Here is a 121,896-nt window from a genome sequence, read left to right on the forward strand (position 1 = left end):
GACAAGCTTCACAATGACTCTGCAGAGGTAAAGCTAATCTCCATGTCGCACATCCACATAAAGACAGCCACTCTCTCCATGGTGTCCAGACACCTGGCCCCTCCATCTGGTAGCTAGAGGAGCTGGTATACATTGTAGGGGTCATGGGGAGGATGGGCAAAGCTGCACATGTCAGGCACATATGACTATGACCTTCTTTCCTGACACATTGCAGGACCTCCTGTCCTTCAAACACATTCATGGCCCATCCAGCTGCCTAGTGACCTCTGCTACCCCAGGGGTTTAGTACAGTGCAGAAGTGCATTTGAAGTAAACAGGTGTGGGAACTCTCATCATCCCTTATAAGAAATTTAAATTAGATTCAGGAAGAAATGATGAGTCTGACCCAAATATGAAGAAAACGAAACTATCTCATCACACCAGAACATATCTTCTTTATTTTAGTTACTAATTCATGTTCATTGTACAAATTAATAGGTTTCACAGTGATGTTTCTATACACACACATACTGTGTTTTGATTATTCTCACCCACCCTGCAATTTTCATTCTCTCTCCCCCTCCCCCACCCATTTCCTTAATAATAAATCTTTTATTTCCCAATTATTTATTTCTGTTTGTTTGTTCCTGTGTATAACAAAAAAAATGTGTGATTCTTGTCTTTCTGAGTCTAGCTTACTTCATGTGACATAATGTTCTGCGGTTCTGTTTCCCCGCAAACATGATTCTGCTGTTTATGGCTGCATAATACTCCATTTTGTATACATACCACATTTTCCTTAACCACTCACCCGCTGACGTGAACCTAGGGCAGTTTCATAGCCTGTCTCTTATTAATAGAAAGTTGATAAACATGAATGCAGGTATCTGTTTTGCATGCTGTCTCCACTTCCTTCACATCCCAGAGTGAAAGTGGATTACACGACAGCTCTGTTTCCAGGGTTTTGAGGAACTTCACACTAATTTCCATTGTGGCTGAACTGATGACATTATATGACATGACATTATATGACATTATGATATGACATTACACAGTGTATACACGTGGCTTCCACCCTACCCCCCAACATCCTTACTATCACTGGTTGTTACTTGCTTTCTTACTGGTAGCCATTCTGAGTGAAGTGAGGTAGATTCTAGTGTAATTTTGACTTGCTTTCATTTGATGGCTAAGGATGTCAAGTAGTTTTCATATACTTATTGGCCATTGTAGTACTTTTTTTAATCTCTCTCCTCTCTCTCTCTCTCTCTCTCTCTCTCTCTCTCTCTCTCTCTCTCTGTGTGTGTGTGTGTGTGTGTGTGTGTGTGTGTGTGTGTGTGTGTGTGTACATTTGTGCATAAGAGCACAGGTGTGGGAGTCACAGGACTACCTCGGGGCCTGTCCTCACATTCTACCTTTTATGAGACAGGCTCTTGTTTTCTGCTGCATATGTCAGGCTAACTAGCCCAAGAGCTCCCAAAACCCTCCTCTCTGCCTCCCACCTCCACACAGGATCATTGGTATTAGAGATACATGCACGACTGCATCTAGTCGTATGTGGGTTCTGGGCACTTAAACTCGGGTCTCATGTCTGCACACCAAGTGCTTCTTGGGCTGTCTCTGAGCCACCCCCACTGTTCCGTCTGTATTTCTTGCTTTGCTTAGTGTCTATTTATATTAATTGTTCATTTGTGGATTAGATTCCTTAATCTGTGATCATTAACTTTCTGGGTTCTTGGCATATTTTGGATATTAACCCCCTTTCAGTAGCAGGAAAAGCATTTTCCCCACTATCTATGATGTTTCTTCACTCCGTTGGTTGTTTCCTTTGCTGTTCAGAAGCTTTTCAATTTTATGGAATTCCATTGACAATTCTTGGGCTGGAATCCATTAGCCTGGAGCTTACAGCAATCCTCCTGCTTCTGCCTCTGGGGATTGCAACTTCATACCACCTTGCCGTTCAGTAATTTCTTACCAATCTCCAGTATCTTACCCAGCAGTTTCTTGATATCTCACCATCTAGTGTATGACCCAGTAACCTGGTTTTAACTGATCTACCAAACAGAGTGTCAAACATGCACAGGCAGAGTCTTTGTGTGCACAAGGTCACCGCAGTTTGATCTGTAAGGGCCAAACCCCTGGCATCAACAAGACACCTCTCAGGCCCTAATCAATAGTGGCTGTGGGTTTCCAAGCAGAGAACTGGTTAGGTTGAAAATCAAGGAGCTGCAGGCAAAGCAGCAGCGCAAATAAATCTCCCAGGTGTGCAGATGAGAGAGCCAGATGCCAAGGAATGCAGACACCAACCAGCAGGCTCTGTGCGGCCGCAGGAAAAGCAAAATGAAGATGGTGCTCACCAAGAGTCAGGAACCGTAGTGGAGAAAACCTGGCGAGGTGATGGAAATCACGTGACACACAGAAGGTCCACAGAGCTGGACATTTGCTGGAGCTCCATTTATAATGAGTTAGAAGAAGGGGATTACTGCTGTGTACCATTAGACCTCAACAGAGATAACTTTTCCAATGATCAAAAATAGTCTTGACGTGGTAACTTGAACCTTTAATCTCAAAACTCCAGAGGCAGAGGCAGGCTGATTGCTATGAATTTAAAGCCAGCATGGTTTACATAGTGAGTTCCAGGACAGGGAGGCCACACAGTAAGACCTTGTCTCAAAATGAGGGTGGTGGTGGTGGTGGTGGTGGTGGTGGTGGTGGTGGTGGTGGTGGTGGTGGTGGTAAAGATGATGACTGTGGTGATGATGATTGGTGATTGTGGTGATAGTGATGATATATATGATGGTGGTGGTGTTAATGGTGGTGATGAAGAAATTAATTCTGTGGGCAGAGAAATGGTTCAGTAGATAAGATGACATAGAAGATTATGAATTCAGTTCAGTCCACCAAACCCATGTCAAAAGCTGGATATGGTTGGTAGCCTGCATCTGTAACACTAGCACTTCTACTTCAAGATAGCAGGTGACAACAAGAAGACCAGATGGAAGCTCGCAAGCTGTTACAGCTGGAATATACTGCACAGTGGCAGAAACAAGAAAAACCATGCTTCAACAAGGTGGAAGTGAGGATTGATTCTTGAAACTTGTCCTCTGCCCTCTGTCTATGCACCACAGCATGCATGTGCCTGCACTCCTATATACTTGCGGCAAAAGTAATGAATTTCATTGATAGATTCATTGTTTGTTTTTTGAGACAGGGTTTCTCTGCATAGCCTTGGCTATCTTGGGACTCTATGTAAACCAGGCTGGCCTTGAATTCACAGAGATCCATCTGCCTCTGCCTTCGAGTACTGGGATTAAAGGCATGCACCACCACCACCACCTTACTGATAGATTAATTTTTAAAGATTGTTTAACGGTATGAAATCAGGCTGGGGCCATTCCTCAGTGAGTAGAGCATCTGCTGTGCAAGTCTGAGGACCTGAGTTCAAATCCCTATAACCTATGTAAAATATCCAGGTGTGGTGGCATGTGCTTGAAATCCTAGCACCTCCAGAGGAATAACACTGAAGATTGACCTTTGGCCTATACACATACACATAACACACACATGCACCTATATATACAGAATATGTGCCTAATAAATACCCATACATGCGTAAAAATAATGGAAAATAAATTCTTTTGAAAGTGATTGAGCTCCCCGGTGTGTTTTGGCTCATAAGGTGTAGGTTCGTCAATACATATTGGATTATAAGTTACAGCTAGAACATTTCAACTATGTATTGGCTCATTTGTTGATCCATTTAAATTACAATATAAAGCTATTTTAGGGTAACATGCTTGTGACAAACTATTCTCCAAGTTAAAAAAAAAAATGCTACAAACAGCATCTTGCTGTAGTGAGCCATATTGGATTTGGGCCTGGATAGCTCAAAGTGGCTACTTGACTCTTGGCCACACATACTCCTAAGAGCCTCTCCCATGTATTTACGGCACAGGAAGAAAAGACCAAGTATCTCCCTAGTAAACACCTGGTGGTGGTCAGTTTACTTCTGCCTTTTGCTTCCTCAGCCTTTATCCTTGAGATTTAGGCTGGTCTTCTCGGATTTCTCCCTAATTAATTCAGGTATCGCAGTCTTTTTTTACCGAAGTCACGAGCCAGGGTTTCCCACTGTGCTTCCCAGATATTTTCTACCTGAAGAACTTGGGTATATAAGTGGTGAATAAAGCTACAGGAGACTCTTCTTCCTCTTCCTCTCTCTTCTTCTCTCTCTCTCTCTCTCTCTCTCTCTCATCCTCTCTTCCTCTCCTGGCTTGACACGATAACCTGTGTGTGTGTGTGTGTGTGTGTGTGTGTGTGTGTGTGTGTGTGTATGTATTTCTTTCATCCCGCAGGCTTTTGCCCGATTCTCGGTACCGTGTCGGTGCTGGCGCATAAACATATACAATTCTCTTCCGTAGGAACTAAAGGCCTGAACCACCACACCCAGGTTCACTGAATTCCTTGTATCAGATGATTTACACCAAGTACTATAGACAAAGTATCATTGGCTACACCCCTTTGCCCCCAGCTTCCTCTGAACTTGCAGCCAGAGGCAGTGGGCTTCTCCTGCAGCATCCATAGCCCAGCTCCACTTGAGCTCAGCAGGCTCCTGGTCCAGGCTGCTCCTGCTCTAGAGATGCATGGCTATAGGACAGGCTGCCTTTGTGATGCTCTGCAGTCCAAGCCTGTTGTTGCCTTCCCAGCCTCTGACCTGTCTGTCGCCATGGTTTCAACACACCCCAACCTTGAATCTCTCTCTCTCCCTGTCATGTTCCCATTCTAACAATGTGAATTGAAAGGCTAGGGGTGTTGTGCTAATGGGTTCATCTGAACTGAGGCATGGACCTTAAGAGATGGTAGACTGGGGCTGGAGAGATGGCTCAGCAGTTAAGAGCACTGACTGCTCTTCTAGAGATCCTGAGTTCAATGCCCAGCAACCACATGATGGCTCATAACCGTCTGTAATGGTGCCCTCTTCTGGTGTGTCTGAAGAAACTGACAGTGTTCATATAAAATAAATAAATCATTTTTAAAAAGAGAAAGAAAAAGAGGTGGTGGACATCTTTCGTGGCATGCTATTCGAGCTGCATTATTATTATTATTATTATTATTATTGCTATTACTATTACTATTATTTGTGTGTGTATTGTTGAAGATGGCACATGAACAAGTGTTAGATGCCTTCTTCCACCTTTCTGTGGGTTCTGGAAATTGTGGGTCATCAGGCAAGTGCTTTACCCTCTGAGCCATCTCATCCTTCCCCTCTGTTCAGTTTTGTCAACTTGACACAGACCTAGACGTATCTAGGAAGAATCAACTGAAGAATTATCTCCATCAGATTGGCCTGTGTGTGTCTAAGGGCGTTTTCTTGGTTGCTGAGTGGTGCAGGAGGGTCCAGTCCACTGGAGACAGTGCCGTCCTGGTCAGCGGACCTGGGATGTATAATAAATGAAGTCAAGGGAGATGGAGAGATGGCTCAGCAGTTAAGGGCACAGGCTGCTCTTCCAGAGGTCCTGCGTTCAGTTCCCAGTACTCACACAGCAGCTTACAACTGTCTGTAACTCCAGTTCCAGGGAATCTGACACCCTCATACAGACATGCATGCAGGCAAAACACCAATGTACATAAAATATGTATTTTTAGATCACTATGCCAAGGAACTAGTCAATAAATAGCCTCCTTATTCCTGCTTTGAGTTCCTGCCACAGCATCCCCCATTTCTTAAGCACAGCAGTCTCATGCAGACACAAGCTTAGGGAAGGACGGATGTTACAGAGCCCTCAGACAGCCCTGGATACTCTCTGGCACACGCTACACCTCCCTACAGGCTAACTTATTGAATTTCATGGTAGACTTCACACAGTACTAATGGATTATTCCTGCCCTGTCTGCCCTGCACTTGTATTCAAGGTTTGAGGTGAGCATTGTGGTTTTCTGTTGATGCACCTTGTCTGTTTTGAGCTCATTTTGTTTGGCTTAATGTTTGTTAACTCACCACTGATTTAGCCAGGAAAGTCACTGAGCATTAAGCAGCCTCTACACTTGCTGAGGTAGATATCACAAGTCTAATTTTTTTCCTGAAAGCCCAAAATTCAACATTGGCCAAAAGAAAAAAAAGCAGTTGACTCTTTTCCTCAAACTAACAAGTTCCCATTGCTCACTTGAAGGAAAGAAACATCTGACCAAAAGAAAGCCCGAATTATGACTTTCTTTGTCAGCCCCTCATTCAGATATAAATCATTAAGAAGAAAAAACAGGGGACTAGAGAAATGACTCAGCTGGTTTAGAGAACTGGTTACTCTTGCAAATGACCTGGTTTCAATTCCCAGAACCCACGTGGCAGTCACACAGTTGTAACTCCAGTTCCAAGGGGTCCAACACCTTCTTCTGGCCTTCACTGGCACCAAGGACACATGTGGTGCACAATACATTCAGGCAAAACACTCACGCATAAAATAATAATCAAAAAGAAGAAAAACAGCAAGCATGTGCAGCCCAGCACTGCCCATGCTGCTTAGTGTGGGTGATGGCAAGAAGGCAGCACTCACACAGGCAGGGAAGCTTCTGTGATCTCCCTCTTCTGCTGTGGGAATCACCAGCACTGTGTGTTGGCAATGACTATTATGCCTCTGAAGAGGATAACATGGAACTCCACAGAAGATACTGTCCTGGTCCCACTTGGGCATCTGTACTTTTCCTGTGGCCTTTGCCCCATTGGTCATCATTAGCAACAATGCTCACAGTAGCTGCTACTTTCTTTTGTGAGCAGTTTGATCTTCCCCAGTCCTTCCCCCTTCTTCTCCTCCTCCTCATTTCCCTCCTCCCCCTCATTCCCCTCATCTCCCTCCTCCCCAGAGTTCATGAGTGAGTAGTAAGGAGTCTTGAGCTTCTCCAGACCAAGAGATTGGAAATTCTGTCTATTCCAGTGACACCATAGAAAGCTACCAGCTTTAAAACTACACTGTCAGACCCATCAGATAGCCCTCTAGGAGGAGCATGGGTGGCCACAGGAAGCAGCCAGAGGCCATAGCCACAGAAGCAGACTTCTGCAATGCAGCATTGGTGGGAAGAGCAGCATGTCACCCTTCCCCTCACAAACTGGATGTTACATGGGCTCCTTCAGCTCAACACTCCCCTCCATGGTCCCAAGCCCATGGCATCAATGTCAGGATAGGGACCAGAATGTGTGGACCAGAGTGGACTTTACCTTTACCCTCCTGCAGGAGTAGGTGGTAACTTCCAAATGGGAACTTGGTCCTCCAAAGTTGTATGGGCTACCAGCTCTAGAAGTGTTCCTTTGAGCAGCCCCAAAAGTATTACTATTGTTGTTTTGGCTGTCAACCAAGATAAGGTTGCTGCAGAGGACAATGGGATGCACCAAGGACACATGTGGTGCACAATACGTTCAGGCAAAACACTGACACATAAAATAATAATCAAAAAGAGGAAGAGGTGAAGACAGAAGGAGCCATAGAATGAGAAGGAGCTGGAAGAACATCTTGCCAAACTTAGTATGAGGCCAGGCAGAGAAATTCAGACAGAAGCCAAGAGAAGCAGGATTAAATCAGTCAGCTTGGAAAACTAGGCTGTATAGAGGTTAGAAGCTTCCAGGTTAGGCCTAGGATAATTAGAACAAAGAAGCACAACTTGGGTATGGCTCTCATTTCATCACTTCACCTGAGGAAATAGGGCATTGTCTGGCATCAATAGGAGGAGAAGCCCTTGGTCCTGTGAAGGCTCGTTTCCCCGTGTAGGGGATGCCAGGGTGTTGAGGTGGGAGTGGCTGAATGGGATTGGGAACATCTTCATAGAAGCAGGTGGAAGGGGATGGGAGGGAGGGAAAGGGTATATTTGAAATGTATCCAATATCCAATATAATCCAATCCAACAAAATATCCAATAAAAAAGAAGTTTAAAAAAAGTAACATTTACACAAATGTATGAACCGGCGGAGGCCATTCTTATTCAAATCACCTCACCACAAATGGTTCTGATATGGGCTTTTAGAACCAGGACCAAATCTTAGGATATCTGTGGCATTCTCTCAGAGAATGAAATAGTCCCCAGACCAAAGATGAGTCTTCAGTGTCTTAGCACCAACCTGGTCCTCAGCAGGTGGTCAGAAATTATCCAATGGTCGAGGATGGATTTGAGATGATGGGGGTGTAGGTACTTGCTAAAAGTTTGCTGCATTGTGAGGGCTTGACTGATGGCTCCAGGGCTTCCCCAGCCTAGATCCAGGATATACAATTAGCTTATACAATTGAAGGCCCCAAGGAGCCTCGTGGATCCTGATGCTAGTTCTAAGCCATATCCTCCAAGGAGGGAAGAGCGGAAAGCAAGAATGTTGGCCCAGGACTGGAGGACACGGATACATATCACTGCAGCTACTACATGAGGCCTTCCGCAAGTCTTGGAAGCTGGGCAGCATCAGCTGGGCAGCATCAGCTGGGCAGCATCAGCTGGACAGCCCGTAGGCCCTGCCCATAATCAGCTGGTCTCTAGAGAGCCCCTTTACCAGCTCTTCCCACCACTCTGAGGGACTCCCCACGCAGTCCCATCCAATGTTCAGAGTCCCCTAATGAAATCGTGCGTTCCCAGGCATTGATGATGATGCTGAGAGAGAATAGTAAATATCACTTGGTAATTGAGTCTCTAGGGGCCTTGGTTCTGAATTCTTTTCTTCACAGGCTGATTCTGTTCCTGTTAGAAGTTGGGGAATCGTCCTCTGCCGTTCACAAGGCCAACACCTACATCTCTTGAGGTCCACACATCAGTTCAGAAAAAGGCATTAGCACAACACCCTAGCCTTTCAATTCACATTGTTAGAAAGGAAACATGACAGGCAGAGAGAAGTTCAAGGTCAGGGTGTGCTGAAACCATGGTGACAGACAAGTCAGAGACTGGGAAGGCAAAACTTGCTTGGGCTGCAGAGCATCACAAAGGCAGCCTGTCCTATCAGCCATGCATCTCTAGTGCAGGAACAGCCTGGACCAGGAACCTGTTGAGTCCAAGTGGAACTGGGCTATGGATGCTGCAGGAGAAGCCCTCTGTTTTTGGCTCCAAGTTCAGAGGAAGTGGAGGCAAAGAGACATGAGTAATGATGATGGACAAGGCCATACATACTTTGCCTATAATGCTCAGTTGAAATCAACTTGTAAAAGAAATTCAGTCAAACTGGGTGTGGTGGTTCATATCTTCTATTCCTGGAAGACAGGCGGGTGGATCATGAGTTTGAGGACATCCTGGGCTACATAACAAGATTCTGACTCAAAAATGCACAAAAGAATTATGGTGCTTTGAAGATGGTTGGCCCATGGAGTGGCACTATCTGGAGGTGCAGCCTTGTTAGGGTAGGTGCGTCACAGTCAGTGTGGGCTTTAATACCCTCCTCCTAGCTTCCTGGAAGCCAGTCTTCTCCCAGAAACCTTCAGATGAAGATGTAAAACTCTCAGCTCCTCCTGCACCATACTTGCCTGGATGCAGTCGTGTTCCCACCTTGATGATAATGAACTGAACCTCTGAACCTGTAAGCCAGCCCCAATTAAGTGTCCTTATAAGAATTGCTTTGGTCATGATGTCTGTTCACAGCAGTAAAACCCTAAGACAGGAAGGGTAAAAGTTAGCAACCAATTCTGTGGCAAATGAAACAGTTCTTTACCGTGATGCAGCATGAGAAGCTCCCACTTCCTGTTGGGGGGAAGCCAATGATACCATTTGTCCAATGACCACAGCTAAACCCTCAGCCCAGCTGACAGAGCAACACCCCAAAGCCCAGTGAGCATAGGAATCCAGGAGTGATGGCAGCGATAGAACATGCAGCGGGCCGCACGTCAGTCAACAGCCTATCTATTTCCTCCTATCCCGAGTTAGTCTCATGGTAGCCCAGCTACACAGCAAGTCCAGCCAATAAAGACTCACAGCCTGAGGGCATATGACCAGGGCTGCCATCCATCCCTCTGCCACCATGGAAATGCCAGTCTCACTGGGTGGCATAGGCTACAGTCCCCACACTGTCTGAGGCACACCCAACTGAGAACATATTTACTATCACAAGGAGGTGGAAATGCTGGCTTTCTGGCCAGAGGCCAGGCAGAGGGGCCTGAGAGAAGGTGCAATAGCTCAGGAAAATGAAATGGGTCAGCATAAATCTAGCAAAATAAATAAAAGATCTATATGCCAAGAACTATAAAATTCTTGTGAAAGAAATCAAAGAAGACCTAAATAAATTGGAAAGTGCACCACAGCCCCTAGCTTGGAACACCAAATTTAGTTAAGATGCCAACTGTCCCTAAAGTGACCTGTAAATTTAACACGTCCCCAGATAAATTCCCAGCACTGCTTCCTATTGACTTACAGATCTTACAGGCACACCGGTGCTGTACAAAAAGATGTATTATGGTAAGGCAAAACGGTTTTGAACAAGAAAACAAAGGGGGCAGACATGTGCTGCCAGTCTCTGTCTGACTCGCCACAAAGTCATAAGGATTAAAATGAAGTCAATGCTGTAAAAGACACAAATCGATCCAGAAACAGACCAGCACAGAGATGCTCAATTAATCTATGGTAAAAGTGCAAAGGTGGTGCGGTGGGAAAGGATAATCTTCTCGATAGATGTTTCTGGAGCAATTAGACCATCTCCACATATACACACACAAGGAAAAAAAATACGGGACCCAACCTACTTTACACTTTATTCAAAACCAAAGGCAGGAAAGATGGCTCAGCACATAAAGGTGCCTACTGCCAAGACCGAAGGCCAGAGTTCAGCCCCATACATGCTCACACATGCACACGCACTAGATAAATTAAATGTAGAAATAAATAAGTAAAACAAAAAGTAAATAAATAAAGAATAAAAAAAGTAAAATTGGGTCATAGACTTATCTAACCAGGTGTGGTGGAACATGCCTTTAATCCCAGCACTGTGGAGGCAGAGGGCAGGTGGATCTCTGAGTTTGAGGCCAGCCTGGTCTACAACGCAAGTTCCAGGTCTGTCAGGACTGCACAGAGAAACCCTGTCTCGAAAAACAAAATCAAACAAGCAACACAACAAACTTCAAAAAGAACACAGGAGAAAAATAAACTCTTTCAAGTTAGCAAAAAGTTTTTGAATGAGACCCCAAACTTGTAATCCTGAAGAAATTAGTAGACAGCACAAAATAAAATTAGGAATATCTAAATTTTTAAAGACACACAAGAGTCAATAAAGAGATGGCTCACCAGGAGACAGCACTGGCTGCTCTTCCAGAAGACCTAGGCTCAATTCCAAGCACTCACATGGCAGCTCACAACTGTCTGTAGCTCCAGGTCCAGGGACCCAGTGTCCTCTTCTGGTCTTTGTGGGCACATGTGGTACACATACATGTAACAATACACATAAAATAACAAAACGGCAATATAATATATATTAGGAGAGAAAATCAAGTCACAGAATGCAAGAAAATGTTCACACATAGCACATCTGTAAAGGAATTGCATCCAGAATATATTCGTAACTAGGTCAATCATAGGAAATCTACCTACCCAGTTTCTTTTCTCTGGTGTGCGCGCGCCTGTGTGAAGTATTTGCTAGTGGGGGTGTGTTCCTATGCAGGTATGTGTAGAGGTCCTAGTTCTCTTTTCTCCGTATCTCTCTACCTTTATGCTTTGAGACGGGGTCTCTCACAGAACCTGAGGGTCATCGACACTGCTGTCTTGTCATTGAGTTTCAGAGGGTCTTCCTACCTCTAAAGTGTTGGGGTTACAGGCACACACCACTATACCTAATTTTTACATAGATTCTGGGGATAGAAACACGCGCCTCTTGTTTATGCAGCAGGCACATTGCCAACTGAGCCATCTCCCCAGAGATGGTGACCCAGAGAAGGTGTACAGATGGCACCATAAATGTACCACTGACCCTGCTTTTTCTGTGGAACCTGCTGAGCTATACAGCGGTGCCCACCATGGGGTCACTTTTATCCAACGTTTCCCAGATGTGACCCTGTTGGGAAGCCAGCCGTCTTGAGGGACAGAGTCACAGTGAGTCAGGTTTGTGGCTATGAGTTGAGTACAACTTAGCATGTTCTTCAGTGCCGACAGCAGCACCTCCCTCCTTGGCCTTTTCCCTGGGGATTTATGGGCTTTGGTAAAGCGAGTTAGCAGGAAGGCAGAGTTTATAAAAGGCAGCTCATCTGCTGGAGGGCACCGGCTTTCTGAACCTGTACCTCTCCCTGTCACACACTGGACTTCCTGAGTTCACACTTAGAAGAAAGGCACCCTGATAACAGCTCCTAGATACTCCTGTCCAATATGATTCCTCTCTACCTCGTGCTGTCACAGAGATGCTTTGCAACAGGGTTTGGGCTCTCTATTCTCTGTGAAGCAACTGAGGGTAAGAAGCCAGGGTCTGGCCAGCCCTTTCTGTATTTGGTAAGCCTCCATAATCAACAGACCCAAGTTTTCTCGACATTTCTGAGTTGTATGTGCACACACACACACACACACACACACACACACACACACAATGCAGCAACAGGTGCTGCCCTTCCTACTAAGAGAAGCCACTACTCCAGTCTTCTCTTACCTCTTTGGCCATGACACCTACTAACTCCTGAGCAAAGTCTACAGTTTGTGTACATGCAAATAGAAGTGATGATGTCATCATGAAGGTCTGGAAATGGTTGGACTGTGGTCTCACAAAAATAGTGAATCCTGAAAGGAGCTGCGCTCCTTAGCTCTCAACACACTCACAGACTGGGAGCCCACAAGGTGAAGACAGGGCCTGGGGGGGCAACGTGCTTTTTGTGTGCTGTTCTTTCCATGGTGGCATAGCCCTTGGACACTCCACATCCTGAGTGTTTAATATCCCCCTGACTGTGAATGGAGCAGCACATGCTTATCTTGGAGAACCCTCTGGTCATCACGCTCCTGATCTGGGCACTGCCTTGGCGTTCATGCTCACTGCATACCTTTACAGCCTCAGGCTCTGATCTGTCTGTCTCTGTTTCTCACTCTGTCTTTGTCTTTGTCTCTGTCTGTCTCTCTGTTTCTGTCTGTCTCTCTGTCTCTGTCTCTCTCTGTCTCTGTCTCTCTCTGTCTCTCTCTGTCTCTCTGTCTCTCTCTCTCTCTCTCTCTGTGTGTGTGTGTGTGTGTGTGTGTGTGTGTGTGTGTGCGCGCGCGTGCGCGCATTTCTCCCTAACCCTGTGTGGCATCTGCCATCCAAGGCACCGAGGCACTAGGATCATGCTGCAAGGGGGCAGAGCTCAGCCATCGGCTTAACACAAGCTCCTCTTCACAGCATTTCTCAGCCTCACGACCTCCCCTGCCTCCTCTCAAGGTTAGAACAAGATGGGCCTGAACCGTACCTTGGCCTGTGCAACACTAGATCACAGCCAGCCACAGATGCTCCCAGCTAGCCAGAATGCTGAGTGACTGCCCATGGGGCAAGGTGGAGCCTGCACATACGCTGGTGCCGATGCTCTACTCCCGCCCCGTGTGGTATCTTGAGGCTCACTCAAATATTTGCCAAGGTGATGTTGGCTGGGACATGCCAGGCCACATCTGTTGTGATTGTCAGGCCATCCCTGGCAAGGGCAAAGCCCATTAACTTTGACTGCAACCTCTGTGCTATGCATGTGCACATTCTGTCAGCCATGTGGGGTGACCTTAGGTGAAATAACTCGTGACCCAACACCAGAGACAGTTTTCACAGTTCTGTCATGTTCAGCTCTCTAGTCTCTGTTCTGATACTTCTCCCCCCCATCAGGCTCAGCTGACGTAGTCATTTCCTTCCTGGAAGCCCTTTGGGATGCGTGGACCACAAACTCATCAAGTTCAAGACCCTGTGCTGTGAGCTGACCTCCATTTATGAAGCCATTTATGGGGAGAGGCAAGCGAAGGCTCCACTTAAATCTCCAAAAAGTTTTGTCCTCGATTCCACCCATGCCTTCACTAGAGCCCCCAGATCCAGTAAAGTTCTTGTCAGGGGTTGATCCTGGGGTCCCCTAACACTGCCTCCCACAACAGCAGAGACCCTAAGAACTGGTTTCTAGGTCACTGGTGCTGCTTATAAAAACTCCAACCATATTTCCTGAAAACCCTGTCTAAGCACAGACGGGTGTAGCCCATTACAGAAGGGAAAGGGTGAGCTCTGGCCCTGGGTCTCATGAGATGATCTTGTTCAATGCCCAGGTCACAGTTGAGACACAAAAAGCATCCATCGGCTTCAAGTCTTCCCAGCACAGACCTGGTACAGTGGAGACCTCCAATATCCACAGGTCTTTGTGCACCTCTCCGCCCTTGTGACGTAAAATGGTGGCTATGGGTGGGAGCAGTCTGTTACCCAGCAGCGGCTACTGCACCACGGCCTGCAACAGCAACTCTTCCACCTTTCATTCCACACCAGAGGCACAGTGCTTTGGGCGAGAGACTGGAAGTCATCTTAACTTTCCTTCCTTTGTGCGGAAGTGATGGGCCTTTCCCGGCATAGCCCAGCTGTCGCGCAGCTCCGTCCCTCCCTACTGCAAAAGAGGAGGGCAGCAGACGCCAGCAGGGGGTGCTACCAACCCTGTTCCACTGTGGCCACTGCAGGCTGTTCTGAGCTTCCGTTGGTTCTCAGGCTGCTGGGTGATGAAGCAGCATCCTCAGTGGGTTTCCTGGGATTCTCACTTCTCCCTGCTTCCCCGTGGCAGCCCCAGGCAGTTTCATATTGACAAGCTAAGTCTGTTCCTGAAAGTGAGGCCTTAATTCAGCATGGGAAAGAGGGTGCGCAAAGCATTTATAGCACGCGGCTTCAGCTGGCGCTCCATTTACAGAATGCTTATTGCAATAACACAGAGATGTTTCTTCAAGGGTGTTTGACAGGCAATCTCTAGAGGCCATCTTCCCACATCAGGCTTTTTTTCCCCAGGAAAAAAAAAAAGATACATGGTAGTTATGTCTTTACTGTAACAGAGGAAGATTTACTTTCTTAATATTGGAGACCCTGATGCAGCTAGGCTTTGCAGCGTGCCGCAGTTAACGTCTGCGTTTGTGGTGCTGCTCCACCGTGAGGGTTTAATTGACAACTTGAGATTTGCCATTGCACAGCCATGAAACATCTGGGAAGCTTGAGAGACACGTGTTTTTACAGCCTTAAGGCTACTCGCGATTTGATAAGCGTAATAAGATGTGGATGATGTAGATGCTTAAGCATTTAATTACCAGGAAATGGAAGATGTGTTGTGTTGTGTAGCTCGTTCTTTCATAAGTTTTCACTTAAGCATCGGGGAACAGAAGCCAACTTTCTGTCTTTGCCTCGTTCCACTGTCACTCTCTGCTTAAAAAGTAGTGCACAACACAGTCCAGGAGAAACAGGATTCTGTTCTCTGTCCAAAGACTTGGACAAAACTCCTGAGGGTCAAGACAGCCCCCACTCTCACCATGGTCTCAGAGAACACGCTCTCCCTCCCTCTGGTTCTCTTGCTGCCACTCTTCTCTGGTCCCCTTGGGTGGGGAACTTCTCATACCAGCTCCTTAAACCCGAGAGTAGCAACAATGCATGGGACATAGTCGGTCAGTCAAAGGCCTCTGCAAGATGAAAGCGTGGTTGCAGCTACAGCCGGAGATACACGATGTGGAGAAGCCAGACCCTCTCTGGGCCCAGAGAGTGATAATCAGCCTTCTCCCAGCCAAGCACAAGCTTTGCAGTTGAATAATCAGGATATACAATCCAATGGCAGTGTACGTTTTTAAATGTCTTCATATATACATCCATGGATATGTCATCTGGCAAACCGCATCTGTGTGTCTGCGTGATACGGACTTTGAGCCTAGCTTTCTCTTCCTGTCTCACTTGCCCCACTTCTACCTTCTAATACTTTTCCCTGCATCCCTCGACAGCCTCTCACCTCCCTCTGGGGGAGTCCTCCGTAGAAGTGGCATATAAATTTATCACAGTCTTTCCAGCATGCACGTGTGACTATTCAGGCAAGTGCACATTTAGAGGGGCTTTTCCCTTGACTCTAGGAAACAAGAATCTGATCAGTCCATTTTTCCGAAGCTTACTTTTCTCCCCCGACAACCCCTGCAGTGCTCCGTCCTTGGTGTTAGGGGGTCTCCCTGTACCCGTCTCTAGTATCCTGGGACAGATACCTGCTTCAAGCACAGGTTTTCATCCTAAAATGCAGATTCTCAGCAGAGTTACCTTCATCCATGTTTGTGTGCTGTCAATATTGACCGTTGGCACACACTAATGCAATATTACAAAGGACTCTAATCAGTCAGGCCAATGCATGAACCCCATCCCTGTCAGAGAGGGTGGCAGCCACCTCCAGCACCATCCTCAGGTCTTGGCAGGTCTGGAATGAACATTGGCCAAGTGCCCCGTTTCTCCTCTATCCCACAGCCTGGGACTTGGGATCTTCACCAAGCATTAAGGAAGCTTCCAACCCTGACAAGTATAACCTGCTGATGGGTCAATAGATTTTCCACTCTCCACTTGGAGCTGGTGGCTCTAGCTGTCCTCTGCAGCCTCCCTGGTCCTTCCTCCCAGGCAAGTCTGTCCTGACACTCGCATACATGACACTACTGCTGTGACCTTCTACATTTCCAGGTAGAAGGACAAAGGCTGCCCAGAACCTCTCTAACTGTCGCAGGGACATCCACTTCACTAACTGCTTGTCAGGTGACTCTGGGCCAACAGTGGGCAGTGAGAGCCGCTGAGAGAGCAATCCAGGCATGAGAGGTTTTGCCAAGTGTTGGGAATCAGGAAGGTGAAGTCCCAGGAACTGTGATGGTCCATGAAGGGAGACAAGGGCTGTTAGTCAGAGCAGACTGAAGGAAAAGAAGATAAAAGGGGACATGACCCAGCCGTGACATTCTGACCTCCAGGAACACCCGTCCTGGCACAAGGGGATATCACAGCATAGCTGCTCTGCCATTGCCCATCCCTGAAAGGCACCCGTGAGTCCTCCTGACACAGACAGGACTTCAGACCTCTGACCCCAACACCACCCCATCACCCTGATCCATTCATTCCATGAGCCCTGCACTTATATTTAAATGTGATCACTTTCTCCACCAGTGAGGTTAACAGGTATGGGCAGCTGAGGAAAAAAAGTCTCCACAGAGCCCAATATGAGGAGCAGGTAACACCACCCAGACATTGGTGTGGCTTCCGGTTACTCACGGCAACACTGAATCTCATAAACAAAAGCTTCAGGAAGCTATTCAGTCACCCGGAGTCATCGGAGCTCATGATTCAGAGGAGAGCCTGGTCCTCCAGCAGAGGAGAGCCTGGTCCTCCAGCAGACCCAAGGCCTAGGTGCTCAACATCAATTCAGAACACAGGTGAAAAACAGCTTTCACTGTATATGGATGCATCCAAGCCACAGACAGGTCAGACATAGTGCCTAGCCTGTACCCCAACACAGCAAGAGGCCCCGAGGCTTCTTCTCGTGTGCCCTGAACACACAGCTGAACACAGGCAGGAAGAGAGGGATTTATGACAGGTAAGGGAGCTCCCCCTCACTTGCGACAACACAGAGCTCCTGCCAGGGTATGAAGGGCACCACACCTGCAGGGCCTCTTGCTGCTCTCCAGCCCTACAGGGGTCTCAGTACATCTCCACTGTCACTCTGTCACCAAAGTGAGCTATGTTGGCTCCTCCTCTTGAGGTAAAAACAGTGCTGTCTGGTTTAAAAATCTTTGGCATTGGAGGGTGTAAAATGGGAGCAAACTTTATCAGAAACCATGTTCTCCTCAGTTCTCCTCAGTTCTCCTCATGTTTTCCTCAGTTCCCCTGTGCACCTCAAACTAGGATAAGGAGCTTGAGAGAAGGCTTGGCAGTTAAGAACGCTTGTTCCTCTTGCAAAGGATCCAAACTCACTTTTCAGCACCCTCACTGTGGCTCACGGCCAGCAGACGCAAGAGCAGAACCCTTTTTCCTATCTCTGGTCAGAGAGAAAGGTCAAAGGACAAGCCCATTAAAAACTTCCACAGGGTGAAGCCCCAAGGCCGAAAGTGACCCTGAGCACAGCCAAGTGCATGAGCCACTCTCTCCTGCTAACCCGCTTTGGCCAGTCCTGCGCTGGCCAGAGACTTCATCTCTATGAAGTCCCTTGAAGCATCCTAGGAATTAGTGCTGGAAACATGTCCTCAAGAAACTAATGCCTGTCTTGGGAAGCGGGGATGTAAGTCAAGTGCTTTCAAAATGTACATACTAAAGGGCTCAAGGGTCAAACATGGTGGTACAGGCCTATAATCCCAGCACCAAGGAGGTTAAGGAAGTAATATCTTGAGTTTGTGGTCATCCTGAGCTACATAGCAGACTCATGTCTAAAATAAATTTTAAAAATGAATGAAACAAAATACAAACAGTGCAAGGACTTGAGCAGGTCTGCTTCCCTTCACCTTCCCTCAGAAGTAGAGCGTGCTCCAGAAACCTGGATGCTACACTGTCTTCCAGCATGGGATGCCAAGTGAAGAATCATGGCTGTCTTGTTGGGCTGGGGGTGGAATGAGCCGAGGCAACCAAACTACCCTTCCTCAGGCTCTGAGGAGACCAGGGGATGTCACATCCACCTTCTTCCTGCAGGACCTGTCCTGTGCAGAAGCAGTAATACCTCTTGAAGCTAGGTGACACACTCCCCTAGGAATCCGGGAGCAGCAGGCAAGCTTGCCTTCCTTCCCCAGCTGGCACCTGGAGGTGTGGCAGGCTCGGGGGATGTTTTGGAAGAAAAGCCTATTTACCATAGGAAGCATAGCCAGGCTTTCAGACACACAGGCTGAACACAAATGCTCAAACCACAGGGGAAGATCAATTAGAAATGTGTCTTGTACCTGAGAAAATGAGGGGGCGGAGGCAGCTGTCACTCTTGTTTTGAAGTGAAAAATGTCTAAAGCAGAATCATGGTGAATGCCACTCCACTGTAGGGTGGGAGGGGAGATGGTGAAGCTCATTGGACACCTTCCTCCACGCTATGAGGTCAGGTTATTTGGCTACAAGTACACCCCAAGAGTTATGCTATAGCAAACACAGGGATATTCTGGCCACACTCGGGACCCCAGTGTCTACACTGATGGCACGTGTAGATTCAGGGATCTCAAAACACACCAGCTTGGACTGGAGAGATAGGTCAATCACCACCATACAACAAGCTTGAGACGAGAGTTCAATGTCCAGAACCCATGTAAAAAGCCCCAATGCTATTGCATTCCTGTAATTCCAGCACTGGCAAGGCAGGGCAAGAGTCCAAGGGCCTCTGGCTAGCCAGTCTGGTGAGATGCAGGTCCAGCGAGAATCCCTGTTTCAGATAACACGGTGGTGGAGAATAACTGAAGACACCTAATGCCATTCTCTGACTTCCACAGACCAGCATGCATACACACTTACATGCAACATCACACACATGCACGCGCACACACACACACACACACACACACACACATATGCATATACATGCACATTCACAAAAACACATTCCAAGATGTGGACTATGCTGTGCAAGGGTGCCTGGAGGAGCAGCTCCTGCCCCTGCTCTTTCCCATCTTGGTGAGCCACCAGGGAGACAGTCACCTTAGTTCACCCTAGTGGAGAGCTGAGGTATGCTTGCAGAGGAGCGTACCCAGGTTCTGGGCTGGGCAGCGTTAGCCGAGGATTGCTTCAGCATTCTCATCTCAGGGCCAGCTACCCCAGTCTCCCTCTTCCTAAATTGCCCTTTCTCTCAAATGGGTTCTCGTTCTAGGCCTTTCCCTGTGAACCTTGCCCTGGATCTGACCGGGGTTCCTCACAAGAGCACTCTGGGTTGATGTACGGAGCTTTTGTTTAATTATTTTTCTATTGTTGTGATAAAACACCATGACCAAAGGCAACATGGGAAGGAGATTCATTAGAGTTTATAATCCATCAGGAAGGGAAGTCAAGGCAGAATCTCAAGGTAGGAACTGAAGCAGAGGTCATGAAGAGATGCTCTCCATGACTTTCTCAGTTTGGTCTTTAATAATAACTCAAGACCACCTTTTAAGGGCTAGCACTTCTCACAGTGTACAAGGCTCTCCCACATCAAACTCCAATCAAGAAAATATCCATAGACTTTCCCATCAGACCAGTTTGATGGAGACATAACCTCACTTATGGTTCCTTCTTCCAGAAGACTCTAGTTTGTGTCAAGTTGATACGAGAGAGAGAGAGAGAGAGAGAGAGAGAGAGAGAGAGAGAGAGAGAGAGAACGAACAAGCTTTCCATCAACATCAAAGCTGCAAGGGTTAGACAGCCTGACAGAAAGCCACAGATAACAGGCCAGCCAGGGGATAGCCACCTTCTACCATATACCCCACCACAATTGTGACTGAGAGGCTCCTGGCATGGCTGTTGCCCCATGCAGAAGAAGTACGAAAGGAGTTTTCCTGAGAAAACATGGCGCTTGCCACCTCCATTCATCTATCGCTATCTGTAAGTCAGCTACTGGAAACAAAAGAAAACTGTTGTACTTCCCAGCCTCAGATTTCTGTACACCAGGGGTGTTTAGTCTCAGCTGATCACGTGCACCACCCTGAAACAGATGCTCTTGAGAAAACAGCACGTGTCAAGGCAAACTGGAATTACCCACCAGGTACTTGGGAACCATGGTAGCACCTGCCATTCATCCACTGCCCCTCAGAAGCCTTTGTCTGCCCACGCGTGAGCCCCTAGAAGCCAGGCAACAGGAAATGAAAATAATCACAGATCTCATGCACTTGCTCGTGCCACAGTAGAGCAACTGCTTTTCTGAAAAGAACAGTGGCAGAGTTCTGAAAAGAACCTCAGGAGGAGCTTTCCTCTGCAGACACACGCCTTCACAGCCCTTCCCTTACTGTCTTAAGTAGGGTTTTACTACTGTGAAGAGACACCATGACCAAGACAGCACTTAATTGGGGCTGGCTTACAGGTTCAGAGGTTCAGTCTACTACCATCAAGGTGGAGCATGGCCACGTCCAGGCAGGTATAGCACGGGAGGAGCTGAGAGCTCTACATCTTGTTCCAAAGGCAAACAGAAGACTGTCTCCCGTGTGGCTAGGAGGAGGGTCTCAAAGCCCACCCTTACAGTGACACACTTCCTCCAACGAGGCCACACCTCCTAATAGTGTCACTCCCTGGGCCAACATATTCAAACCACCACACTTAACAATATGTGGTTTCAGTCTAGCACCCCTCATCTGGACCAACTCCAGCTGTGACGGTTGAAGAATGCACACAGACACATCCACCAGCTTGCCTGTTGTACATATATCTTCAGGAAGTTCTAGAAGATGCAGTCCATCAAAATGAGGAATGAAGTCAGAGTAAGGATGGGGAGGGTGGTAAGAGAAGTAAGAAAACGAGAGGCTGGACACAGGAAAGAGGCAAAAGAACATTCCAGAAATGTAGGTGTTGGGCACATCCTCAGACAACATTGATGTGTCAGAGAACAAGAGTCAAGCTGGAACTGGAGGCTGAAGAACTCAGAAGAGGAGCCCCAACCAAATAAAATAGACCCAGGCCTCACAGACACTGCAGGGAGACTGCGAAGAGCTGGTTGCCCTGGAAGGCCACTGGCTGGATAAGGCTCTAGGACATAGAATATAGCACAATCTTTCTAAACACACTTTGGTTTGGTTAAAAATTAAGGCTAAATTTAAGTAGAATGAACTCAGGTCAAAGTGGCAGTCAGGCTCGCTGTTTGTAGCGGGCAAGCCAGCAGCTGGATGGAATTTGAAAATGCTATTACTGTGCCGCGGGGCTCAGCAAACTGGGCTTCATGCAAGGCAATACAATATGTGAGGATAAAGATGTGAAAGGGGCCGTGAGAATCTCTCTGAGAGCTTTATAATGACAGAATGTTCCGCATTAAGAGAGCCCTGCACCTGACTGTAAGGCATCAGATCCTGTCTAAGGAACAGTAGACAAAACACCAGGAGGATAAACTCTACCTCAAGCCACATCTGAAAGATACTGTTCAGGAAAAAAAGGGTAAGAGTGGGCAAAGGAATCTCATGTTGAGATCTCATGAACTTGATTCAACCTGAATCCCAGTTTAAGGATTATTTCCTCTGGAGATGTATAGCTTTAAATCTATGTCTGTTGAAATTGTTTGTTAAGTAGAATGGACATTCACAAAGACATCTATAAAGATAGACACTATAGGGTTAGCAGTTTATAAAAGGTAGTCTAAATATCTAATCACAGACGTAACCCTGTTATTGTATAGGAGAATTTGGAGTCCCTTAAACTGTATCCATGGAAACCCTCTGGGTAGGGCTTCCCTGTCCCTGTCCCCTGCCTCATGACACATGCTATCTTTCCAGGGACAATTCTCAGACCTGAGGTGTTGCTCATTCTGCCCAGCCCAACTACATGGTCACTGCGTCCTTAATGACAGGTCGATTTTGGGTCTTTGAGCATCATGGGATTCAGGATCCAACTTGTAACTCACAGATCAGGAATGTCTATCCCCACTGAGCACCTGGAGGTCAGACCCTCAGGGCTGGTGACCAAATCTTGCTTTACGCTGAGATGATGAGATTCTCCCAGGTATTGATGTCACCAGACAGAATCTGCTCTTGGCCCACAATTCCGCTTCAGAAACCAATCCTCAGATGGCAGCCCACTAGTGCAATGAGGCAACCACGCTCTTCATACCGGGTGCTACAGATGACTTAAATCTCCGCTTGACACACAGAGCAGCAGCTCTCTCTGGGGAACTAGAAGCAAATTTTACCAGTCTCTTGGCATTTTCCTGGTCTCCATTTTTTATGATACATGACTTCTGAATCTGAAAGCTATTTCCAAGGATATGTTCAATTTACATCCTTGAGAAAGTGTCCCACAGTAGGGACACTTTCACAAGTAGGCCCACACCTAGGGGACCCTGAAAAAGGGCCCAGCCTCATTCAGGAAAATTCTTGGAGTTTGTGAGGTGTTAGAGAGCTGGGTCTGGTCTTGGGGAAAGGATCATAAACCATCGCCTCAGGCTGACATGGCTCAGTTGGTAGAGTGCTTGCCTACCATGCATGAGGTTCTAGGCTGATCCTCCAAATCACTTAAACTAGGGACGGTAGCTCATGCCTGTAAGCACAGCACCGAGGAGGAACAGGCAGGAGGATCAGAAAGTCAGGGTCATCCTGGGCTACAAAATACCTGTCTCAAAAAATAAAAATTTACAAAAACTTTGGTTCCTCCCAACAGAGGGCAGAAAGCACAGGACTTTACCAGCATTGAGGTGTCGTGAAACAGGCCTGAAGTTCACTGTCCCTAATTCCCCAATACCCCACGGGACCCTCTCCCCACCTCAGAAGCCCAGGACAGCCACAAGGTCCTTCTCAGGCAACACAGAAACAACTGTCTTTGATTTCCAGCAGGTAAGAAATTGAAACTGTGGGTGTCCGACTGGGCTAGGTACTCCGGAGAGTCTCAGAGAAGCCTCTAGTCTACATTGGGACACTGATCCTGTTGCCATGAGAGGAAGCATTACTCTTCTCCTACCTCCCTTAAGGGCAGAGCTCCACGTCACACAGGTGCCAGAACAGGCCAGCTCCCTCGTCCACACAGGACCCTTGCAAAGCTGCAGGAGTTCAAGCACTGGAAACCATGCACCGTGCCTTACCTCAGGGCCTGCAAGTGTGAGGCAGATGAGTAAGGGAATACTGGAGCCTCATCCAGCACCCCACCCAGATACACACACACACACACACACACACACACACACACACACACACACACCCCACCCTCACCCTTACCTCACCTCCCCATAAGCGGTCAGTAGATGAAAGCAGAGTGAATTGGTCAACTGACTAGTTGGTGAAATCTCACCCACACCTTAGTCACAGGAACAGTCACCAAAGGAGGGACTGGCCAGTCTGAGAACCACATTTCTCTCCCTTTTCCCACGTCTCTGAATGACCCGACTTCCCCTGTCTCCTGACAGTAAAATGCAAGAAAGTTTTACATTTAAAAAAGCTAAGAAACTGCCAACAATATCCATGGCACATCACTCCTGCTCTTCTGGGAATGAAACAGTTACACAATAGCAAAATGACCCCAGGTTAGAGGTCACACGATGAAGCTCCTGAGAAGGAGTACAGGAGAGTCAGGTAGAGGAGAGCTTAGTCACCTTTACTTGGGCAGTGTAGTCCTGTGCCCTAGGGTTAGCAAAAAGCCACCTGTGGTGGTTTGAATATACTTGGCCCAGAGAGTGGCACAATCAGGAGGTGTGGCCTTGTTGGAGGAAGTGTGTCACTGTGGGGGTGGGCTTTGGAAGACCTTCCTCCTAGCTCTCTGGAAGCCAGTCTTCACCTGTCAACCTTTGGATCAAGATGTAAAATTCGCAGCTCCTCCCATGCCATGGCTGCCTAGATGCTGCCATGCTCCCACCTTGGTGACAATGGATCTGTAAGCCAGCTCCAATCAAACGCTGTCCTTCTCAGGGTTGCCTTGGTCGTGGAGTCTGTTCACAGCAGTGCAAACCCTAACTAGGACACCACCCTTGCTTGTTTGCTATTTTAAAGCACTGAACACCAGACACGCCACTCCGTATCCCAGGCAGATGGGATGTCCCACTAAGCTAGACAATCATCTGAGGCCTAGCAAAATTCACCTAGAGACAATGTACAAACTGGATGTACAATGTACAATGTACAAATGGAGCCCCATACTGGCAGACATTTTAACCCATGCTGAAGAAAGGCTTCTGCCTGAATCTGCCTTGGTTTCTGGAAGCCCTGCCTGTCATTCCAGGGCCTTCTTATGTTCCTGTCAGTACACATGCTCCAGCAGGCATGACACAACACCGAGCTCCACCTGGATTGTACTCAGGACAGCACCTGCCTGCTAGACAGTCCATTGTGGGTGACAAAAGGATGAATTCCCTGACACACCCTCACCTGCCCGGACACTCTGTGGCTAACGGAGCCTTTCCAATTGCCAGATCCTACCAATATCTGAAAGTGACAACTAGATGCCACCAGCAGAGTCTAACAAATTACCCTCGGTGTGCTCAGGGGTGGGAAGGATAGGGATGACCTGAGAAAAGGCGATGGTTCTGCCTCTCACTCTTCAGGTGGTCTAGAGTAAGCTCGGCTCATCTTGTCTGTGACAGTGTGAGACTCGGCAAGGCCATGGGAGCTGGGCATGACATGCTGGGACGTCACCAAGATCTGACCACCCAGCTCCTGGGCTCCAGGCCAAGGGTCCTCACGTAAAGGTTTGGCCAGAAACCAAGCGAGGGTGTGCAAAGGTTCTGTCAATTGTCAAGAGCTACATAAACGCTGGGGTTGTTATTTCCTGCCAAGCTGCCCACCTGTGTTCTCTAATTGTCAAGTACTCCTGAGCAGAGCAGATCTGGACACCGGGGCTCATTAGAAATTCCAGGCGATTCCGTGTCTTTTGCTGACCTCTGCATTAATTCTTGCCCTTTTCTCCCCTCATTAAATCCCGTTCCTGGAGCTGGTATTAGCTCCCTAGTCTCTCCCCTGATTAAATAGTGACCAGGGATCACTCATTTTAGGTGTCCCCCACCTTCATGACACCACCGACCCAAGGCACGGCACCTTTGTGTGGGTCAGTGATTGTTGTGGGCACTGGCTGAGCTGGCAGATACCACCAAATCACCTTTGCTCTATCTCCCGGCAGACGCTTCTCATGCCAATTCTTAAAAGCTTGCCGTTTTCATGGGGGGAGGAGACTGCAGTTCTATAAATAATTAGGTTGGGTTTTGATCTTCCCTGCAGTTAAAGGACACTAATGAACCCATTCCATCTGCAGAGTTCTCATCATGAAGCCTGGGATGGTCTGAGATGCTCCCTGCTGACAGCCATAGAGCCCCGCTCTGGGCTCTGCCTATGGCTCCACCATCACATTAGCCCTCAGCTGGCTATCCAAACTCGTGTTTGACTAGTCACCCTTCACAGTCCGTGGCCTGGCCCCTTTGGATGTTTCCTGACCTGAATTAGAAAGTCCAGCCCTAATTCCTTGCAGGTAAAAAAAAAATACTGCTAGCTTTGTAAATAATCACTGAGCCAATTCAAATACAGGGAAAGGGACTTAAACATAGCATTTGTTAGAGAAGGTGCACACATGGCAAATGAGTGTGTAGAAGACATCAACTGCCAGAGAAATGCCAACCAAAACCACAGAGAGGTACTGTGGCCACAGTCTGATGGCCACTGCCAAAAGGCAGGAAACGCCAAGAATGGGTAAGGATGTAGAGAAAGTGAAACCCTGCGCATTGCTGGGGAAGTAAAATGGTACGGCCAGGGTGGAAAACAACACAAGCCTTCAGAAAATTCAAAACAGGGCCTGGAAGGTGGCTCGGTGGGTAAAGTGTTTGCTGTGCAAACGTAGGGAACCCAAGTTCACATCCCCGGTTCACATAAAGTCAGCCATGGTGAAACATATCTGGGACCCTAGTTCAGAAACTGAAGACGGAAAGATCCCTGGGAATCGAGGGCCTGCCAGTCTAGCCAATCAGTGAGGGAGACCTTGTCTCACAAAATAGGTGGAATGCAGTAGAGAAAAACACCTACTGTCAGCCCCTGGCCTCTACTCATCATGTGACCACATACACATAGGCACATGCACATGTACACACACACACACACATGTACATGCATACACACACACACACACACACACACACACATATTGAAAACACAACTACTTTAAGCTGTGAAAATTCCATTTCTGGTTAAACTGAAAGCCGTAGGGCCAGAGGGGTTGCTCAGTGGTTAGAGCACCTGCTTGACTTGAACATGACCCTTGCTTTAAATTCCCAATTCTGAAGAAGAAAAAAAATGTTTTTTCTTCTGAATCACATATTTGTAAACCTTCTCCACAACATTGTCATGCAGAGCACAAGTACCCATCAGTAGGTGACAGGTGAATAAAGAAAGAAAGAAAGAGAGAGAGAGAGAGAGAGAGAGAGAGAGAGAGAGAGAGGGAGGGAGGGAGGGAGGGAGGGAGGAAGGAAGGAAGGAAGGAAGAAAGAAAGAAAGAAAGAAAGAAAGAAAGAAAGAAAGAAAGAAAGAAAGAGAAAGGAAGGAAGGAAGGAAGGAAGAAAGAAAGAAAGAAAGAAAGAAAGAAAGAAAGAATGAATATGTTGATTTCTTCAGGTTGCTACCACAAAATGCCATAAATTCAGTCATTTATAAACAACAGGTCATGCCACCAATGCGTTCAGCACCTAGTAGGCCTGCTGTCTGCTTCACTTTTAACCTCGATTGGCCGAAGACATAAGTGAGTTTCAAAGGATGGATGAGACCTCTTTCGCAAGGGTGCAAACCACACTCCTGAGGCTCTGGCCCTAGCTGTCTCCTCAAGGCTCATTCTCTCGGTGCTAGTGTGCATGTGTGAGAACAACACGGACACCCAGGTCTAAAATAACTGTATGTAGCCTGCCCCGCCCATGCAATGAAACACTATGCAGCCTTGAAAAGGAATGGAATGCTGACGTGTGAATGAACCTGGAAGATGCTGAGTGGTGTGTGCCAGAGAAAGGGACTCTGTTCCCACAGGAAAACTGAGGACTTCTCAACTAGGACCATTTTTATAAAAAGCTACCCCGTGCCTTGGGACGGGGGTCCCATGACGGGGGTCAAGTCCTGCCCTGTGGGGAGCATAGAACGAAGATACTAGCATCCAGAGATCTCCGGAGAAACCAGGAATGTTACGTAGGCAGTGGGAAAGACGTGAAACCTGTTCTTCTATCCAGAAAGCTAAGAATGGAAGTAATTAACAGCACGGTGACCTGCTTTATCTGTTGGGCCAGGCCTTATCAAGCTTCTACAACCGGAACCAGAGGTGGCTAGTAACCTAAACAGCCCTTATATTTCTTGTACCGGCAGAGGCTCCTCCAAACTCCCACAACCAGGGCCAGAGGTGGCTAATAACCAAAATGACCTCTATGCTATCTGTATGACTGAGACCAGGCCAGACACTTAGGCCCTTGCTAGTACAGGCAGCCTATCTCTAGAACCCATCTTCTTGAAAGAAATATCATGGGTACCCTGAGATAATTTTTCTGTGTAATTACACCTCCTTATGCATCGGGGACTGTATTATACTAGGAAACTTTTTTCTAAATTATACTGGGCTTAACTACATTGGGAATAAACCACATGTTATTTGACACCCCGAAGTCTGATCCAGGTTGACAAGTCAACCTACACTGGGTTTTCAGTCTTATTTCTTCCCAGGATTCACCTCCCTGCCTGACAGGAGGGAGCCCCCTCACTGTCCTCCCAACATGTGCCATGTTGCTGCAGAAGCCTGAGAAGAGACGACTCCAGACTTCTAAAGAAGCTAAGAAGAACAAATGGGGTCATAAGTCACCAGAGACTGGTTTATTAATTGGGCTTTTGTCACTGTGACAAAATACCTTCAATAAACAACTTAAAGAAAAGTTTGTTTGGACCCCCAGTTTCAGACGGGTCAGTACGTGTTCACTTGTCTCTATCGTCCTGGGCTATAGTCAGACAGAGCCTCATGGTGGGCCATGTGCGGTGAAGCAGAGCTGCTCAACCCATGGTGGCCAATAAAGAGAGAAAATATTCATACAGCATATGAAGCCCAAGAAGAAGGAAGACCAACATGTGGATACTTCATTCCTCCTTAGAATGGAGAACAAAATACTCATGGGAGGAAATAAAGGGACAAAGAGTGGAGCAGGGACCGAAGAAAAGGCCATCCAGAGACTGCCCCACCTAGGAATCCATCGCATATGCTGCCCCAAACCCAGTCACAATTGCTGATGCCAAGAAGTGCATGCTGACAGGAGCCTGATATGGATGTGTCCTGAGAGACTCTGCCAGAGCCTTACTGATACAGATGAGGATGCTTGCAGTTAACCATTGGACTAAGAAAGGGGTCCCCAATGGAGGAGTTAGAGAAAAGACTGAAAGAGCTGAAGGGGTTTGCAACCTCATAGGAAGAACAACAATATCAACCAACCAGACCCCACCAGAGCTCCCAGGGACTAAAACACCAACTAAAGAGTACATATGGAGGGACCCATGACTCCAGCCACATATGTAGCAGAGGATGGCCTTGTCTAGCATCAATAGGAGGAAAAGCCCTTGGTCCTGTAAAGACTCATTTCCCCAATGTAGGGGAATGCCAGGGTGTTGAGGTGGAGTGTGTGGGTGGGAGTGGGAGCATCCTCATAGAAGCAAGGGGAGGGAGAAGGAGGTATGGGAGAGGTGGTAAAGTGAATAACATTTGTAATGTAAATACATAAAGTATCCAAGAAAAATAAAATTTAAAAAAAAGAGAGAGAAAGATAGCACAAAAGAGACCAAGGATAAGGTACACCCTTCAAAGCCACCTCCCAGCAAACTTCTTCCTCCAGCCAGGCCCCACCTCCTGATCATTATTAGGACCTAATTCATCCAGTGCTGGTGAAATCAACATCTTCCTGAGGCAATTGCCTCTCAACAGCGCCACCTGCTGGTCAGAAAGCCTCAGGACAAGCACTTGTTGGGAATGTAACTTCAACCTCTAATATTTGTTCATAATTATTAAACAAATATAATATTAAATGGACATCAGTGGAGATAACAGAAAACTGTCTCTTTATAAGAACTGCAGAGTGGAATGGTCAAAGGTGGACTTGCCATTGTCACTCAAACGGAAGTAACTCCGTGGCCCTTCAGGGCAGCCGATTTTCCCAGCCTGGAAAGCGGTAGCCTGGGGTCTTCATTAAAAGGAGAAACCGGGCCAGATGCTTTGGGGGTTCCTTGCAGTCCTCTAAAGAGAAGTCCACTTCAGGCCTCCCACTAAAACTGCACATTCCAGTACTAACCCCTAGCTACATATGGCCAGTACATTTAGATTCAAATTAATTACAGCTAAATAAAATGCAGGGTTTAACTTGGTCTCAGGAGTCACGTTTCAAGTCCTCAACAGCTGTGTGCAGCTAGCAGTACACACTGGGCTGCACACAGAACTCTCCTAGCATGCAGTTCCTTCATGGGATCCTCCAGCTCCTTGAGACCACATGCTCCCAGCCTGTGAGTCCACGGAAATCTGGAGAACTCATAGATTCCAGTCTCCCCAGCAGCTCTGGGTACAGAGGAATCCCATGGGCAGGAAGTGAGTAACACAAAAGGGCTACCCTCCTGCCCAGGGGCAGGTTCTTGGGATGTATCCACTAAACAGCAAATTGGGTCTCCACCACTCTGGTTCCCCAGAAAAGTGGAAGGCAAATTCATAAGGTTAACTAGAGAGAATAGCACTGCTGTTCCCCTGGCAAGTGACCTCAGGTGACATAAATCCATGTTTACCGATTAAACCTCCAGTCTCATTCACATAAGGCCTAGCACTGACCTTTTACCTCCTAAAGCCTTCATAATCGCTTTTATTATTATGGCGGAATTTTATCTCAGTTGAAAGTTTCTTTTTTTGCACCCTATTAAAAGTGTTAATAAGCTGCATTTAAAACCTTACCTCACAATTAGGTTGGATAGGCTGAATAAATCAACAGTGGTTCTTGGTCCATTTGAGGGAGAAAATTGAACTGCTGTGAACTTAAATATTTTAAAAGTCAGAGCTGATGAACATGTTAATGCTGCCCAAAATTAGCATGCTTAATTTATGGTGACAAACAGGAGGCCATTCCCTGCAGAGCCCTGGAAGGAAGGAGCACAAGAAGGCGGGAGGCGCTAACGAAAGGCCTTTGGCGAGAGGCTTTCTGGGAGCTTTCTGGTTCCCTGGTTCATGGTGTCCATGGTTATTTACATTCACAACTTCAGACGAGAAACCTCAAGTGCATGTGGTGGGGACGGGGGGGTGGGGGGAGCAGCACGTCTCGTGTAGCCCAGCCTAGTCTTAAATTTGCTCTGTAGCCAAGGAATGCCTTGAATTTCTGTTCCTCCTGTGCCTGCTTCCAGAGTGCTGGAATGAGACATCTAACCTAAGAAGCAGTATTTTGAAAGGCCCTGACAAGGACTGGTAAGAGGGCTCAGCGAGGAAGAAAGCTTGCCGGACAAACACAAAGACATGAGTTTGGATCCCAGTGACCATGCAAAAGACTGAACACGCCCAGTGTGCAGCCTGTAACCCCAGCACTTGCGGTGCGAGTGGAGTCAGAGACAGTAGCTGTGACAGTAACTTACTGACAGCCGGCCTAGGATTCAGTCAAAGGAATAAGGCAGAGAATGATAAAGCGGGATACCTGACTTCCTTCTCTGGCCTCTGCACAAGTGTGTACACAAGTGCAAGGCACACCCATGCATACACAGACTCGTGCACATGCACCACACATACACATACCACAGTTACTCACAATACCAATGATAATAAATAAAAGCCCCCGGCAGGTGTTTGTGTGGATAAGCTATGTGGGAGCCATGCAGCTCTGGACACATCCTGCCAGCCCTCTGTGAAGACCATTCTGCCCCTCTCCTCCTAATATGGTAGAAATGTGCCTTAAGAGTAAAATCCAAACAGACCAAAGGTCTAACGTGCTCAGTCTGCCACATCTCTGATGCAGAGATCAAAGGGCCAAAGACGGAAGCTTGGGGAGATTTCTTAGTTGGTAGAGTGCTTTATGCAAGCACGAGGACCCGAGTTCAGATCTCCAGCACCCACATCAAGCTGGATTGGTGATGAACATCTATAACCCCAGTGTAGAGCAGACAGAGACAGAAGGATCCCTGGGGCTTGCTGGCTAAAAAGATGTTCAATGAACAACACTGGCTTTAAAAATAAGGTAGAGAGCGATAGAAGAAGACACTCAACATGGCCTCCATATGGGCACATAAAAATGGGCAGGTACTCATGCACAGGTGTACACACAGGCACACATCAAGCTGACACTGATGCATGTGCACTCTCTCCTCCTCCCTTTCTTCCCCTCCCCCCTTCTCACACCAGGGGAGGGGGAAGAGAGAGAGAGAGAGAGAGAGAGAGACAGAGACAGAGACAGAGACAGAGACAGAGACAGAGACAGAGACAGAGAGAGCACACATAGTTGGACACTGGGTAAGTAGCCCGGTGGAGAGCTTGCCTGATGTGGCAGTTAATCTTCATTTGTCCACTTGACTGGATTTAGAATTACCTAGGAAACAGACTCCAAGGCATACATGTAAGGGTGTTTCCAGAGAGGTTTAACTGAATGGCAAAACCCACTCTAAATGTGGGTGGCACCACTCCATACATCCCATGGGCTGGGGTCCCAGAGTAAACAAAAAGAAATCTAGTCTAGGTGTAGGGCCATACACATCTCATCCTAGCACTTGGGAGGCAGAGGCAGGAGGACCTCTGTGAGTTTGAGACCAGTCTGGTGTACATCGCAAGCTCCTGGACAGCCACAGCTACATAGTGAGACCTGGTCTCAAAAATAAGAGGAGCAGGAGAAGCACCGGAGGAGGAGAAGGAAAAGAATGGGAGCAGAGTGTTTGTCTTTCCGCTCCCTGACAATAAGTACAGTGTGTCTGGCTGCCTCATCCCTGCTGCCATGCCTTCTCTGTCATGATGGACTACACACTCAGCAGGTGGGAAAGCTCACTGGACAAACATGAAGACAAGCGTTTGGATCCCAGTGATCATGTCTAACAAAGCCTGCCTTCCTTAAAGTCTGCCTTGCCTTGTTCAGGCATTTTATCATAGCAATGAGAAAAGCAACCAAAAATAACTAGTGTAGATAAGACCCTGGGTTTCAGCCCCAACACAGCACAAAAGGTTAGACTCAAGTACAGGGTGTGGTAGTTCAGTGAACAGTGCTTACCTAGCACTGAGAGGTCCTGGAAGATTCCCGTCCACTGTAAAAGCTGGCCCTGGGTTTAATCTCCACACCAAGCTAGAGAATACACAAACCAGCTTTGCAGGTTTCAGGCTGGTGAGAAGGAACACCAGGCACAGACCTACCCAGGGATGGGATCCTGGACATCAAGGCTCTCAGACCCTGAGCAACTTGCCTAAGAGCAAGGCTGGGGATAACTAAGTCAGAACACTGAGGGATAGCCGGATACACTTTTAACAGGCATCTGGGGTGTGGTCTGCGGCTGACATTCATAGGAAGAAAACAACTTAGTACTTCCTTTTTAAATGTCAGGATTTTGTGATATATAATATACTCCTTAACGCTGTCGCTGATAAGGTCTTTGTTTATTTTGAGACAGTCTCAATGTGTAGCCCAAGTTGGCCTGGAACTCACCATCCTCCTGCCTCAGACTCCCAAGGGCCAGGATAACAGTATGAGCCACCATGCTGACCATCCTCTTTTTAGAACATAAAACAAAAGGTGAGCAAGTTCTCATGGAGTAAAATCAGTGTTCTGAAAAGCTCGTCGGTTTTCTCCAGGACACTGTACATCTCAGCTACAATAGAATAGAGGAGAACATCCACTATGTGCAAGGGAAGTTAAAACCAAGCATGAATTTCCTCCTGGTAACTTTTCCTTCACAGCAGCCCCAGAGGTGCTATTAACAAGGCCCAGGAAGCTTCCACACCTGTCCTGGCTCTCTCATCCCTGCCTAGAGTCAGAGACAAACACCACCACTGTCATCAACCACATGGCACAAGATCTACCAGGGAAGGAGGGGACGGCATGGGGCCTCTAGAAATCCTCTACCTCCAGCACAGGACAGCATGAGTCCTGTGTTGTCAACTAACAGTGAGAGCATGCACAGCCCTAGGCTGACATTCCACCTCAGAACTCTGTAAATGGACTCAAATTGCTCGTGCGCAGTTATTTATTTTATTTATGGAGTCTCGGTTTTCCAAGTAAATTATTCTCCCCTGACTCTGATATATTAGTTTGAAATGACAAGTATTGCAACATTCAACACAAAACACAAAATGAGCTCCAAGTTAAAGAGATGTGAATCTCCAGATGTGGGGTAGAAGTCCATTCGAAGTTTTCGTATTTAAAATGTCAAATAATCTAGAGGGTTAGTACCATTTAATAAGTTACGGGCTCATGTTCCTTAAAATAGTTTCTGTTACAGGAAGGCTACTCAGACTGTAAAACACCCAGGGAGGAAAGGGTCTTGTGTGCCTACACCACAAACACCATTTATCCTAGGTCAGAGGCTTTTCAGCTGTTCATATCTAACCTGGGGTAACTCAGGTGGCCTGGCCAGTCACTCAGAAAGGGTCTTGCTCAGTTCCTAGGACAGCCTCTGGCCCAGGATTCCCAAAGGACCTTCTGCTCTTATGCTCTGCCATGTTTGTAGCCTGAAATGCTGCTGGGCATTATAGTAGGGACACACCAGGGGACAGGTGGCCAGCCTATGGTGTAGAGGATTCCCAGAAGCAGGCTGGAAAGGTATCTAAACAGTCAACCAATCACAACAAAAGAGGATCTCCACATGGACTAGTGAAGGATCCTAGTTCCTACTGAAGTGTAAGCTATTGAGGCTTGGCCTGGTAGAAAGTAGGTGGGTTATGGGGTTCCTGTGAAGGACCCTAGGGGCTTTTGCCAGCTTTACACTCACTGCCTCAGGTGGAAATTAGGCCAAGTATCAGCTTCCTGCATCCGGTCAAGGCTAGGCCAAGTTCCATTCTCCACCCACAGTTCTCAGGAGGAGCAGGGACATTCTTAAAAAACCACAGAATGTACTGACTGGTAGTCACCTGACCTTCTGGTCCCAGATAGAGTTCGAATGCATGTCATATGCTTGCTAGCCAATAGATTCAAAGGTCAATATGCTTAGCCAATAAGTTTAAACTGTAACCTTGCTGATGTAACCTGTTCCCATAAAAAGTATAAAAACTGCTTGTTGTAGCCATTCGAGGTCGCCTTCTAGTCACTCGCCACGAGGTTGAAGGTCAACCCTGATGCGCCAGAAAATAAACCTCTTGTGTTTGTACCAACCTCTGTTCTCGTGTCTCACCTTCGGGGGTCTCCTGGTAGTTAAGACTCACTTCGAGCCTTACACTAGGACTCGAGTGACTGGGTGCTAAAGGGCCCACCTTTAGTTCTGGGCTTAGGAACAGGACATTTCAATTCAACATGTGTGAAACCAACCCACGTTGTCCCTGCTGCCCTGAGGGACAAAGCATCTGTGGCCCTTCCAAGCAGCCAGGCCCACTGGGTCTCCATGATCCTTGATGTGTTCAGGTCCCCCATGACTCCCTCATACAAGACTGTCTCAAAATAAACTATCTCCTGAGCAACTAATGGTACTAGACATGGTGGGCAAGCTGTATGATGGGCAGGTTGTATAGCCTGGTAGTGTACAGCTCTGAGCAATGGCTTCACTCCCACTTGCTCCAAGCACCACCCAGCTCAGGTCCCTGGTAGCCCTGAGCAGAGACCTACAGGACTGGGACTCATGCTGAACCAACAGCCACATATTCCGATGCAGCCAGGCCATGTGTTGTCTCTACCCCAGACACTCCTCAATCCCTAGGAAATACAAGGTTGTTCCAGGCTTGGAAACACTTAGCCTGAGGCCACAGAAGCAAGAAGCTTGTTTTGATAAGCAGAGCTTCCTAGAGGCCAGAAGCATAGGGGGTAAATCTAGGAAACCAAAAAACCAGCCTAAGAACCGGGTGAGTGAGAAGTGAGGAAGACCCAGGATGCAATCCAACCCTGCCTGTAAGAGCAGAGGGTCTCTCTCCCCTTGCTTTGGACCTTCCTTCTCATTCCTCCAGTGTCTCTATTGGGTACTACAATCTAGATAGTGCTTGCCCACTGTGGCTTTGCCCTGGAATTAGTCATCTGGTACTACCTCAGGTTATAAGATGTCCTGGGTCCTCAGACTTCCTCATGCCTACAGTTTTGATCACAGAGAAGGATCCAGACCTATACCTGCAGCTCTGCACAGTGGTGGAGCCCTGAGAACTGTGGAGGTGCTCAAAATACCTGCAATTCTATCAGTTCTATGAATTACACTGGCTTTGTTTGTGATAGACTCGTGCAACCCAAGGGCCTCAAACTCACTATGCAGCTGACGATGGCTTTGAACACTTGATCCTTCTATTTCCAACTGAGTGTTTGGATTACAGATGTGCAACATCATGCCTGGCTTGTGATGAGATCAAACTCAGGGTCTCATGCATGCTAAGCAAGCATTCTAATGACTAAACTACAGCCCTAGCCTGTGACTTTTTAAATTCTTATTTGTAGTCATGTATACATGTGCAAGTCTGTGTGTGAGTACATACGTGAGTCCAGATGCCTATGGAATCCAAAGGCATTGGATCCCCTGGAACCAGAGCTACAGGGCATTGTGAGCTGCCCAAGCCCCGTCACCATAGCTTGTTTCCTCTTGACAGACAGGTTCTCTAGCACCAATGTGAAAGAAAACTTCTAAACCTTTTGCCACAAGGCCTTTTGGAAAACTCACTAATGGCAACTTTCTATCTAGGAACTCTAGAAGAAACCAGATTCCTGTTAACAAATAGAACCTGAATGAAATATTTTAGCAGTGTTTCCTTAGAGGCCACAGCAGCAGGGTCTGGCTCAGTGCTCAGGGTCCCCAGTTTGAGTCCTAATACAGAACTGTGTGCCCTTTCCCAGCTCAGCAGAAAGTCTCAGCATCCAACCCTCGAGAAGTGAGCATCTCATTTCCCTTTTTCTTGCAGGGGACAGCCAAATGACTCACCCCTAAAATAATGGAAATTAAAGAAGATGGCATGGGAAAGGGAGGGGAGGAGGAAGACAAGCCCTGAAATCCCAAGGAATCCCAGCAGCACTGTGTCTCACCCAGGACTCCTGCTCATTTGGCAGACAAATTAGTTTTTTTTTAAAAAGTAACAGAAATTGTTACATTGGAAAAAAAATCCCTTAAAATGAGGTACAAGAGTGCCACCCTGTGGTGCGTCTCTTCAGCATGTCTGGAGATAACTATTTCCTGCAATGTTCTGAATTTTCCTTCTAACAAGCCCAGGTGTATAGACACCTGAGGCCACCAGCACATGCCATCCAGAAGGTGCATGTGGCATCTGAAGAGGTTGAGGCAACTCAAGCTATGCCAGGAGACTCCAGAATCCTGCCACCCCCAACCAAAGAAACTTAGTAAAGCTACAGGAGTGTCTTAACTGACACACACCGCAGAAGAGGCAGTGACAAGCCCTTCGGGGAAAGCTCCATTCCTGGTGTATCACAATGCTCAGTGGTCTAGGCCTGCTCTTCACCACCATCCCTAACCACTGATCTGGAGTGATGGGGGCAGATCCTAACGCACAACTAAAGCCAAGCCATTAGCTGTTGTTGCTTCTGTGTCTTCTGCATCTAAAGCAGGCCAGAACCTGATGCTGTTGGTACACTGGTGACCTGAGGACCTCACTCCCTTGAAGGTATGCCCACAAACAACTAAGCTGCAACACTGGACAAAACCCAGAACAAAACAAGTTCACTGGTTGTAGGTTTTTGGGTTTGTTTGTTTGGTTGGTTGGTTGGTTGGTTTTTTTTGGGGGGGGGTGGGGGGGCAAAACAACATTATACTGTTTATTACAGGTGTGCCTTTTATTCTCCTAGACAAGAGTCATTTGGACCCTTCGTGTTCCTGCTGAGAATTAACATGCAGCATAGTCATTAAACAAAGCAGCATCATTTTGGGGTCAGTAGTATTGTGTCCTTGTTGTTTCCCCAATGTCTCAGCTTTGTGAGTTAGAGTCTTGATGTCTCCCCAGGTTACTCGCTTGCTTTTCTTCTTGTAACGTCTCCTCTTGATGGCTTTGTTGTCTCCCTTCAGCTGCTTCTTTTGCCCAGTGGTCATCAAGGTGCTCTCCGGGTTGGACGAATCAGAATGGGAGCCACCTGGCATTTCATTCACTTTATGAAGGTTACCAGGCATTGGTGAAGCACCAGAAGGTCCTGGAGGCAGTTGGTAGGAATTATTCGGAGAAGGCTGGAGTCCTGGGGTGGGATATGAAGCTTCAGGAGAAGGATAGGATGCCGGTGGTTTCCAGGCTCCTGGTGGCACTGTGACCCATGCAACAGGTGGTGCTCCTGACACTGGCAGGGGAGGAGTGGGAGATGGCTCTGGAAATAGATATGGCACATTGGGATGCTGCCCTCCCATTCCTGGCGCCCAAGGTCCAGAAGACATGGATCCCTGTGTACCTAAAGGACCAGCTGGATCTGTGTGTGCACTATTTGGCCTAGGTAGCTCTGGAAAGGGCATATTTGTTGTAACATATGGCTTTGTGTGGCCAGGGACTCGTACAGCAGGGCCTGGATAAGGACCACTAGGTTGGGGACATGATGGTCCAGAAGGAAGAAAGGGTGCTGGAGATCCTGGTAACAGTCTAGCCGGAGGGAGGAAGGGATACATCCTTGTTGGTGCTGGTCTGAAAGGCACAGTGGAGGGTGCTGCACTTAGTGGGCGTCCAGATAACACAGCAGGTGAACACGTGAGTTACTTTTAGGGCTGGAGCCTGGCCAGCCTGGAGGAGATTGGCCAGCTTTTGTCGTGCTCACAGCAGAGGTTCTGGCAGGGGCTGTTCGGTGATCAGGTAGCACATCTGCCAGTGAAGATTCACGTGGTATTTTTCCAGCAGGATCTAAGCCCAAGGCGCAGCCTATAGCAGTGATGAGTCCAATAAGACAGGCAATGGAGAACCGGCCTGAGCAAGTTGACTGTTTAAATGTTTCATAAAGGGAAATTTGCCCTAAATAAAACAAAACAAAACACACAGTTGATTATATCACATTCTGAACCATTAGTGGTCTAACCACTTTACCAAAATGAGGAAAAGGCCTGGAAAAGACTCAAGTCATGGAGATTGAATGGGGATAGAGAAGAGAGGGACTAGAACACAGGGCACAGGTTGGGGATAGAGAAAAGGGATTAACACATAGAGCATATAGGGCACAGGAGCTAGGACAGCATCTACAGAACAGCAGTGAGGAAAGAGATGCTTCTAGAAATGTCTCCATTGCTTATTCTGGAAAACAGTCTTGTAAAACTTTTAAAAGGAGTTTTGTAGATTAAAAAAACTTTAAAAGATAGTTTTGTAATAACTTAGTAAAATTCTAGTAGAGTAGAATTCTCCCAAATTAAGAAAGAACATTAAAACCAAACAAAGTTGCCTTCTTTCTTAATGGTGAAAAAAGATTATTTCCACCTGAGATTAGGAAGGACAAGGCTTATCTGGGAAAGAAAAAAAAAAAAAAAAAGGAAGGACAAGGCTGTGGTGCCCATGTCACCATGCCTACTTGGCATCACAGAGGAAGTCCTAGCCAACAAGAGCCGAAAGAATACAAGAAAGGAAAATAAAATGTATGTAGAACAACAAAGGAAACCAAAAAGTCTTTGTTCTGATTATCCCATTGTCTATGTGGAAAATTCCAACAAAAAGACCTTCTGTGGGTTCAGTCCTCAGCTGGGGGGGAGGGACGACCTCCTGGAGATCACAACCAGGCTGCAGGACAGAGTCACCACATAAAAGCTGACTTCTTTCCTCTGTACCAGCACTGTAACTGGGCATAAGTATCAAAAGAATTAACATCAGAATTCCAGACTCATCAAAGCAGAGCAACATCAGAGGAGCAACACTGACATCAAATAAGTTCATATGTGACAAAAGGTAAAATAGTATGATGCTTGAAAAAATAAATAAATAAAAACAATGGAGTAGAGGAGCCAGTCTGGAAATAGACATACACAGTATCAACAGATTTCTGACAAAGGAGACATAACAATGGTACAAAGAAAGTCTAGGGCTGGAGAGATGGCTCAGTGGTTAAGAAAACTGACTGCTCTTCCAGGGGTCCTGAGTTCAATTCCCAGCAACCACATGGTGGCTCACAACCATCTGTAATGGGATCTGTCACCCTCTTCTGGTGTGTCTGAAGACATAGTAAGTCTAATCCACAAAAGTTGCTGAAATCCCCAATGTCCACAAGCCAAAAGCATGTAACTTAGACACAGATGGACACCTCTCAAATGCAGCTCAAGTGGATTATAGACCTAAAGGCAAGGGCATGACAAACACGTACGATTCTTTAAAAAACAAAAACAAAAACTGTAAGAGATCTTTGTGTGACATCAGCTTTGGCAGTGAGTTTTTAGATACAATACCAAAGCCAAATCACACTTGTGAAAGAAAAACTAAGGTGGATTTCTCTAAAATGTAAATGGCCCATCTCTGAGAGATAGCTTTCATGGTACAAGAAGCCACGCCAGCTTCCAAAGGAGGGAAGTAACCAAAAGTCCTACCTTGTGTCCTAAGCTATGACACCTATGAACCACAGCAAGGACCAGCATGGCACAGCACCCCTAAGGGTGCAGTAGTGGGGTGCACACCTTGGTGGTAACCGACAGCTCTCTTGTTGGACTTAAGACCCGCTCAAAGAAAATGATGCCTGGTACTGGAAACCTAGCTAACTACTCAGCACTGAGGAGGTTATAGAAGTGTGAGAGAATCTATAACCACCAATTTACTAAACCACCATAATCCTAACAATAGTCTAGCCACTCGTCAGTCCTTATACCCATGGACTAAGCACGGTCTTCACCCCTCATCAAGGAAACTTCTCTTGCACAAGATGGAGACCATTGCAGAAAACAACAACCAATCAAAATGCAGAGTTGTGAAGCCCAGTCCCAGTGGCTACATGCACAAAACATTCCTGCACCTAAGGCTCAGAGAATATTGTAGAAGAGAGGACAGAAAGACTTTAATCAGGAAGTTAGAGGCTATCTCCTGATAGCCTCCAAAGCTATACCCATAAAGTCTCACCAACATGACTTCCCAAACATTAGCTGAACAAGGACCTCCTTGCACAAGTGCATATGCTGAAGTGGATAGGCAAAAGCCCACAGGACTCAACCCTACACAAAAAACTATAGGATACCGAAGAAAGCTGGGGGTGGCAGAGGTGGTCTTCTCTAGGGAAGAGCACAGCAACTGGGTTGTCCAGTGTCAAATGGTCAACACTGAAAACATAAATACATACAGGTAGCATAATCCATATATTTACATATTTATATGATATGTATGTGTGCTATATTATGACTAACCTTATATATATTCCTATATAACCTTATATGTTCCTATATAAACATACACATATACATGCATGCAATAACAGTTAAAAAGGAGGCCATAAACTTGACGGAGAGTGGAAGAGAGCACCTGGGAAGGTTTGAGGGAGGAAAGGGAAGGGAGAAATTTTGTAAGTATATTATAATCTTAAAAATTAAATAAAACAACATCTCTGGTGAAGAGCTAGTGTCAAAAAACAGAGGAGTCCAAAGAAGAGGGCTGGTTGCTATACAGTTTTATCGAGCTACTGTAACAAACTGCCACAGACTTCATGACTTTCAGTAACAGAAATGGACTCTCCCTCAGATCAGGATATCAGAAACACACAACCAGCTTCACTGCAGTCTGGGTGACTTTCTCTAAAGTCCTTCCTTCTGTCTTCAAAGTACATTACTGCAGTGTCTCTCAGTCTCCATCTTACCTGTTTCTGTTTTGCACTTTGCCTTTACAATAAAATCACTTTCCAATGTATCTGGGTCTTGAGACAACTTGGTCTAGCCTCAACTTGGGGCTAGAGAGATGGCTCATCAGTTAAAAGCATTGGCTGTTCTTCCAGAGGATCAGAGTTCTGTTCCCAGCATGGTGGCTCACAGCCATCTATACTTCCAGGCCCAGGAAATCCAATGCTATCTTCTAGCCTTTACCAGCTAAACACATGTTACACACAGACACAATGCAAGCAAAACATCCATACACAATAAATAATTTGTAAAAGTCTCTCATCTGAATCCTATCCAAAACCTCATGTCCCAGTGAGGCCCCACTCACTCACTGCTCAGGGAATGCAAGCATAGATACATTAGCCTCAACAGTCAACACAGGAAAGGGTTAGCCAAAGGAGAAATGGCACATCATCTCACAAGGAGGCCTGAGATCCCTGGCTGGCTTCAGCATCTAGGTAAGGTTTAGAGGAGTTCTCATATCTCATGAGGAATCATGGGAAATTTCACTAATAGTATCAGACAGATGTTGGGTTCTTAAGGTGACTCCAGCAGAAGGTTAACAGAAGGGCTGAAAGGAGATGAGGATCATTAAAGAAGGGTCAGCCAGACATTCCAGCTCATAGAAAAGCTGTGGCAGAAACTGCCTGATTGACTATGACCTGTTTTGGTAAACAGTTGTGTTTACCAAAGCTTCATAGCCATAAACAAGTCGTCTGGACAAAGCTGGGTCTCCTGTGAAGACCTGAGCCCAAAGTCTCATCCTTGAATGGAACACAGAACAATTAGCCATGCCTCAGAGGCAGCCCTGCATTTTCCCCAGAACCCCAGATAGTAGAGACCTATTGTGCTTTGTGAGGTTGGCTGGGCCAGGTCATCTGTCAAGGAATGAGAACCTACACACACACACACACACACACACACACACACACACACACACACACCCCTGCCTTGCTTCCACTCACTTTTCCTTCCTGTTCTCCCTTCTTCCTTCTCTCATTCCCTCATCTCTGGCAGCAAGTGAGAGCTAAGGCCAAAGGTCAGGGCTAGGGCATGTCCATAGCTCAGATGCATCCTAATGATCTCACCCCCACTCAAAAGGCTAAGATAAAAAAGGTTTCTGTCGCGGGGTTGGGGATTTAGCTCAGTGGTACAGCACTTGCCTAGCAAGCACAAGGCCCTGGGTTCAGTCCCCCAGCTCTGAAAAAAAAGAAAAAAAAAAAGTTTCTGTCCAGGGTCTTACAGTGAGTGTGCTAGTGTGTAAAGATTCTGCCAGTTCATATGGGCAGGCTTCAGCCTCTGATCTAAAGGAATTTCTCTTCCCAGGATGCTTTTGTGAGCACATAATCCCAACCAGCATACACTTTGGTCTCTTCCAGGACTTTCAAAGTGATCACTGAGTTGCTTCTCCTGTCTCGTCCAGTAGAGGGCAACAGCTCCCTAATGAAGAAAGCACCTGCCGCCAGCTTTGTGCCTAATGAAGCTCCTCCAAGAAGGGCTGGTACTTCCTTCTCTGGAAATGTGTACACACACACACACACACACACACACACGCACACACACACATTTAACTTACATATATACACATGTTTATATGTACATGTATGTATGGACTGGGACCCATAAATGACTCCCACCTCTCTGAAACTCAGTAACAAATATCTCATTGAGGCCACAAATAAGGCTGGCATAGAATTTTGGTTTACTTTCTAGAGCCCTCCTAACTCATGCTCAAGGATAGGAACTGTTGCTCCTAACTCTTGGCGATGAAGAAACTAGTTCCGATAAACTAAAAAGGCACGGTGGCACGCACTTATGTATGTACCCGTGTGGTGGAGTACACCTGTAATCTCAGCACTGGAAAGACAGAGGAAGGAGTTCAATGTCATCCTGGGCTACACAGAGAGTCCAAGGTCAGATAGGCCTACATGAGACCCTAATAAATAAAGGGGTGGGAGAAAAAAGAGAAGGCAGGAGAGAGGTGAAACTTTCAATCTGGAAGCACAGCTTCAGTTCCTGACTTTGTTGGGCTCCTGGCCTTGGCCACTAGGGCGATACCTTCTATAATCACCTGGCTCCTGCATGGGGAGCTGGGGTGCTGCTCCAGCTGGACATATTAGGGTAAGTCCCATGTACCACTGTCAAGTTCACAAGACCAAGCTCTTGGACACCCATTGTGTTAGTTCTAAGGGCTCAGAGGACAGAACATGGGGCTGCTGGAAAACACATTCCTTGCATATCTTCCCTTCCTTATTACTTTTTACTGAAGGGCAGGTGTCTCAGCTGTAATGAGTCACTAGGCCTGGTGTGGGTTCTGATCCTCATGGTGGCCTGTTTCTAAAGGTGACTCATGGGGTAGATGTCAGGTGCTAAAATGAAGGGGCTGCCCTAAAAGGGCTTTCCCCTGAGCAAGCAATCAGAGCTGAGGCAGGAGAGAGAAGCCCTCACTCCCCAGATCACATCAATCAAGCTGACATTTCCTCCCACAGGAAGATAAGACAACTTGCATTGTTAAGGAGCTTTGATGTACAAAGAGCTTTCCCCGATATACAGGATTCCTCAGTTACTAAGATAAATGGGGAAAGATTTGACATTTACTGTGCATAATTTAAGTTCAAATAGGTTCCCAGTGAAGGAAAACTGCAAGTTGCTGAGCTGGGTCTGTGCCTCCAGTTCCATGCCTTCTGTCGCCATTTCGGCTCTGCCTTGATTTTATAATTTAGAGAACAAAGCCATATTGTGGAATATTGGGAAGCTGTATTTCTATTCTTGAAGTGAAGCTATCCCCATCTGTGAATTATTTCTTTTCCAGAAAAACACTTAAAATGAGCAAGTGGTTTTCTCTCACTCTAAAATATGATTCAAAAACATCGAATAGCTGACAATGTTTAAAAAAAGAAAAGAAAATGCCAGGTATCTATCAATTTAGAGCGGGAAAGTGTTCCCAAGCTTCTAGGCCAGCCTCTGAGACCTTCTGTGCATGGATGTGATGAAGTGTGTATTCTGCTCCTAATTAAAAGCCTGCTGTGTTGCTCTAAAATGTGAAACAGAGAAATGCCTGAATATCCACGCATCGGCTCAGGATGAACAAACCATGCTGCATCCCACTATGACAGCAAGGACAGCAAGTCTCGGCCCTTTGCTTCTACTTTTTCCTTCCCTTCAGGCAAGGGAAGAACAGCATCATGGAAGCCAGAGAGCAGCAGAAGGGGCAGGTGCACTCCCATAGGTAATGCCGTGGCTTTGGGAGTTCCTGAGCTAATAATGCAGGTAAGTGGTAAAGCCAGTGCTTTTCTTCTGTCACCAGGACTTGTAGATCCTGAAAGTTAAGAGCTTTGTGTTGAGTCGTTATTCCTAGAGAGGATGTTATGATCTCAGGTATGGGAAAAGCTTAGCAGTAAGTGTCTGATTTGTATTCTAAGCCCTTCAGTGGGCTCTGACTTACCGATGACGTACACTTACCAGACCCAATGGATACATATTAGGTAATGCATCTGCTTCTGATACCTTGGGTGACATCCTAGAAATTCTAGAACTGTCAGCAGAATCGGGCCAAAAGCAAGCTCAGGGATTCCAGGCAAGGAAGCTGGCAACTGAGCTAGCAACTCCAACAAGGCATATAATTGTCCCAGGACCCATGCCCCTCAGTTCCCAGGGCTCCTCTATGCTCACCTGCCCTCTCCCCTAGGTTCCTGTCCAGTCCCGAGGAACCCAAAGTGTGAATCAGGATGGGATCTTAAGCTGAAGTTAGTGCTGGCATTCAGCTACATGAGCCAAGCAAGTTTCTACAACCCATCCTGGAGTTAGGCCATGACTGTCAACCCAATAGCCTCAGCACCCACCTTTCCGGCTAAAGCTCAGAACTCTAGCCCATGCTGAGTTTCCAAGGACTCCGTTCCATCAACCTGCTTACATCGTAGACAGAGATGGCTCAAAATAACCTGCTCCTTATGGACTCTGAGCTCCTGTGCACAAAGACTAGATCAGTCTCACTCAACAGACATACAGTATTTGTTTCATTAGTTACTAACAATTGCTATGGAGACCTTAAGATCACAGAAGGCATGAGCTGCAGCACAGTAGCTTATGGTCTTTAGGGAATGACCCACACGTGTTCTCTGTATAAGGACAGAACCACGTCCTTAGAAAGGAGGGTGATAAAGACAAGAGAAGAAAAGTGGGGATAGATAGAGTGGAGGTGGAGAAAAAGGCAGGTACTATCCTACTCCACTTTAGAGTAAGCAACAGAAAATGATGAGAATAGAGATGGTTCAGTGGCTAAAGGCACTTGCTGCTCTTCCAGAGGTCCCTAGTTTGGTTCCAAGCACCTGTGTCAGACAGCTCCCAACTGCCTATAACTCCATCACCCTCTCATGGCCTGGATGTAGATGTACATAAATTTTAAACTTAAATTTGGCCTATGCTGGCTCATTTCTTGTCAACTTAACACAAGGTGGAGTCACCTGAGAGGAGGGTACCTCAATGGGGAAAATGCCTCCATCAGATCTGGCTGAGGGTAAACCTGTTATTTTCTTAATTAGTGATTGATGGGGAAGGGTCCAGACTATTATGGGTGGAGCCACCTCTGGCCTGGTGGCCCTGGGTTCTATAAGAAAACAGGCTGGGCAAGCCAGGAGGAGCAAGTCAGTAAGCAACACACTTCCATGACCTGTATCAGCTCTGCTTCCAGGATCCTGCCCTGCTTGAGTTCCTGCCATGACTTCCTCCAACGATGGACCGTAATGTGGAAGCATAAGCCAAATATACTGCCTGTCACTGATTATTAGGGCAGCTACTTACAGTTCTGTCCACTCAGTCTGTCATTCTTCATAGAGAGCATTCCAGTGCACACGGGCACACGTCTGTGACAATGGGAACCGTTTTAACTATTGCAGTCTTCTTACATATCTTAAACATGCAGCTACAATTAGGCAGAAAGGAATACTTAGCAACCCAGGCATTACTTGAGATACCCCTGTCTACGTGGAGTCTGAATAAACTTAAGTTAGATCCCAGTTCTGCAAGAAGTCTCAGAATGCTTCTTCCCAGGCTTGGAATTCCTTCCTCAGGCTTCTCCCGGTATGTCCTCTCAGAGCTGTATACATATGCTTCTAACTCTCTTGATGATCTGGAGTGTCACTTGAGTGACACTCCTATACCCTCACTACCTCACTACTCATTACTCTCACACACCCAGACGCCTGCGGCTCATTTTACCCTCCTACTTAACTCGGGAGACAGTTCTTTCAGAAACAACCCTGGGTGCTGCGGCTGATGGAGGGTGCTATTCCATCATGACTTTCCCAAACTCTGCCACAGCCAGTCCTCTCATCAGAGTTCACCCCCTGAAGACATCGTCCTGCTTTGTCCCTGACCACCATGCCTCCACTACCATGACTAGCCTTCTTTGGTCACTCTGTTCTCCCCTCGGCTTCTGGCTGTGCTTTAAACATGTTAGCGAGCTAGGTGTGCTCAACAAGGTGGAAGCAGAAGTATTTCAATTTAGAGACCAGCTTCAGGTTACATGGCAAGACCCTAATCAAAGTGTGTGTGTGTGTGTGTGTGTGTGTGTGTGTGTGTGTGTGCGCGCGCGCGCGCAACTGAATTAAAACTAAAAACATAGACAAGGTCAGGGTGGACCTTCGTGTGCACTGGCTGTCCCCACTTCTAGCAGCTGCCCAAGATTTCGGAAGGAGACTCTTATCTCCTCCAATTGCTCTCCTTAAGATAGCAACTGCTCCAATCTCCTTTCCCCTGCTTCTGTGCTGTATTTAATTCTACGCCACTTGACTTTCCCCAGGTTTTTCTTATTGTCTCTTCTCCACTGCAGATTAAGCTCCACCAAGACAGACGCATCACCTCTACACAAGCAGCATCCCAGCCAAGACTGAGAACAGAAAAGACACTTGCTAAAAGGCAGAACAGCATTTGTGGAGAATGCTCTGGTTTGGAACAACTGCCCTCTAGTGGTGCAATAAGCTCACTACCAACTTCATAGTGACTTCGGATACGTCAAGCCCACGAACGAATAATTCCTGTTCATGCTAGAAAAACACACCCACAAATAAAGCAAATGTCGACGGTTCCCTGGAGCTATACTGAGAGCTCAAAGAAGTGCCCTGAAGTAGCACTCTGGTGAGATCGGTGCTCAGAAGCTACGGTCAAAGATACTGGGGGCAAGCAAGCCTGAGTGATGGGCAAAATTACGCACGCAGGTGCTGGGTTCCAGGTGCTCCGGGATTCAGAGACCCCGCCAGCCCACGGCCGAGCGCTCTCTATTGGCAGATCCACGGAGGTTCCGCGTTCCCGTTGGCTCAGCTGTAGGAAGGGTCCAGGCCTTCGAGCATCCAATCCAGCCGGCCGCAGAAGAAAGTCTGAGGCCTTAAGAACGCAGAGGGCGTCGCGTCCTAGCCCTTACACCACTCGAGAAGGCCATCTATATCTGCTGGCCGACTATTCCAAGACACTCTTTCCATAGACCGCAGCGGCTACGCAGGCCCAACCTCAAAACAGCTCGCGCAGACGCAGTCGGTGCACGGTGCGCCCCCGGCAGCCCCCGCGGCACTGACCGTCGGAGGAGGCGGAGGGGGATGACGTCATCCGGCGGGGCGACGGGCTTTGGGCGCCATTTTGAAAAGGGAAAAAAATTCCCTCCCCGGCGGCGGCGGCGGTGGCGGCAGCGGCAGCGGCGGTGGCGGCCGGGGCTGAGCGCTCGGAGCGCCTCGGTCGGCCGCGCTCAGCTGGGCGCGTCCCGCCCGCGCCATGGCAGGTGAGGACCGTGCGCGAGCGGGCGGGCGGGCGGGCGGACGGTGGTGGGGCGGGGCGGGGCCGGCCTGACGGCGCGCTCTGTTGCAGGAGCCGGAGGTGGCGGCTGCCCGACGGGCGGCAACGACTTCCAGTGGTGCTTCTCGCAGGTGAAGGGCGCTGTCGACGAGGACGTGGCGGAAGGTGAGGCCCGACCGATCCCCGAGTCCCGGGTGCAAGGTCACGCTCAGCCGCCGGTCCGGACGCGGTCGCCTTTGCCCGCCTGACCGGCGTTGTCTTGTGAGACCCTCGGCCGGCCAAGCATAAGAGAGGGAGGGGCGTCGGTAGGGAGACCGCTGTGGACGCAGGCATGGGGAGAGACTGTGGCTGAGTCCCGCTTCGGGGGTCTGTCGGGGAGACGGCGGTGGACGCTAGCCTTGGGAGGCTGTGGGGAGATGGCTATGGACTCCGGCCTCGGGGGTCGGTAGGCAGATGGCCATAGAGGGCCAGTCTCGGGAGGCTGTGGGGAGACGACCATGGACGCTGGCCTCGAGGTCTGTGAAACGGTAAGGCTGGGGCAAAGGTATCAAGCCTTGTAAGGAAGCTAGGCCTGTGGTCACAGGTCTTTGGAGTCTAGGGTGCACAGCCGTCGTAAATGCAAGTCTCTCTAGAGTCTATACGGAATAAGACGGGACTGTAGACACTAGTCTCTGGCAGTGGCCCCGGGATTCGGCTAGGAGTTGGTACCACAGGGTGAGGTGAGGCTCATTTGTTGTGGGGGGGGGGGGGTGATGGCAGTTGACCTATGGGGTAAATCAGGTCCCGGACACATTTCTGTGGGGGCCCATGGGCTGTCTTCTCCCTGGCACCTGTGTAAGGGGGAAGGATATTCATGCAGGGTTATCAGTCAGTCTCCGGGAGCCCATGCTCTCTGTGCTACTTGACTCAGGATGGGATGGAGCACTGAATTTCTCAGGGTGCCCTGTTTGTAGACCTTGGTGTGCCAGTCTGTCCAGTCCAATCTCTGGCCAGGTAGACATCGGTCAGCTCTGATCTCCACCTCTTGGTGTTGAGCAAGAGGAACTTACTTTGTCATGGGATCTCCTGAAGCTCTGCAGTAGTGGCATTTCCCTGAGTGTTTTCTCTTCCTCCACAGCTCTTTAAAGCCACTTCTCCAGCCTTCCTTCTTAGTTTTTTGTTTTGTTTTAGATTTATTGGTTGGTTGTGAAAGGGTCTTGGTATTGTAGCCCAGGCCTTAAACTCTGTCCCATCCAGCTAAGTGCTGGAATTTCAAAGTGTTTGTGAGTGTAGGCTTATACACGCCCCTGCATGTGTAAAGATTAGAGGACAACGTGTCAGAGGAGTTGATTCTTTTCACCATGTGAGTCCCAGGGATGGAACTTGGGTTATCAGGCTTGACAGCAAATGACTCTTCCTGCTAAACCCCCTTAAATTTTATTTGTTTTTGGGTTTTGAGACAGAGTCTCATGTAGCTCAGATAGGCCTCAAACTCCCTATGTAGCTGAGGCTGGCCTTGAACTGTTTGTGAGACAGGGTTTTTCTGTAGAACAGCCCAGGTTTTGTTCACGAGGCTGGCCTCAGGGATTAAAGACGTGGACTGCTATGCCCAACTTTGGCCTTGAATTCTTGACCCTGCTGTTTCCGCTTCCCAAATTCTGAAATTATTGGAAAGCGCTGCAAAGCCCAGCTTTCCTTACGACTATTCCTGAGCCTCCAGACTCAGTCTGTTGCTTTGTTTTTCCCCTAATCATAGTTTAAATGTGCCAGGTACACAGGGAGCTAGGAGAGTCTAAAGGCTGTGGAGTTTATTCTTAGAGATTTAACATTAGCCTTTTATATTAGAGTCATTGCAGCTTGTTCAGTGTCTAATACATGGGCCTTTCACTCTTTTAAAAGAAAGTCTATTTACTCAACCCACCTTTCTTGTCACTAGCAGCCTCTCCTCTGATGTCCTGTCCTGCTTCTTGTTCCCTCCTTCACCCTGTCTCTTCTGGAAGTGTCTGGCTTGACTCATGACCCTTGAGAACATTCAGAGGTCTGTGGCCCCAGGGGACAAGACCAGACCATGTCATCTTGACCTGTGAAACTGCTCTCCAAAAGTTGCAGAGGTGCATGGTTTGGGGTTGAAGTCAGGTGACTTTTATGTGGAGTAGTTTATTGATTTTTTTTCTTCTGTATTGGCATAAAATGTATTACTGTGTTTCATTTTTCATGTGCCAGGTAGGTGACAGGTCAGCCTCACTCCTGTTGACTCATCCTATTTGTGATAATAGTGGTAGGAAGGTTAATCTGCCTTAATTTTGGGTTTCTGTGTGGTTTGGTTTGGTTTAGGTTTTATTGACCAGTTAAATGAATTTTTTAAAACCTACTTTTATTTATTTTATTTACATGAGTACACTGTTACTCTCCTCAGAAGAGGGCATTGGATCCCATTACAGATGGTTGTGAGCTATCATGTGGTTGCTGGGAATTGAACTCAAGACCTCTGGAAGAGCAGTTAGTGGCTCTTAACTGCTAAGCCATCTCTCCAGCCCCTCAGTTAAATGAATTTAAAACGACTTTATACTTTGTTAAATACCATTCTTTCCCTTAAAAATCATAACAGAAATATTTTGTTGCTTGTGTTAAACTGATTAGAACTTTTTGTGGGTGTTTTGTTTTTGTTTTGGGGGGTTTTCTTTTTAATTTTTGTTTTGTTTTGCTTTTTGTTTCGAGACAGGGTCTCCCTGTGTAGCCCCAGCTCTGTAGACCAGGCTGGCCTTGAACTCAGAGATCCTGCCTACCTCTGCCTCTCTGAGTACTGGAGTTAAAGGCATGCTCCACCACTGCCCAGTCCTTTTATGATTTTTAAACATGTGTTTTAAGTAAAACTTTGAGTACATCTAAAATTTTTAGTTTGCAAGTCTTTTGTATGTGTAATATTATATGATTGCCTGTATTTTTTTCAGTTGTATGTATTTACAGCTTTCTGTTTTAACTCACGCACTTCTTAATCCATCATTTATTTTCTGTCATTTTGTCATCAGACAGCTGAGATATTGTTTGACTTTTCAGTAATGGTTTAAAAAGGCAAAGGTAGTCACTGGACTAGGACTTGTACCAACAAAAATCACAACCCCAGTCTTATCCAAACTCACACTTGAAGAGGAAATGTTGGTGAGAGATAATTAGGAGGTGGCATTTCAAGGGGTTTAATTCATGTGCTGAGGCTTGGATTTGAGATTTTAAAGTATAGCAAAATTTATGTGTTGAAACTTGTAACTTATGGGGCTTTTTGTTCAGCTCTGCAAAATTCCAGGTAGCCCTGCTCCTATTTTGTCTTTCTGCTGTCCTGGGCATAATGGTCAGATGTGTGCTAGAGATTAATAAGTCTCAGAGAGCCTAGGGGACAGAGGGCAGGGTGTAGATAGGCTGGCCAGGCAGAGCAGGATAGAAAGGGCCTTTATTTCTATTTGAGTTTTGTGTTTTAATGTAATAACCCCTGATACAGTATTGAACTGTGTACTAATTGATGCACTATTTTTATGTATATAAGAATTAGATTTTGCTCTGAGTCAGGTTAACTCTTGCTGAAAGTCAAGGTTTCATTGTGTGGTGAGTCCTATATACCTGCAAATAGGAGCAAACTAGGCTCACAGAGAGATTAGTAATTGTCCTGCTGGTGCCCAGATGTGCAAGTGGCTGACAGTAATGATCGGTTCTCCTTCTCCTGTTGGAGAGTAGAGAAAGAAGCAAGAATCAAAATGGCAAAGCCAGGGGACTTGCAAGTACTGGGCTTAAGAATGTTCACTCACTGCTTTATTTGGGAAGATTTTGTGATGTGGAATAACCTGCAACCAGCCTCTGCTTTCTGACCCTGAGCACGCTTTTCTGCTAGTGAACATTGCATGACACTACAGCCTTTTGCATGTCTGTGCTTGGTAGACTGAGTCCTTAAGGCTAGCTGTCACCACCCTTTCCTAGGCCTTGCACAGGACCAAGCCAAAAAGCAGTGATAATTAATATTATTGGGTACTTCATGTTCCAGAAATTGTGCGGAGGTGTACTACCTGTGCCAGGTAATTTAGTCTTTGCCCATCTGAAAGGCTGTTCATCCCAGTTTCAGATGCACAAACAAGGCACCAAAGAGTGATCAGCTCAACTCCATTAGATGTACTAGAGCAGAGAGAGGGTGTGAAATTAGGCTGCCTGTCTGGAAGGCCTGTGTGCTTTACTGCTCTAGTAACCAGTTTTAGCCAGCCCTGGGGGGAGCACCTTGTAGGAGCCAGCTGTCTGTTAGCAGAGATTGTACCACTAGCAATTGAATTTAACCCTTTGAAAACACAGGAAAATGGCATGCCTTAAAAGGGAATGCTTATCAAATAAAATAAGGTCAGTAGTAGGAGTTCAAGGGTTGAGTCATTTTCTCAAACTTAAAGAGTAGGCATTGTAGGAAACTCAAAACTGGAGCCCTGCGTAACAGTAACTTAGTCAGCTCACTCACAAGGAACCTCAGATCCTCTCTTTCTTTGTGTTTATTGGTGTGTCTTCGTCGTCCCCCACCCCAAGAAATGGGGAACTAGTAAAAGAGTCTTACGTTGAATTTAGTGTTTTTGAGCTTGGATCACAAGATCAACCAGAGGGATCACATCTGGTTCCTTAATTTCAGGCTCTGACATTTTAAATGTCTCGTCTTTTTATTTAATTATTTTGTTGTAATTTTTTCTGCATTTACATTATTTCTACACCTTCATCCCCTTTCCATTTTAATCCCCTACTACCTCTCAGACCTCTTTTTCTTTAGTAGTGTTACCCATGTATTTTGTGTTTAAGACTGACCACGTGGGACTGAGTGACTTTCTTTCTTTCTTTCTTTCTTTCTTTCTTTCTTTCTTTCTTTCTTTCTTTTTTGGCTTTTATATTTGGAGAGCAGGCATCAAAGACAGTTTAGGGGAATAGTCCACATGGCCTCCAGGGATTAACCTAGGTTCATCAGGTTTGTTAGCAAGTGCCTCTCCACTGAGCCATCTTGCCAACCCTGACGTAATACTTTCTTAATCCATGAGGTAGTTTATTGCTTTGAATTCAACTTTAATCTTTTTCTCCCTAAGAAAATAATACAAAGTCAAACTAAGGGTCTATGTGCTTAACTCCAGGCTGAATCTTAAGGGTTATAAAAGTGACTTAGCAGACTGAGTGATTTGGCATAAATTAAAAAGATAAATAGATAATCTCTCCTTAGGGGTTACATGGTGTTTTCAAAGAAACAATCTCCCCCACTCCGCCCCCTGCCCCGTAACAAAATGAAGGGACGTTGGACTTGAAGTCAAGAGATAACTATGTTTCACTGAACATAAGATACATCTCATTTGAGAGATAGTAAAATGTGGAGACTATGGTTATCAGGGAAGGAACACTTGGTCACAGACTTAATGATCAGGATTGATTTCCACATAATAGACCATGGACAGTGGTGCTACTATGGGTCTTTCTCCCCATCCTATCTCCCCTTTTTTAGAAGTCTCAGTGGCACAGGATCTTTGGTTGAGTTATTCCCAATGAGTTCTTCACTCTGTTGCAGCATTGTCATTGGTAAAAAGCCTTTAGGAAAGTATCTCAGAGAGAGCATCAAAGAAGCAGGTGATCCAGTAGTTTTAAGTTTGCAGTGAAACTAGGCTTGGAAAGGGAGATCAGACACTGCTTCTCCCAACATCCCTGTAGTTCTTCATCCTTACTTGCATCTTCAAAGTTGGGTCTATGACCAAGCTGTGACCAAAGTCACAGTTACATAATTGTTATGTTTGTAAGATTGTCGATAGCATGAATTGAATACTATTTTTAGTCCTTGATCTGAAGAATTCTTGTTTGAAGGGAGATTGTGGGTTCAGAGTGTGTCCAGTGGTTACCAGTTATAAAGGCCCTTTCTGAACCTTGATTGTCTAGTAATTGCACCAAATATTTGTGATCAAAGGGTGTGTGAGGTGCTAACAGTACTCTTGTTACCAGTTAAAATACTGATCTGGATGTTAAATAACCAACTTGGAATGTTTGATTCTAGGAATGTTTAAGCATAGATTCAATTTTACATCTGCAGTTAGTGAATCCTGTCTTCTGGGCCTGGCATTTTGGTTTTTTTCCCTGTTAATCTGTAAGTGTTGCTATCTTTGCATCATTGCTCCTATTTCTTTCCTGTTCTAGATTATTCTTCATTTCCTGCCTATTCTCAGCCCTCCACTGATCCTTCTTGTTCCATTAAATTGCACCTTGTTGGAGGATGTCTAGTCTTATCTGCTCTTCACACTTGGCCTTGGACTCTGGACTGTCCTTTTACATTGTTTGGCATGTCCTGTGTCTTGAGTTAGTTAGGCTTGTGTCTTTAGGTTGATGTCAGTCAGAGTAGACCGGATACATAGCAAGACATCATGCAGAGATGTGGATACAAACCTTTTTCACCTTCTTACTTCTTTGTGTCAACTTAGCAAAATACTTCTGTTTCCCTGTTCAGAAAGTGGGGACTTCACCTATAACCATTTCAGGGTTGATGAAATTCCAAAGAAGCTGAAAAGTTCTGGTAAGCAGGGACACAGGATCTGGTGCCTAGGGTGCAACATAGAGGAGCTGACTCTGTGTTGCTGTGGGGCTAAAGAAGTAGTACCACAGTGCACCAAAGAAATGAAATTCAGTCAGTGTGGTAAGGTGCATCCCTGCTAAGTCTAGGATATGTAGAGAACTGGAGAGGAGTGATCATTGCACAGAAGAGGGGAGGGATGGAGGGGAGAAAGCCAGGGCACAAGAAGAAGAAGGGAAGAGGAACATTTGAGGTAAAGGACGGTTTGAGGAGTTATAAGAAGCATGGCTTTCTGAGAAGTAAGAGAACCCAACTTAATCCTTTGGCAGGCAGGAATTTGCTGAGAAGCAAGGGACCAGGCCAGCTTGTAAAAATGCTATAGCCCTTGAAACTCATGCCAAAGGTTTTGGGTTGTGCTTAGTGATTATGAGCCTCAGTGATGGCAACATTGTAACTGCATGAAGGTCACTCTAGTCTGGCATTTAGAGAATGGCTGCTGGTAGAGGAGCACAGGTTCTAGGGAAAAAGTCAAACTCTAAGGAATTTGTACACTTTTCAACAAAGGACCAAATGGTAAATAACTGAGGCTTTCTTTGCACTCTTGCACTGTCTTTTCACTTGGTGTGACAGTGTTTGGCAATGTCCTGTATCATGCTTATTTCTTCAGCTCAATTCCAGAGTACAGAAAAGCAGGACACAGAAAATCATTGTGCAGAGATGTGAGTGTAAACCTATACCTGCCGACCTCAAACCTACCTGGTGGAAGGTAGTAGCTGCTCCAGTCACCTTTATGGTGTACCTTGCTGCCACACTGTAAATCCTGACTTGCAGGCATCTTAACTGGGGACCATTAGAACTTCTGTCTGTGTGACTTAGATCTATCAATACTTTTTTTCTTTGAAATTAGTACAGCTTAATTTTCATATTTTTTTTTTTTACTTTAACTCACTCTACATACTGCTCTTTTTAATGCAGAACATTTTGTTTTCCTATACAGGTTTGGTGAAAAGAGTACTATTGTCTCACACTTAGCAGTTCCTTCAAACAGCTTATTAAGACGCAGCTGATGCTCAGATCTGTTCCCTGGCTGGGTCTCTCACAGTTTCTTTGTTGACATTAATGAAGCAAATTTGGCCTCAAGCAAAGCCATCACTCTTTCTGGGGAGTGATGACTGTTCTGCTCCTTAGTCTAGGCTTTGTTGCTCCCTGGAATCTGAGCCATCAGGTATTTGGTGGGGGCAGGGGTGTGTCTTTGTGTCATCCAAGCTGTTGTGAAACTAGCTCTGTAGACTGAACTAGCCTTGAACTCATGGAGATCAATCTGCCTCTGCCTTTCTAGTTCTGGGATATAAAGGCATATGCCGCCACCACCCAGCCTTTGCTGAAATTTTCTATTGTGGATGTATTTGGAATGTTTTCAGACACTTCTGCATCTTTTGAGATGATTTTTTAGTATATTTTTATAGTGATAATTATATATATATCACATATATGATATAGTAAAATGAATTCGCTTAAGTATTTAACCAATTTTCCTTATCTTTAATATGTCACCATGTGATCAAACTGATGAATTTGAGTAGCTAGTTTCATTTTTGTTTTTTGGGTTTTTGTTGTTGTTGTTGTTGTTGTTTATCCATCCTCATGAGGGATATTCTCTTTTTGGAATATTTCTGCTGGATCTCTCTTGGGTATGGGAATTAAAGGTATGCACCATCTCCTCCTCCCTCCTGTCAGGGAATTGTTGTGCACCATGAGGCCAGGCTTAGTAGTTCTTACTCTAGTGGTAGTAACTGTAGATGGAGCTATTCTGATTTTTAAAGAACATTCTTTGACTCAAGAAAATTGTGTGGGCTAGAGAGATGGCTCAGGGGTTAAGAGCACTCACTGCTCTTCCAGAGGTCCTGAGTTCAAATCCCAGCAACCACATGGTGACTCACAACCATATGTAATGAGATCTAATACCCTCTTCTGGTATGTCTGAAGACAGCTACAGCGTACTTATATATAATAAATAAAATCTTTTTGAAAAGAAAATTGTGTTTGTTGATGCCACCATTGATCTCATCAGAAACGTTTTAGCAACTGTTCAACAGCAGCAGTAGATAGAGGCTCCCCAAAGTCTAATCTGTTCTTGAAAACTCAGATTTTATTATTGACAACAAATTTTATTCATAATTTCCCCTGAAGTAAGAGACTTCACTCTTCTCATTTTCAAAAAAACAAAAGCAAAAAAAAAACCTACCACATGTCAAAGTGTAAATGACCAGTATTGTTAAGCCATTCCAAAAAAAAATAGCATTCTATGAAAACAGTGGCAATGAGGTGCCTTTCCAGACAGCTGTGTACAAAGAAGCAACAGACGGGCTTTGTGAGAATACAGAAAAGCCTAGCTGTGGGATAAGCAGCAAGTCAAGTCAAAGTCAATGATTCCAGTGTTTGTCAGGGACAGTCCTAAGGAAAACTGGCTCTTTGCATTTTCTTTTGCCACATGGATGTCCTGCTGGACTTGAGGGGTGCTACTGCATCATGGTGCTAGACGCATGTGGCCTACACACAGAGGACAACACCGATACAGTAGATCACATATATGTGACATTGTCAACACAGCTTTGACCCTTCCTGAAGGTTCCATAGAACTAGCATTGAAAACCACTGCTATGCAGGAAGCTGCTAACAGTGGAATGGCTAGTACAAGGCAGGTTTAAAGAACAGCCACACCCTTTTGTCTGGCTAGATTTTGTTTTTGTCCCAGAACACAAAAATACAGTGTTATTTATAGAAAACCAAATGGAGTTACAAAGAAGCTGAAAAAAATGAAGACTTTCCAGGTTCTCTGATAGTCCTGGAGTCCCTCCGAGGTCCCCACTTGTAATTAACTGTGTGTGTTCTCAGCCATCCTTTGGATTCATCTGTTTATATTTTACGACTTTATTCTTTTTTTTCATAAGCAGCAGCTCCTCTTATGAACTCCTAAATTCTGTTTGTAACTTGCCTATTAGTGTATGATTTGAGGTCCCTTACCAGGAAACTACTATCCCAGCACCTGCAGAGAGGCATTCCTAAAGAAAAGTGAGTGATTTATGACTCCTCATTACACATATTATTAGCTGGGTAGGAGCAGTGGCCTTGCCCTATGTACATGTGGGCCTAAAATATGAGCACTTACTAGATATCCAGCTGGATACCATGTTGAGGGGGCTCGCAGGGAGTCCATTATGAGTCTTCCTAGACTGACTTAGTTCTGACCTCCTGGACTGAGTTATGAGTGTGAGTGACATGGCAGGGTTGATGTGTAATTTGGGCAAAAAAAAGTAGAAAACTTGGAAAGACTTGTGGCAGGAACATTTAGATGTAAATGGGAGAATAAAATGAAGGTGTAGGTCAGTACAAAAATAGTGAGAGTTCAAAATTGTATGATCAAACATGTTTAAAAAGCAAAGAGTACTCTGGCTGAAGTGATCCACATGGGCTGGGATCTGTTACATATGTGGAAAATACATTAGTGTTCAAGAGTATAGTAAGAATGTTGGTGTCATTACAGACTTCATGATTCCAAAGTACTTTAGCATCTACTTAGTTAGCTTGTAACTACTCACATCTAAGACCACAGGTATTACAAGGCAGTGCTACTGCTCCTTTGCTGGCTAACAGAATAGATAGACTTGCCGTGACTGGTGTGTTTCGAGCGTACTGAAAGAGTTTCTAAGGATGAGTCAGTAGGTAGGGACGTTTGCTACCAAGTCTTGATAAACCATAGTTCAATCTCCAGGCACCATGTGGTGGAAGGAGAGAACGGAGGAAACAAGTTATCATCTGACCTTCACATAAATACCACGTATGTATATACACACACACACAAATAGTATTTAACAGAGGAATTTCTGCAAATGAAATTAAGCATAAAATGGTAGAGTGAACTTTGTATAGTATGCCAGTGAAAAATAAGTACTGAGATTAAAGATGCACACAACTGCACCTAGCTGAAACTAAATGATACCTTTTAGAAGGGAGTAGTCCTTACTGTGTATGTAGATCAGGCTGGCCTTGAACTCATGTAGTTCCACTTGTTTATTGAGAGTGCTAGGCACATTTTTTTCATAATCTGAAAAGAACAGTCATTACTTTTCTTCCCTCCACCCCAGCTATATAGTTCATTGTATATTTTATGCTTAGAAATTCCCATGTCTGTAGGTTTTCCTGTTCTTTGATACATAAAATCATGAGAGATGTAGCTTTTCACATCTGGCTCCTTTTCTTAGTGGTCTCAAGACTCATCCCTATTGTAGGGTACATCAACACTTCCTTCCCTTTTCCAATAAATAACAGTCAGATATACTGACGAGTATGCTACAATGTGTTAATCCACTCATTGCCTGAAGACTTTTCTCCATTCCAGCTCATATGAATAATGCAATTTAGGAATACTCTACAGGTATTTGTAGACATGTAATTTTAACTCTCTTGACATATACCAGTGACTTGTTTGGTCACTGGCTATGTTCAACATTTTTTTATTATCTGCCCAACTATATTCTAAAATGGTTATTTTCCAGTTTCTCGACATCTCATCAGTCTTTGTTGTCTGATTTTTAACTCTTTTGATCGTGGTGAAGTATTTCATGGTTTTGACTGCTCCCTAGTGATTATTTATTGAGCGCTGTTTCCTGTGCTTATAAAACACTGGCATAAGTTTGAAAATTATTTGTTGAAATACTTTGCCTAATTTTAATGACCTTTTTCTTTTCTTTTCTTTTCTTTTCTTCTTTTCTCTTTTAAAGGTCTGGTGTAGTTCAGTCTGTCCTCAAACCTTGATCTCCTGACCCTCCTTCCTCCAGCTCCCAGGTGTGCTAGGACTGAGGTTTGTTCCTGGTGTTTTGTTTTTGGTTTTTGAGACAGGTTATCACTAAGTAGCCCTGGTTATCCTGGAACTTACATAGATCAGGCTAGCCTCCAACATGCCTCCCATGTGCTGGGATTAAAGGTGTGTGCTACCACTCCTGGCTTCGTTCATTTTTCTTGAATGATTTATCTATTTTATGTGCATTGGTTGGTGGTTTTGCCTGCATGTATTATGTCTATGTAAGGGTGTTAGATTCCCCTGAAACTGACAATTGTAAGCTGCCATGTTTGTGCTGAGAATTGAACCTGGGTCCTCTGGAAGAGCAGCCAGTGCTCATAACCACTGAACCATCTGTCCAGCCCCACCCCACCCCCCTTTTTTTTGCAAGGGGAAGGGAGGGTTTGAGTGGGTTTGGATGTGGTGGGAATACAAGAGCTAAGGAGATTTTGTTGAAACACTTTATCCAGTGAGCCATCTTCTTCAGCTTTTGTTTCCTTCAAAGAATTTTATAACATTGGTGCTTAAGGCTTTGAGATATTTTAAGAATTTGTTTTAAACTGGGTGTTGGTGATACACGCCTTTGCCTCTCCCAGTCAGGGGCAAGTGGATCTCTGAGTTCAAGGCCAGCCTAGTCTAAAGAGCAAGTTTGGGGCAGACAGCTACACAGAGAAACACTATCTTTAAAAAAACAAACAAGTAAATATAAAATATAAATTTATTTCATATAAGATTATTTTATAATATGCATGACTTCTGTATACTGTTACCTTTAATTTTCATATTGAAAGTGTCCACATTCATCATTTTGATTGACCAAAATATATGACTATGTCTGCCTTGCTTTGTGCAAGTCCCATACTATGTTGATTCTTGAACCTTTTTAGTGAATTTTAAAATAAAAAAACTTGAGTCTTCCAACTTTCTTTAGTGTTACCCTACAGTACTGTTATAGTATTTCTTTGTGGATCATGTAGTAATAGAAATCTGTTTTGGGGTTGCTCGTTGCACTTTATAGACATGAAGTGAACTTTGTGTAGGTTTGGTCTCCTGAATCTTAGCTAAACCAATTCAAGATTGATGGTTTTAAGATTGTAAATACTCCAGCCTCCTCTGGGAACGGTTTCTTTTTCTTGCCTAATTGCCTTGTCCAGCCTCTTTGGAAGAATATATGTACTAGACATCACAGAGTACCTATACATCCTTGTTTCTGATCTTAGAAGAGTCTTCATACTTTAAACATTAAGTATCTTTGTGGTTTTGCAGAAGTTGTTTGACAGTTTGAAGAAGTTTCCTTCTATTTTCAGTTTATTGTTACTGTGAAAAGGTTCTGGACTTGTCAGATGTGCTGTTTGCATTGGTGGTCATGACTGGCTTTTGTCCTTTAACTTTCTTAACATGATGTTACATTGCATCATATTCATTTGTTAAGCTAACTTTGCCTTTCTTGGGTATATTTTCCTTTTATTAAAATTTTATTTGTTCCTATAACAAACTAAGATTTAGTTGTCCCTTGTTACTTTCCTATTTTACGGTAATTTATCTTAAGCCTATCTTCTGTTAACTGATAGAATATAATTCAAAACTGATTGTACTGTCACAAAACATCATCTCCAGAGCTCTTTGTTTTTATTTTTAATATAGTCCAGTCACAATTTAAAGACACTCTATTTCGGGTGTTTGAGAGTACAGTGTTCCTATAAACGGCTCTTACATGGTTGGCTTGCCTTTTTTAAAGTCTTCGATGGGGGTTATGCTTCTATTATTTTGTTTGTTTTCTTTTGTTCTTTGAGTCAAGGTCTCATGGAGCCAAGGTTTATATTGAACCCTTCTCGTCGTCCTGTTTGCAGGAATTGCTTGTAAGCATCACCTTGACCAGCTATTGTCTCAGTTTATGTCTGGCTTTTGAGCTGAGATAACATTTGCCTTTGGATGATCTACATCAAAAAGCAAACTTAGAAGTGTCTGGGAGAGATGATTCAGTGATTAAGAGCATAGACCTACCAAAGGACCTGATTTCAATTCCCAGCATCCACATGGCAGTTCACAACTGCCTGTAACTTCAGTTCCAGGGTTTCCAACACCCTCTTTTGGACTCCTCAGGTACCAGGCATGCAGGTAGTATATAGATATGCATACAGGCAAAACACCTATATGTATAATAAAATAACCTTTTTTAAAAAAAAAAAAAGACAAAATTAACCTGGCTGATATCCACTCTTATAATCCCAGCATTTGGGAGGCTGAGGCAGGATGATATGGGATTCCCTGCCCTCCACCCCAAATAAAATGAATATCACATAGAAACTCTGTGTGCACACATCTGTTGGTAGAACAATTTTTATTTTTCTGTGCAGTGATCTTTCCCAGTCCCAGAATATTTGGGCATTGCCTGGCTTACCTGACAACCTCAATAAACTCTGCATTGTGGCAGTGTACTGATTTCCTTTTACAAATGTTTGTATGTGAGGGAGTGCCGATGTTCAGATGACTTTTTTCCTGGGGATTCTTTATTAGAATCATCTGTCTTATAAGTTTCTGTATCATGTGTTTGCCTCAGTACATGATGCAGAATATGAAGTGTCTTCCCCTTAGCCTGCTGCCTGCATAGTCACAAGCCAGAGACAGCTGATCTGCTAATAGTTAGTTGCCAAGGCTTGAGTGGACTTCAGTGGGCAAGCTCTGAGCAGTAGAGTCAAGAGCTGCTCAGGAAAGACTGGGAGTAGAGAGCCCTCAGATGAGAGGGAATTAAGAAATGCTTGGCCAAGATACCTGGCAAAGCCAGTAGAGTTCAGGCACTTGCTTAACTAAGCATTCTCCTCTGGAGTTGCAAAGATCAATGAGAAATAAGAGAAGGTATGTTTGGTCCCTTATGGGCTCATCATAGGACTAAGCTTGAGGAGCAAGGTAAGAATATTGCTGCAGAAGTGTAGGGGAAAGTTGCAGGATGAAGACATGGCTGTTTTCTTGTAGAATGTTGTTAAGTGAATCTGTAACACAACAGGTGACTAGTGTGCCAGTGGTAGCTTGAAGTCAGCAGGTATAATGCAGTCAGTGACAGATGAAGGTAAGAGCAGTTGTGGAAGAACATCCAAGGGTTGAAGAAAATCTGAGTGTAGGTGAGCAGAACTGAAGAAGGTTAGGTTAATGGCTCCCGGATGTCACTAGGTTTCAGAGTAAAGAGGCACAGAGAACCATGGAGGAGATGGAGGTTAAAATGTGAGGGGTGAAATCTGAATGGATGAGTACAACTAATGGGCCTAAGGGTCTAGATGACCAGCTGGGGTACACAGGATTCAGGAAGCCCTACAGTAGCATGATAGATGTGCACAGTGCCTTAGGCCCAGGCTGCAGCAGTGAGCACACTTGAGGAGCATCTGCAGTATAACCATGCTATGAGGGTGAGCACAACCAGGACTTTTTTCTCTCCAACATCGGTCCACCTCAGCTCTGACCTAGCTAATAGGATTTGTTGTTGTTGTTGTTTTCAGGTGGAGCAATGCTATGATAACTACCTAGCCCCACCCCCTGCGTAATCAATTATCCTGGTTTTGAATTTGATATAAGTGACATTAACACTATGAGTACATGCTTCTGCTTTTCATCCTGGTTATGGGTGTTAGTAACTTTGTCATTTTCATTGTTCTGTGAAGTTCTTTTGTAATGATTGCATAACTTGTATATCTGTTCTCCTGAGTGGACATTTGAATTGTCCTTGGGGTACTTGATTGGTACTTGTTTATACCTTCTTCAAACTTAATTAAAACTTGAGGTATAGAAACTGGTTTTTTTCTCGAGTTTTAAGGATGGTTAGTATTCATTCATCCATCTCCCTGAAACCTATGTGAAGCTATTAGCTCTGCTTCCTTTTGTGTGGTTGGAGTCTTTCCTGCTCTGTGTACATGTCCTTGTCCTGCACCTATGCCTGGATTGTGGTAGACTCATCGCAGCTCTTTGGCCTATAGACCTTTGCGCGTAGGAGACCCTGGTACTCTTCTTTTCTCTCTCATTAGAACTATCAACTAGGCCATGGGTACTGAAACCCATCTTCCAGCTGTGTTTGCTCCTTGCAGTTTTTAGGCTGCTATCCTTGCAGTTTTTAGGCTGCTTACATTTCAGGTAAAAGTCCTTCTCGGTCAGGCAGGGATGACAGTAGCTTGCCTCCCAGGCAGAGCTTACCCTGACATTAGCACAGTAATTGCTGTTAGTAGACAGCTGGGCTAAAGGTGTTAGTGGTCACTGTTGATCCTTTATTAGTGGACTTTTTTCCCAAGCGTCTGCTTTGTTTGGTTGATTTTTCTCATATCTGCAGATCTAAGTTGTGAATTTTGTTTTAAAAGTAGGGCCACTGTGAAGACAGTTCTGTGAGCAAGTGGACTTGGAGAACTGTCCACCTTCTGCATTCTTGCTTTGGCATTTCTGAGAGGTATCCTGGGGTACGGTGGGGGTGCTAACCCATCACCCAGAATCACAGGAACATGAAATGGTATGGACCCAGGGAATGTTCCCCTAACTGGAGCTATTTGGCCTTAGGGCAGAGGAGTGGCTTCAGGTCTGACATTGCTCAAAATAGCTGGAATTGTCTGCAATAAAGTGATCTAAATATCAGCTAAACCACCACCTCACAACAGAGAGCCTCAGCGGCCCATTTGTGCCAGTGCAGTGAAGTTGCAGGAGTCGTGTGTGGGCGCTCTAATAGGCAAAGTGAGTAAGCTCAACAAATGTGGTAATTCAGAATTGCCTTCTATTAACACTGTTTTTATGCTTTTAGTTTCAGTCTACGATTGTAAAAAGGTATCTCACAATGAATTGATGTCGATCATTTAAATTTTACTGAGTTTACAATTTAGTTCATGTATATATTTTAACTTTAGAGCTTATCTGGCCATTACAAAGAACATTCCCAACTTTAGACTCAGTCATAATTTGTTGCTTAGTGAAAATTATTTCTCCATAAAGATAGGCTTAGGATTTCCTCTTTCAAAAGATTTGGTTTGTTTTAATTAATCTGAAAATCACTGACAACTAAAACACAATTATATCATACTGTATATCCTCTGAGTATGAATAACATAGATTTAGTCTCTTTTGGGCCAGTAAACAAAGTTGTAGTTTCATTCAAGCATATTAAGTTATTTTGGGTAATTTTAGGGTGTTAAATTAGAGGTGTGGCTAAATGGCACTTGCCTAATATACATGAGGCCCTGGTTTCAATGTGGGGAGAGGGTAGGTGTTGCTAGTAAAAGTCACTCAGCAGGGCATGGAGGCTCATGCCTGTAATCCTAGCTCTTGGGAGGTAGAGGCAAGAGAATCAGGAGTTCACAGTCAGCCTAAACTGTATGAGACCCTCTCTCAAAAAAGGGTTGGGGACATAGTCTACCTAGTCCTTATGCCACACCCAACTGAAGCCTTTTGAAGAAAGGAGTCCCCTTAGTGGGGTCAGCAAGCAATACCAATATAGTCAACCAACACTGAGTGTCTTCAGGAAACTCCCTGGCAATTATTTGACTAGTGCTCTTGTGCAGTGTTGAGTGGTTCTGTCAGAAACATAGGCAGATGCATTTCTGTCTTTCCACTGTGTCAGAGTTTATTGAGTAGCAATAAATTCACAAGGTGTGGTAGCTTCATTGGCTGCAATTTGCCAGGTAGTCCTTTCCTTGACAGCCAGCTAAGGCAAACACCGGCTCTTTTGTTTGCATCATTAGTTACTAGTAGTAATGCTCAAATGGTGCATTACAGATCATCTAGTAATACCTCAGTACCTGTATGGCTACAGAAAGCTAAAGAGGCCCTCTGTACCTATGTGGTTACAGAATGGCTACAGAGGTTAAAGAAGCCCAAGGAGTTACAAAGAAGCCTGGGAAACAAAAGCAGGTGGAGAGGACAAGGAGTAAGAGGGCAAAGCTGAAGGGGGACCTCCTGGAGATGCTGCGGTGTAGTTAAGCTGCAGAAGTGAGGTGTGGGGAGCTGGAGGAGCAAAAGACAAGACCAGATCCAGGTAAATGTTTGAGAATGTCAAGTCCAAACAAGAGTACTAGGTTGAATGGACAGGCAGCAGTTAGAGCAGATCACACCACAGACCAGGCCAAGCTGAAATTCCTGAGACAGGAGTTTTCTGCTTTTGATGCCTTGAATCCTCCTGGATGGTCAGATGGCAGGTTGGGAGGGCCATTGCATCACAGTGTTTGGTGCCTGCCTCTGTACAGGTTTCATTTGAGGAAACCACCTTTTTCCCCGTCTAGACATGCCAGTCTTGGCTTTCCTGGTAATGACTTTAATATACATTTGTACTCATTTACTCTAATAAATTTATAGGACGGCACCCTTTTTACTTTGAAGAATAATTGCTTATCACCCTAGCTCTGTGTGTGTTTGGGGTATGTGTTGTGGTACCAGACAGGTGGCGTTTGTTTACAATGTCCACCTAAGTGCAGTCATCCATTCTTACTGTAGAATCGAACACTGCTTATAAAATGGAGTTTGTTGGGGCAGAGCACAATTTGATCTTATCATATAACCCTTAAGAATTGCATCTAGTTGCTGGGTGATAGTGGTGCACACCTTTGGTCCCAGCACTAGGGAGGCAGAGGCAGATGGATCTCTGAGTTAGAAACCTGTCTGGTCTACAGAGTTAACTCCTGAACAGCCAGGGCTACACAGAGAAACCTGGTCCCAAAGCATATGCATGCATATATATGCTTCTAGTCATTTGGGACTTCTTTTCAGTTCTTTCAGCGTTGGTCCTATTACTTAACTGGTAGAGAAGGTGCTTATAGCTGTGTTCTAGTCTGCCTTTCAGATGTTGTGATAAACACCATGACCAAATGAAACTTGAAGAAGTAAGGGCTTATTTCAGATTCTCGGGTCATTGAGAGAAACCAGGGCAGAATAGGGAGAAAATGCTTCACCAGATAGTGGCACACACTTTTAATCCCAGCACTTGGGAGCCCCCCACCTCTCACCCAAACCCTTCAGCCTGGCCAAAAAAAAAAAAAAAGATAGGAAATGCTGCAAAGAATGTCCACAGGCAGTCTGATTGAGATGGTTTTAGTTGAGATCCTCTCGGGTAATTCTGATTTTGTGTCAAGTTGACAGCTGAGGCTGACCTGAAAAGCTGAATAGTATCTGTCTCTCCAAGCATCCAACTTTAGTAGCTCGTATAGGAAACACAGAAACTCATCTGCAGCATCACTGGCCTCATGGCAGCTATAGTGAGTCAGCTGGCCTATTGCCAAATCAGCTGTAGCTTGGTCCACAGGATATGCCATACTGCCTCAGAGTGTGTCCGAGCCTCATTCAGGCAGCAGGGGGCACAGTTGAAATGCATCAGACTAGCCTCCAGAGCCTAGCCTAGATTTTCGTCTGGAATTATGACTTTTTTAACCACTCACAGACATGGAGCATACCACCCTGCCCACATCGTCTTCCCCCGGGGTGGCATGCACACCATTTATTTACTGCAGAGGCTCTTCCCACACTTTGGGACTGGGAAAGAGCTCCAAGCCTTACAGCTTGTCAATCTTGAACAGGGTGGCCATGGTCTGTAGTGTTGTACAGAGGCTAGCAAAAGTTTCTATATAAATATTAAAACATTTCTATTATTACTATGTAAGAATCAAATTTAGGGAGCTGGAAAGATGAATCAGTGGTTAAAGAGCACTCTCTGACTTTTCTTGCAGAAAACCCGGGCTCAGTTTCCAGTACCTATGTGGAGGTTCACAACCTCTATAACTCCAATCCCAGGGACTTGATAGTCTTTTCTGCTGTCTGAGGGTACTGTGTACATATGGCACACATACAGGCAAATGTACACATTAAAAAATCATTTATTTTAAAAATTGACATTAAGTATGCATTTTAAAGTTAGATACCATTCTTCTAAAGTCAACTGAGGTGTTTTGTGTTGTTTTCCTTTAAAATTATTTTCCTAAATTCTTGTCTTTGCAATTAAAAGTATCTAAATCCAGATAAGTTACTGTATGACAGAAGCATGAGGTAAATTGGATCAGTGAAATCAGACTCCTCAGAATTCCCGTGTACTGGTGGGTTCTACCTTAGATCCCTAAAACAGACAAGAAGTATATACATTTTCATAGACTGTTTGTTTTATCTGGAGATAAAGTTTGTATGTGTTTGCCATTTGATCCTCACAAAATATCAGGTGTGATTGACTCTGTCTTCTACCAACAGCCGACATCATCTCCACCGTTGAGTTTAACTACTCTGGAGACCTTCTTGCAACAGGAGACAAAGGTGGCAGAGTTGTTATTTTCCAACGGGAACAAGAGGTCAGTGCTTTACAGTCCAGTCAGATGTCATCACACATGCTGCACATACTGCTTCCCAGAAAGGAAACAGTTTTCGTCAACACTCAGGCCTGCTGCAGTTACTACGTAGGGTACTTTTTCAAGCACAACCTTGGGAGATGAGAAGAAGTCTTCTCCCTGTGAGAACTCCTAAGCTGACAATGCATTCCTGTCTTCTGTGGGTCCATAAGGCAGCTGGAAAGAGTCTAAGAATATGGCACCTCTGGATCACTTGTGTTTGACTACTTTCCTTTGGGTTACCTGCTTCCATGTGTGCATGTGCACATTAAAGATTATATCACAATGATACGTCATTGTCTTTATCCTTGGATTCTGGGAACAGCAGAGCTGACAGTACTACACCCCAGGCATGTACAATCATCCATAGGGCAGGGCTGCACCATGGAGCAGAATCCAACATCTAAGAGCCAATCCATCTCTTCAAGCAATAGGAACCAGAATGGAGATTACTAGATAAATACACCCTAAGACTGTCAAATTATACAATCTTGCACTCTGATTCAGTTTTACCCTCCCTCTGTTAAAATTTAAAACTCATATCAGTACCAAAAATAAGCTTTTAGCCATTAGACTTCTCTGCTTCCCCTGATATGGCCACATTAAATCTCTGTGTGTTTTGCCTCATTTTTGTTTGTACTGGCATATTGGAACTGGTAACCAAGGTTAACTGGCAGGGCTGCCAGAGATAGGACTTAGTCCCTCAAACTTTGGTTACAGAAAGATAGAAGAGGGAGCACGTCCACAGACAGGCTTAGTCATGTCCCACTGCTTGTCCACTGCTGAGAAGACTCAAGTGTGCAGAAAAGGCCTGTGCGCTCTTTATTCTTCCAAGTGCATTAATGCCAGCTTCGTCAAGAGCTTTTTGAGTCAAGACCTTTTTAATTAAAAATACGTGATCATTTAATGCTAATGTTGATAATAGTCAAAATCTATCTGCCTTGTGCTTTAAGTTTATTAAAGAAGCTATCATGTTTCCTTGCAGAATAAAGGCCGCGCTCACTCTAGGGGAGAGTACAATGTTTACAGTACCTTTCAGAGTCATGAGCCAGAGTTTGACTATTTGAAAAGTCTAGAAATTGAAGAAAAAATTAATAAAATCAGGTGGTTACCGCAACAGAATGCTGCTCATTTTCTACTCTCTACAAATGGTGAGAATTGTAAATGACTGTTTGATATATTTTTAATTTTAGTGTGATGGATTCTTATTTTTAAATAATTCTAGAAGCTGTTTCTGCTCTAAACTTTGGAGAAGGGTAAAAACAATGCTAGAAAATTCAAATTCTGCATAGAAAACCGTACTAGTATATTTGTTTCCATCTTTAGTTTTTGTTTGTGTGTGTATGGTGCATATGCATATATGTAGTGAATACTTAACTATGCATGCTTCTGGTGGCCAGAGGAAGCCATTGGATGTCCTGCCCTGTCACTCTCTTACTCCTGCGAATAACCCCAGACAGCACTGAGGTTTTAGGGACATGGCTAGGGATGTGAACCTGGAATCTCATGCTTGTTAAGCAGCTGCTCTTACCAGTGATCCACCTCCCCAGCCTCCTAAGCTAAGACACCAACTTAGGCAGGCAATAGTTTCATAGAATGGTTAAATAATAGTGATACATGTTGTTTATGATTTTTCTTTTAATATAAAGAATAAGGTTTTTATTTTCAGATAAAACTATTAAATTATGGAAAATAAGTGAACGAGATAAAAGAGCAGAAGGTTATAACTTGAAAGATGAAGATGGACGACTTCGAGACCCATTTAGAATTACGGCACTACGGGTATGTGCTGCATTTTCTTTAACCCTTCCAGCACTTTTCAGAAATAATCCAAAACAGCACATCAGCTGTGGAGAAGACTGTTTGAAGTGTAACAGGCCTTACCTTCCTGACTCATCTTTATAGATGGTAGTGGCCCTCATTGCTGTGTATTTGTTGAAAATGGGATTCTTCAGTGTCACCAAGGTCATAAGATGGTGCTGAGGGAAAAGCTAGCATTGGGTTTCCTGCTAGAGCTTCTGCTGAGAGGTACCCAGGACAGTTGAGTTTTTTGTGGTAGAACCCAGAGTACTTGCTGGTGTAGTAACAGTGTAGGTAGGATGGCTAGTAAACCAGTGAGACATTAGCAATGGAGCTCGTGAAATTTCCTTGAGTTAATTTCTTCTTGAACACACTGATGTCTTTTTAATTCTTTACCTGTTGGATTGGTCACTGATACTTTCGATGGTGGGCTCAGTGCAAACAATGGCACCTGGGTAGGAACAGAGCACAGCTATGTTTTGAGATAAGTGGCAAACAGGTTTTTCAATGAAATATAAGCTTTTGTTACACTGTTGACCAAGTGAAGGTATGGCATTGTTAGTGGTTAGTGTGTTGGCACAGCGTGAGGACAGAATCATTGACTGCTAACTCTGATACCCTGGTCCAGACTGCAGCTTCTGCTTCTTTTAAGGTTTGTTGTTGTTGTTGTTGTTTTGTTTTGTTTTCTGTTATTTTAATTCTGTGAAGGGGGATTTCATTAAAAGGGCTCTTTCAGTTAGGATTGCAATTGCTGCCTCCTTGGTTAGCTGGACACAGTAGAGAATCATGGCAGGTGTGTGTCTTTGACCTGCATATTGTGGAACTGGCATTTCTGTTCTATGAAACCCCAGGGTACAGTCAGCACCTACCTAGGCTAAAATGAGAAGAGCATTATTACACATTTATCTTGGCACACGTTTAAAGAATTTGGCTAGGGAAGACTCAGTTGAAAAATCCTTCTAAGCCTCCAGTTCCTTCATGTCTAATTACAGCAATAAACATTACTCTAGTATTTGGCTTTATCTGGAACCTTGGGCTTCCCTTCCCTGGATAATAGAGAGATAGGGAGCCTTTTCCTCTTCCGCCTCATGGTGTTGCTCACAAGTGCTCGTCCAGGTCCTTCTCCCTGTCTTCTGTCTCTCTCTCTCTCCCTCCTTCCCTTCCCCCTACTCTCTCTCTCCTCCCTCTCTCCCTCCCTCTCTCTCTCTGCACCTAGCAACTGATACCCCAGAAGCCTGTGGGACTGTGGCACCAAGGCTCTCACACCATCCAGGTTATTAGCTGCACTTCAGTTCAGACTACTACATCTCAGACCTCAGCAGATGCTCTGAGAATTAACCTAGGGCATTTAAAAATGCTTCAGTTGTTGCTTCTCAGCCCAAAGGACCCCTTGCATACTCTGTTGATCCCTACATAATGCATGAACCCTAGCACTGTGGCCCATGAGAGTCAAAGCACCAGTGCTATGGAGCAGAGCTTTGTGCGCTCAGCTAAAAAGACAAGGAGTTACTGTCTCATATCAGTTGTGGCCACCAGAGAGCACCCAAGAGAGTGATGCTTTGGTGACCCAGAGAACAAGGTAGAGCAGTTTATCTTCTTTCTCCCAACAAGAACAAGACCATATTACCCATCTGTAATGGGAACAAGGAGGAAGAGCTGGGAACAGATATCTTTCTACTTTGTTCTCTGTAGCAGCTCTCCTGGTTTGAGGTCTTGCACAGCTGTAGAAAACCTGTCCCTTTTCTTGTCTAAATGCCGGACGCTTATGCTATTGTGACCTTTGTTTTAAATTCCTTTCTCCGTTCCATTTTTAGGTTCCAATATTGAAGCCCATGGACCTTATGGTAGAAGCAAGTCCACGACGAATTTTTGCAAATGCTCATACATATCACATAAATTCCATTTCAGTAAATAGTGATCATGAAACATATCTCTCTGCAGATGATCTGAGAATTAACCTATGGCATTTAGAAATCACAGATAGAAGCTTCAGTATCCTTTACTAAGTGCTGCCTCTGTTTGCTTCTTTGGTTAGTTACTGTGTGATTACTTCTCGTGAACAGCTATTCCCCAGTCCCTCAGACACTGACCGTTTAAATGCAGTGTTTTCTAGAGTAATGGCAACAAAAGGTCTTTGCCTGAAAGTTCATGTGAAAAACCTTGAGTCTCTTTGGGTCAGTCACTGCTTTACTTCTAGCTCCTAATACTGCCGTATGCCTCCCACTTCTTGAGCTCCAGTGAACCATTCGTGTCCTGCCCGACTGCTCTGCCATCAGAGGTTCGTGGGAACTCTAGGCACTGTAGTTCTTGTCACCATAGAGGTCACAGTAGACTTCTTGCCCCAAGGCTGCCTTCCTGTCCTTGTGTTCAGTCATCAGCTACCTTCTGTGAGGTCTCAGAGCCTTGGCTCCCCACTATTTCTAGGTGTTTTACCCTGTAACCCCAGCAACTTTGATCTATTTTACTTGAGGGTATCAGAGTTGGGTTGAGCTCCCTCTGCTGCGCCCTGGAACTGACTGGGGCAGGTTGAGACTCATGCTGTCTCTACTTGTGATTGGTCCCTGTCTCTCCTTTGTGGCATCCAGTGAGGAGATATAAAAACTCATACATTGTAATTTTTTTGTTTGTTTTTTGTTTTTTCTTAGTTATTTCTCCTGGCACATAAATCTGTACATCGACTTTCCACAGTGGCCCAGAAAAGGATTTTACCCTTCCTCTTGTTTCCATTGGCTGATTTGTGGTTAACTTCCTGCTATGTTTTTATTGCTCTAGCAACCCAAGCTCTAAAAGTCAAATAATTAGGAAGGGAAAACCATTTGTAATTTGATACTGTCTTTTTTTAATTAGTTATAGATAGAAATATATGTGTAGGTGGCACTGCATTGGCTTCATTGTAGTTCGGTGTGCTCTGTCTTATGCACACTTGAAGCCCCTTGCTATGGGCTCCTCTATGATAGTGTATGTGGTCAGTCTCCTGCAGCTCCTCCCTTAGGCCTCACTGCATAGTTTTCTACCAAATTTCCCTTGGACAGCTAAGCACTGTGCCTTAACATCGTGCTCTAGACATTGTGGACATCAAGCCTGCTAACATGGAGGAGCTGACAGAAGTCATCACTGCCGCGGAGTTCCACCCACACCAGTGCAATGTATTCGTCTACAGCAGCAGCAAGGGGACCATCAGGCTGTGTGACATGCGTTCTTCTGCCCTCTGTGATAGGCATGCCAAGTGTAAGTCTTCTGGGAATGCCCTTGATTTCCTGTTTGTACTGATAGAGGTCCTTTGCAGGCTTGGAGCCTGGGCAGGCTCCCCATGGGCTATGCTAATAAAGAAGTACTCCCACATCTTTCCTCTACCCTGAGCTCTCTGTGACCTAGGACCATCCAGTGGAACACCATCATTATAGCCTCTTATGTAGTAGGCCTTGGGCCATAGCCATCAGTGTGCTGAATGCCTGGAATCCCAGCTACTCAGGAAACGGAGGCAGGATCGTGTGAGAGCCAGGAAAAGACTTCATCTTAAAAAGAGGGTATAGATAAGAGCTGGAGAGATGGCTCGCCTGCTAAGTATGCACTGCTCTTGCAGAGGACCTGAGTTTGGTTTCCACTACCCATTTCAAGCTTTATGGCAAAAACAAGCAAAACCATGTCCTTAATCCTAGCATACTGGAAGCAGAGACAGGCAGATTTCCAAGCAATCTGTCTATATAGTGACAGTCAGCTAGGGCTACATAGTGAGCAAGACACTCCTCAAAAATGAAAACTCTCCAGTTCCAGAAGATCCTTCCACATATGCATACCTAAAGTTTTAAAAATAACCTTTTAGGGCCAATGAGATGGCCCAGCCAGTAAAGGCACTCTGCAAAGACTGATGACCTGAGTTTGATCCCCAGGACCTACTACTTGATGGAAAAAACTAACTCCTGCAAATTGTCCTCTGACTTTGACATGTAAGCTCCCTCCCTAAACCAAGTAAATAAATGCATTTTTTAAATGGGAGGCCCAGGAGTTTGGAGAGATGGCTCAGCAGTTAAGAGCACTGGCTGCTCTTCCAGAAGTTCTGAGTTCAATTCCCAGCAACCACATGGCCGCTCACAAACATCTGTAATGGACTCTGATGCCCTCTTCTGGTGTGTCTGAAGACAGTGACTCATATACACAAAGTATTAAAAAAAAAAAAAATGAGGGACCCAACTTCAAAGCATACCAGAGTCTTTGTTGTCCTAGTACATCATCTTAGAAAACTGTGTGCAGCTGTCAGGAGAGCTTCTCATTCCAATACTGCTATACTTGTGCAAAAAGGAAAGCAACTCTTGCTCACCTACTCTGGAGTGGCATTGTGACTTGTATCAACTGGGAAATGCTCTTCAAAGTGTGTCTTGGAATGGTGTTCCTGATAAAGTTTCTGCAATGAAGTGTTTCACTGTATATAGCCTGTGTCTTCCAGATGGTGTTCGTTCCTCAGTAAACAACTTTAGGATTCAAGAAGAGCTATCCTCCTCAGCAGTAGGTTAATTGAGTAAATGCTTCATGTTGGCATAAGCCTGCTTCCAGTCTGTCCCATGCAGAGCCAGCAACCAACAAAGCTCCTATAGAGAGAATTTTAGAAACACTAGAGAAGCTTCAAGAAAAGGAAATGTATCTCCCAGCCTAAAGCATGATACAACATGGGCATGGCTATGAGCTAGGGGATCCAGTAGCCTAACCTCTGCCATGAGTCCCAGGTAAAGGGAGTTGTTAAGCTGCTGCAGACAAAGCTAGTTCTATGGAAGAAGCAATGACACACTTTCACTCAAGTCACTGTGAACATGACCACTCACTACAGAAGACAAACTTCTTTGCTCTCTGGTCTTGTTCAGCAATTCCATTGTATAGCTAGCCACTGTATTGTTGGCTTAAGGTCGGGGCAGTCCAGCAGTCCTACTAGCTCTGTGCCTTCCAACGAACAGGCCCTTCCCAAGGTGCCCACAGCATTATACTTCTGTGCTACACATAGTCCTGCAATGTGGACAGATAGGTAGCACATCATGTCCCCAGCCCAGTGTCTTGAGGGTACAAGCAGCTGCAGTCATGTTCCCATGCATACTAAGGTACTGGGTGGGTGCCCCTATATGGTTCAAGGACTGCATGGATTTGAAAGCCTGAACCTTGTGGACACTGATGGTAGGAGGAAGACAGAAAGCTAGGGAAGTAAGGATGACACTGAGCCCTTCAGGGTCTCTGAGAAGCCCTTGCTGATTTTAGAATGGTAGTCTTCTGGTTTAGCACAGTAGCTGAAAGTGCTCGCTTTGTTTTTCAGTTTTTGAAGAGCCAGAAGATCCCAGCAGTAGATCCTTTTTCTCAGAAATAATCTCATCTATATCTGATGTCAAGTTCAGCCACAGTGGTCGATACATGATGACCAGAGACTATCTGTCGGTGAAGGTATGGGACCTCAACATGGAGGGCAGGCCTGTCGAGACCCACCAGGTACATGAGTACCTACGAAGCAAGCTCTGCTCCTTGTATGAGAATGACTGCATCTTTGACAAGTTCGAGTGCTGCTGGAATGGTTCAGACAGGTGAGGCTGCCAGCGTCATAGCACACTGGCATCCAGAAGTGCCAGTTCCTTTAGGATCTCCAGCAAGCCCCTCAAACTGGGAGGGCATCTCAGTCAGTCACAAGATGCTGACAGGATTGTGTTTTCAGGCCTTTTATTTGTTCCATGAGGTATCCCAGAGAAAACCAGGTCTCTGTGCAGACCTTTCCTCACTGACAGTGCACCATGGTTCATGATTATGTAGAGTGCTCAATGAGTGACTACATGGATTAGTGAAAGAAAGGAAGCAGCAAGTCATTTACTAGTCCAAAGGCTACCATTCAGTTTACCTCTGTGTTTAGAGGGGTTTAAGAAACAGCCTTTAGGGCGGCCCCATCTACCCCCACCCCCCAGGCTGTATCATTTATCTCCTGAACAGATCACATTGATGTTTTAGTGTTACTGAGAGTCTTTGAAATCATCTCACAAGAAGACATGCTTCAGGTGATATAAGCAGATTCTCTTGGATCATCTTTTTGTAGAATTTCTGTTGAGAATTTAAGTGACTAGACATTGTCAGACACTTCAATATTAATAGCTAGGGATGTGGTGGCAGAGTTTTAACCACAGCATTTGGGTGATGCTGCAAGAGAGCCACCAGTTGAGAACCAGCTTGGGCTGTATAGCAACTACCAAAATACCTACGTTAGCTTCTTTAAGTAGTAGTTGAGCTCACAAACTAGAATTGCTACTGAGGTCTATCCTAGCTGCGTGGTGTGAGAGACCTCACAATGAAGAGCTAAATGCCTCCTCAGAGACAAAGTGAGCACCCTTTCACAAACCTTCCCTGGACTGCTCACAGATTAACTAGCATGCCGATTTAGACTTTCAGAGGACAAACACTGCTGTCCTTGGGCTGCAGCAAGCAACATGAGCTTCAGGCTGGCAGCAGCTCCCAGAGTAACTTGTGGGTCTGCTATAAACCTTGAGGCACTGAGTCTGGCATTGCCGCCAACTTATCCTGAGACTGGAAGATCCTCTGCTTTTAAGTAAGCAGCCTATATTTCATACCTTCTTAAGGTTCCCAGGTAGAAAGCATTCGTGGATCTTTTAAAGCTCAGCAAAAAACATGCAAGACTGCCTCAGTCACCATTACCCAGCCCAACTCTCAGGTCTCTTCCAGTGTGAAATCAGTTAAGTTCACAAGAGGCATTTATCACGTGTATTCAGGAAAGTACTATCACAGGCAACAGAAACAATCACATTTCTAGGAATCTTTCTGCTTATTTTTACTTGGGTTGCCAGAGTCTGATATATCCTAGGCTGGCTTCAAACTCAAAATTTAGTTAGCGGTGGCTTTAAACACATAAACTTTCCATGTGCTAGGATTATAGGTGTGTTACCTCATCCAATTTATATGATATTGGGAATCCAGCCCAGGTTTTCATGCATTCTAGGCAAACATTCTACCAACAAAGCTGTGTCTGTACATCCTCTCCCCTTTTTATTTTTGGCACAGATTTGTGGTTTGTAGCTTTGGAAGGCCTTGAACTCAAAATCTTGTTACCTCAGGCTCCTGAGTGCTGGGATTAGAGGTGTGTAATACCACACCTGGCATAACATCTTAAGAGTTCAAATGTAGTAAGTGTAAGAGATTATAAAATAAGAATATTCGAAATAGTTACAAATTAAAGAACAGAATCAAAGCTGAGCGGAAAAGAATAAGACTAATAAAATGTTCTAAGAAATTCTAGCACAAACAACTTTTAGAAATGAAAGATACAGTAGATCCAAGTCTAACTAGAGATTAATGAACAGCAAGGAAGATCAAGAGTTACCCAGAATACAGCCCTAAAACCCAAAGAGCCAGGGAACATGGAAATTAAGAAATACAAAGACCTGGTGGTGTCTGCTTGTAACACCAACAGTGGGGAGCTGAGGCCGGGCTGCACACCAAGAGCTTGTCTGAAAAGGACAAGGTACTGAATCTGAAGAGATGGCTAAGAGGTTAAGAGCCACTTGCTGCTCTTCCAGAGGATCCCAGTTGCATTCCCAGGCAGCTCACAACCATGTGTAACTCTTGTTCCAGGAGATCGAAGACCGTCTTCTGGCTTTCTTGAGCCATAGGCACACAAGTGGTGCATATTCATACATGCAAGCAAAATATCCCTAGCACATAAAATATTTTTTTAATTTAAAGAAGAAAACAATATAAAGTACAGAGAAGATACAGTGTGCCAAGTGGAGAGAAGTCCCCAAAAGTCCAGACTGGGGAAAGGTAGTAGTAAGCGTAGGTTAAATATTCCATTATGTGGTTAGTGCATCCTAATTCAAACATAGTAATAGTGGCCAGAGGTTCTCAGCAGCTTATCCAGGAAGCACAGAACTCCACAGCAAAAGGTGACCTGTCCACATCATCATAAAATCAAAAATAGAGCGATCTTAAAAGTAGTAAAAGAAAACAATTTCCGCAGAGTGGGTGTTGAGGCTGAGAGCATATTTCTCCACAGGAACTGCCTGACTGTTCTGTGTAATACCAGAATCCTAGAGGCTGGTGATTTTATAAAGAAAAGGTTTGGCTTACAGTTTTAGAGACTGAAAACCCTAGATGAGGAAGCTTTATCTCTTCAGCCTCCAATGAGCCTCACATGACAAGTGTCAGAGAGATCACATAGCAAGAAAAAGAAAGCAAAAAATGCCAGCCTTACTTCCTGCTTCCATAAAACTAACTCATGTCAAGGGTTAAGAAACCCTGGTGCACCTAGTGAAAGCTTTGGAGTAAGAGCTGAAAAAAGTCACCCTGGAATGTAATGACGCAAGACAGAGATCTCAGTAAGCAGCGTGGCTGCCAGTTGCAAGTAAAGCTGATGCCTATGACCTCGTGGACAAAATGGTATTGTCCTAGGCAGGCAAAAAACCAGAAACAAGAGTCCTCTCACACTGCAGTAAATAATGGGGAAAAAAATCCAGGGGAGCACCTTTGCAATGTCTGGAGATGGAAGAGCTTTTGACACAAGCCTCAGAAACCCAGGAAAAACATTACAGAATTTTACTACGTTAAAAGTTCTAGCCATGAGGCTGAAAAGAAAGCTCAGTAGGTAAGAGCACTCAGTGCTCTTGCAGAAGAGTCTAGTTCACTTCCCATCACCCACTCAGCAGTTTAAAACCACAGGGAACTAATGCTCTCCTTGGGCACAACCATACACAAAATAATAAAATACTTTTAAAATAAAAAGATCTCTCCCAAAATAGTGGCACACATTTTCAGTCCCAGCACTGAGGAGGCAGAGAAAGGCAGGCACATTTCTGCCAAGGACAGCCAGCGCTACATAGAGAAACCCTGACTCTCTGAAAAGAAAAGGAAAAAAAAATTGTTATGGAGATAGCTAGGTGAAGTACTTTCTATGCAAGCATGAGGACCTATGCAAGCATGTAGCCCTAGCACCCACCTAAAAGCCAGGTATGGCAGTACACAGCTGTAATCCCAACACTGGGAAGGTTACTAGGCTTCATTGGCTCTCAGCAGGTCCAGCCAAATCAGCACCACATTTAGTGAGAGACCCTGCCAAAGTGGGTGAAAAGGTGAAAGGACTGGAGAAATGACACAGCAGTTAAAAACACTAGTTCTTTTTCGAAAAGAACAAGGTTCATTTCTAGGGAGATCTGAATGAAGCTCTCCTCTGGCCTCACCTGGTGCACAGGTGCAAAGGCAAAACACCCACAATATATATTGTGAAATATATTTTTAATGGAGTGATTGATAAAAGGATGCGAGATCAACCAGTGGCTTCCAGGGGCATGTGTGTGCACATGTACCAACCCCCAAGTGTACATATACATAAGAGAGTAGTAACCATGGAGATAAATGTCCATAATATATCAATTACAAGTTTAAGAATGGCTACCATGTGTGTGCATACTTTTTAATCTTACCAATTACGAGACAAAGAGAGGTGGCTCTCTTGAGTTCAAGGTCACCCTGATGTGCAAGGTGAGTTCCAGGTTAATCAGAGCTACATACAGTAAAAACCTGCCTCGGAAAAGAAGATGATAATAATGAGAAAGACCACAAGGAGAATGAACAATGGGAAATACAGTGTCAAGGAGGAGTGAGGCTAGTCGTATTGCCTGGCCTCCTGTGGCATTCTGCTAACATCAGTATAGTGGGAAGATCTTGCACAATAAAGACAAGAAACCTGAAACATCAGCCAACCCGCTTATTGACTGTTGGGGAGCACACAGCTAAATTGTTTGTGTGTAAAAAAGGCACTGGGCATCAGTGAACAAGACCAGCTGGATCACGAAATTAGTAACAGGACTGAGGGTATAGCTTAGTGGTAAAGCATCTGCTGAAGCTGTAAAGGTCCTGAAATTGAAAGCCCAGCAACACAAAAAAGATCTGTTATATTCAAAATACAGCTGCATGGAAGTTACACCCATCTGTTTTGAGGCGATGTCTTTCTAAAAGGTACTTTGTAGATTGTAACCATCTCAGAGATGGCTTACAGCTAATGGTCTCTATTGTATCTGAAATACTGCAGCACATCCCCAAGAATATGGAAAGTTTTCCTGGTAACGTTTGCTCCATCCCTTCATTTCCTGCAGTCCTTTCCTCCATCTTCTTGCTCAGAAGCTTCTGTGTCTCAGTGGAGTGGAGTGGAGTGTCGCCGTCTTCTGTCAATGCCTGTGAAGCTCTGCATTTCAGTGTTCCACTTTAGTCAGCAAAGAGACAGTTACCTGCACCATGTTTTGTTCTGTTTCTGGGTGGGGCAAACCTGAACCAGGCTACCTGCTTCTCCTGCTGCACTCAGGTGCTGGGTAGGTGAGGAGATGCCCACTTCAGTGCAGGCACCTGCTGCTATACAGTGCACCAGCAGTTCATACCCATGCCGATGACACACTTCTTCCTGAGAAATACTTTTGGCCACTGTGCTCTTTGTTCTTGTTGCAATTGCTAATGGCCTCACCCCTACTTCCATAAGCATCAAATTCCACATGGAAATAAATCGAAGAGGATTGTAACAGTGGGTCCTCTCCTGCAAACACAGTTCTGCACACTTATTTCAGGTGCTCTCTCCAGAGTGTACCAGCCATGGCTCTCATCTCCAGCCTCCCTGGTGCTGCTTGTTTGAACAGATTTGAATGAACAAGAGTAGCTGTAACAGGGCTTTTCTGTAAGTTTATTTGGTATGGAGTTTGAGGTAAGGCTAACTGATGCTAAAATATTTACAGGCAGCTAGGAAGAATCCCGAGCAATGTAGTAACTTGAAGAACTTAGGCATTGTAAAGACCACTAGCCATGCAGCTCTAAGACAGCAAGACCATGGAGGTCAGGATAGGAACAGGAGAGTTTGAGGGTTTCCAAGGAGAAGGCAGAAGAGATTGGTTGGTCTTCACTTGGCGGAAAAGTCAAAGAGCCATGTGGAATATCCTTTGTTTTGTCTTTTTGAAACAGCATTATGTATTTTGTAACCCAACCTGACCTTTAACCTGCTATAGAAATAGGCATGGTGGCATACACCTGTGTCCTCTGTACTTATACACGTACAGGAAAATCAGGAGTAGGTGGTTATCCTCTGGCATATAACAAGTTTGAGGCTAGCCTATGCTATATGAAATCTTGTTTCTAAACCCAAAACAAAATGGAGAGGTGGGGAGGGTGGTTCCTCAGTGTATGGCAACTGCCTACAATCCCAATACTAGCATCAGCTTGCAAACCACATACACATTCTAAAATATAGAAAAAAAAGACCTCTTCCAAAATTATGGATCAAATTGTGACAGCCTCCTGCCTCAGCTGTCTTGATGTTGGGATTACAGATGTACACCTCCACTGTACCTAGCTTTGAAAGAAACTTAGAAATTTAGATCAGGCTGGCCTCAAACTCGGATCTGCCTCCCAGGTGCTAGACTAAAAGTGATTTGGCCGGAGTTAAATTTTCATCTTTCTTCCTCATCCCTCCTTTCTTCTCCGCCCCAGTCTGCCTGCTTCTCCTTCCTCTCCTCTCCTAATTCTTCTACACGTTAATTAGATGAGAGAGATAGAGGAGTTGTGTTCTCAGCCCCCATGTCAGACAGCTCACATTTGCAAGGCATCCAACACACGCTACTTCCTTGGTGGGAATGTATTTAAATTATGGCTCCATTACTTTTCTTACTTGGACATGAAAATAAGTGAAGTTCACTGCAGAACCTGTACTACATTTCTTTCCTGATAATGTAGAAATGTGGGCCTGTAGAGGGTCCATACTTCATGCCATTACCCTGGTTCATGCCATTGCCATGGTCCTGCTAGGTACTCAGTGTCCCCTCTTTTCTCTCCTGAACAGTGCCATTATGACGGGGTCCTACAACAACTTCTTTAGAATGTTTGATAGAAACACTCGGAGGGATGTTACACTGGAAGCCTCAAGAGAGAACAGCAAGCCCCGAGCCAGCCTGAAGCCCCGGAAAGTGTGTTCAGGGGGTAAGAGGAAGAAGGATGAGATTAGCGTGGACAGTTTGGACTTCAATAAGAAGATCCTTCACACAGCCTGGCACCCCATGGAGAGCATTATTGCTGTAGCTGCCACCAATAACTTGTATATATTCCAGGACAAAATTAATTAAGGAACTGACTGGAGGACCAAGTGTTGTCTTGCATACATACATAAGCCGGTCGTTTTCCTGTCCAAAAAAGGCATTGTCCTCTCCATTGAGAATAGTGACGCACTTCTACTTCCCTCATAGACACAGGAGAAGAAGGGGTCTCAGCTGGAGCCTTGGGAGAGATGAGTGCTGCTGCTGAAGGGAAAACCTACTTGAAGCTGAATTGGTGGACTCTGCTCAATAAAGGCCATTACTCAAATGTATTTATTTAAGTCTGAGCCTTCCTTTCCAGTTTTTAGACCAAAAAACTAACATCTGAGAGGAAAAAAAATCTCATCAAATCTCTCCAGCTCTTACCTCTGTCTCTGCCATCCATCCCTGGGCCTTATCCTGGACATGGTGTGGCCACCACCCACGTTCCTCTCTGGCCCTGGAGCCCCAGTGGGCTGCATCACCCACCGCTGGTGCGTGGTGCATGGCTGTGCCCGAGCAGGCTCAGGCAGCTCTCCTCACCCACTGCACCTGCCATCACACCTTCTGTGGAGCTACTTAATAAACACAGCACACTGTGAAGTGTTTTTAAATCCAAATGCCACTGCAGTCTTTATTTGTTTCAATTGCACATAATGAAAGTACTCAGGCTATTTATACTTTGGAATAAATTGAGAACTTTTTTCCTTTAGCAGAATGGTTGAGTTTATACAGAATTTCAGATTCTACATGTAACTATCCCAAATTGCCACTTGGTTTCTGTAGAAACTCCATCTGAGAAAGCCAAGCTTGAGTCAACCTCTGAAAGCAACAGAAGTGTTGCTCCGATTAACACCTAGCTTAAAGTAGGACCCAGAGTTGCGTGCATACTTTCTCTTGTAAAAATATTGCTAAAATGATATGCATGCCAGATTTCATACTGTGCCTCAACAGCAGAACTCAAAAATTGTACTTGGGTTATATGATACTACCTGTACCTATGACTCATTTTAAAACACTCTGGATATCAGGGGTCAAGATTTCCTGACAAGCATCTGCAATGGTAGCATGCCTCTCTGTCACAGGGACTAACTGGTGCCACCCACCTCTGTTGACACGGAGTTAGAAACTGAGGACTTACTGAAAAGGACTATGCCAGTTGTTGCACATGCCCCTAATCCTAACAAGCAGGAGGCAAGAGCAGACATATCTCTGGTTTCCAGGCCAGCCAAGGCTACGTAGTGAGACCCTGCTAAAAAGAAAGAATAAAAGTAGATTGTTAGAGTAGCACATGGCTTTAATCCCAGCACTAGGGAGGCCAAGGCAGGCAGATTTCTAAAGTTTGAGACCAGCCTGGTCATAGTTCGAGAACAGTCAGAACTACATAGTGAGATGGTCACAAAAATTACATCTTGGCTCTTGATTGTGGCAGCTTACAATGTCAGATGATACCAAGTTACAGAAGCATCAGCCCTGGTACTAAAGGAAAACCAATCCTAATATAGCAGGACTGTTCCCGTGCATCTGTTCTGCCCAAAAGTTCGATACATTTATATGTTTAACTGGATTACACTGAGTAGTTAGACAACCTTTTCCATCTTTAAAATCTTTCCCAAGAGTCTGCTAGCTACTTGGAGAGGAGGCAGTAGGGGAGTGTATAGGTTTGTCCTGGGAGCTCAGTTGACCCCTTGGATTACAGCAGGTGCTATCTCCCTTACCAGACTGAGCCTGCAGGCTCTTTTCAGAGACAGTTGTGCATTGCTGTGATGTAGACGACAGGTGCTTTTGATGGCAGTTACCAATGATGGCTAAAAAGGCTTACTGCTGACAAATAGACACTCTCATGGCTGGTTTTGTTTCCATACAATATTCTCACTGTTGTAGCCCAGACTGGCATCTTCTTCAGTCTCCCAAGTACATCATCACGCCTAGCTTGGTACTTAAGGTAAGAATCCTACAGTTTTCAAATTTAAATTGGTCTTGTTTTTTATATTCAAGCTTGGAATGGCTAGCATTTTTTTCTCCAAAATGTTCCATTTAAGATACCAGTTTCCATCAAATTTCATTGCTCTGCTTCTGAGCTGAGGACCTAGACAAGAGAAGGCCTGTGGATTGTTTTGGAGTGGAAGACATGTCTTACCATGTGTCACTGGCCTGGGACTCCTCACTGGGGAGCAGGCTGACATCATGTCAGTCTTAACCTGCCTCCCAAGGGCACCACTGAGTGTGGCATACATGTGGCATGTTTTATTTTGATACAGGGCTTCACTGCCTAGCTAGCCTTAGCAACCCTGTACTAGTTAGTCTAGGTTGGCCTCAAACTCAGATTCTCCTGCCTCTGCCTCCAGAGTGCTGGGATCAAAGGTGTGTGCCACCACATCTACCCTATCCATTAGAATTTAAACATGTATTTTTGCTAGATTGCATGTAATCCACATACTTGGGAGGAACAGAAGTACAAGCTTATCCCCTGATAGATAACATGATGAGTTGGGTTAAGCCAACTTTGGCTACATGAGATCCTGGGGGTTGGGGGGACCTAAGCATATTGACTCACACCTTTGATCCCAGCACAAAAGAGGCAGAGGCTACTGGATCACTTGAGTTCCAGCCTGGACTACAAAGTGAGACCCTGACTCAATTTTTTTTTAATTAAAACATTAAAAGAGCTGAGGAGATGAATCAGCAGTTAAGAGCACCTGCTTATCTTACAGAGGACCTTGATTACTTCCCAGAATCCACATGTGGCTCACAACCTGCCATAACTCCCAGTTCCAGGGTATTTAGTGCCCCGGATATACTAGGCATGCATAGACACATATATAAACTCAAGCTAATCACGATACATGGAAAATGAAACAGATCTTTCTAAAGGTTTTCAATTAAATATTTTCTGCTGGTGAGTGGTGTTGAATGCCTTTAATCCCAGCACTTGGGAGGCAGAGGGAAATAAATCTGTGAATTTGAGGCCAGCCAGAGAAACCCTGTCTTCTTTGATGTGGTTATGTATTAATCGTGCCATTTGACTAAACACTGAAAGTTGCAGTAAAATAGATGCCAAGTGGAAATGATCCCTATGGTCCTAGGACAGTCTTCCCTGCTGTTGAAAGTGAAGGAAAGTGAGGCTATTCTCTGCTGTTATTCTTGGGTCCTGGCCCATCTGCCATAGCTGGAAAGTATTCCTGTGCAGAACTGTGTGTGGCAACTGGCTTCTAGCCAGAAGTCACACACTGTTCTTAGCTGAGGGCCTCCAGTGGGAGCTGCCCACAGTGTGACCCACTGGACAAATGGTGGGTACCTGACACCCGTTTTAGGCCAGTACTGTTAGACCCTAGCCCATCTGCAATGCTTTTAAAGTCTGAAGAAATGACTTGTAACTGCTAGTCCTTGGACAGTGCAGATAGAGAAAACACCCAAGGGTGCTGGGTGGCAGCTGCTCTATGCATGCAGCACAGCAGGGTGCAGCTAGCGAAGAGAAAGGGCCAAAGTTCCATTCTGGAGGTGTGGGAGGCTCTCTGCCAGCCCACACTGGGGCATGGATGGTGCAGGTAGCTGCATTTCTAGAGGTTCAACAGCATTTGTGAAGACTGGCATGCAGGCAGGTAAGAGGCCAGCTTGGTCTACATAGCAAGTTGTAGGACAGCCTTGATGGACTATAGGATTGTGTCTCAAAAACAAAACACTCCTGACATTCCCACCCGGTCTGCCTGCTCCTGCCTGTCCATAAAATAACCTGTTTTGCCTCAAGTTCTGCATTTTTTTAGTAAATTCACGTTTCACTCAGAGGACCAGGAAAAAGATTTTTGAGGCAAAGCAGCAAAGAAATGGTCAAAAGGGTGGTGATCTCTCCGGGTAAGAGCCAATATGGTCTGGAGCTCTCCCTAAAGTGGTCCCGACAATGATTTTATGTAAATTTTTCAAGTAAAAAACTAACACTTCAAAAATGGAAACTAGTACCTAAATTTGCCCATAGCAAACAGGAACCTATCAAACTGATGGGATAGAACTCATGAAATAAAAAGTGTTACATTGAAAATCAAAGAAAGCTGTCTAACTCCGGTTTTGTGGTGGTTTTGATGGGCAATAGACTTTGCTGGCAATCCTGAGCTGAGTGACTGAAGGCGGCGTGTTCAGTTTGCTTATACTTTTTGAAAGTTGTTGAGTTTGCAAAGCTTGTGTTGACTTTTCAGGCGCAAGGTGTGTAGGCACAGAACCCTGTTGCACCACTCAGACCTCATGCCATGGCTTGAGGAGCATAACTCCTGGCTCTTGTGACTGGAGGGTACTGTCCAGTGGCCCTACACCAAATGCAACCCTGAGAGGAACACAGCCCAGACGGAGACATAGACCAGAAGCTCTGTCACTTGTCTTGGCCCAATTCCACTACTACAGTGATGCTTATTTTCAGGTTATTGGCTGAGCTGGGTATTGTAATGCCTCTACTTGGTAGGCTGAGGCAAGAGGACCACAGTGAGTTTGATGCCAGAATGGTATACAATAAAATCTTGCCTCAAAAAAATGAAGGGTGGAAGAATAGAAGGCTGGACATTGTGTCATAATGCAAGCAGAACTCTGAATTTGAGGTTAGCCTTGTCTACCTGTCTCAAAACAAACCCTTTACAGCCTCTTTATGCCAAGCCAGCCTCAAACTCATATGTAAGGCAAGCATAACTCTGAACCTCCTGAGTGTGAACGCATGGTCTATGTGGTGCTGGGAATCAAACCCAGGGTGTGACTGCCAGTTTAGCACTGCTCGCTGAGCTATATCCCAGAGTTCATGTTGTGCTTCACATAGCCGGCTTGAACTTGTGATCCTTCTACCTACACCTCCCAAGTACTGAGATGGCAGGCAGGCGCCATGATGTGCTTTTTGTTTGGTTAGTTGGTTGTTGTTGGTCGGCCAGGGGTTATGGATTTTTTTTTTTTTTTTTTTTTTTTTTTTTTTTTTTTTTGGTTTGGGTTAGTTTTTGAGACAGGGTTTCTTTGTATAATCTCTTACTGTCCTAGAACTATGTAGATCAGCCTGCCCTTGCCTCCTAAGTGCTGGGTTTAAAGGTGTGGGCCACTACCACCTGACAGTTTCTAAGTTTTAAACTGTCAATAAATACTATATAGACTTTGGAGCTCTTCAAAGGAGTTTGGTAACATCTTATCCTACTTCTTTCTGACCCATGTGATTGTTTCTTTCTTTGGCTTTTTTAGACAACCCAGTTTTATGTAGAGGGTAGTTCTGCCCGTCACTTCACAGAGCTTCTCCAGTCTGCAGCAGCTCAGGACACAGAGCATGTGCCCCACAATCTACATTTCCAGAAATGTCCCTGGCAGTCCTGCTGCTGCTGCTGGCCCAGGACCACTGTGAGTAAAAGGCTCCGTTTACTTTGTCTTAAACAGGGGTCAGAGAACATTCAGCTTCCATGGTGACGGGGGAACGCTGTCTCACTTGAGCCACACAGCTTTGGTCTTACCAGTTCCTAAATGTCCTTTGTCTAAGAGCACCCTGCATTATCTCTTGTCTGCCAGTCTGTCCCTCGTGATCTTGAGAACTTTGGAGACTATGGACAACTGTTTCATAGACAGTTTAACCCTGTCTAATTTTGTTTAATAATTAAATTACAATAAGGTATTTTGGGAAAAAAAAAAAACAATAAAAACAATAAAACCGGAGGGCCTCAGCATTAAACTGGCAGTTGACAAAGCACCAAGTTTCTTCAGGATCTAGCTATTTCTGACTGAGCATTTCATGGGGAAAAGATGAGAACATCTTTTTTCCCCTCACTAGAGTGTGATACTAAATGTGGAATCTCGTGTTTAATGTCTCTGTGTCTGGGCTCTCTGGGGCAGAGCTAGCTGGATTCATTTCATCACCTACTTTGAAGCATCCAGTTACTTTCCACCATTGGCTTCAAGCAGCCTACTCCAGCCTGACTTTGTAAATCAGGTAGAAGACTGCGCTTTTACTACTACCCTTAACTTACTTCTTTTTCTCAGTATCAGTATATGCAACCTAATCTCATAGGGCATTCCCTTACAAAAACACTTTACTGAAGCAAGAAAACACCTGTTTTTAACTATTACATCCTTGTAGGCTCTACTCCAGATTCTACTTGCCAGAGAGTAGGCTCCTACTCTTGTCTCCCAACCCCTACAGCATGCTTTTTCAGTCACTTTAACTCTGATGAGTACCCTTCTTAGTACCTGGAAGCCAATCAAGCACCGCTGCCATTCTAACAGTCTGCTCTTACCCGTCCCACTGTCTTGTCTGCCCATCACATCTCTTCATTTCTGACTTTGTCACCTCAAATTTTGGCACAAATGAGATGTGCTACATTGTCTCCAGCTCTTTCCTCCCAAGGATGAGTATTTCTTTTGGTTTGAGCAGTACTGTGGGTGCAGCTCCATGTAGCATCAGCTGGAGCTGGAAGACTGAGGCTAGGTCAGCAGGGTGAGCTGGCCAGCATGCTTCCTCTTCACTGAGCAGTTTGGCTTCTTCCCAGCATGGGAGTCTGGGGTCTAAGACAAAGTGTCCCAATAGAAAAGTAGCCACTGTCCTCAATTGCTTGTCCTGTCCCCAGTTTGTCCAGAGTTCCAAGGGAGTGAGCCTGCTTTATAACTGTCAGATTTCTTAGGTCACTTAGCTTCAACACCCAAAAGGCACTCATATTTTGCTTGTATTTTTCATGTTATTTTCTATACCCTGGGAGTCAGTCAGTTCCTTGTATTTTAGCAGCTCCTTTGTCTATGCCATGGTTTCATTAACCAGCCTCATCATCAAACCCAGGTAGCTCAGAGGCCTAAATATCTGTTATTTAAGTTAGCACTTTACTGGGGCTGGAGATGGCTAGTGGCTGCTGCTTCTAAATGATACCCGCTGCTCTTACAGTGGACTTGGCTTCAATTCCCAGCACCCACGTGGCATCTCACAACCATCTTCAACTTCAGTTCTAGATCTGACACACATGCAGGCAAAACACCATTGCATGCAAAGTAAATAAATCATTTAAAGAAAAAAGATTAGCACTTTCTCAGACTGGCCTCAGTGCTGTGGTCTTGCATCAGCTTCCAAATGCTGGAATTAGTCTTATTTTGTAATTCTTGAGGTCTCCAGAGAAAAGTTATGGCATTTTAAAGAAAAGGTATTTATGCTGGTTTTTGTTTGTTTTGTTTTGCTTGTTTTCTTAGATCTTTAAGTATTTTACCTATATCTACATTTGTATACCATATGCATGAAGTATGGGCAAAGGTCAGAGGTCAGATCCACTAGAACTGGAGTTCTCTGAGCTGCTGTGTTGGGTACTTAAGTCCTTTGACAGCACCAGAGTTCCCTCCAGCTGAGCATCCTTCCAGCTGCTCTACGTTGTTTTTAAGGTTCTACCCGCTAGATCTTCTCCATTGTAACCATCTACACTAATGCAGTGTCACCTTCTGTAGTATGTTAGCTCAAACGAACTGCATTAACTAGTGGCCCAAGCAGTTATTCTTAAATTACTACATTTTGCTGCCTGTCAAGCTTGCTATTTAATAACTAAGCAATAGTACAGTTACTTTATTTGTATGACTGATTTATCCCCATGCATATCCATGCACCTTGTCTCAGTCAGGTGCCTGCCTGCAGGGGCTAGAAAAGGGCATCAGACCTAGGACTGAGTTACACATTGTGGTGCTAGGAATGAAACCCAGGACCTCAGAAAGAGCAGCCAGTACTTAACACCAAGGCATCTCTCCAACCCCAGGAAGTCTTTTTTTTTTTTTTTTTTTTTATAAGCAGGCTGGTTGTGGTAGGGCAAGCCTATGATCCTAGCAGAATGATTCTAGAGGCACAGGCCAGCCTAGTCAACATAGTGACTATCTCATAAAACACACATACACACACTAGAAACATAAAAGCTTGCAGGACAAAGTGGCTCATACCTTTAATCCCAGCACTCAGGAGGCAGAGCAGAGGGAAGCAGGTTTGAGTTCAGGGTCAGCCTGATCTACATAAAGCATAAAAACTCCAGGAAACACAGAAAAACCCTATCTCCAAGAAAAAGTAAAGTCTCACTCCAGCTCCAGCCATTAGGAAATATATTTCTGTCATTCAGAACTATATGAGGACTGAAGCAGGAGAAAGCTGGCCTTTTGTAAGTATGGGGGGGGGGGGGGGGGGCGCAGCCCCAGCACCCATTCAAGACAGTTCACAACTGACTGCAGGAAGGTGACTTGGTTCCTAGCACCCATGCAGGGCAGTTCACAACTCTGGCCTCAGAGGGTACTGCACTCATGTGCTAGACTGCAGCCATGTGCTAGTGTACCATTTAAACTACAAAAAAATAAAATATTATGTAGTTCCAGGTGTGGTGCCGCATACCTTTAATCCCAGCACTTGAGAGGCAGAGGCAAGCAGATCTCTGAATTCCAGGCCAGGCAGGGCTACATAGTAAAGACTCAGGGAGGGAGGGAAAGAGAGATCTGATAGCTTCCCACCATACACTATGTCCAGTAATCATGTAAATATAAACAAAAGACTGTTAAAATTTACTTTTATTTTTAGCACACCTGAGTTAAGTGTGGGACAATGAAACAAATACAATAGAATATATACAGCATGTCAAGGAGGCAGGCTTTAAAGCCATGCTATAGAAAAGAGAAGACTGGGAGGACGCCTGATTTAACACAAGTGCTGGATACTGATTAATTCATATGCAAATCCAGTATTCTCCAAAGAATTTGGCAAAGATTTTTTTCATTTCCAGTCTTTTAAAGTAGACAGATTTGCTTACAATACAGCTGATTTTAAAAGCACACAAAATTTAAGTACAAACCGTAGAACTTCACTCAGCAGAGAGATAAAGGCGTAACACAACTGCCCACCCAAGGTAATGGTGGACAGCAAGGCTGGAATCCTCATCCTGCAAGCAAGAAGAGGGGGACTGCAAAGTGGAGTTTGTGGGTAACCTTAGTCTCTCCTTGCTACTGAATTCATAAAGTAAGAGGCCTTTACAAATAACCCACACCCTTTAATTTTCTACTACATAATAGGATTATAAGGCCACAGAATTCCTTTGGGGAAAACCCTTTAATGATTTTAATATCACTTAAGTCATTCTTTTGAAGTGTAAGGTGTCTTAACTGGATTACAATTACAGATCATTTTTAAATACACTATTGCTACTATATTAAAATTATTTATACTATTTATATCTAATATATTCAAAGAAATTTACTAATAAATGCTACAATAGGCATCAGTCTGACATGCTTATTAATTGATCCCATAGGTATAATTATAGGTCGTGGTAAGAGTCTATTCTGTCTCACTAAATCAGGAACACCGCATTTACAAAACAAATAAACACACATAGTGCAGACACCCAAGGATCATGCTAGCTCTTCAATTAGCTGTCACAGCTCAGCGTGAATCCTCACTGTGTGAGCAGAAGGCAGATCCAAGTCTCATCAAAAGGTACTAGTGGAAGTTGTCAGACGCCTTCCAATGTAGATCCTAGAGAGGAAAGGGATGGCAATCAGTCAGGTCTCACAATTCTCAGGTGACTTCACATGGCCCAAACAGGCCATGGCCACAGCTTTTAGAGGGGACCTAGCTAGCTACCTTACCCTTGATAAAGTATGACTGTAATCTTTTCTCCTGTTTATGATTTTATTATTTTTATGAGCATTGGTGTTTTGCCTACATATATCTCTGTGTGAGGGTGTCAGATCCTTGGAACTAGAGCTGCCATGTAGGTGCTGGGACTTAAACCCAAGTTCTCCAGATAAACAAGCAGTGCTCTTAACCACTGAGCCATTCTCCAGCCCTACTGTCTGCAACCTTTATCAAGTGTTTTTAGTCATCTAATATGTATTTCATATTGGTCTAATTTTTCTTACTTAAAATTTAATTTCAATTGTTTCAATTATTCTAGTGGTGCAAGAGATTGAATGTACAAAAAAAAAAATACTATTAACAATAGGAGTTGAAATTCAATTTCGGAGTGTCTGTCTACCATGTACCAGGTCCCAGGTTCAAATCTAAGTACAAACCAATTCCACATTCTATCAGTATTATATACAGCTTCGCATTCCCTTCTGTATACCAAACGAGCCACACTGCTGAAGGGCAAGGGCAGGCTGGCTTCATATCCAGTTCATTACCACTAACCTCAAAGCCTAACCAAGGAATAAGTAATGAAGCCTCCCTTCTCTGCAATCAGGAAGGCAAATGACTGGAAAGAATTCCACCTGGCCAGGTCTGTGCAGACTGGGAAGAAATAAGACTGGGCAGTGAACTATCTGAACTAAAGAGGGCAGTGTTCATGAAAGACTGGAAATTGCCAAGAGATCTTGGGTAGAGATGACATCAAGTTCTGAGACTGGGAAGTATGAAGGACAGAGACAGTAGATCCAGAAATGATTCTGTGAAGAGAAAACTCAGCTTGGAGACTGAACACACAAATTCCTAGGCCCTGTCCACAAGTTTTTTCCCCTTGCTGGTCCTGTTCTATTTTGTGTTTTGAGACCAGATCTCAATAAGTAACTCTGGCCTATAATTCAGGGATTCCCCTGCCTGTGCTTCCCAATTGCCACTGAACCCTACTGCTTGCCCCAGGTGATGGGGATGAACCTGTCGTCCGTGAGACCAAGCACCAGGAGAGAACTACACATGGAGAGTGGTAAAGGCAGGTAAGACTCCAGCCCTGCAAGCTAGGAGGAGCCTCTGGCACCCAGGCAGCCATTTCATCTCATTTCTATAGGCAGCTCTATAGGTAGGTATGCTGAGGGTCTGCAGTGCAGAAAGATAAGGGCAGGGAGGACTGGGATCGCATGTACCTATGAGACCCACAAAATCCCAAGAGATCAAACTGAGTGTCAGCCACAAGGACAGCTTTTGGGGAAAAGAATAAGCAGACTACAGAGCCTTCTGTCCCAAACATATCCCCAACTAACATGGGCCAGATGCCCACAGTGGCATCCCAGCCATTCTCCATATACAGGGTGAGTTCACCCTGACATGGACAGAGGGTATAGATAGGCCTAAGGAAGAGTAAGGCCTGGGGATGTAGCTCAGCTGGTAGAGTGCTTAGCCATAATATTATATAGCGCTGGGTACGCAGACATCTGTAATCTCGGCACTCAGGAGGTAGACACAGGAAGATCTGAAACCCAATCTCATCCCTGTGCGGCCAGCCCAGAATACATAGTGTCCCTTTGGTGACCCATTCTTTAGCATTGGTCCCATCTAGAGAAGCCACAGCTGTATTCCCTGGTCTGTTTTAGTCTAAACTAGATACAAAAGCAGAAACCTGAAGGCCTTAATTAATTATTCCTGCCAAAAGACAGGATCATCCACCCACTGTAGAGGTGGCACAAGAAAGAGACCCAGCATGAGAACCCCTGTGAAAGACAAGGGCCTTCCATAGCTCAGGATTTTTACCTGACCTAACAGTGACTTGGAAGTATCATCTCTCTCCATAAACAATGCAGAAATAAATTGCTGGGGGCTAGAATCACCAAGATCCATCCACCCTGTCATAGGGTATCCATACTCTCATAGAAACATCACTTACCCCAATCCAATGGCTAACAGATGAGACAGTAACAGAGATGGAAGGAAAACCTTCAGAAAGTCTGCTGAGAAAATACCCCCTTTCTTCATAACGCTTGTGTTTCTCATGCTGAGAGTAGCTGTGCGCTTCGGGTGTTTAAAAAGGAACTCCCTAGGGTATAAAGAAAGTACCAATCAGTGTCCCCTTGTCAAAGGAAAAACCTTGACCAAGAATGTTGAAAACATTACCTAGGAAGCGCAAGGCCCTGGGTTCGGTCCCCAGCTCCGAAAAAAAAAAAAAAAAAGAATGTTGAAAACAGACTTACTTGGGGGGAACATTTTCTGGCCGACTTGACCAATCCCATATCCAATCTGAGTTTTTCTTCAGGATACTTTCAACTTCTCTTCTTCTCTCAATATAATCTTCCTCAGACTAAGGAAAAGTAAGTATTAAATAAAGCAGATGAGTTTTTCACATTCACACTAGAGTTAAGGTCAGTAAGCTCAACAGAACCCCACCTGACATGGTATTAACTATCCCCACAACTGTAAATGCATTACAAACTCAGGCATTTGGGTGGTAATGTCCCTTCAGGGAAATTCTTTTAATATCTAAAACTAAACTATGATAACCATTGATATTCTCTTAACTGATACTACATGATAAATTGGGTAAAGGAAACACAAATCTGTATAAACACATTTTTAACAAAATGCAACAGAAACACTCCATAATTATAATCTTCATTTGTACAACTGGTCACATGACCCTAGTAGCTGATATTTATAACAACTTCCTCTACTACCCAATTTGTGTATATTCCCTCCACTTTTAGCAAGCACTTCAGTAGGTCTGGGTTCCTTTCCTGAGGGAAGTGACCCATACCTTCATATCTGGACAATCTGTGCCCTTTGTCATCCTACCCAGGTTAGATTGTTGGTGCTTCCCACCGACTTCAATCACGGGGCATGGTAGCACCAAGAGACACCTGAAAGGATCTCCTGTACCCCAGACATCTTTCTTATCTCCATTGTGGAGAAGCAATCCAGTTTCCCCTTGGATCCCGATCAATCAGTCTTAAAACTATTATTCCTTTCTTAGCATTTAAGAGCATCAAATCCAGTGGAATGATTGTTTTATCTCCTCGCATAAGTTCCCCCATCTCTCTCTATCTCTATCTTTCTCTCTCTCTCTCTCTCTCTCTCTCTCTCTCTCTCTCTCTCTCTCTCACACACACACACACACACACACACACACACACACACCCCTCTTCTAGGCAGGAAGCACGTAATTTCCTAGTAGATCACTAGGGTTGATTGTGGGAACTAGTCCTTTTTCCACCCCGAACTAGTCCTTTTTCCACCCCTTGATTCTTGAGCCCATGGATTCTGGTTGTAAGAGAACCTGCAGTACATATCGGATGCTGATTTAGCGTACACCACTTCCTAGAGAGCCTTGTGCCAGCCCTCCAGGCTACTGATATCTAATTGGCACTGTGTCTTCAAAAGTTTGTGTCTTTCAGGCCAGCTGCTTCAGCATGGTTGGGAACATGGTAATACCAGTGGATGCCATCCATGGTCATGGGTCTACTGTCACACTTGTCTGGCTATCAAGTGAGTTTTGTGGTCAGAAGCAATACTATGTAGAGTACAGTGGATAAGAAGTTTTAGTCCGTGGATGATGTTTTTGGCAGAAGCATTATGTGCAGTTAAGACAAATCAACAACCAGAATAAATATCTACTCCAGTAAGGACAAGGCATTGTCCTTTCCATGGAGAGAGTGGATCAATGTAGCTAACCTGCCATTAGGTCACTGGATGGCCACCCCAGAGAACAGTGCCATATCTGAGGCTCAGTGTTGGTCTCTGCTGCTGGCAGATCTGGCACCCAGCAGCAGCTATAACCAGGTCAGTCTTGGTGAATAGCAGTTCATGTTGTTGAGCTCATACATAAGCTCCATCTCTTCTACCATGGCCATTTTGTTCACAGTCCCATTAGGTAAAAGACATGGATGGTTGGGAAGAGGCTGACTCTCCACAGAATGGGTCATCCTGTCTACTACAGTCCTCAGCAGAAGTCGCCTTTTGGTGAGCATTTACACAGGACAAGTATCCTGGGATCCTTTGTCCATTTGGAGATCAATCCACATACTTCCCAAGATATCATCAGGCTCACCAATCTTCAAATCATGCTCTTTCCAAATCCAATCTATTAGCTACAACCCATGAATAATGAACATCCCAGATTCTCGGGCCATTTTTCTTTCAAAACAAATGTTATGACCTTGTGTACTGCCCAAAGTTCTGCTCACTGTGAAGATTTTTCTTCATTGGTGTTTCTTTTAGGGTTGTCTCAGAAAGTGGATATAATGCCACAACTGTCCACTTCTGGATGGTGCCTGGATAATGTGCAGAACCATCAATAATTCAGGACCTACTCTCTTCCGCAACCAATTGTAAGGCTCATCCCATAAAGCTATAGGTGCATGCTTGGCAGCAGATGGCATTGTAATAGGAGTAGAAGCCATGGGCTTTGGCTGCCTCTTCACGTAACTTGCTTGTGCGTTTAGGACCTACTTGGACCTGATCACATATATAGATAGCACTTCCATTTGATAATGGGTTGTTGCTGTGCACAGTCACTGGTGGGTCAGATAATACCCAGCTCATGATAGGCAGCTCAGGTAACATGGTAACTTGGCAGCCATGTTCTCATGGCTCTCCCTCATCCTGCTGCCTACAGTCAAATGTTCCATTTCCACTAAGGCCCAATAACAGACTTCATTTGAAGGGATCTTGATTATCTATCCCTTCTACAAAAAAAATAACACAGATTCCCTATATTGATGACATTATGATGATTGGATGAAGTGAGCAGGAGGTAGTAACTAATCAACTTTGGACTTATAACACATATGTGCATTAGTGAATGGGAAATAAGTCCAAAATTCAAGGGCTTTCTCTACCTCAGTGAAGTGTAAGCCCAATGGTTTGAGGCATTAAAGATATTCCTTCTAAGGTGGAACCGCGCCTGGCCCCTGCCAGCACCAAGAAAGAACACGGTGTTTAGCAAGCCTGTTAGAATTCTGGACGTGGTGTACTCCTCTCTTGGGTATACAGTTACTCCAGCCCAGCTTTGAGTGGAGCCTGCAGCAGGAGAAGGCTCTTCAACAGGCCCAGGCTGCTCTACCACTTGGAAAATAGGATCCAGAAAACCAATGGGACAGACAGAGATGCTGTTTGGAGCCCTTGGCAGGTCCCTATAGATAAATCACAGAGTCCCCTCCCCGCCCCCGACTTAACATGCGGATGATGAATCACCTGGGAAGGCCACTTGGGAGGGGTTAAGACGTGTGGCCTTGTTGAAAGAAGAATCTCACTGGGTGTGTGGGCTTAGGGGTTTTAAAACCCAAACCAAGCTCTCCCTCATCCTGCTGCCTACAGACCCAGAACCTTCAGTGCACCATGTCTGCCGTGGCTCCTAGCATGATGAGAATAGACCAAATCTTGGAAACTATAAAGAAGTCACAATTAAATGTTTTCTTTAAGAGTTACTATGGTCATAGTGTCTCTTCGCAGCAGTAGAATACTAAGACAGGCTCTGATCTCACAATGCTAGAAGTCCTCTTGAGTTTCTGAGTTAATATTAGAAAAGTGAGCTCACAGACTGGGGTATAGCTCAGTTTACAGAATGCTTGCCCAGAATGCACAAGGTCCTGGGCTCTAAACACCCTCCCCCAACACACACACACTACATAAGCCAGGTGTAGCTGTACATATTTATAACCACCTTAGCACTAGCAAAGTAGATTCCTCAATTAATTAATTTCTAAAATATTTTTTAAATGAGCTGTCCAGGGCTGGAGAGATGGCCCAGTGGTTAAGAGTACTTGCTGCTCTTTCAGAGGATCCAAATTCAGTTTCCAGGACCCAGACCTGTTGGCGATCTGCTGCCCGTAATTCTAGTTCCAGGGGATCCAATGCCTTTGGCTTCTGAACACCTGGGACTCATGTGCACATACCACACAGATATACAAACACAAATATAAAAATTTTTAGAAATTCTATCAAAAGGGGAAAGTGGTGGATAAGAAGATGGCTCAGTAAATGAAGTGCTTGCTACACAAGCATTAGGACCCTCAGTTCAGATCCCCAACACCAGTGGAGAAGGTGGTGCACACCTTTAATCATAGCACTCGGGGCAGAAGCAGGTGGCTTTCTGTAAGTTCAAGACCAGCCTGGTAATATATAGCAAGTTCCCGGCTAGACGGGGTGAATAGGGATTCCCTATCTAAATAAAAACCAAAACATGGGCTCTAAAATGCCTCCATACATATGGCATTCTCTCAAACACACACATAAACATAAACATAACAATAAACAATAAAATGCAGATCCAACACTCTTATAAAATGCCAGGGGACACCATGGATCATGTCTGTAGTCCCAGGCTTGGAAAGCAGGGATAGAAGGATCACTGGACCTCACCAGCCAATTGAACTATCCAACTGGTGAGCTCCATGTTGAATGAGACACCCTTCCTCAAAAACTAAGAGTAAAGACTCTCATATGCTGCAAATGCAGGAGTCACCAGACTGATGATGCACTGAACCTTATAGCCACTTCCTATCTATGGCTTACCAGAGTGCTGTTTTTCTCACCAAAGCTGTGGGTGTCTATTTCAGCTCTGTTGGTATCTTGTGGTGTCTGGGAGCGAGGTGGGCTTGATTAAGAAACAGACAAAACGGAGCAGCGTGTCAATTGTGTCATAAGATGCATAAGTTCCAAGCAGGGGTCTTACCTCATTAAGGGGTGGCAGAGGAGCCTCCAAAGTATGTCTCTTCCCTTTTGCCCCTCACCAGACCAGTGCCAAACAATTCCTTAGTCTTTTGAGCTGAGCACACAGGAGCCCACTAGACAGTTCCATAGAGAAGCCCCACCCTCCCGCATGATCTGTGACTTAGCCCTCGGAAGCATCTGACCTTTGATCACTGACTTCAGCCACACACCTTGGATTCACTCCCTAGTGACGCTGCCTAGGAACAGAAGCCAGCTGGGGGCATGAACAAAACTGCTCAGACTTGGTGCTCACAGTGAACAATTTTATCTATCTCTAGGTTTAATAGAGTCCCTCCAGACTGAGCTCCAAATCACTTCCTCCCAGCAGACTCCAGAGTTCCTTGCTTAATGACTACCTCAGGAGTTACTCCCAAATGTGGCCTCAGACCTGGAACCCACCCACAAAAACATGCGGTTGTGATTATCCATCTACTAGGACATCAACACTGTAAGGGATACCCAGAACACCTACCTGTCACAGTGAGAGCTCTTGGAGCTGCTTCGTCCAGATTCATGCTGCGCATCCAGCAGTATTTTTTCCATGTCACCATTATAAATAGAGACGGAAGCTGGAACGCTGCTCCCATTCCCATTGCTGAAGTGCAGTTCTACCCAGGAGCCTGAAGAGGACAAAATGGGCAGTTAGAAATCTGCCCCCTCATGGGGCTTGACGACTAATCCCAGTACTCTGAGTTCAAGGCTAGCTAGGACCACACAATGAATACTTGTCCAAATCAATCAATGAATAAACAAAGATATAGACAGATAGACAGACCTACCCACTCACATTCCCAGGAAATACCAAAGATCACTCTAGGCCCTACTTTAATGCCACTTCAGATATCTGCATTTCTGGTCTGCTGGCCTCTTTTAGGTCCAGTAGGCAAGGACCCTGAGGCTGAAACACTGCACTGTTATCTCTTGCCATTCTTTTATTCCATGTAGGTATTCTACATACCTGTGGATTTACCACAGGCCAAGATGAGGATCTTATTTAAGCTGGCATAAAACTAGAGGCCTCAGCCTTCTAGGCGCTAGGCGTACAGTCATGGGCTAATGTGCCTAGCTAAAGACTTAAACTCAAGCTGTTTCTACATTCAGGATCACGGGGCCCTAGGACTCTGTAAAATCCACAAGTCTGATTACTGCTCTGCATTTATACCAGAAATCAGATTAGCAAGTTTTGAAAACAGAATAGTTCATTTCTGGTTATATCTCACTCTCTGAAGGGATCTACCTTTCAAGTACTCACACAAATATTTACACTATAGAAGCACAGCATTGACACACATTAAAAATGAAGTCTCAGGGTAGACTTTGGTTCTCCAACACCACAAAAATAAATGAACTCTTTGTACTGTTACATCTGTGGCTTGCTTTCAGTTTGATCTGCTGAATGCATCTATTACAATATTTAAGGGCTCATGCTGGGCTGGAGAGATGGCTCAGCGGTTAAGAGCACTGACTGTTCTTTCAGAGGTCCTGAGTTCAAATCCCAGCAACCACATGGTGGCTCAACTATCTGTAACAGATTCTGGTGTATCTCAAGACAGCTACAATGTACTCACATACATTAAATAAATAAAATAGTTAAAGCGAGGGCTGGGGGGAGCTCAATGGAAGTGTGCTTGCCTTATAAAATCGTAAGGCTGTAGTCTAGGTTCAATCCCCATTACTGCCAAATGTTTGTGTGTATAAATGTGTGTTCAGCAAGACATGGTAGCACACACCCATAATCCCAGTTATTTAGGAGGCTGAGGCAGGAGGACTGCCAAGCTTTATGTCAGTTTGTGCTACAAAGAGCCATGCAGACTGCATGTAATTCCAACTTGAGTTTGTGCTACTACACAGTGTGTCAACCCTCATACTAGTCTTTCACTCTCCTGGATCCAATTTGATGAATGCTATGTCCTGGAACAGGGGCATCCTTTACTGAAGACTGCCTCTGCTGCCCACCCCATGCTGCTGCTTCCTTGCTTTCTACTTAGCCATTGTTTGTGTGGCACCTGTGCACACACAGTATGCATACGAAGTCAGGACAACTTGCAATACCTGGGTTCTCTCTTCCCATCATTTGGGTTTGACTTCAGGCTTGGCAGCAAGCCCCTCCCATCTCTCTGGACCCTGGTGCTTTCTTTGGCAGCGTAAGAAATGTGTATGGGCCTCATTTTGGGCCCAAGATTCTGTCTATTTTGACTCACATTTGCCTATAGAAAATGTTTTTGAGCTAACCAGAAATAAGTTTGGATTTATAGTTCATGCCACCAACAGCCTCTCAGTAAACTAACATGATTATACAACAAACTTTGAAATAAGGATGATTTCCCTCATTAGCCTCTCAGATTGCCTCATAGAGAAGCAGGCCTAGCCCACATGAAGCACATCACCAACTCAGAAGGGCAGAGCCCAGAGCCCCTCTGCTGCTGTACACAGGCCCCAGTGCCTTCTGGGATCTGGAAATCCTATACTCACTCCAGTTCCAGCCTAATGTCTTTTGCTGGACCTCCTCCCTTCTGTCTGATGACACCCAGAAGCCAGGGATAGTGGCTCACACGTAGAATCCCTGCAGTTCCGAGTCACTAAGACAAGAATGTTGCTGTGAGTTCAAGACCAGCTGCAATCATTATGGCCAGTTCCCTTTGTCTAGGCCAATCTTGTATTCAGATCTGAGCCTGTCCCAATTTATGTGATGGAGCTTAATGCTACCCATATCTTTTCTAGTGCCTAACAGTTTGAGATCAAGTTGTCTTCTTCCCGGTACCCAGTCCTGATGCCAAATGTAGAGATTCTCCTACACTACCAATTTTCCAAAATCAACCAGGGCAGTCCAAGAATTTAATATTCCCATAATGTCTCCTAAGATTAGTACCAAATCCCATAAATTAAAGGCTGAAACCCACAAGGATACCACATATCTCATACCAGCCACGAACAGAGTACACAGGCTATCCACACAAATTTCTGCCCCATTTAAACACAAAAACAAGACAAGCTCAAGTCTCTGCAGCCCCCTCTGGTTTAATACTTTGCTAGAATTCAGAACTCACTCAAGGAAACATACTGTTTCATTTAATAGCCCAAACTCCAACTCCCTCCCCTCCCTGGTGCCCTAAGTTTCCACCCTCTGACAACTTATTAGTTACCAAACTCTAGCCCAAGGCTACTCTGGGTCCCAAATAAGTCATCTCATTCTTGGGGACTCTTTACAAAGTGGACCTGAGTAACAGGGTAAAACTCCTAGCTTAGATTTGTTTCATCTACACACATACACCCAATCAGTGTATAAAGTAAGACCTATCTATCAATCAATGAATATTAAAAAAAAAAAAAACGGGGTTGGGGATTTAGCTCAGTGGTAGAGCGCTTGCCTAGGAAGCGCAAGGCCCTGGGTTCGGTCCCCAGCTCCGGAAAAAAAGAACCAAAAAAAAAAAAAAAAAAAAAGCAGGCACTCTGGAAATCCCACAAATTTTGGGAGCTTGTATAAGGAACTAAGCCACCAGGCAGATGTGTGTGCACTTACTGCCTAAGGGGCAACGAAAACACTGGGAGCCTAGTCCTAATCTATACTGCTGTAACAGTAAGAAAGTTATTTCTCAGGGTTGTGGAAGCTGACAAACACGTGCTATAACAGTAAGAAAGTTATTTCTCAGGGTTGTGGAAGCTGACAAACACGAACTCTATGCCGTCTGTCAGGAAGCCGGTTCCCCTCACCAGACCCTTCACCTGGGCTCATCACAGTGCAGCAGGGTCCTGGCTCTGCTTTTCTTACACTGGCAGCATTATAAGTATTCACACCATCGCGGTGCTTTCAAAAGTCATAGGGGATCCTGGCAGAGATGGCGCACACTCAGGAGGTGGTTACGCAGATCTCTGATTCTGAGGCCAGCCTAATCCACAGAGTAAGTTCCGGGACAGTAAAGGCTACATAGAGCAGTCCTGTCCCTGGGGGTGTAGCAGGCACAGATCTGCAGCAGACATCTGCAAAACGCCCACGCACCTTTGAGGGGAAAACAATCCCATTCAGAATGATCTGGTGCAAAAACCTTGGGCCCAAAAGCTCTAGGAATGATTTACTAAGGAACAAGTTTTATCATTAACCTGTGACTGGATCGGAAAGGTAAGTCCTAGAAAACAGAGAAGACTCATTTACATACATCCCGCAGTTGTTTATCAGAAGTGTTCATCTTTTTAAACAAGCACGAAAGGTGGGTGTGAACCTACAATCCTAATAACACTGAGAAGTTGAAGTCAAGTTTAAGGCCAGCCTGGACTACATGAGTGTGACCTTGTCTCAAAAAAATAAATTTAAAAAAATGTTTTTAAAAGGAAAAGAACAACAACAACAATAACAAAACCTTAACATCAAGGAATCTCCTCAATCAACACACAAATTATTTCATGTAGTTTAATACATTTAGGCCTCAAGACAGCAACCAGTGCTGCTGTCCTCCACAGCCCTCATTCCTGTTTTCAACCCCACTCTCCCATTCCTGAGTTACACCAACAAGATACGAATCAACTCCTATTTATAAATATCTCCTTGTTGTGTGGCGTGGCTGGAACTGAACTCAGGTAGGTTCCCTTGAGTAGAATGCGCTCCGCTCTTATTTTATGCATATAAGTGTTTTGCCTGCATGTATGATTGTGAACCACGTATGTGAGTGGTGCCCATGGACAACAGAAGAGTGCATCAGATCCTCTAGAACTGAAGATGCAGACAGTTGGGAACAAGTGTTCATTAACTGCTGAGCCATCTCTGTAATCCTTCATTTGGTCTTGGAGACAGAATCTTAACTCCACAAGCCAGGTTGGCCAGTATGCTAGTTGATACTGTCAACTTACCACAACTTAGACACAACTGAGAAGAGAGGCTTTTGGAGTATTTGATTGGAACTTGCAAAAACTGGTTCTCTCCTTCTCCCATGTGGGTTTCTAGGGACCAAACTCAGATCAACAGTTTGTCAGCAAGAACCTTGCCTGCTTAGCTATCCTGCCAAGCCCATAGGGAGTGCGTCTGACTGAGGAATTATTTAGATGAGGTTGGGTTTATCCATAGGAGCACTATCTTGACTGTTAATTCCCTAGTCAAGGGGTCCTGAATAGCTTAAAAGTCAGATAATGTTAAACAGAAACCTAGTAGTGAGCAGGCAACATGGGTGCACTCAGTTCTCCCTGCTCCAGATTGTGGGTAGGATCTACCTAGCTTCACTGACTTGGTCAGTGATGAAGTGTATGCCACAGTCACCCTTCCTCTCATACAGTTTTTGGTCAGAGGTGAAACTGGGCAGCCTTCCAAGTTTGTATCCTCCTTGGGCTGAGACTATGGTTCACTTGGTCAGGGTGCTTGACTAGCATGCTTAGTTATGGCCGAGGTTTATAGAGCCACAGAAATGATGTGCTGGCACATGCCTGTAATTCTAGTGCTCTAGATGTTGAGGAAAGAATAAAAGCTTAATTAAAGTCATCCTGGGCTACTTACTAGGTTCAAGGACAGCCTAGGATACATAAGACCACCTCACAAAGTCTTTTTAAATTATCTTTACCTCAGTCAGACTGCTTTCTAAACTGCTTACATCATGACAACCTAGGGAGTGAGTCCCTTCTCTGTATTACCCTCTATATCCCAAGGCAAACCTGTAGACTGTCAATGCTAATAACTACACCCGTAAGAACCCCATGCAGAGGAAACACAGGGTCCTATTCTCCTGTCCACTTCCTGCATATGGCAGGACTCAATCATGAATGTGGAAAGAGAATCACCTTCATTATTTCTCCCATAGTTTTCCAGAAGCTGAGCCCAACTTGAAAGCAGTTAGAGATTCAAGCAAATATGCTGACAAGCTCAAGCATGAACAGCATCCAGCAAGAGCTCATAGTCCTCAGAAAGGAGTGCACGCCCACAAACGCCCAACAGGAATATGCCACAGGAGAACGATGTACTACTGGCTATAGCATCTGAAGAAAGCCAAGCAAGGAGACACCAAGTCTGAGGGAAGCACTGCCCCAAACCACACGGGACTTCTCCAGAAGCCGCCTTTGCGATCTCAACACCTACAAGGCCCCTTGGGTTAACTCAGAACAAGAGACTTGGCTGGCAAATGGTTCTGAACAGAATCTGCCCGGTATATAACATGGACTACTGACTTCCTTTTCAGTCACACACACACATGCATTTTATTGACAACGTCTCATGTAGCCAGGCTGGCATTGAACTCCTGATCCTCCTGCCTCCAACTCCCAAACACGGGCTTGCATCATCCTCACACCTACTGGATCCTAAGACTAGTGAACTTGGCTCTGCCTACTGCCAGGCTGAGCCTGAGTCAGGTGGTTCCAGGTATTCCTCTGGCACTGAGCAGTCTGTAGCATGTCCTTAACTGAAGTAGTCATCCTTATTTCCACTTAACCTCTAGATCTCACTGGCACTATCGGCAGAGGTTCAGCTAGAGCCAAGGAGAAACCCCTCCAGTGTATCAACGTTCTTCTCGTCATGCAAGCCTGCCCGTGACAGTTTGCCTATAACCAACAGAGCCACTTATCTGAACCAGTTGCAGACAGGGCAGCTGGCTGAGGGAAGACTTTCCTGAACCTACGCAGTGGCCCTTTAAGGTAAGGGCAGCCACTAAGGCACAGAAGTATCACAACACTTCTCTCCTCCAGCATGCCTGAAGTCATACAAAGAAGGAAGCCGGCCCTGCTCCTAAACACTTTTCAAAAAGATGGATAAGAGGTAAAGGGGGAACGGGACCAATCGGTTTTGTGGGTAACGCCTTCAGGAAAACTGGTCCCAGAGGTTGCTATGGGGAATATTTGCTGTCCCACCTACCAACGAGGCTTCCACAGCTCTCAGCCTCCTCTGAAGTAAACATGCAGCAGCAAACAGAGGAGCAGCCTCAGCTCAGACTCCAAACTGGGATTCACATTTCATAGGGCAGCTGAGATACCCCATGTGACTCAAGTGACCCCTCCTACCCTGAGCTAGACAGTGAGCCAGTGCCGAGCTGCACGTACGCCCCAAACAATGGCCCAAATCCTTCGCCTGAGTTTCCACACTGTAACCATCTTTTTATAGAATAAGCAAAACGGAAAAACACAAATCTTTTTAACCCTTGAAACGTCAGATGACAACCTCGATTTGTCAATGACTCAGCAGTCTGGAGTGTCTTGTCAACTGAGTGTCTGTTAACTGAGCCCTCTCAGGAATACTCAGAAACTTCCACAGATGAAATCTTAATAACATACAGGTCAGAAATAAAAGTTCAACTAGCTACAAAAGTGACTTGTCACTTGATCTCTTAAGAGAAAAGTCAAAAAACATCTCAAACAATCAAGGAAAAAAATCCAGCTGTCTGACATTTGGCATTAGGGAGTAAAACCTGAATTACAAGATATTTTTCCTAACTGTGGCAGTAGTTCGAAAATACAGATTCTATAATGTGTTGGGCTGATAAAATTCTGCCTACTAAAATCTTGTTTAGGGTAATAAATAAGTGCAGTTCACTCAATGTATCTTAATACAACCTTTTAAAAAACTCTTAATGCAGCCCTGCTCTGAGTTACGCTATCTTGATTCCAGCACTATAGGACACAGGCAGGTGTCCAGGTGAATCTCTGGACAGCCTAGTCGACCGACATAAGTTCCAGGACTGCCAGAGGTATACAGAAAAACCACTATCTCAAACATCTAAAACCAAGTCTTCACAAGAAAGTGGGTGCTGTGGCCCACACCTTTAATCCCAGCACTAGGGAGGCAGAGGCAGGCAGAGCTCTGGGAGTTCGCTGAGTGTGAGACTGTCTCAAGGAAAAATAAAAGCTAACATTAAAACATTCACTGGGTTTAGAAAACCTCTCTGTTTATTTACACACTCTTTACTTAGTGAACTCTTGCTTCAGAGAATACAAAGGTCAACAGGATCCTCCTCCCGTTGTTGGATCCTTGGGATGAAGACTCAACTCAGACTCACCAAGGGGCTCTCAGAAAGGAACACTGGCACTTGCACCCAGGGTGGCCTTGCAAAGCTAACAGCTGTCTGCTCAGTGCTAACAGTCCGTAAAGGCTGGGTGCCTGCCGAGAGCCTGTTGTTTGTTTGTTTGTTTGTTTGTGAGATAGGGTCTAGCTACAGAGCCCCCCCTAACTAGCCTTGTATTGCTTTGTAGCCCAGGCTAATCTGGAATTTGTCAAGACTCAGCTTTACCCACCCCCATAATGGGATTTTATGGGTGTCACCACACCCAGCCCCACTTCTATTTTAACCTACAATTACTTCACTGCTTGCTGTGGGCCTACTGAGCTAATTGTAAGCACTTTACCCTCCTTCCAGAGCTGCACCACCAGCCCTACCCCACTCTGTTTTGCAAGATAAGGTTTCTTTGTAGACTTGGCTGTCCTGGAATTCACTCTGTAGACCAGAATGACCTCGAATTTACAGAGATCCACCTGCCTCTGCCTCATGATTGCTGGGATTAGGGCGTGTGCCACCACTGTGTGGCTATCCCATTTTTTTTTTAACTCTAAGTGTTGACAGAGGTCTGAAGCCCTATATCCTCCACTTCTATCAGGAAGTGATGACAAAGCAAGCCAGGGGTAAAGATTAGGGTTGGAGATGGAGAGACACGGCAGCAAGCCCTATTAATTCCAAATTTCAGCTACTCTAGAGGCTGAACCAGGAGGATTCCAAGTTCAAAGCCAGCATGTCTTAAAGCATAAAATTAAAACTGATAATGTTACTCAGTAATGAGCGCTTACCCAGCACGTTCAGACCTGGTTCTGTCCCAGTACCAAGTGGGAAAAGTGAGAGGCACTACGGTCATAAATACTAATGACTTCAATCAAAGCACTGAAAAATTCAACCTGCAACCTCTGGCTCACTTAAACAACGCTGAACAAGGCGTGAGAGAAGCCAAAGGCCTGAAATCTGATCTACTCTGGAAGCTGAGGGAGGAAGATCGCAGAGTTCGAGGCTTCCCTGACCTACAGACTGAAAATACAGAACTATGACAGTGTGAACCTCAGAGCACGAAAAGGCCCGACCGGCCTGTGAAGGTACTGTCTGTAAGATGCACCGAGACTCACCGCCCAGCCCCGGCCACACAGAACTGCATCGCGGCCTCCACTCACCGCACCCCATCCCGCGACCCTGCCGCCTCCGCGGCCCCTCTCGGCCCACAGCCTCACCCTGCAGGTTCTCCTCCCCGCTCTGCGACATGGTGGCTCCGCAAAGGAGCCGGAGCCCAACTGCGACAGGCCTGGGAAGTGACCACTGAGAGGTAGCAGGGCAGCTTGCGCCGCTCAGCTCTGAGGCCAGGCGACACGGGATTGAGGGGACAAGGGGCGGGGCGGGGCGGGACGCACACCGCAGCAGAGCCCATTGGCTAGGGGGCGGGGCCCGCGGGTGGGGGAGGAACAAGGGGCGCGTGTGGCACGTGCGGCGCGTGCGCGGGGCAGGGGCGGGACCTGAGGCAGGAGTGCGCGGGAGGGCGGTTGTTTTTAAGGTCTAGTGCTGAGGAGGACCCGGGCTGTGCTTAAGGCTGGAGTAGCTTGGCCCTAGGCGGGGAGAGGAGGGGTTCGGAGTGGGGCTCGATGTCAGAGACTTGGGACTCCGAGGTGCAGGCATTGCAGAGGCCCTAGGGGCGGGTCTTGAAGCCAGGCTGAGATGGTCAGACGTGGGCGGGCTTTGAGGTAGGCGTGGCGTGAGGACGTGCGGCCAGGTTCTTGGGCGTCTGGGGTTGGGTATGGATCCTGCCCCTCCTGCGCGCGTTTGACCTTACACAGTACCCCAATCTCCGGAACGTACGGGCGCCAGTGACAGAAGCATGCGTGGTCTCGCTGTCTCTACGCACGTTAACAGATAGGTTTTTTTGGTTGCATTTTTAATAAAAATGCAGTGCGGGAGTGCTTATGTATAACTCTAGTCCCAGCTCTGGTTCGTGGCCAGTCTGGGCTGCACTGTATGAGGCTGTTCAAAACAAAGCAAAACAAAAAATTTGCCAGCATTCCTGTGCAGCACCAATGGTGAATTGCGTAGAAGGACAGCATTTTTAGACAGGAATGGAATTGGAGAGACCATTGGAGGGCGGGTGTTGAGGATTCTGCATCCTCCCTGTAACCTACCCAGTAGCTCCTCTGGTACTTGAAGTTGGAATTCCCTCTTGATCCAGTTCTAGGACAGAGAAGGGGCGTGTGAACCTCTAGAAACTGTCTTAGCAGCAGTGGGTCAGGTTACAAACAACTTCATTTGGTGTTTTGTTTTTTTCTTTTTTTCCCCCAGTGTGTCATAACCGAGGCTGGCCTTGAAAAGGCTGCATATCAAAAGCTAGCCTTGACTTTCTGATCCTACTTCTTTCACCTCCCAAGAGCTGGGATTATAGCCGTGTAGCCTTGATTTCCTTTTTGCTTTGTTTGGAGTGCTGAGGTTATACCAGGGCCCTGCACATGCTGTGCAAGTTCACTGCCACCGAGCCCTGTCATCAGACCGAATCTGATGTCTTTTTTCCATGGTTCACTTTGTAACCTACTCTGATCTTGAACCTTTCGTTTTCTGCCCCAGCTTCCCAGTGGTTCCACCGCCCTTAACTGAAAGCTTTCTTTCCTACAGTACTGGAGATCCAGCCTAGGGCCTTCCAAGTAGTAAAAAGATTCTCTGCTACTGAGAGCTACAGCACCAAGCCTCTGTCTCGACCCCACGTGCTGGGATTACAGACATACTGCCACACCTAGCAAGAAAGAAATGAGCTGTGGTCCTGCTTGGTGACAGACTCCATGTCCAGCACATCCAAGGTCCTGGGTTCAATCACCAGCTTGTATAGATATGTGTGCCTGTATGACAAAGGGAAACAGAATGGTCTGGAAATTCTCTACACCAGTCTACTGAGAAAAGGAAGTAGGAGAATGTGGATTTAAAGGGGGTAGAGCTTTGTATTTGTCCCTTTTTATTTTCTATGTATGTATGAGGCTATTTATTTATTGAGACGCGGTCTCTCTATGTAGTGCTAGCTGTCATGGAACTCACTGTGTAAACCAGGCTGTCATCGAACTCAGAGATCTGCCTGCATCTGCCTCCTGAGTCCTGGAGTCATTTTTTAAGGGAAAAAGGTTTTCCACCTTTTTATGCTATTCAATAAAAAATAGTCAAAGGAGTTTGTTTGTTGCGGAACGTGTCTTTAATCCCAGTCCTCTGGAGGCAGAGTCAGGTGGATCTCTGTGAATTACAGGCCAACCTGGTCCACATAGTAAACTCCAAGGCAGCTGAGTTACAAGGTAAAAGCCTGTTCAAAAAAAAAGGGGGGGGGGAGTGGGAAAATGGGAGGTGGTGTCAGAGGCAGGTGGATTTCTGAGTTTGAGGCCAGCTGGGTCTGTGGAAAGCAGTCTGGGAAAAAAATTTAAGGTTCCTGAGTGACCTTTCCAATTTACCCTCAACCCCATTGAAAATCTCAATGAATCTGCCCCTCAACTGATGCAATATCTCAGACACACTCCATTCATGACTAAGCAAATAATGTCAGTAGTGTGGCTCAGAAGCCTGGTACACTTATTAACAACTTCTAACCAGGCACACGTAATCTCAGCACTTGGGATGTGGAGCCAGCAGGATCAGTCCTAGGCTGAGACTTAACCACATAGTGAATTTGAAGCCAGCCTGGGCTACATGAAACCCCGTTTCAATAAATAAATTACATAAATAAAACAGGAGTCTTAACAGAGATGGCTCAGCAGGTAAAGGTGCTTGTCACTAAGTCTGAAGACCTAAATTTAGTCCCCATGGTGGAAGGAAAGAACTGGCGCCTGGGAGTTATCCTCTGACCTTCTCTTGGACCAAGGGCATGCACATACAAACATTAATAAAATGTTTAAAATAAATTCAGAACATGCTATTTATTTGTTTATTGAGATAGCATCTCACTGTAAAGCCCTGGCTGTCCTAGAATTGACTATGTAGACCTGAACTCACAGAGATATTCCTGCCTCTGGCTTTCCAGTTCTGGATTAAAAGCGTGATTCAGCACGCTGGGCTGGTAATCTTTTGCTTTGGTTTGGTTTTTGAAACAGAGTATCCCTGTATAGCCCTGGGCATACAGGATATATAGCCCTGGAACTCTCTCTGTAGAGCCTCGAACTAAGAGAAATCTCCCCTGCCTGTACCTGGGACTAATGGTATGCGTCACCACCCTGCTAGTCATTTATTCTTAAAAAAGAATTCACTGGATGTGGTTACTCCACCTCTAATCCTAACACTCTGGAGGCCAAGACAGGATCATCAGCTCAGTACAATGTGTTCATTTATTTACTTATGTGTAGGAATATCCACATCACACTCATTTATTGAGCCGAGAGGGCACCTTAAAGGAGTTGATTCTCTCCTTTCACAGTGTGAGTCACTCCTGACAGGTGTTTTTACCTGATGAGCCATCCTGACTACCCAAGCCGTGCGTACGTTCAGGTAATACAGAATAGAGAATAGGACAGAATGCAGAAGTTAGTGAGGCTTTGTGTCAAAAATTAGAGGAGGATCTGGGGCTGGGAATGTAGATGCTTGGCTATCGGGCAGGAAGCCCTGGATAAAAAAACTAAGTTCTGCGGTTGGGGATTTAGCTCAGTGGTAGAGCGCTTGCCTAGGAAGTGCAAGGCCCTGGGTTCAGTCCCCAGCTCCAAAAAAAAGAACCAAAAAAAAAAAAAACCAAAAAAAACAAAAAAAAAAAAAACTAAGTTCCGTGTCCCAGGCATGTAATGGAAGCATGATGTGAAAGGCAGAGGCAGGACAATCCACTGTTCATGGTCAAGTCTGAGTGATGTGAGACTCAAAAAGAAGACTAAGGATTGTAGCTCAATGTAGATTTCTTCCCTTGCATGTATCAGGTTCTGGGTTCAAACTCTAACTGTGAAAAGAAAGAAAGAGCAGAGCAGTAAGCCCAAAGACAAGAACCAAGTTGTCCTTAATGACATTCAACCACAAAGAAAGCACTTACTTGTTACTTGTTAATTAATTGTTACTGAAGCAACGTCTCTATATGAAGCCAGTGCTGGACTCCCGACTCATAGGTGACCTCCATGACACTGGGATTACAACATGGACTCTACCATGCCTGGCTAAGGCTAGGGTTACAGGAACTTTGACAGTCACCAAAAAGAAAGGCAAAATAAATAAATGTGTTTACAAAATTCGTGGGTGGAGAGAGTAGGATATGACCAGGTTGGGGTGGGAGGAGTAGAATCTCTGGCTTTGGATGTTTTTGTCAAGTTCTGAGCCTGAGGGCAGGGAGGCATTGCAGTCCAGATGAGCTACTTTCCAAGGGTTTTACCTTTAGTTAGGAGGATGTGAGAGTAGATCTTGAGGTGGATAGTAAATATCTGTTAGGAGAAGCTAAAGATAGCCCAACGTCATTTTGGCTCTTGACCTACAGTTCTCTATCTCCAATTCTACTTGTTCTCAGCCAAGGCCAGGCACTGACAGGATCTTTAATGTAGGTTTTGCCTCCCCAGGACCTCAGCTCACAAGGCATTGTCCTAGGAACACACTTGTAAAAATAGCAGTTAAAGGGCTGGAGAGACAGGTGCCTCACTGGTTAAGCAGTGGCTGCTCTCTCAGAGAACCCACATTCAATTCCCAGAACCACACAGAACAGTGGTTCTCCACCTTCCTAGTGCTGTGATACCTTAATACTGTTCCTCATCTTGTGGCGGCCATAAAATGTTCCCTACTTCATAACTGTGATTTTGCTACTGTTATGAATCATGATATAAATATCTGATATGCAAGATATGTGATACAAAACTCCTGTGAAAGAGTCTGTCAAACCCTCAAAGAGGGGCTGGAGAGACGGCTCAGCGGTTAAGAGCACTGTCTGCTCTTCCAGAGGTCCTGAGTTCAAATCCCAGCAACCACATGGTGGCTCACAACCCTCTGTAATGGGATCCGATGCCCTCTTCTGGAGTGTCTGAAGACAGCTACAGTGTACTCATATAAATTGAATAAAATAAATCTTTAAAAAAAAAAAAAAAAACCCTCAAAGAGGTCATGACCCACAAGTTAAGAACCACTGACAGAGACTCATCAGGGGAACTCCAGTTTCAGGGATCCAACACCCTCTTCTTGCCTCCCTGGCCACCAGGCAAGTGCATGATGCAAAACCATAGGTGTAGGCAAGACCAAATTCAGTAAGTTAAAAACAGGGAACCTATTTTGTTTTGCACTGTTTTAGTAGTAGTAGTAGTAGTAGTAGTAGTAGTAGTAGTAGTAGTAGTATTGTGGGGTGGGGGTGGAGGTTGCCAGTGCTAGGAATGGAATGTGGAGGTCAGAAGACAATTCTGGAGTCCACTCTCTCCTACTGTATGGATTCTAGAGACTCAAACCTGAGTCAGGAATTTTTTTTACCAACTGATCATCTCCCTGGCCCTGGGGACCTTTTCTTCCCAACATAAAGGGAAAGTAACCGACATGTTCAGTTTTGTTTCTTCTGTTTCCTTCAGCCCCTTCTTAAAGTTAACTCCTCCGCCCAGCTCATTGGCATACGTGTTCTATGTTTTCATGAAGTGTTGCCTGACTCTATAATCAAAAGTAACAATCCCAGTTAAGATCTATAAGCTAGCTGGGTGGTAGGGCTGGTTGCGTGCCTTTAATCCCAGCTCTAGGGGGCATAGAGCTCTGAGTTCAAAGCCAGCCTGGTCTACGGAGTGAGTTCCAGGGCACCCAGGGTTACAGAGAGAAACTCTGTCTTGAAAAGCAAACAAACAAAAAGCAACTTTAGAAGAAATGGTTTATTTTAGCTCTTACGGTCTGTCATGGCCAAGGAGTCAAACACGAGCTTCTGGCATCTAGTCACGCCATATCATGAGCAGAGAGGATTGAATGTGTGCAGCTAAACACTCACTTGACTTCTCTGTTCATATGTAGCTAGGGTTCCAGACCAAGAAATGGTGCTTTGCACCTCCAGGCTGGAGCTTCCCATACTGACTAAGGCATTAAGACAACCCCTCACAGGGGCTGGGGATTTGGCTCAGTGGTAGAGCACTTGCCTAGGAAGCGCAAGGCCCTGGGTTCGGTCCCCAGCTCCGGAAAAAAAAAAAAAAAAAAAAAAAAGACAACCCCTCACAGACATTCCCTCAAGCCAAACCCCACCTAGCAAATTCCCCACCGAGACTCTGGTCACAGGCGATTATAGGTTGTGTCAGGTAGGCAATGTTAACCACTGTGGCTGGAGACATGACTCAGGAGTCTCTAGTCTCTAGTGAGACTATCTTCTAGGATCTGGGTTCAGTGCCCAGGGGCAAGCTCACAGCCACCTATAACTCCAGGTCCAAAAGATCCAACGCCCTCTTCTGGCCTTCATAAGCAATACTCATGTGACGTGTGTACGTATATACGGGCAAACCACCCATACACACATAAAAGAAGACAAAATATTTTAAGGGTGGGAACTCTGGAGAGATGGCTCAGTGGTTTAGAGCACTCGCTGCACTTACTGAGGACCTCAGTTTGGTTCCCAGCACCACAGCAGATAGATCATAAACCTGCAACTCTGATCCAAGAGGACCCCACATTCTCTTCTGGCTTCCAAAGGTACCTGCACCCACATGGCAGACCCTTCCATAGACGTAGCTCTCTCTGATAAACACCGCAGTTTGCCTGAGCACAGAGCCAGAATAATATTAATAATATTGAGGGTTTGTATGGCCACACATATAATTACTATAGTGAGAGCCCAAAGCAAAAAGAAGATATGGCTCGTGAGCCAAAGGGGGCAGAAGGGACAGATGTGACTTTCACCCAGCTGGGAGAAGTCACAGGGCACTGGGGGAAAGGGATTATAAAGAGAAGGTGCTTCTCCATCCTAAAAAGTCAGAGGTGGGAAACGGAAATGAATGCAGCCCCAGCTGGCTGTTAGTAGGAGGTGTGCCTCTGACGTGGAGGGAGGAAGGGCCGTTCAGCTCTGCTTCTGCCTTCTTGGCAGAAACCTCCCGCACCGGGCTGTACTGACCACTCTGTTCTGCCTCCTTCTCTCCTCCAGGAAAACACCCACTTTTCCAGGAATTCACAGTGACGCCTATGCCACACAAAGTTATTCTTAGAAACTGACTTGATGAAATATTCAGAACTGTAAACAACATGCACGCGCTTTAGGTCCCAAGTATGCTTGCGCGGCGTCCCAGTTGGCTGCAAAGTAGATCCCCGGGGAAAGAAAGGGTGTTCTTCGATAAAAGTCTGGACTGTACCTGCCAGAGAATGTTCAAAACAGGAAGCAGCGCCGGCTCTGAGAGTCAGGCACAGCCGCCGAGCTGAAGCAGGACAGTATCCCCAAGGACCCATCAGGGCGTGCTGGGCTGTGGCCGCTGCTGTTTATTTGTCCTTGGTCGGTGAGGCAATAACTCCAGGCCTGCTTCACGGAGATTGCAGAAGTGGAGTAACAGGTCAGGTGGCCTGAGACCAACATGCCAACAACTGTCTCAGGACGAAACGTGCCCAACAGCAGATCTGTCATGAAACCTCTCAAGGCACACGCCCATAGCCGGATCGCCACATAGTGGTCTTGATGTGGAGAAATCCGGAGGAGACTATCTTAAGAGAGAAAGGGCTTTCACTGGGAGGAAAGGTAGGTACAAGGTGGCTGCCAGCCAGAAGATGGCACTAGGTAGTCTCCAGCCCCCGTGCAAATATCTCTTCCTCTCTGCCTGGAACATTTCAATTGACCTTGAGCTCTTGAGGCGAATTCCTGTCATTCTTTTTTACAAATGTTTGTTTGCTTGCTTGATTTCTTGTTTTGTTTTTTTGTTTGTATTAATATATAACCCAGTTGATCTTGAACTTGCAATCCGTCTTCTTGCTTCATCTTCCAGATGCCAGGATCTCACCCTGTGTCTCACCCTGCCTGGCTCAGTAAGAATTAATTGCCTTTTTGTTGTTTATTTGTTTTTAATGAGGCAGGAGCTCTTGTATCCCAAGCTGGCCATGAATTCACAACGTAGTGGAGGATGACCGTGAACTTCTGACGCTCTGACCTCTACCTCCTGGGATTAGAGGTGTGACCACTTCCAGTTTATGTGGGGCGAAGTGGGCAAACCAGGGCTTTGTTGATGCATGGTTGCAAGCACTCTACACATTCCTAGCCCAGGCATTTGCTTATTTTACAAATGCAAACCTTTCAGTTTCACAGAAGAACTGAGCATCAAGTACAGAGATTTCCCAAGTGCCCCAACCCCCCTCCACACACACCACACACACACACCACACACCACACACACTACACACAACCCATACCACACACACCACACACCACACACCACACACACACCACACACACACTACACACACACACCACATACCACACACACATACACACATACATACACACCACATACACACACACCACACACACATACACATATACACACATACACACATCACACACATACCACACACACACACCACATAGACACATACACATACACACACACACCACATGCATACACACGCGCACACACACACACACACACACACACACACACACACAGTCCCTCTATCAGGATCCTCACCAGAGTGGTATCTTTGTTAAACCCACGGCCCTGCCCACAGTCCATGGTACTTTTAGTGCCTCTTCTCTGGACCTGACACGTGCAGAATGGCATGGATTACCACTTCAAGTCCCTGCCCTCTATCTCAACATCCCATCCTCTTACAACACCACATTCTTTTTTCTGTCTCCACAGACTTTTCTTTTCCAAAGTACCATGGATAGGAGTCAACAGCATAACATTTTCAGACTGGCTGCTCTCAGTATTTTGTTTGGCTTTTGTTTGTTCATGTTAGAAATGGTCTCACTGTGTAGATCAGGGTGGCCTTGAACTCACAAAGATTGGCCTGTCTCTGCTTCCTTGGTGCTGGAATTAAGGGTGTATGCTCAGCCTAGACAAGAGTTCTTTCTTTTATTTTCAGAATTTTTTTTCATGTGTATGGGTAGGTGTTTTGCCTGCATGTATGTCCATCTGCACCTCATATGCATGAAATGCCAAGGAAGCCAGAAGGCATCAGATCCCCTGGAACTGAAGTTACAGAAAGTTGTGAGACATCAAGTGGGTGCTGGGCATTGAACTCTGGTGCTCTCCAGTCACGTTGTTCTGTCTTTTCCTGGCTCAGGTAGCTCATTATTGAACATCTTCCATTGTCTGGATGGAACAGAATGCACTTCTCCGCCTACTGAAGGATACCTCAGTGCTTCCAAGCTTTGGCTGTTACCACCAAGGCGTCTATGAACACGGGTGTACAGGTTCTGAGGATACAGCCTCTAGTCTTCTTCACCCGACCCTCCTCTGAGCTCTCCCACATCTGTGCTGCTCTGTTACCACCCAGTCTTGCCCAGTCTCCTGCCAGGACTCTCCCTGCCCAGGCCACAGGCTGGCCTTTTGCCCCAGACGCAGCAGTAAGCATTTTCCCCTGATTCCTTGGCACTGTCCCCTTGTTAACTGCATTTCTGGCCTTGTGCTGTCTTTAAGAAGATGAGGTCTTCACAGGGCTTCGCTGTCTTCGAGTTTCAGGCCAGAAAGCTTAAAAACACAAGTAATGGTTTCCGATGTTTATGTATCACAGTATGGGTTTAGTTGTTGGTTTGAAACAGGTGTCTCTGTGTAGCCCTGGCTGTACTGGACCGCACTCTGTAAACCTAGCTGGCCTTGAACCCAGAGATCTGCCTGTCTTTGCTCCCGGGTGCTGAGATTAGAGGTGTGTTCTACCACACCCTACATTGTTCTTGTTTTGCTTTTAATCACTATGGCTGTGGCTGCTGAAGAGAGCACCTCACCGTCTCCCCAGCTCTCACGTATGGATGTACGTGCCATTCCACATCCTCTCACCTTGGGCGTTAGGGATGCTGTCCAGCTGAGAGGAAGCAGCTGCCAGTGCAGGTGTTTCAGCTGGATTTAGGGTGGGTAGGGAGCCTGCACTGCAAAAGTTTGCCAGATCTCAGACGGAGACCACAGCACAGGCCCCTCCCTGCTCACGGGTGGAGACAGTGTGGGAGAAAGACATCACCGCGATGGATGCTCTGCTGTTCATTCCTTCATGAGCACAGTAGGTAGTAGAAGGGACGCCGGGGGGTGGGGTCAGAACTAGCAGCAGCTGTGTCCCTAACTCTGACGGTTCTGCTCTCCTCATGCGTCACTCCCCCAGACCATTTCTCAGCTTAGATGCAGCTCCCCAGAAAACATCAGCCAGGGCCCTCCTGACTACTGCGGGAACCTGAATCCTGAGCCTCTAAGACCTCTTTAGGGAGCCCCTGACACATGGACCAGGCACACAGAACAGCAGCTTCTAAGCTTGGCTGAACAGCACCCCCTTCTGGTGAACGTGTTCAAATGACAAATCCCCAGGTCTTCTAGAGTAGACTCTAAGGTTGTGATGATTCTGGAGGCCACAGGCAGTGCTCCACTCCTGTTTTCAAATCCATTGGCTCCAGGTCTTCCTACCGGCAACTGAAGCCATCTTAATAGCTTCTGGTCTCTGGAATCAAGAGTGACAGGGGACACAATACCTCAAAGAAGATCCGATGTGAGAAACACCCAAGCAACCCAAACAAACCCAGGCCTTTCATCCGTGTAGACCCACAAAGCATAGTTCAAAATTCCAGAGGGGTGCATGGGCAGCCTCTATGAGGAAGATGAAACAGAACTACACAGAGCCCAGCTGGACAATGTGCTTCCCAGGGACCTGAGACTTCACAGGCACCCCCTCGTCTGTTCTCATCTCCTCAGGGACCTCCTCTGACCTCATGCACAGTCACTGGTAACGAGGCAACGGCAGCTTGCCTTTCTGTAAGCACCTTGTGTGACCTGGGAAAGCAAGTGCTTCACTGCCCTCTTGTCCCCAGAAACAACGCCCAATTATGAAAATCAAGAAGTCAGCTCCTCTTGTTCCCTTAAAAAATAACCAAGGATCTACCCAAACCATCAAGGGTCCACACATCAGAAAAGCCATCATGTCTCTGAAAGTGGCACTTTACAGAAGTGTGCCATCGCAGAGGTGTAACAGCAGTGTGAATAGGTGTGCCCAGGCCAAACACTGGGCATACACTGGATCATTGGCCCAAAAAGAGGGCACTAAAATTTGGCTGCATATGCTTAAAAATACAGAGGGTACCCAGGTATGGTGGTTCATGTCTTTAATCCCAGCACTCCAGAGCAAAGGCAGTGTGATGTCTGTGAGTTCAAGGCCAACCTCTTCTACAAAGCAAGTTCCAGGCCAGCAGGGCTACCTAATGAGACTCTGTCTCAAGGGGAGAAGAAAGAGGCAAGAGAAATGCTGACCTTCGGGTTTAGGCATAGATAATTCTCTCATCGTTAGACACACCCAGGTGGACAAAGTACTTGAGAATTCAGAGCCTGGCTTAGAGAGCTCATGCATCTGCCCACGGAAGAGCTCTCCTCGCATTACAGCCTCATGAAGGAGAAGGAAGAAAAAGGCATCCCTGAAGAAACAAAGCTCGGGGAGAGAGAGATTCAGTATGAATAAGTGCAAATGAAAGACGAGGAAAATGGCCAAGCAGTGGGCAATGAGAACTGTGAAGGTTCAGCTGTGGATGGTCATTTGTCTCAACCTCCCCACACCCAGGCCTCAGGGAACGTCTCAAAAGTGGGGTCAGAAAAAAAAAAACAATCTAAGTGCTGGAGAGTGCAGGGAAGAGCCCTGGCTTTTGCTCGCATTAACCCACAGCAGCTGTGGCCACTTATGTAAGATCCACTGATCCAACATGGCAGCATGAAGAGGGCGGTTGTTCTGAGGACCCACCCTGAGCTGAGGAGCTATTGACATGTTGGATTCTGAAAGAGGGAGCCTCAGTGAGTTCAAGGATAGCACTACTGAACTCAGTGGGTGAGAGATAGGGGGGGAGGGAGTTGGGGGTTGGGAGGTTGACACACATGATATTACTGACATGAAGTTGGGAAGAGGCATGATGGGGGTCAGGGGTTATCTGGAGGAGTTGGAGCAGGAAGTGTAGGTGGATATAATCAAAATACGTTGTAAACATATATGGAACTTTCAAAGAATAAATTAAGCTGGGCACGGTGGCACCTGCCTTTAATCCCAGCACTATGGGATCAGAGTTCAAAGCCAGCTTGGTCTATAGGATGAGTTCCAGGACAGCCAGAGCTACACAGAGATACCCTGTCTCAAAACAAAACAAAACAAAACAACAATAACAACAACAACAAAAACCCAGAAGACAAAAGCAAAAGAATAAATTAAGAACATTACTTAAAATTATTACAGTTGTCAAAATTCCTTCATAACTGTGTACTTAATTCTTCCTAAATTTCAGAACTGAGAAGATGTTGGACCACTCATCCTGCTTCCTCCTGGGAAAATCTGAGCCCTGATCTCTCCAGGTGGCCATTGGTTGACTCACTGGCACCCCCTGCTGTCGGAGATGTAGAAACCTGAAAATGATACAAGAAGAAAGTGCCAAAACCTGGAAGCTGTGTGCAAAAATGTCCATAGCATTTTATTCAGAGCAGACACAAATTAGAATATTTCCCAGTGTCCCTCTACAGGAAGGCAGGCACACAACGGTAACTTCACAGTGCATCACAGCATCAAAACGTGTGGTGGGCAAAGCTTCTCATCACAAGGGGGTCGGGAAGGAAAGGCAGAGCTGAGAGATCTAGAACAATACAAATACTTCTTTTAAAGATTTATTTATTTTATGTATGTGAGTGCACTGTCGATGTCTTCAGACACATCAAAAGAGGGCATCAGATCTCACTTCAGATCTGGGTGGCTGTGAGCCACCATGTGGTTGCTGGGATTTGAACTCAGGACCTCAGGAAGAGCAGTCTGTGCTTTTAACCACTGAGCCATCTCTCCAGCCCAATGTAAACCCTTCTTGGTCCCAGTGATCTACTTCCTCACTAGCCCATCCCGCTGTGGACTGTCAGTGGATTGCCCTGCTGGTGAACCTACAGCCCTCTGAGCACCTGGAGTCAAGCTCTCAACATGAGCCTATAGGGACAGTTTACATCCAGCCCACAAGACCCAGCCATAAATAAGAACAAACCACAGAAGCAGGCAGCAATTAGACATGCTCATGGTCACGTCAGCTCTCCACATCTGCTGCTTCTGCAGCCATGGATTCAGTCAATCATAGAATCAAGCCCCAGTGGTAGAGAGCTAACCTAGTGGGTGTAAGCTCTGGGTCCAGTCCCTAGTTCTGGGGGTGAGAATCAATCACAAATTGAAATGTTATGTTTTGTTTAAGATGGTGTGGTGATCAATATAGTTAACTTGACAGGATCTAGAATCATCTAGAAGACAGTCTCTGGGCATGCCTGTGATACAGATTGGTGAAACTAAGATGAGAAGATTCACTATAATTGTGGACAATATCATTCCATAGACTGGGCTCCTGAACTGATAGGGAGAAACAGATGTCTGAGCTATTTTCTAAGCCAGGCACAGGTGTCCATCCCCTCTGCTGATATGAGGACAACGCAGCCAGCAGCTTCATTCTACTGCTTCTGTGCCTTCCTCCCTCCCTCAGCATGATGGAAACCTGTCTTCCCTCTCTTCAGTTGCTTTGGTCAGATTTTGTGTCAAAGCAATGAGGACAGTAACAAGACATACAGGATCTTGTTTTATCTCTCTGTCTGCCTTGGCCCCAGGTAGGCTGTCCTCAATCCTCCTGCCTCAGGTTCTTCAGTGTTGGAATTGCACGTGTGTGTCACCACTCCTGATATATTGAAGATACTGAAAACATGTGCTGATCTCACAGAAGACCGGGGTCCAATCCCATCACTCACGCCAAGTGGCTTAAAGCTCCAGCTCTGGAAGAATTCAGTGTTTCTGGCCTTTGTTGGTACTTGCACTTAGCACATGCACATGCACACACATACACACACACACACACACACACACACACACACACACACACTTAAAACAAACAACAAACAAACAAAACTAAGAGGCTAAAGGATGGTTCAGCAGTTAAGAGCATTGGTTACTCTTCCAGAGCTTTAGGCAATTCTAGCATCGTAGACTGCTCTTTTTTTTTTTTTCTTTTTAAAGAAACATTTATTTATTCTATGTGAGTACACTGTCACTGTCTTCAGACACACCAGAAGAGGGCATCGGATCCCATTACAGATGGGATCCATGTGGTTGCTGGGAATTGAACTCAGAACCTCTGGAAGAGCAGTCAGTGCTCTCAACTGTTGAGCTCTCTGTCCAGCCCAGAAGACTGCTCTGTAACTGCAATATTATAGGATCTCTTTCTTCTGGCCTCCACCAGCACCAGGCACACATGTGGTACACTGATGTACACGCAGGCAAAACACCCACGCACATAAAATAAAACAAAAAAATTTAAAAACAAATCTTTCAAAAACTGCTATTTGCTTATTGTTTTCAGTGTTGTATTGCAGTCAAGGCCTCACGCATACTAGGAATTCTGGAACACTGACCAACCCCCAGTGTCTTTATTTTTCTGTTGCTGCCGTAAAATACCATGATAAAAGCAAATCAAGGGGGAATCGTGATAGGAACTGAGGGGATGAGGGATAGAGGGGATGGAAGGATGGAGGATGGAAGGATGGAGAGAGGGAAGGGTAAAGAAATGAAAGGGCGAAGGATGAAGCTATCTGGAGAGACAAAAAGACGAAGAGGAGATAGAGATGGAGGCACAGAGAGAGGAGGAGCAGAGGAGATGGAGGGAGGAAGGGATGGAGAGGTGGACGGACGGGTAACAGAGAGACAACAAACAAAGCTGCCCTTAAGCTCACTGAGTTCCTTAGCAAACGTAAGCAGTAGGCGGATTAGGTTAGAGAGAGACCTCCGGAAACCAGAGGACCAGAAATATTCCTGGGGGAAAATGACTGC

At 45.4% G+C, this 121,896-nt stretch overlaps 3 protein-coding genes and 1 long non-coding RNA gene across 13 annotated transcripts; 2 read left to right on the forward strand and 2 right to left on the reverse strand.

Moving 5' to 3' along the window:
• Positions 1-37,346: 37,346 nt before the first annotated feature.
• Mapk1ip1 (mitogen-activated protein kinase 1 interacting protein 1) lies at positions 37,347-47,864 on the reverse strand. 7 transcript variants are annotated; one of them, NM_001419506.1, is made up of 4 exons: positions 47,546-47,845; positions 46,135-46,255; positions 45,177-45,299; positions 37,347-38,515 (listed from the first exon to the last, which is right to left on the reverse strand). In NM_001419506.1, exon 4 carries the CDS (start codon positions 38,176-38,178, stop codon positions 37,387-37,389), a length of 792 nt encoding a protein of 263 aa, NP_001406435.1. In that variant the 5' UTR covers positions 38,179-38,515; positions 45,177-45,299; positions 46,135-46,255; positions 47,546-47,845; the 3' UTR covers positions 37,347-37,386. The 7 variants fall into 7 exon arrangements, with proteins under 7 accessions (NP_001406435.1, NP_001406433.1, NP_001406434.1 ...); NM_001419504.1 differs by lacking the exon at positions 45,177-45,299 and having other exon boundaries at positions 46,135-46,196; NM_001419505.1 differs by lacking the exon at positions 45,177-45,299.
• Positions 47,865-47,944: 80 nt separating this feature from the next.
• On the forward strand, positions 47,945-82,304 carry Ppp2r2d (protein phosphatase 2, regulatory subunit B, delta). Of its 3 annotated transcripts, NM_144746.2 has the most exons (9): positions 47,991-48,103; positions 48,190-48,282; positions 67,677-67,774; positions 68,796-68,961; positions 69,480-69,592; positions 71,425-71,602; positions 72,674-72,838; positions 74,907-75,168; positions 81,456-81,977. In NM_144746.2, exons 1-9 carry the CDS (start codon positions 48,097-48,099, stop codon positions 81,733-81,735), a joined length of 1,362 nt encoding a protein of 453 aa, NP_653347.2. In that variant the 5' UTR covers positions 47,991-48,096; the 3' UTR covers positions 81,736-81,977. The 3 variants fall into 3 exon arrangements, with proteins under 3 accessions (XP_038956071.1, NP_653347.2, XP_038956033.1); XM_039100143.2 differs by lacking the exon at positions 74,907-75,168 and having other exon boundaries at positions 47,945-48,103; positions 81,456-82,304; XM_039100105.2 differs by lacking the exons at positions 47,991-48,103; positions 68,796-68,961 and having other exon boundaries at positions 48,267-48,282; positions 81,456-82,304.
• A 7,882-nt stretch (positions 82,305-90,186) lies between these two features.
• Positions 90,187-107,371, reverse strand: Bnip3 (BCL2 interacting protein 3). Its single transcript, NM_053420.3, has 6 exons — positions 107,220-107,371; positions 98,517-98,664; positions 97,847-97,928; positions 93,532-93,638; positions 93,228-93,377; positions 90,187-91,165 (listed from the first exon to the last, which is right to left on the reverse strand). The coding sequence occupies exons 1-6, from the start codon at positions 107,248-107,250 to the stop codon at positions 91,120-91,122; spliced, it is 564 nt and encodes a 187-aa protein (NP_445872.1). The 5' UTR covers positions 107,251-107,371; the 3' UTR covers positions 90,187-91,119.
• A 112-nt stretch (positions 107,372-107,483) lies between these two features.
• On the forward strand, positions 107,484-121,394 carry LOC102553541 (uncharacterized). Of its 2 annotated transcripts, XR_350825.5 has the most exons (5): positions 107,484-107,723; positions 108,640-114,628; positions 114,961-115,055; positions 116,170-116,452; positions 119,345-121,394. It is a non-coding gene; the product is annotated as an uncharacterized LOC102553541 (long non-coding RNA). The 2 variants fall into 2 exon arrangements; XR_005499524.2 differs by lacking the exon at positions 107,484-107,723 and having other exon boundaries at positions 113,126-114,628; positions 114,957-115,055.
• Positions 121,395-121,896: the final 502 nt, after the last annotated feature.

This window comes from Rattus norvegicus, chromosome 1, assembly GCF_036323735.1.
Source record: "Rattus norvegicus strain BN/NHsdMcwi chromosome 1, GRCr8, whole genome shotgun sequence".
Classification (NCBI taxonomy): Eukaryota; Metazoa; Chordata; class Mammalia; order Rodentia; family Muridae; genus Rattus; species Rattus norvegicus.

Bases quoted from the DNA above. Each gene is read 5' to 3' on its own strand.
- Mapk1ip1 (NM_001419503.1), bottom strand. From the start codon at position 38,178: ATGTATCCCTTCCTCCCTCCGGCTAGACTGTTACCAGGATCTCCAGCA.
- Ppp2r2d (NM_144746.2), top strand. The intron at 67,775-68,795 runs GTCAGTGCTTTA...GTTTCCTTGCAG, and splicing joins TTTTCCAACGGGAACAAGAG to AATAAAGGCCGCGCTCACTC. The intron at 68,962-69,479 runs GTGAGAATTGTA...TTTTATTTTCAG, and splicing joins TTTTCTACTCTCTACAAATG to ATAAAACTATTAAATTATGG.
- Bnip3 (NM_053420.3), bottom strand. From the start codon at position 107,250: ATGTCGCAGAGCGGGGAGGAGAACCTGCAGG. The intron at 93,639-97,846 runs GTAAGCCATAGA...ACTTTTCCTTAG, and splicing joins GTGAGAAAAACAGCACTCTG to TCTGAGGAAGATTATATTGA. The intron at 91,166-93,227 runs GTAAGTGATGTT...TTTCCTCTCTAG, and splicing joins CTGTTAGCCATTGGATTGGG to GATCTACATTGGAAGGCGTC.